This window comes from Ischnura elegans, chromosome 3 (genome assembly GCF_921293095.1).
Source record: "Ischnura elegans chromosome 3, ioIscEleg1.1, whole genome shotgun sequence".
Lineage (NCBI taxonomy): Eukaryota > Metazoa > Arthropoda > Insecta > Odonata > Coenagrionidae > Ischnura > Ischnura elegans.
Genome location: NC_060248.1, coordinates 133,039,141 through 133,183,319, shown reverse-complemented (window position 1 = coordinate 133,183,319; position 144,179 = coordinate 133,039,141). Strand labels below are relative to the sequence as shown.

The 144,179-nt window shown below is 40.2% G+C and overlaps 2 long non-coding RNA genes across 2 annotated transcripts; one reads left to right on the top strand and one right to left on the bottom strand.

Annotated features, from left to right (window-relative positions):
* The first annotated feature begins 17,394 nt into the window (after positions 1-17,394).
* On the top strand, positions 17,395-18,410 carry LOC124156602. Its single transcript, XR_006864358.1, has 2 exons — positions 17,395-17,473; positions 17,719-18,410. It is a non-coding gene; the product is annotated as an uncharacterized LOC124156602 (long non-coding RNA).
* Positions 18,411-39,627: 21,217 nt separating this feature from the next.
* LOC124156601 lies at positions 39,628-116,499 on the bottom strand. Its single transcript, XR_006864357.1, has 3 exons — positions 115,733-116,499; positions 48,822-48,935; positions 39,628-39,947 (listed from the first exon to the last, which is right to left on the bottom strand). It is a non-coding gene; the product is annotated as an uncharacterized LOC124156601 (long non-coding RNA).
* Positions 116,500-144,179: the final 27,680 nt, after the last annotated feature.

Here is a 144,179-nt window from a genome sequence, read left to right as displayed (position 1 = left end):
TCTAGTCATTGAATAAAGGAAAGTTCAAATTTACTCCATAATAAAAAGGTACCCTGAAGAAAATACCTTGGTTTGATAACACTTGAAAATAAATAATCCGAGATTAATTCCTCGCAGTTAGATAATCAGAGGAGAGCCAATTTACTCTCTACTCGAGGCGTAATTTCTCTCGTCGTTAAATTGGTTTTTGACAGTATCATCATATCCCTGTCTCTGCTGTATTGATGAGAAAAAAGGACCAAATCAATGTTCAATGAGAAAATATAATTCAAAGTTTCACCAGTCTATTTATTATCCCTGTGTTAGAAAATTGCTTATCAAATGTGAAGTTCTGAAAGTGGGGATTTTTAATGAGACTCTAAACAATGACATTATTTAAAATCATAAACAATCATTTTCTTTATTCTCTTTATTCCTGGAAAGAGTTCCGTTCTACATCCTTTGAACCGCCTATCTTTGCGTGGACCCGTAGCCACTCTGGCGAACTTCACTCCGTCTAGATTATAAAACCGTAATCAGACATACTTCGTCACTTATAAGCAACGACTTTATATTACGCCACCGGTGTTCTCTGTTCTTGCATGTAGCCCGTGTTGAATTTGTAGAGTTTGCGCATTATTTGCGCATCTGTCACCACTTCTCATACTTGCGAGACTTCGCAGGGGTCGCGAAAGTGCGGACAAGAAGACATGTCTGCGTGGGCCGCGAATAATAAGAGGGATAGACAAGGGGATAACTGGGAGTTCCCGTGGGGAGGGTGCGAGGGTGAAGAGGGGGGATGGCCATTTCAGCCTAAGGGAGGGAGAGAGGCTTAGAAAAGGGGTAGGCACTGTCGTCAATAATTAGGTGTGCGCGTAGCCAAGCGTGGTCATTCTTGGTCGCAGCAGCGGGGCGTGTTAGTTGGAGGGGGATGGCAGCGAACTCTGAACACGCACTGCAAAAACATCACGAAAATGAGGAAGTAAAAAGTGGTTTCTCTCAGAGGAAATTTCGTCACAGTATTAAAAAGAAATAATTGAAACTGAAGTTGGAGAAAATGGGAGAAATATAAGATCAAGATTCAAAGAACACAGCGAGGCCGACTGGATGCTATGCAGAAAAAAGCGCTATTGTAGAACACGATGCTCTATGGCAGGGGTCTCCAAAATACGGCCCGCGGCGGGCTTTCATCCGGCCCGCGTACTCGTTTCAAGTAGCGCGCGATTCTCGCTCGTTTAACTCTGTGAGACACCGCTAGGAGCATTGCAGCGCTGTACTGCACGTCAAAGTCGCGTTCAACTGTTCGTAAATAAGAATTACGCCACCGGATACTTCAGTAGACGTTGGTATCGAATACTTCAGTCATCGGCGTATTTTCTATCCGGCCCGCCGTGCGATTCGGAACTTGGAATGTGGCCCTCGTGGCCTAGTGAATTGGGGACCCCTGCTCTAAGGCAGATAACGCAGACATCGAGAACCTCCAGACTTATCGAGAGTGTAGCCTAGCAGATAGGTGGGGGGAATGAAAGTTTACGTCCAAGCAAACTAAGGATTGCTGACTTCTGATGATGATGAGAGGAATTTTTAAAGGAAGACAAGGAGTCTTGATGGATTTCTAATCTGCCTCAAACGGGTATCATGGGTCACAGTTAATGCAAAGGATTCCTGCAGGGAGGTAAAACAAATAACAAAAAGTGCCCTTTTTTAGAAACAGTGCATCCGTTTCATTTTTTAAGGCGGAGAAGTGAGCCCAGGAGAGAATGAGAGTTTATGAGAATGAGGGAGGAATACGCAGATGAGGTGATGTGGAAAGGAGAAATAAATGTAAAAGAAGGAGAGAACGACAAAAATATGACATAAAAAAGGTGGAGAGAGAGAGAGGGGTAGGGAAGTGTTGAGCGGAGTTGCCAAGGAGATTGGAGGGGGGGGGGAGGGGGGAAGGGGGAGGGGGTGAGGGTGTGCGCCGTTACGCAGCTTTTCATAAAAATGAAATAAGTTCTCTCGTGTGTCGAGGGGGAGGGAGGGGTGAAAAGGGGGCGGGGACAGCGATGGTGGGGGAGGAGGGGGAAGAGGGGAGAGGGGGGGGGGGGAGACGATGCTCTCAGGGTCCAGCGGGCGGAGTTTTTCGCCGGGTTTCATTTTTTTTGTTCCCGAGACAGAGATAGAGGTTCGGAGGGTGGGGGGGGGGGATGTCAAGGGGGAGAGGGGGAGGGGGGTGGGGATGGGATAATTTGAATTTTCTGCGACGTTCTCCCCCGTGCCCTGTTGCTCTCGCTTCCATAAAAAATGAATTCCGCGCCGCGCCATGGCTCCTTCCTCACCCCCTGCCATCCACCTCAAGGGGAGAGCAACTCAGCCTCCCCCACTATCTATCTATCTATCTCCGGGCCCATCTTTGAAAACGGAGCAGCGAAAAAATCTCTCCCTTACTCAAACCGTTCGCCCGAACGGAGCGAATGTTAACCCTCCCCCCCCCCCCTCTGCACGCACCCCCGTTTTATTTTTTGCAGGTGGCACCCCTTATGTTTGGTCATTCGCTTCCCGATTAAAAGGGACAGATTACGTCAACGGAGAGAGAGAGGATTGCGAAAGACAATATGCGAACGCGAAAAAATAACAAACGGCCTTCGTCAACAATTAGGATCAAGATGACCTCCGCTTCGCAGCCGCTGGTGTGCGGATTCTAGACTTTTCGGAAAAGAAAGGGTAATGAGGGGTGAAAGGGTGAAAGTGTCCTCTTACAAGCGAGAGTCAAAGGATATCGCAGAGGACGAAGTTCAAAAAGTACGGAATATAAACTGGGTCACTGATTAAAACTAAGGGGTATTTTAAAATTCATGCTGAGATATTAAGACTTTTCTAATTTATATAATTACGGTTTGCAACTGGAAAATATACACCCAATAAAAAATTAGCTCAAAAAGATTTTGTTTCCAATTTACGATAAGAAAATGGCAAAAAAATTGGCGACGGATTCATAACTGTATTATATGGAAGTAATTGAGTTTTAAGATATGCAGCAATACATAATGAAAAATCTGATATATTCCCTCACTATACAGCTAACTAAATAAATGCCATAAAGCGACAGTGAAAATAGATGTTAAATACGGGTAATTTAATCTAGAAATATCAAATGATCAAACAGGTAAGAGATGTTTACGGAAGTACCTATTTTCAGAATGGATGACGCACCTGTGAATAAGATCGACGCACGAGTCTTAGCATTCGCAAATACACAATTCAGATGATACTGACGAGAAAGACAATATGCGAACGCAAAAAAAAAAATAGCAAACGGCCTTCGCCATCAATGATGATCATGATAACCTCACAATAATAACAATTATCCTTAAATTAATAATTAAATCCTTATAACTACCCTACCTGGTGAAATACACTCAGAGATCTACGTTTTCATTAATTCTCTAGAATTTGAGTTTTTTCTTGATCTCTATGTTAAATGTTGGTTAGTATCTTGAAGGATTTGAATGCAAATTTTTGCCAAAGGTCCGAAATATTTTTACTCCTTCATTAGGGCTTTGAATGAATATGAGTACATACGTGTAATGCATGAAGGCATAAAAGATTATTAAAATATTTTTATAACAATTAAATAAAAATAATAAAAAAGGAAAAATATTAGATGATAAATTAATAAAAAAGGAGGTACTCGAATTTTGAAATATATTTTTTTGCAATTAATTAGATTGTTTTGTTAATGGTAACTAAGTAATAGAGTTCATGCTTACCTATCAATTTTGGTTTATTAAAAAATTTACTTAATGCCATTGTCTGATTTTTATAACAACTGTGTTTGTGTTTGAAAATATGCACTATTTCTTTAAATAACTTTTTTTCACTTTCAGAATCTAAATTTTCGGTATTTACGAGGTCAAAAGTGTAACTGTTGACATTTTCTATAAACTTTTTTTATAATCCTCATGTTTAGCTTGCGATTCGCTTACGGTAGTACTTGCCTAAACTTTCAAAATATGATGATAAATACTTTAATTTAAACACTGTATTAAAAACAGATATTTATTTCGATAAAATGTAAGACTCGTGAAACAAATCTATGGTTCGTCACTGGACCCATTTTTGAGAAGACAGAAAATAAATGCTGCGACTGAATTCCAATCACGTTAGTTACATTAAAATGGCCCTACGGTCGGCTCTTGCAGCTGGAAAAATATGAACTTGTAAATGCAACGATTCAATCACCCACATTTTGAGATTTAGCATCATTTGATGTCGCCCGTGACAGGAATTCACTTCTGTAAATAACGCGCGTGAAATAGTTGTTTTTGAATCATCTAGTGACGACGTCGTGTATTTAATTTTAAACGGAAGAGAAGAAAGCGAAAGTTGCGGTAGAAATTAAAATATTAAACTAGTCACACTTCCCACTATCGATGCAGCTTCATTTATTTCCTCGTGCGATATTTGGAGAGCAATTTTATATTACTCACCCCTTCTCACATGCATATCCCATTGAAATATGGTACAAAAATTATCTCACCATGTAATCCACCTCTACCATGAATCAACCATGGTCATGAGAATCTTATGAAAATGAATCTGCATTATATTCCCGTAAGCGTTCCAAAATTATTGAATTTAATGGTAAACTTAAAATATCTTTTAAAACAAATGTATTCAATTGAACGACTAGTTATAATAGATTAAAATGTGAGTGTACTATAGCATTTCTCGAGCATATATATACAATTCATTTTATGATGAGTAGCGATTGTCATATTACAATTCCACCAAGACGATATTCGTATAATTGAGAGCTCACCAAGTTCTAGGTTAAAATCATATGAATTTCATGCTATCCAGTGACTTAATATATATTTTCTAAGCCTTCTCACCCTTTAGGTTCTGACACGCCAGAAAATTAATTGTTTAACTCCATAATTACATAATAGATATCGTCTTCGAAAGGGATTTTTTTTCTAAGTCTCGAAATCAAAATAGAGATGCACGCATTATAAACTTTAAAATGAAACTTCAAGGAAATAACTAACCACTGTGCCAAAATGTTAGCCTAAAGAATGTCTATTTTGAACACAACGAGAAATAGAAGCTATTCGGAAAGCTCCATATTTTAGGCTCCATGTCTTCTTTACAAAACTTCTTCGAATGTCATTCTTTGCCCAGATCACTCCTATTTTTGAACATATTCCATTTTTTGCAAAGGGCTCTTCAGCTCCAAATTCATTTTCTGCTAGACCAACCTTTCCTTTGAAATTCAAAATTAAGATTTGCCACCGCTGAAGAAAACGAACACCCTTCAAAGGCCAGAGATTTATTTTGCCCCTCGGATATAATTCCTGAAACTGTTTTGTCTTTTTTGACTCGAGTCTGACATCTCACGTGGCATAAGGTCTATAATAACCCCATTACACTTCCTTCCATTTCAATTTTTTTGACACTAAGTCTCCGGGCGTCGCGGGAAAGGTCACAATGCATTTCAATTAAGTGGATTTTAATTAAGATGCGATTTTTGCGGGACGTCTCCTCAGAAGAGGGGATTTAGACTCCGCTGATCCGAATTATGTTTTCCTCATCCGAGGCATGGGGCTCCATTTGACTCGGCAGTGCCCTCGGCTGTGGAGTATGTATATATATGAATGTACATAGCTGTGGGGAGTGTGTCGAGGGAAATGGGATGTTGGTTTTCAGGTTGGGGATGTGGGAAGATGGGTGGAGATTAAGGCTTTGAGGAGAAGGCTTTGGGTTGGCCTTGGAGAATGAAGTGGGGTGTGGATTTCGAAGCCATGCTGTGTCTGAAGGGAGGGAGAAGGGATGGTGGAGATGATGTAGGGAAGGAGGAGGAAGCCATTCGTAACCGCGGAAATAAGAAATTGTGTTAATCACGTGGGGCGGAAATGGACTCTGCGTTTCCAACAGTGCGTTACACACCTCTCTGAACCTCAACGCTAGGAACCTAAGGCAAAGAATGGGACAAAATTAAATACGTACAAACCGAGGGAAGAAAAGCATCATCATGTGTCATTATTAAGTCTGAAAGATGTCGATATTGCATCACCAATATCACTTCAACATCTATTAGGTGATATAAAACTGATATAAATTAAAATTGTGATGAAACGGCGGTTGAGATTAATGATTAATCAAGCAATGATACCGTTAACTCATCGTAAAATTAAAGTAACTGAACAAATTTTGATCAGTTAGTATTATATTCCCAGCAGTGTACCAAAGCAGTTTTCAAAAATTGAAGATGAGATGATTCCTTCTAGGATTCAAGTTTCGGCAAAATTTGAACGTAATAGATATCTCCAGGTGATACCTATTTTAGTTTAACCGTTCAAGAATTTAACCTTCGCAAGAAATGTTTTCTTGCTATGGAATGGCACGACCTCATATTTAGATGTTTAACATAAAGATATGATTGCTACGAGAAAAAAAAGAACAAACTACGAACAGGCAATAAGGTGCATGGATTTATTTCAGTCTCATCACTGCTTTTCAGTGGTGTAAAATGGAAAATTCGCTACTGTTCTAAAGAAAACTGGAAAAAAATAAAGAAAAAATATTGAGATTTAAAGAATATAAATATCAATCATGTAGGACAAAATATTATAAAAATATGTTGTCAGAAGAAAACTGTAATACTACCTACAAATAAGGAGCACCGCAAGAAACTATAAAGTATCATAAAATAAAACCCTAATGGGAGCAGTTCGATTTTCAAGTAATTCCACTTCCCCAACCACCGGGATGGGCGGGAACATCTCTTTCATAAATTTATTTTCCTAAAGAACTTTACACATCACTTGTCCAAAAATAAAAGATGATATGCAAAAGTGATAATGGCTATTTCAAACATCCCAACAGCCTTTCCCAAAATTTCACGCGTTATAGATGCATTATTGCCAACACATTATTTAGTGCACATGCCAGTATTTCCCCTCTCTATAAGTAACTTATCATAAATAATGCAAATAATATTATTAAGCTATTCTAACCATCAATTCAACATAAAATTTACTCAATAGGATTGTTTGATTGGACCCGATTTAGTTTAATCTTCAAAAGAGTTCGTCAAATGATAGGGATAGATGAAATGCGACAAACAGGAAGCCTCCCCATTAGCCATTCTCTTCTCAGCGAGTTTAAAATGAGGAAAAGCGGGAGTTACCGCCCACTTTTCATGAGCTGCTGACGTCATTAGAATTTTCGTCCTCTCGGAAGGACGGAGCGGCTCAAAAGAGTTTAGACGGCAGTGGCCATGCAAGTAACGTCAATGCTCAAGGAGCAACTCAAAAGCGGAGAAACGTACGGATAAAGTTGGTGTCGTCACCAACTTATCTTGGAAGGGGTTTGGGTAATCGAATTTTCGTCGGAAACACCTACTACAGTAATCGATGGATTGAAAAACAGGTCTCATGTTACTTGTGCATAACAATATGCAATTAAGGAAAAGAGGAGAAAGAGCAGATGACGTACAGCAAAAAACGTCAACCATTCGCAGTAATACATTTTTTTAAAGGTTGCGGAGCCAATGAGTTTTTCATAAAAATTTCAAATATAAAAGTGTTAGGCGCTGATTGGGCCATGGTTGATATGGCTAATTTATCTGCTTGTGGATACATTTGAGCAGATTTAGTCTTAATATATACCCTCCAACGTACATTATTAGTTCGAAGACCTTTCCTCTGACCTTTTAAATTGATTTACAAGGAAAAAGTTCTGTTTTTCAAGTAATGTAATTCTTACTCTTCGGCCGTCTAACGGGGTAGCTATACTTTGCATCGGAAGCTGTTGAATTCTAAACCGTTTTTGAGACAGCGTCCGCGGAAGGAATAACTGGGTGAAACCGCAAATAGGGAAGGATTTTGCGTTAATATACTGAGACTTGTGATGCAACACACTATTGGTAATCAAAAAGAGATCATCTCGAAGGATTTTCCGCAGATGATGGTGATCCCATCTGGCGGCTGCGACGTAAGGCTTATTCATCCTTGCGGGCAGAAATATTCATTTGTTCGAAGGGAGACGACCTCAGAGCAAGCATGAGAAAGGGCTTAGCATCCTCAGCTTCCGCGCATACTCAGCAGAAATAGAAAAATAAAATCCCCGAAGTCACGTGATCCTCCGATACGTCTTTCTCTTATCTTTCCGTGACTGATCGGCTGACTCTAGGCGACGATAGCATTGCTAGGTTTCTTCATCAACATGGATGCAACTATTCATATAACTCAGTAAACCTTGAAGTATTAGAAAATACAACTTAATATTCATGAAATGTATGATTTTTTACTTGTGATTTTTTTCTGAAAGCAGTCTAAGATTGTTTCAATAATTATGGGATGTATTAAGTCCACTCACTTGTTTTATTTCATTGGAAGTCAGAGTAATTTTTCACCACTATTCATTAGAATTTTCAAAGATGAAATAAACCTTATCCAGTAAAGGGTGTTAAAACATTAAAATATTGTAAGAGAAAAATCTATGCCGGCAACTGGGACCGTGGTTCACAGGACTTTGAGATTTTTCAATAATCTCGCAGATATGCGTTGATGCTAAAACTCTGGAAGGTGATGGATTGGGGAAGGGTTCCGTCAAGGACACCAGTGGAGGCAACAGTGACGTTATAAATCACAACTCGGATTGCATAACCGTTGTAAATATTTGAGAAGGTTTAAAATTAGTCAAGTCATTTAAATTACCTATCTGCAAGTGTTTAAATAAAATATATTTACATTTATAAATAAACTAATGCACAAATTCTACCCTAAATACGTATTATATTCGGTTTAAAATCACTCCTGTGACCAGTCACATTGAGGTACTTAGTAAAATATGATTTGCAATCACTTGATAGTTCGTGCTCCTCAATTCGGCATTTGAATTTTCTACCCGTTTACTATGTGGAAAGTGCAAAACAGTTTCTTTTAAGATGTCTTACGTAAGGAAATTTTATTAAGTGTTGCTTTACTCCACTAATTTTATGATATTTAACTTCTGCACAATATAACTCTTTAAAAAACGGTCTTAATTAATTATATTTATTCCCAATAAACAGGAAACCCTAGAAGACTTGAATGTCTTTTTTTCGTCGGGAAATAAGCCGACATCACTTTCATGTACCAATCCACCTACTCTGTGGTATCTTTACCCTTACTCCAGCGGAATATCACATTCATTTGTTCGAGAGATGAGGAGGGAAACGTTGAGAGTGGGATGAGAGAGGGGGAGACGAGGTAAAGGGGTGGGGAGATAGAGGGGAAGGAGTCACTCCCCCTCCTATTTCAACCCGCTGGGACTCAAGATCTTCATTCCCCCTCCCCCGCCCTCCTCATAGGGACTGAGCGAACAAAACTGGAATATATATATATATATATACATGTGGACGTATGTACTTTTTTTTAGGTCTCTCCCCCCAAGAGAACAGAAGTTTGCGGAGGAACGTGGAAAACAAAAGTACATCCTCCTTCCTCGGGTTAATTTAAAAATTCCACAGTTCCCTTCGCTCGTCTTCGTCCGAAATCATCAGAAAAATAAACCACCGCGGTGAATTCGCACACGAGCCCGGCCTGCGTTGAAGACAAGGACGCTGATTTTGAACGAAAAGAGGAATGTTATTATTTTATACTCGCATAGATACTTTTCTGTAGGAATGACTTGCACTCGGCAGATGAAATGAGACCGACAACTCTATTATTTATTTAAAAAAGAGGAGCTTCAGCCCAAATAGCGCAGAGGTATTACAAATGAAAATTTTTTCTTGTGTTTCACTCGCGGTCTTTTTATGTTCGCTTTAAGAGATGTGTTCGCAGTATTTCGTATGCTTTTTGCTTGCTTTGATTTTTTAGCGATGCTCCATTATCTCATTGTTGAGCTCAATATTGAGCTACAGCATTTATGTCACAACAGTTAACTTTTGCTGAATGTAATTTCTTCTCCTTTGGTATTCCAAACTTTGAGTGACGTCAATAACTCATGAAAAGTGGGTGGTAAAATTCGATTTTTTTCATTTTAAAGTCGAATTAAAAAGACTGGCAGGATAAGATTTTTTCTTCATAACTAATCTTTGCTATTTGTCTACCGAATCATTTCATTGAACTGCGACTCCTGGTTTGATTGTACGACGACTGTCATTGCCATTTCCAGTTTCCGCTACTTGTTAGGATTTCGGCAGACGCAACCCACATACCTTAAACACACTGTGAATTGCATATCAGTAGGGATAACTGCAGCCGACCCGACGCTTATCCGAGTGCTGGGGGCCTGGTGATGGATATGCATTCCCCATGTGTCCCCAGTCCGTCTCGTGAAGATCTGAATTTTGTTTCCTATTTGGTTGCATTTTAATTGGTTTTCAAAAACGTCCGCAGCGTGACGATAGGTGCAGATTGCTATCCATTTATTTTCTATATTCGCTAAGTGGTACTTGCAATCGCGAAGAATGCCATTGAAAACTTATGAATTTGATCGATCACTCCATCAACAATACAAATTTTGGCAAACAGCCCTAAGCATAGCTTCTTTCTCCGCGAAATTTCGATCCTACAGATTTGGATATCTGCCCGTTGGCGACACAAGTGGTGACTTCAGTCCACGTTGAATTTAATTTAACGTGGTGGTTCATCACAGTTGATGGCCGACTAGAGAATCTTGTATTGTAATACATATTGTTGGTGGAGCGGCTGAAAAAATAGCGTAATTCCACCCAATAAGCCGTAAAGATTGAATTCTTGGTTTCATGTTCTGTCGCACCAAAACACAACCACGCACCCAGGGTAATGGGAGGTTGGGATTGGTCACCTTTTGGTGCCTGAGGACTGCTACCTCAATTTGGCATGCTTTAATGTCTATTGTGTGTCAAAAAATTTTCTCAACCAATTGATCGGAGCCACATGCGTTCTTAGAAGTTATTAAACTTCCACTTTTACTGAATTTTATCCCAAGGCACTCCAATAAACTTCGATTTTCGAGCTGATTCGTCGTGAGCTCGAAATACTGGTTCCAAAGCAATGAATATTAAAAGTAACGATGTACGCATTGACGCGCTCGTGTGAAAATTTATTCCAAGGATGAGACTCGTCATGAAAAAAATATTCGGTCAAAACATTTGAAGTTGACTTGTAGACTATCGGAAAAGGTGATCAGAAGCAAAAAGAGGCCTTGAAGACCTAATTTCTGGAGGAGAGGGGGAAAAGATGAAATGAATGAAGGAATGAATTTATTACTCCGAACTTAAATGTACACATTTTTTTGACAACACACATAAAATGGGCGGATAGTGTGAGATCGACCTGCCCTCTGCCAGAAAGCGTTTTTCCTCTTCAATTTTTTATTAAAATTTGAACCCAAAATTAGGATGTGGTTATTATTCGAGTGCTGAAATCTACGCCGTGATTCATAGCGAAACCTGATCTGATAATCACCCTACCCCCGGCTGCATTCGAATGGAATGACCTAAAAGAAACAAAAAGAAGAAGCGTGCGTGTGAGAACTATCTCAGCGAAATAAAGTAGAGAGAGATAGAAGGGGGGGTGAGACGATGGACAAAGTGGAATATACATACGAGTACATACGCACGGCACGGATGGATGATGAGGGCAGAGACAGACACACACGATCTCCGCACACTCTCATTTTTTTCCGTTGCCTGGAGGAGGCGTGTCCTATTCCCATTTTTCGCGAGCCAATGAGAGCGCGCGCCGTGTGTTGGGGTCGCGGCCTCCGCGAGAGACGACGTAACGGGGGGGGGGGGGGCGGAGGATATGCAAGGGTGGCAGCGGCGGGGGTGGTTGGCGGCGCGCAGTGAATTCTGGGAAGGGGAGGGAGGGAAAGGCTCCCTCAGCGGAAGAGCACGCGACTCACCACTCGAGAGAGAGAGGGAGGAAATGGGCACTTTTAAGACGGCTGAGACCACGGGCTTTCCATCGCGTCAATGGTTACACCACCACCTAGCTATGATTAAAATTTATTTCTTATGACCATATTTTTAGAGAACGAAATATTGCAATTTAAAAAATATTATCAAAATAATATGTAGTGTGCGAAGTATAAAAATATGAGTAAACTTGCTTTAAATGAACGAAATGGTATCCATAAAAATATCCTTTTTAGAAGCTTGAGATTTACAAAAGATTTCGTCCTTTTTCAAACACGCTTTAGACTCCAAAATTCTTGATAACCGCGTTTTCGCCGCTGGCAGAGGTTCGGAAATAAAAAAAGTTCGCCACACAGTGCGGTTGGGGCAAATAGCTATTTATCTCATAGAGAAAAAAGGAAAAAGTCAGCCTCAAAAATCTTTTCACGCATGCAAATAGAAGAGATCATCGATTTATGAAGCAGGCGATGGATTTCCATGCAATGAGGATGCCTTTAGTGGATGTTGTCTTTATAAATCGGAATTTTACACATGCTATTGCAGAGGTTCTGGTATAAGCTTAAAAAAATATTGATAAATGGAATGCCATCACAGAATAGGCATATACAATTCGTGCAACAACATTAAACATTTGAGAACTTACAAGATCAGCGTAATGCTTTTTGAGTAATTAGTAAATAAATGGTGTGTTACAAGTCAAATCGCGTTTTTATATGAAGATGGACCAGGCGTCGAAATTTAAGCCCAAAAACGAAATTAATTCAAAAATTAAGCGTTTTGAGTATCAATATTATGTACGCAATTACTTAAAATTTATCATTAAACGATGTGAGAAAGACTACGTCTTTACAAAATATGCAAAAGGTGCTTGTATGTGATTTTTTATCAGTCACGGTCATCAAGGACTTCAAAGAAAATGAAAAAAAAAACATGATATTTTGCTCGAAAGAGGTATTTAGACCTATGGGAACTCCTTACCCTCTTGCATTTAACACTTTCAATAATTCTTTGAGATGGCTCTCCTCTGTTGTTTCCAGAGTCAGACCATTTAGTCCCTGCCTACTCTTCATACCAAATCATTAAAAAATCAAAATATATCTTTAATTATTGCAGTCTAACAGAAAACTGAATTTTACGTCAGTGAGGGAAAACAGAGGAAAATCAAATCTTACTTGTGTCATTTTCGTCATTACAAATGCATAAGTTGGCACGCATTGTATCTAAAGGCATTCTATCCTTCATTTAGCAACACGTAGGGTAGTGAGGGGCAAGAGTCCAAATTGGGGCGAGATTCCTTTTCCGAAATATTTCACTAGAAGATTCTACGAAAGCTCCAAGACCTGGACAGGGAACCTTTGGGTTGATGAGTAGTCCACACAAGGTAAAACACATATTATTAAAGGAGAGGAAGCCCAAACCTTGAAGTTAACCGTAAAAAGGAAATGTTTTGGCAACACTGCAGTGAAACTAGCAAAGAAACCAATGGATGATGCCGCGGTAGAATGGTGTTGTGAACTCTTCGAGGAAGATAAAATGGAAGGTTTGTGAAATGCAATATATGGATTCATGCTAAATGCGCTTGGGTGGGAAAATCGGTGAAAAATATTTCATTTAATATCTGAAAATATATGTTTTAATTATCAAGTTACAGATAACATTGATCTGAACTGCAATTAAGCTTCGGCAACAAAATTGATAAGAGTAAATGTATGGTTAAATTTAAAAACCAGTGGTGCAAATTAGGATACTAGTTTCCTAATTTGTTCCACTTGCAGGTTTTAATAAATTTAGAAATATTTTACTTTTAACGGCGTGATTTTTAACATTTCAATATCGGAATGAAGATACGTCTCTTTCGGGTAAAACACCGCGTGGGTCCATTGTTCTCGGACCGAGAACAATGGACCCACGCGGTGTTTTACCCGAAAGAGACGTATCTTCATACTCACCGACCCGCGGAAGCCTGCATAAGGAATTTCAATATCGGATTCTAGGCATCACATCAAAATTAATAATATAAAATAGTAAAAACCACTGTGTAAGTTATTATTTCAGCTGCATAAAAAGTAAAAAGTGGTACACTATAGGAAACTCCCCCCTATAGTAAAGATTGTCCACAGACGCCACCAATTCATCATTCGACGAGGCTAATATGTCGAAAGGACACCAAAATTTTGCTCAATATTTAGAAATGATATAATTTTTAATCAACCACTTCTCGTTCATGACCAACTCAACTATGTTGAACAACAATGAATTGAATGTTATGTACAACTCAACGTTATACAACTGGACGATGCAACGGCAATTGCCGACCTTCTTCAAGATGGTACACAACTGCCTACTTAAGTGATTTCCTGCGTATATCTTTGTCTTTACTCTCTCCCCCACTTGGAGGCTTCGAATTATTGAGCCAGGAGGCTCTAGAGCAAGAGCTTTTGGGTTGTGAGGCCGGGCGTCGAGACGATTAAGGATCCTTCTCTTAAGGTACACCTCAGCAGGAGACTGACCCGAGGCAGAAGGTGTTGCCCTATAGCGGAACATGGTCGACAGTGGAATTGCATCATCAGCAGAAGCCTTACTATTAGTCTTATTTTAGTAAGTCTCCTCTGCAGCGTCTACATGCTGCGTTCCGCAAGTCCATTTGTGGCTGGGTGATTAGATGCGCTGAACTTTTGGAGTATACCACGCTCTTTGCAGTAATTCAGGAACTCTTCACTCCTGAAGAATGCCCGAAAGCATTACGAAAGGGTGGCCATGGACGGAAAAGATGCCTTCAAGCATAGCGATAGTTGTGGCAGAGGACGGAGCGTCACGGATCACGCGGACCTCTGCCCACTTTGGCCTTGCATCCACGCACAGAGGTGTTTTCTTTGCAGAATGAGCATTTGGCACGATTGAAGAGGAGATCATTCTCTCCGAGATGTTCCAAACATGCAATAAGATTTCTGGTGTATTCATCAGGATCTGAGCCATGACAGATAATGTCATCAAAGTGTGCCTCGACCTTTGGGAAGCCATTCAACAATAGACCTAGGATGCTATCGAATTCCAGCGGAGCGATCTTAATGCCGAGGCTGACGCATTTCAATAGGAACGTGCCTTTATGCACTGAAATTGTTTGAATCTTGCTCCCTTCTTCATCGAACCGTAAATGCAGGTAAGCCTTTTCAAGTCCAATTTGCAAAATACTACAGACTGTGGAGAATCTCGCCTATTTTTTGGATGGTGTAATTTGAGGCAACGAGTCTAGAATTCACCCCAAAATTATAATCTACGCATAGCTTCACTCCTCCATCGGGCTTAGGTATTACGACGAGTGGCGATCCCCAGTCACTTGATGCTATGGGAGTGATGACTCCTTGTGTTTCCAATGTGGATAATTCTCTTTCAACTCTCTCTCTCAATGAAAAAAGAACGTCGCGTTCATTGGTAAAAATAGGTTTTACGCCTTCTCAAAGTTGAAGATGTACTTTGACGTTTGGAAAACATCCGATTCTTTCTTCAAAAATGTGCTTATATGTCTTAAAGAAGTCTTCAGAGATGTGACAGCTTTCACGTTGACTGTGCGAAGTACTGATTTTTCATGATTATTTATTTTGTTTAGGCTAATACCAAGTCCATGAATCCACATACATCCAGGCAGGGCATCATATCCTGCTAGCACTTTAAATAGATCGGCGTCCATTGAATTATTTTTTAGGCAACTGAGACGGTGGCTTTGCCTTTGGGCTTGATGACGTGGTCTGAGTAAGAGCGGAAGGAAACTTATGTCGATTGAAGCGCTACCTTGAGTCCAAGTTAGTTGAAAGCGGTTTCTGAGAGCAAAGAAAAACGTGCACCTGAATCCACTTCAAACGACTGCGGCTTGTAGAGTGACTGTAACGATGTATTTATCGGTGTCTGGTCCAACTTCGAACGAATCCTCGAATTCTTCGATGCGATTGATACCATATTGGTTGTTTGAGTAAAGATCTTCTTCATGCTCATGGACGCGTTGAGACGACAGGATGTTGGCCTTCGATTTACGGAGCAGGATGGTGATGCAGACTATAGATATGTGACCAATTTTCCCACAGGAAATGCACTTTAGAGATTCACGCATTGTTCTGAAAACACGCAATTTATGTATATTTAAGTCTATTATTAATTATGGTTGCCGAAATTATAGCCATGTGTGGCTAAAGACAACAAAAGGAGTAACGGAAAATGAATCCCTTTGAGAAGCAGATATGACTTGCATTAAAATGGCCCTCACAAATTCTATAACGGCCTATTTATGAAGGAATATGCTATCTCCGTGCAGCGTCGTACCACCGCTTTCTTCGGTCTGGATCGTTTAGCAGGGCAAAAAATACTTTTCTGGTGTTTACGAGAGGTAAATTCACATCTCGGCACACAACCATATACATAAGGTTTCCCACCATTCATTTAAAAGTCTCCGTTTTATCTACTACTTATTTATACTCGAAATAACGTATACGACAATGCACTCTTTACGCAATCAATGCAGATATCATGAGGTACGCCGGTCATCAACATGGCGTCTCCCGAGAAATGCGTTTTTGGCGCGGAATGCAAGTTGAAACTTCAAACTAATCTATGGGCGAAAATATTCAGCGCTCAACGATAAAATTTGGCGAGAGCCTTTCTTACACCCATTTTATTTATGAATAAAACATAATATTTGGCAGTGCAATCCCTTCTATTGCCCCGACTCGAAGCGAGATGCTTCCAGTGCTGTGGCTTTCGTCATAATTGCGTCAATATCCTTGAGGTTGGCCTGTTTCAGTATCGTTTCGCCTACGCAGCTGTCCTTCAGGCCTCCAATAAACTGAGCACGGAGGAATATATCAGCTATTGGGAACTTCTTTTTACAGGTGGTAGTAGTACAAGTAGCGTAAAAATCTCAGTCTTTCAACTTTCCCTTCAGCGATGCGACAAAATCCGGGATTGTATGATGCGGCTGTTGATTGGTGCTGAGATAGTAGTGCTGAGGGACGACGGACAGCATTTTCTCGAAATGAACCTTCACGGTTGAGAAATCAATTTCTTTGATGGGATCATCTGGTCCCAGAAATGTGGCACGATTATTGTAGTGATCTTTTTCGATCGATGAACGAAGGAGTTGAGCCTTTTTTATATCGTCGCTGACGTTCTTGAGATCGCAGTAATTATTGAAGCGTTCCACATACGAAGGTACTTTTTAATTTTTGGGTCTTAGGCTTCGACTAATTCTAAATGCGGAGATAGCGCGGTTTGCTGATTCTTGACGACGGAAGTCAGAGCTGAAAGCCATTCTTTGAGCTGTTTTGAGCCCATTATATCCGGTTAAAATTTACCTAAATTAACGTTACGTCGTTTTACTGGTTTAACTCTTAACTTCACTATCTTTTTTTTGAATCCTCGTCACCAACTTGCTGTGACTAATGGCCGGTAAATAAGATATAACTCTCGTATCGATCGTCATTTTGATACTATTGAATTTCATAAAGAAGGTCAACAACAACAATACTTATCTCCGTGTGGATATGGAAACGTAAACATCCGTATCATAAACATTAGCATAAACATTTAATCATATTATTACAGGAAGATGAATTTAACGAGCTAAAAGTATGGATAAATTTGTATTAATAGAAAATGTTTTCATTTTTACTCCACGGATTTTTCCATTAAATCCTGATGGAAATACAAAACAAATTCATTGCGTATCATTCTACCAAGAGCAAAACATTGTCAAAATTTAATTTATATTCTTGAATTTATAACTACCGTCCAAATTTCCCTCCCCAATGGTTAATCATGTAAAACTGGCTTATTCCCCCTAATCATGCCTTTTTTCCATTTGTTAATTGCAGTTTCCACTCCGGAGAGAAGAAGATAACCATCAAGATGGTGAATGTTGGCGTTGGCCCAGTCCCGAAGCCACGGGCCAAGTGGACGCCGCCCCCTTCACAAGTGCTGGGATTGGTGGCTGGTTTGCTAACCACAGTTTGCCTGAGTACCTTCACCATGGGAAACTGGAATAAGAAGAAGGAGGAGGAGAGGGAGCCAGAAGAAGACGGAGGGACAAACATCGAGAGAGGTGAGGGCGAGAAACAGGAGGATAAAAAATCGCGAAAGACGCCGACAAACAATAGATTGAAAAGAGACGAAGTTTATTTCGTTGATCCAGAGTGGACGACTCTAAAGAGACCAAGGATATATGAATATCCGTATGAGGAGGCAAAGATTCTAGCTGCCTTAACGAAGATGTATGTCACTTCCTACCTAGCAGGACGGACTGAATATTACACCTTTTCATCCGAGAATGATTGAAATTGATAGAATTGTCCTTTTCATGCATATTGAGAACTTTTTTCATTAACAAGACTTTTGAAAAATGCATTCTGGCTGAAAATTCATTTCCTTGCACAATTTGAGGTAGTCAAGTACGCCTCAAGACACACACAGAAGGAAAAGAGTATCAAAGGTTTTGGGTTATAATAATGTAAAATTGAATGCATCAGTTGAAACTTGAATAAATTTGATTGGCATTGAAAAAAAGAGAGGAAAGTATTGTTTATTCCTGAGTAATTATTAACTTTTCGTTTGCTTTTTTTCAAATTGACAGTTAGATCCATAAATAAACGGGGAAATTATATGAAAAAATATAGCTCTGCGAATAGTCGGGGACCAATGGTTAGAAATTCCCCCCTTATCCTAAATCGACGAAAATATCGCACCAGTGACTAAGTCTATTTCAACAACACTAAACGCCACCTTGAATCTCTATGTCAGCAAGTGTGTGAACATTATGAATTTTTCAGTGATTTACGCTTTGAATAAGTTTTTCAAACTGGAATTTTAACTAAAATATACTCTGAAATATGAAACTTTGATGAGAAATTGCTCGCGATACCCTGAATGCAGTTGAGCGTGAAACGTCGCTGTCTACAGTTAATTTCTTTTTCTCCTTCCGAAGTTCCCTATTCTGAAATGCTTACTGGTTTCTTTGAAAAACCATGAGTAGCTCATCCATGGTCAACGACTAAAAGAACATTATTTTTGCCGCTCTTGGAGGAAAATTCATTGGGTAGATAAACTGATTACTTTGCAACTTATGATATCAGCTAATTGGCATGGCTGTATAGCGCTAGACGAAGTCGCAATGGTAAGTGTTCCTGATTTGAATAAAGGGCGAATTGTAATACTTCCAGAACATAATTATCGTTCCGGCACTGCTTCAGGCTAAAGAAATGAACTTGTACTTTTGGCGATTTTTTGTATTTTATGTAAAGCCGTGTCCCAACTCGTTCGGAATTGGGCATCAAATCGTTAGCTAGCCAGATTCTTGAAAGCCAACCACAAGGGAGCATGGATTGGGACATCCTTACGCAGGAGTTGCCATCTACTGGGCACTAGGCCAATGCAAAACAAGAGATATTCGGAATGATTTGAACAAATGATGAACAAAACCCACATTGTTAAAATGTTATGTGTCAAGTGATTTTGAGTTTAGGTGTCGGAGAAGAGTATATTATCATGATGTTAGTATCTCAGACAACCTTTTTCTTTTTGTAATTATAAAGTAGGGGTATACTTTCAAATGCGTATTTTTAGTTCCGTATTGTTCCTTAAAGAGGTAGCAGCTAAGTTTGTGGCGAAATGTTAGCGTATATTCCTTTTCATTAGTTTGTAATATTTCAATCGTCTCTCAACCAAGTACTTTTTCGATTTACTTATATTTTAGCAATTTAATTTTTAGTTTTTATTATTACGAACGATTTAAACGATTTCCATCTGACTTCGGAATAATTTTCAAAATCTTTTTAAAGTTTTTTATTAGATTTTTAGACAATTTGTTTAAACAACTTATATTTTACTTATATTAATCAGGTTTCGGTATCACTCTTATAACCACAATAGATTTTAATTTTTGTTACTTAATCCGATTTCAATTTCGGGACTCTGTCCAATAACATATAATATTAATAATTGTTTACTCTTACTGGTGTTAACCCAATGTACAAAAAAGTGCTACATAAATAAGCATTTAGACATGGTGTTACATAATTAAGTATAAACAGTAAAAGTATAAGAAGCATATAAAGAATGAGCATTATTTAACACGCTAAAAAGTAAAGGGTAACAAAAGATAACATGTGATCAATGTGAAAAGTTATAAAATAACACATGTATATATAAGAAGCATATAAACATTGATTATCATTAAAATTAACGCCGCCTTCTCTTTAACTAATTTCTCCGTAATTCCTACACTTCTATTAACGCAATTTAATAATAAGGACAATAAAAATTACTAATTATTCGAATTATTAAGTCTCAAATATCAACACTGCTTTCAAACAAGTACTATCCATTGTTGACAGCCATGATGCCCTTTCTCTGATTTCTTCCTGAAGACGCTTTGCACGCTTTGAATCATGGGAAAAGTGGGGAGAAGGATGCACTCCTCGATGCCTAAATCTGGCGGGCGCGTTAGCTGCCTAAAGTCCCTCCCTTATGCTGGCTCACGAGTTGGGACATCCTTCCAAGATGGCGTCATGCTTTAATCCTGGGATTGGCATGGCCAAATGGCCAATTGGGACATGGCTTACACGATAAAAGTGAATTCATTGTCACACACAGACACAAACAAAGTACTTTCTTGAAATGACCCACACGTCGAAATAGAACTCTACCTTTAGGTCCTGACCTGAGAATTAAATCATGCTAGTCCATCATGCTAGTCCAGTCAACTTTATGGATTTCATAATAAAATTAAAAGGACACATTTGAGGAGCCACGATTAGTGATGGAAAAATCGTGTTCGATTAAAATCGGAAATCAAGTTTTAAAAGTTCAAGATCGAAGGAATCCGTATGGAGATATGACCTCCGTGTTTCGATCCAAACTAGTTTATTCAACTTCGATATTCAATTCAACCACGATTTCGTTCTCCGCTAGACCAATGCCGCTGGCTGACCGCAGCCGAAAAACACGGGAGGGGGTGAACCTCCCCCCCCCCCCGGCAACTGGGAAAAAATTACATGGAAATATATTTCACATCATTTAGAGATGATCTTTATCTTAAAGCAGCTGCAATTAATATATGTCTAAACTAGGCAATAGGTTTAAATATTATTTTATTTCTCAGAGCATTTGGGGGTGAGGGGAGATATCCCCTTATCCCCCCATAGATACGCCACTGGTATAGCCTATATATTATACACATAGTAATGTATTTATCATGGTTGAGTGCGTCAGTTGGACCTTAGGGGGCTGAAATCGAAAAAAGCTGTCAAAAACCTCATAAACAATTTTATCGAGATATAGAGTTTAAAATTTGAATAAAAATTCTCAAATAAATTGTGCATAACTTTCCCGATTTTTTCTTTCCAGTGTCCTCTAGTTACAAAAGATGAACAAATTAAGCAAAGAAGGACCTCGATATTATTCCGAGAATTGCCAAATTTATCCTGCTGCTTTGGTTTCCTGAATTGATTTATTGACACAAATGCTATACCATGTTAATAAACACGTATTTATTTTTCATTTGGAGAATTTAAAAGATTTTATTATATTAATAACCAACATATAGATACATTGACAATGAAATGGTGGAGCTTGTTTTCAGTCAATTTATTATAAAAAGTAGATATTACCGCTTAGTATTGCGAAGTGAGTAATACTGCGCATCATCATGAAGCTTTATGATTGTTAACATGAATTAAAATCCTGCTCATACTTCCAGCATCGAATTTAACATTGCGCTCAACTACGGTTCTGGCTGGAGTACGGTGACACTGCAAGCGCGTGGATGCGATATGTCGATATTCACTTTTCTGCCTTGATAGTCGAAGTAAAATTGACACAAAATAGTCACCATGAAGTAAAATTAACATATTGCTACGAATGACTCTTATTTTGCAATCGCGGGTCACTGCAAGAGGTTTACTGAAAGAAATCGTTAGAGTGCATTCCATATACTTCTACGGATAATTGACCTAGTTGACAAGCAAACTCTCTATCGAGGAACGAGCAGCAAACTAGTGTTTTATGTCCTCCGATACCTATGAGAGGCTTTCCGAAAAGTGTCGTTCGTGTCGTCCTAGTGGTGACCTCTAAAACTGCGTGCATTGGTAATTGCTACTACAGGTAATTCAAGCTAGTATACTAAATAAATATTTAAATGTATTTTTCTACAACTGTATTGCGTAATTTTAGTGTTTGTTTAAAATTAATTAATAACGGAATTTTGCAAATGACGTTTCCTTTTTATAAAAGGAACGTTCGATTTTTTCGATTTTAGGATCGTTTCCTTCAAATTTCGACTTTTGTTGAATAATTCTAACTTCTCATTTTGATTAAATATCGATTGCTAATAAAATCGGTTTTGACAACCATTTTTCCATCATTAGCCAGGTTATCAAATGCAATGCTGCGGGTGGAGTTCGTATTTGGGAGAAACATGTCAAGGAACTTAGGCTATAAGGATAAAGGAGTACGTCAGGGAAACAGGCAGCAGGATCATTGTAAAATATGTACGTAGTACGGAGTGAGGAAAACGAGGACTTAATGGATCGAATTCGTAGGTCCTCATTGGATGCAGCATCAATGGATGAATGACATTGAAATTTATCATACATACTAGCAGGAAACGTGAAGATTGTTGATGAGTGATTTAGTGTTCATAATAGGGTAGTTTCCTTCATCAGGGAAAACGAAAGGCATTGCTTGCAATACGTTACCCACCATTAGTTTATCCATAATATACAAATTATTTGGTTTTAGAAATCCCAGTTTAGACGAATGGCAATGGTCAATTTTAACCGCATTTGAAAAAGGCCAGATTGGCGCCCATGCGATTCCACTCCACGTGGCGTCACAGGGACCTAGTCTCTATACGAGTAGACAGGAGTTTTACATGGTCTGGGGTTACCAATGCATGCATGAGGCACAGACCTCAGGGAAACATGTCTTAATAATCACACATTAGAAATACCTAAGTTCGGAAAGTTTCCTTCGTTTGATAGAGGAATAATAATCCTTATTTGAGCAAAGCGCTACCGGCTACAAGGGTACTCTGCTGCCTGCCAGCAGCCTGCGTCGCATCAGCACTCAAAGCCTCGCCCCAATGTCACCTCACAATGCGGCAGCGGGAACCAGAATGACGTCACACGGGCTTTTCCCAGCATTTATTCGTAGCCGTCGCGTTTTCGCGCGCTTTAAATCTTTCACTTTTCATTTAATCGCGAAAAATAGATATCGTTATTAAATATCTAAGAGCGTGAAATGCGTACTTCAGGAGTAATAATCTTTCGATTTATGCCATAAGAAAATAACAGGAAACCACCCTATTCAAGAAGATACAGTGACTGTTGTACAGTAGGTTAGGTTCAAACTTGAATGCTACCCCTAGAATAGACGATGGTGCATTTTCGTTCCATCCGTGGCATTCAGTATGCAGATACGTTCTGCGGTCCAAATGCTTAGGGATCTCTGGTATAGTCACAGAGGTATGGTGTAAAAATATGAATGATCGTATATGTACGATGTAAGTGCAATGTACATTAAATGCTTGCACGCAATACATTCACGGACGCCCGAATTTTCGTAATTTAAAACTTAGGATAATTAAAGAATAAAAATTGTTAGGTTCGCTGAAATATTTGAAAAATACCGACCAAGGTTTTATTACATAGAAACACCGTCAGGAGCATCAAAAATTCAGATTATGTACTAAAAAGAAGGACTGGACGATGCGGAAAAGGTGGCAACATTTCACTTGACCGTCAGCGCCACCAATCAAGCAAGGTGGTATTTAAAGTCTAGCAAACAACGACGCGCTCAGAAATCCATCAGCCATGCGACATCGTCTGTACCTTATACGATGTTCTGCGATGGTTTTGAGATTAGAAAATTGTGTGTGCAGCACCCTGTCATCCGTCAGCAAGAGTAGATCCGCAGAAACTCTAGTCCCAGGCATGATTCATACTCTACCCACTACAACACAGGAAGGAATGTGCTCCTAAGAAGTTTCAATGCCCAAAATGCCGGTGAAGTTAAAAGATATCCCGACGAGAGAAAAGTCTGCTTTAGGTGAGACGTGGTTGAAAGCATAGGTCAGAAAACTTGAGGAAAAATACGCAGTTGGGTCTCTTAAGCGTTGTCGTATTGCGTCGCATGTCGTCGAATTTCTCCGGTAAGAAGGGTATGTGGTTTGAAAATTCCTTGTGGTGTAGGAACATTAAGCGAATAATTTTTTGGAAGAAGGACGTTTTCAAGCAGTTCCCATGCTGGCCGCATTTGGACGCAAATGAGCTGTGTTAATTTTTCCCGCCACTGTACAGAGATGTGAATCCAGGATAGAGGGAATTGGAGAGGCGAAATTCCCACGGAGAAAATAGTTCCCCAAGCTGTAAACCTGACGACCCAATTGCGTGACGGTCAAGATAAGAAATCGCATTATATCGATTTATACTTTTAAATTCAGAGAGAGAATTTTGATGATTTTCTTGCTTGGTAAAACTTGACTTACAGTATCTCAAGGATATTCGGAGAAACGATTGAAAATGTTTGTTTTCACTAGCTTTTTTCTATGTGGCCCAACAGAAAGTGTTTTCAAAAACTTGTAGAATTAAGCCCGAGGTAGATATTGGGTTTTCCTTTTAGCTCCAATTTAAGTCAGCATAAGCCCGAAGAACATCTTGATTCCTCATCCCATAACACAGCTTCAGTTCAATAGTCCCTTTGATATATCTCATAACTCTTTTTAAACAGGAGCAAATTTACCCTGAAGTTTAATTTTGGTATCTGCTCAAGAAGTAAACAGCAACACTCAAATCTGGCATCGTTCTCATCATTACGGATATCAGACAACCAATCAATTCTCCATATTGCTTATCAGTCTTCTTTTCCGACTTGATTTCCAGGCTAACTAATTCCAAGATTCCATGAGAGTCTTGACAGGGTTACAGTCCTGCATGTTAAATCGGTTTAACTATCTCCTCAAAGAGGATGATTGGCTTATATACATCTCTCTATCCTTCCTTGAAATCTCCATTCCCAGAAATATTTTCGGTTCTCCTAATTCCTTGATTTTAAACCTTTGCTTCAGCTTTAATTTTAGCTCCTTGATTTTCTCTCTATTAATACCTGATGTTAGGATGTCATCACCATACAGCACGAGGTAAATGATTGTTTCTATTTCAATTAGAATATAAAAGCATTCATCTTATTCCGACTGAGTGAATCCGATCAAAATAAGAAATGAGTGAATTGCTTGATTCCATGCTGGTGGCGCCTGCTTCAAATCATTGACAGCCTTATGCATCTTACAGACCATATTAGGTGTGCCTTCCACTCCTTCAGGAATAAACATGTATAACTCCTCCTTGAGTTCTCCATGCAGAAAAGCGTTAGCGACATCCATTTGTTCCAGAATAAATTCTAGTTCGTTTGCCACCGCTAGGAGGACCCTCAATGCTGCAAGACGAGCCACTGGTGCGTATATTTCCTCATAGCCGTATCCTTTCCTCTGAGAGCATCCTTTAATTACGCATATAGTCTTGTACTCCTCCAAATTTCTTTCTTTATCCCTCTTCAATTTAAAGACCCATTTACTAGCAATAGCTATTCTTCCATGGGGTAGATTGGTGTATAACCAAGTATTGTTTTCCCTTATTGAATTGAGTCCTTTCTTGATAGCTTAATACCAGAGTTCTTTGTCTTCACGTTCTACGATGTCCATGAAGTGTTCCGGTACGTCATATGCATAATATTCAGCACTCATGCGCAAGAGCAGCTTAATACTGAAGTTTTTTTAGCATCTTATTCTTCCTGGTAGATCGTCTTAGATTTTCCTTTCCAGTTTTATTAAGTTGAATTTCATTTTCAACATTATCTTCAAAACTTAACGCCATCTTCAGACGGACAAAACTTGGAATTTGAAGAAATTCAAAAGGAATAATTTAGACTCATTCCTATTCGCAATTGCAAGTTTTCAACTGCAACTGAAAGCAATAGTTTCTTTACCCTTTTTAATTAAGCTTTGCTAATTTTAAAAGATGGTACCAAAACCATTGATTTCCAGTTTTCTGACCGAAAAAAATTGAAATAAAGTTCAGGCACAGATGAAACATCTCTAATCACTCTATCAACTTCTTTTCCTTTGTCAGCTCTGATAACTAAAATTTCCCCTCTTCATTTAGCCTCAAGATAAGTACTTGATTTAGCCACTTATATTTCATAAGGTCGTTCCAGTTTCCTGAGATTACTGAGAGGTATCTTACTGCTGATCAGATCTTCTGTCGCTCAAGAATCCAAGAACCAGCATCTATCTCCAGTTGAATTATCTTCACATGATACTCTGAAGCTTAATCAATCTCACTCTCTATTAGTCACGTTCGCCGAGTTATAGTTTCCTAAATTAATCGGTAGTTTCACACTGCAGTTAACCCTCTTGTGCCCGGGTTTTCCACATCGATGACACTTGAAGTGGAAAGAATTCCCTTAATTTTCCTGGTGTTTAGTTTTACCAGTTCCCATGGAGGTTTTAACTTTTCCTCTCCAAATTTGAGCCTGAAACACAGAAGGAGGCGATGCATTTGCCGCTGTTTTCACGACGACTTCTTTCCGCTTCGAATCTTCATGCAGCAGTCTGTTCTTTACGAAGCTCAACGTGAGATCCTTCATCAAAAGCGTCTGGAAAGCTGCGACCACCACGTAGTATTCAGAAAGCATCGTCAAAAGTAGATGACTCATGATGTCCGATTCCTCGACCGTAGCTCCGGTGGAACGTAAATCTCTAATTAGTTTGTATAAATTTTAGCAAGTTATTCACTAATGTATCATTCGTAGCATTAAATACCATCGTTAATAATTACTTTCTTAGAAGAATCTGTCCAGTAATTCCTTTTTTTTCGAAAGTTTCACACAAAGATATTCATAAATCGAAAGACATTGACTCATCTTTTGCGTATTCCAAATGTCTGCCAGCAGTACGTTGGATAAGTTGAGACTTACATTTCCGATCTTGTTTCGCTAACTGGGTCATTTTTATTTCCTTTGAAGCAGGTTCCAAATCTTCCTCTCCGTCCACAAATTTCACTCGATTAAAATACGATTCTTCCACAAAAAATAGTAATTCCAGATCTTCCAATAGCGTTTCCATCCTAAATTCCAATTGCTGAAGTTTGTTCCATCAAACAATGGGATCCGATATTTTTCATCTTCTCTCATCTTCAACATTTAGGATACTTTTCCGTTTTTAATATAAAGCTGGGCTCATAATCTGTAGATTTTATGGACTTCAGGATCAAAAGAGAACTTCCTACCGATTCAAGTATTGAGCTTTTCATTTTTATTCGGTCAAGTAACTCAGAAGCAAAACAACAACAATGAGCATGTTATTTACAGAAACAGTTGAAGCATTAAATTCCAATATCAACAAATGATAATGCGTATATGAATGATAATATTTCTATACTAAATATCCCTCGCAATAGGTAACACATACACAATCTGCTTTCTTCCACTCGTATGTTTGTCTCACTTCATTTGTTTTAGTTCCCTATCGGAAAGAAAGAGATCACCAGCCCAAGATGCTAAACGTAGGAGTCAGCTCTGCTCCGAAGTCGGAGAAATGGCTAAAGAATGGGCCATGACATATTTAAAATAAATATTTAAGAGTTAAACATTAATGTGGAGTGTATAAGCTCTAACAGCATTTCAATAAATATCCAAATCGATTATCGAAAAAAAAATAAATTGGAATGGCGTTAAATCAATAAAATTTTCAATTATTCCTTCGAAAAATTATAAAATTTAAAATTAGATGAAATCCATTCCTACACGACATTTTAATGGGGAAATATTTGGATTTTTTAAAACTAATTTGGTAAAAGAATTTAAATCTATATATTTTTTGCCAAAATCTGGGACTGCATCGTCATTTGTTCATTGAATTGAAATGGAATGAGTAAATTTACCTTGGCCTTCGCTTTCACTCGCAATTTTACCCTTGGAGATCTGTCGATGACCAGCTAGACAGTGGAGAGGCGATTGTACTGGTTTTTTGCATCTCTCGTGGGTTACGCGACGTGGGAAAACTCTATTGGCCGCGACTAACTTCAGCGACCATTTCCTTTCCCCGGGGACTCATAAGCACGGGTCGCGCCATAGTGCCAATCCTGTATGGCACTAATGTAACAACAGAGCATTCACCTTTCGGTCAATAGATTTGCTGGCAATCACTGCGCATTAAAATGGTTTTTCAAAGTTATCTTCTATGATGTTGGGCATGGTATGGTGGAAGTTATTAATACTATTGCAAATATTTCCACTGAGTTTTATTATTACACAACGCGTTTCGTCGTTACAACCAACATTATCAAGTTTTTCAAAGTAACCACTGATGTCGCTGATACTAAAGCGATCCGAATTTCACGTAGGAGTTCATTTCAATTAAGCTTGATAACTGAAATTTATATTTAAAATGATAATATAGCAAATATGCTACTTTGTTATTCTAGTCCTTGCCAGCGCAACTCTTAATCATCAAATGCCACCGATACTGAGATTGGTACAACTGAGCTCTCCACTCAGTAACTCCTCCTATCGGGCAATATTTTAACACCTAAGTACGTAATTCTTTTACTTCCTAGCCAGTGTCAACACTCTTTTGAAAATCTCTCGCTATCGCTCTGAATTCATCGCCAAGCTGCAGACACTTTCGAAACCCGATTATAATTCGATCGAAATGATGAGTCATTAAGCTTACACATTACAGAGCGGGGCTACACCGTCGTTGCCTACATTCACGATACTCTTATAGCAACAGTGCTGCTCTCAAGCGCCGAAGCCCTGAACTTAACGGTGCTACAGGGGATATTGGAATGCACGAACTGCAATAATGGCATCATTGAGCATGTAAGCATGAAAATGCATGTTCTTTTATGGACTTCGCTGAAAAAATAATTGTGTAGTGTCTCTTCAACTCAGATGAGCACTGTAGCTTTTATCAACACGTCACTTACACTTCCGTGATCGCAGAGCCTTGATCATCGTTAACACTAGAACCGCGGACGGGACTTTTTCGTCCCATCGCCCTTTGCAAATGCTTGCCATTCATGTACTAGTGGTTTGATCCCTTTGAAATTCATTGAATTTTACTCATTTTTTATGCTCTTTCGAATGGTTATATCGAAAATATTGTACAATGCTTGGTTCGCGATAAAAACGACGGTTTACCCAGAACCGCGGGATGGGACTTTTTTGTCCCATATGGGGAAAACAAACAATTTCAGTTTTTTTGTACACTTATTTTGTATTTAGCATAATAACAGTTTATTACGAAGGAGATCAATGCACAGATACCGTTATTCTGCCAGTTAGAAGCGCAGAAGGGAAAAATCTGTGCACTGCGCCGCGGCGCAGTGCACAGATTATTCCCTTCTGCGACCGGCGCGCCGGTCGCCTACTCACGCAGCGCCAGCCGCGTCCCCTCTGCCCGGCGCGTCTGCAGGTCTGAGCTTGCAACCAACATGTCAAAATAAGTTCACTGTATTCCTAGTTATACTTAATAAAACGTTTTAAACATTACCTAAACACGTGTTTCGTTCACACAAACCACAAAAAAACGTCAATTACACAGGTCAACAGTGGTTTTGGTGCCGGAGCTTTTCAAGCTGATTTCAAGTTTAATTGGGGTGCTGAATCCAAATATAAGATTAGTTTTTTCCTATCAGCTCTAGTTTTCAAGATATAGATATGCTGTAAAAAATTTTATGAACAAGATGAATTGGGAAAAATGTGGAAACAATACATCGAGGAGTTATATGATGGATATATGACAATTAGTACAAGCACAGTGATTGAGAACGAAGGTGAAATCAATCAAGAAGAAGAAGGAGACAGCATACTGAGGGGAGAATTTGACAAAGCACTATCAAAACTCAAGAATAATAAAGCACCTGGCATAGATGACATACCAGCAGAATTATTGAAGATGACTGGAGAAGAAACACATAATGCACTATATCAACTAGTGTGTGAGATTTACGAAACAGGTGACATTCCCTCAGACTACCAAAAGTGTATACTGATACCAATCCCAAAGAAAACATCAGCCAACAGATGTGAACAATACCGCACATTGAGCCTTGTCACACATGCCTCTAAAATACTGTCTATCATTGTACTAAGCCGGATGGAAGATAAGGTTGAAACTCTCCTCAGCGAAGACCAATTTGGATTTAGAAAAGGACGAGGAACCAGAGATGCAGTACTTGCCATTAGAATCATACTAGAAAAAAGATTGAGTAAAGAAAAGAACACCTACATAGCTTTTGTTGATCTTGAAAAAGCTTTTGATAGTGTTGATTGGAAGCAGCTCTTTACCATAATGAAAGAAGCAAAGATAAATTACAAAGATAGAAGAATTATCTGGGGTCTCTATAGAGAAGAAATTGCAGTGCAGAGATTTGGACAATATGAACAGCAGGCCAAAATTAGAAAAGGAGTGAGACAGGGATGCTCATTGTCACCTGCGCTATTTAACTTATACCTACAAAGAGCACTGGACGAGGCAGAGAGCAACTTACCGGAAGCAGGAATTAAGGTCCATGGGCAGAGGATATACAAGCTTTGTTTTGCGGACGACTTAGCAGTCTTGGCAGAAAGTGAAGACCAACTAGAAGAAGTGCTTAGGGAGATGGAAGTCACGCTGGCTAGATACAATCTAAAGTTAAGCAGGACCAAAACCAAGACACTCGTTGTAAGCAAAACAGGAATACCAGCACATATAACTTTGGGTAATACACAGCTGAACAATGTAGAAGAATTCACGTATTTAGGAAGCAAGATCACCACGGATGCCAAAAGCAAAAGGGAAATAAGCAGTAGAATACAACAGGCAAAAATAGCTTTCAACAAGAAGAGAAAGGTATACGTTTCAAAAAACATGAGTATCAAGATTAGGATGAATCTACTCAAAACTTTTGTATGGAGCATAATGCTTTATGGTAGTGAAACTTGGACGATAGGAGCAGCAGAGAAAAAAAGAATAGATGCTTTTGAACTATGGTGCTACCATAGAATGTCAAAAGTTTCATGGGTAGACCGGGTAACGAATGAGGAGATACTGGAAAGACTGGGAGTGAAAGCAGACCTGTGGAGAATTCTAACTGCAAGGAGAAGTAAATGGGTAGGACATTTACTGAGACAAAATAATGGATTGGTAAAAACAGTTTTAGAGGGCACTGTGGAGGGGAAGAGCGGCAGAGGAAGGCCGAGGTTGAGCTATATCACCCAAGTAATGAAGGACATGGGCTGCAACTGCTGCCTAGAGCTGAAGAGGCTGGCGGAGGACAGACAGAGATGGAGAGACTGCTGCAAACCAACCCAAGGGTTGATTACTTAGAAGAAGAAGAAGAAGATATGTTGTTCATCATCATTAGTCAACAATCCTAAGATTGATTTGACGCAGCTCTCCATTTCTCTCGCCTATCCGCTAATCTTTTCATAGCTACATATTTCTTCTCTCATACATCCTTTATAACCTGTCCTATATGACTCATTCGGGGCCGTCCCTTGCCCTTTTTCCCTTCCACTAGTCCTTCAACGATTGTCTTCATCAGGCCATCGTGCCTCAAAATGTGGCCAACTAAGTTGTCCCTTCTTCTGCATAAGGTTTTTAGGAGGTTCCTCTTTTCTCCTACTCTCCTTAGCACTTCCTCGTTACTCACACGGTCAATCCATTTTATCTTCATCATTCTTCGGTAGCACCACATTTGGAATGCTTCCGCTCTTGACTTCTCTGCTGCTGTCAACATCCAAGCCTCGCTTCCATAGAGAGACATACTCCATATGTAGCATCTGATGAATTGTTTCCTTACTTCTATGCTGGTATTTTCAGCTGTAAGAAGATTCTTCTTTTTGTAGAAAGCCCTCTTCGCCTGCGCTATTCTACTTTGTATTTCTTTCTTGCTCCGTCCATCGCTGGTAATTCGGCTTCCCAGGTAAGAAAACTCGTTCACCTCTTCAAGTTTATGCTTTCCTAGGTTGATGTTTGCTTTAGCCTCCTCTCTTTTGCTGCAAACTAAAAATAGATATGTTGTTACTTACGTAAAAAATGTTCAATATGATGATATGGGGTAATGACATAAATGATAAAACCAACAAAATATAAAGACTTGATTCATTTATAGGAATGTTAAATCATCTACAATTACAGTAGTTTTACAATACAATTGAAAACAAATAGTAACATTTTTTACTGAAATAAAACACTTTAAAGAAAAAAAGACGTAAAAACGTCACTGAACACTTCGGAAGCTTCTTATGCGCGATTTTATTGCGTGCACTTTGTTAAAACAGTCTCGTTTTAAGCACCAGCAGTAATCTGCCATCATATGGTTATCCCATCTTCCTTGGTAGTGATCTTACATTGTTTTGATTTCCTGGTGAAATCTTTCACCTTGTTTTTCACTTGTGTAGTCAAAATTTTCAGGAAAACAGTCTAAGTGACTCTGTAGGTAGTGAACTTTTATGCTCATATTACATCCAAGGGAGTTAAAGTTAGTGAGCATATTATTTACCAACTCGAGATAATTCTCTCGTTTGTGATTTCCCAGAAATTTTTTTATTACCTCAACAAATGAAGGCCAACTGTTTTTTTCAATCCCATTCATTGACTTAATAATAGCAGGATCCTTTGTAAGTTGTCTGATTTGTGGCCAATCAAAAATACCAGCTTTAAGTTTTTCTCTACTTATTTGCGGCATTTTTATTCTGATGTAGCCGAAGCATGGTCCATCCTTGTCGAGAGCCTTTACAAATTGCGTCATTAGGCCCATTTTAACAGGAAGGGGTGGTAAGGTGATTTTCTCCCGTTCAACTAAAGACTCAGTGATAATGTTTTTACCCAACAATAAGTTTTCTCTCTTTGACCACTACTTCTTAATCCAGTGGTTTGTCTGTTCCTGCTATCCCAGAGGCACAATAAACAAGGATATTTTGTGTTGCTAAATTGCTGCCCAAGAAGAAAGTTCACCATTTTTAAATCTACAAAAATCACCTAGCTATGTCCCTGGTATTTTATCTTTTGTAAGACCAATACTATTGTATCATATTCTTCTTTCATTTCAGTTGAATGAGCGATTGGTATTGAGCCAAACTTGTTAACATTGTGAAGAACACATTTTAAACTACGCTTGGAGCTATCAATGAACAAACGCCAATCACTAGCTTCATATTGCGGTAGTCCCATTCCTTTCAGAACACCTCTAACGCCTTAACAAAATGTAAGATTGTCTTCTTGAGTAAAGAAGGTTAGCAGATCCTTTTCCCTTGTGCGATAAAAAATAATTTTTGTACCTTGTCCCATTAAATTCTTTTCATGCATCCTTAAAGCTAGTAGTTCAGATGCTTCCTTCAATAAGTTCAATTCTCTAACAAGGTCGCTTAGTTCATCTTGATTAATTAGTTGAGGATTTGTTGATACTGCCTCGTAGTCACTGTCACTATCGCCAATATAAACAGGAATGTGTTCACATAGCTCATATTCATCCTCACATACATTTCGTAATGTCTGAAATACTAGGATCAGGATTTCTTCTGAATGGGGTACCGGGCGTCTAGCTGAAGGCAAATCTTGATATTTCCACTTGTGGTGATTGTTTCCATTAATTCCTGAAACATTTACCATGCAAAAATAACAGTCGTCAATATGGTTTATAGGTTCTCTCCAAACCATTGTCACACCAAACTTTAAACTTTTGCTTTTTCCTGTAGCCCACTACCGCTGATGTTCTGTACATGTTTTACACACAACATGCGGTGCCCACTTTTTACCTTGGTCACCAAGCTGAACACCAAAATATGCCAAGTATGCACATTTCACAAAGTCTGTAATGTTTTTCCTATTTTCTTTTAAAGTATATTCCCCAAAAATGTAGCAAAACACATCACGATGATTTACACAGCTTCTTCGAATTGAGCTCATTTTTAGAGGTTGCTTCACAAAAACTTTAAGAATTTGACCATTTGTTTTCGGAAATCCCCTGACTCCTTGCTTACTCCCGCCTCTCCATTTGCAAAGACACGCTCTCTTTTTAGCCTATCCCCCCTATTTTACTCTTCTCCACTTTTCCGAGATTCTTACCACGTGTCGTTATTCTACAGTTATGACTAGAGTCCTTTTCCACCGTGGGTTTCCCACTTCCCTTAGTTGTATCTTTTCCCTCTCTCTCCACTCTGTGCGCCTGTCTCCTCCTTCTTCAAACACGCCAAATCCTCCACAACCCCTTTCTCAAAGGTATAAAGGTGATTTTCAAAGTAAATACTGCAGAGTGATTATGAATTAGTTTATTTATAGATTGATTTAAATTTGAAAAATATTTTCTGAAATATATAAAATATTTGAAAGAATCTAATCATAAAATGCGCCGTATCTAAAAAAGTAGAGCTGATACATAAAAACGGATATCATATTTGGATTCAGCACCACACATATTGTTAATATCAGCTGAAAACTCCCGGCACCAAAAGAAATTTTTTTTGTTGGCCTGTGTTATACTTAAACATGACAGGATCAACGTATTTTGTCAATGGGACAAAGAAGTCCCATGCCGCGGTTTTGGTGGGGTTGGAAAGTTCAGCGGTTCTAGTGCTAAGTGACAGCGTCCTCATTCATTACTGGGTACAATGTTAGGAAACCTGCCGACTATGAAATTCGGATTTGAAACTAAAAAGTACTAGCTAGATACCATTTTTTGGGCAACTGTAATAAAAATAGTTTTTTATCGATTTTTTCTTTCGTGCATATTCACACGTTTTTCAGGTTTTTTAAGTAAACCAAGGATAAAATATTACCGATTTTGATCCAAACGTGCTTCACAGGTTAATTAGTAAGCTTCAGCTCGTCCAAAATTGACAATTCTTTTGCACAGTTTTTTTTCTCAACGATCCTCTTTCGAGCAATGTATTCCCATAGTAGCTGGTTCTTCTCATAATAACTGCTAACATTAAAATCCTCTCGACCGAAAATCGATCCACGGATCTTTGGATTTCCGGACTACTGCGCAGATCACTCTGCCATACTGGTGTTTTAATTCCTGTGGCAATTTACTAAGTTTCAAGTTGCTAGGTGTTTGGCGCTGGCGGTCCATCAAGGATATTTTGGAATATATAGGCTTCAAAGAAGACAAGTGAATCTTTGGCAGTCAAAAACAAAACCAAAGGTCTACAGTTTGAATCCCGGTCCTGGGAATTTTTTTTTGTGGCAACCATTGTGAATTTCACTGCTGTGACACAAAACATTCACTACAGTTCGAATCATATCACAGTTTTTCTATGACGTGATTGATTAAAGAAGCATTTGAAGGTTACATAAGGTGTATTTAATTTCAATGTAAAATAATGATGGTAAGCGTTTCATTTCCGATTAACGTAGGAGGCTACAAAGGTTTTTCTTGTGTAATATGCTGAATGAGCTCGTTCTTCCCACGACCGCAACTTTCCTCTCTTTCTCCTTCTTTGTCTCATTTTCCACGGAAACAACATCACCAGTAATAACCGGATAATCCCCAGGGGGCCAACCAACGTCTATCTCATCCAAGAGACCCCTTTTTCCTGACCCCTCCCCCCCACCCCCTGGTCCACGACTCGTTCCTTCCCGCGCTCGTAAAAGACCCGCGCGGTAATGCATTAATGTCTTTTATCTCGCGCAGCCTTCCCGTGGATCGCGAACGCAGGGAGGACGGCCCACCTACCGACCCGTCTCCCACCTAGCGGCGACGGCCGTAAGCGAACGGAAGAAAAAGGTGCCCGGAAGTGTTGAAAGGGGGAGAAAGAGTTTTATTACGCCCCATCCGTAACAGGGGGTAACGGAAAAAAAGGCATAGCAGGTAATAATAGCACCGTGAAGAGGATAATATTTCAAAAAAATTGTGTTCACACCATTAATTATATGCGGTAGGAGAACGTTGGTGAGCCGTGAGAAATATTAGCAAGAGTACGGGAAGAGAAAATAGCGACAGTCGGCGAGAGTAAAACTCTTGGCACACACTCATCCAATTCCTCATTTGCTAACTTTTTGAGAAAAATAAGCAGCGATTTGTGGCGGGCGAACTAATTCGCAGCGAAGACCACAATTCATTCCAACCATTAACCACTTTGAGTCGGTGTGACATGTTTATTTATTGGAGGCAGTTTAATCAGCAACTTCCGACCTCTCTCTCATATATATATGTTCTTTTTCAAATCCCTCTTTCCCTGAGAATTTTCTGAATCCAAATTATGGTGAGAACTACCGGGGCAATAATTTTGGATTAAAAGAGCTCAAAAACTTGCGAGATAATTGCTTACAATTGTGAGGCCGCAAAACAATTCTGGTAGCTGTTGTACCACAAGGATGTTCACAGTGGAAATTATGCAGTTCGGTTGCGTCTATTTACCAAGAGAAAAATACCACCAATGTTACCGAATTAAACGCCGAAGATTCACACCATATGAGGTTATAATGGGTCTGTGATCATACAAAATGGTTTAGAGGATAACTGAGGATATTGCCATCACGTAGACATTGTTTTTTATTACTATACGCGGATATTTTCATCCCTTGAAAGTAAAACCTGATCTTTCAAAGAGTAAATATTCACGCATTGAATAGCAAAGGCACAAAATATTTTCAGAATATTGTACAAAATAGATAAATGGAAAAATAATTTTCGAATAAAAAACACGAATGCAGACCGCGTTAATACCAAAAGACATTGTGATGCATCGTTAAGATTAGGTTTAGCGTAGGAGATTCAGTGGAAAGTTTTTAGCAATAAACATAATCTATTGATTTCCAAATTGAGTATTAGTTTGATATCGACTTTCTTCACAGAGGAATGTAGTTGGCGAGGAATAGAGAGAGTACCACGTGATTTACATATTTAACTTCACTGCTTTAGTAGAAGCCAAAATTATTCTAATGATAAAAAACATAATCTGTATATGTACTAAAGCATGCATTAAAGAGAATCATAAGGATTTTCCAAAACGTATTTTTATTATCTATACGACTGGCTACTTCCATTCACCATTCCAATAATGAAGATGAGGGCTTCGACATTGGTTCAACGCTTCATTGCTTGTACGCAGTTGCCCACCGCACTGTTGTCAATGCGAGTCTGTAATCCTTACTCTTAGTTATTGTTGACAGAATTACCCAAGGGGAAATCATTGGTGAAGTCATGCATGTTTATTCCCGCTTCATCTATTGAAAATCAGTCTCTCATTTAACTGTTTATTGGAAGTAAGTACTCATCAAACTGTAGTTTAAGTAGTGAAACTGGATATCGTAAGGAAATTTAAAAACTTTCAGTTAATGTGAACGATATATCTCCCAAAATATCTATCAAAGCATTTCACGCTGATCAGGAGATCTTTACAGCAAACAGATGAATGTTTAAATTTCATTAAATTATACTTATAGTGAGTGAAATGGCAGAAATACTTATCATTAACGTCAATAATGAATCATAAGTACAAATTTAATTAAATAAATGGAATATCATCATTATGTGTTCAACCAGAGGCGCCGGGATAGGATTCAAGTGGGTGCTATCCCCCCTGGTTCATGTAAAATTTTATGAAATGATTGTTACGACTACTTTTGTATTTTCATTGTGTATTTAGAAACAAAAACACTGCAAGTGAGAACAGCTGAAAAAATTCATTTTTAAACCACCTTCTGTTGTTTCACTACTTAAAAAAAGCTTCATCGCCACACGTGGAAACATAACGCTTAACGGGCCGGAAATGAATGCACCCTCTGATAGTTATCATACCAGCGCCCACGGAGCTATATTTCATTAATTCCTCTATATCTATTTATGCAACCAATAGTACATACTGATGGTGCATTTAAATGTATGAGCCGACGAAAAATCTTAAGCGAGGCATAGAGTTGATTATGTGAACATAATTTTTGTGAAATTTCATTCGCCTCACCTGATAATATAAATTTATATACAAATAGATAAGACAAACCTGCATCCATAAAATTTTAATTAAGTGAGTCGAATAATATACTCATCATACGACCCGTAGGCTGGCTTTTTCTTGCGCTATATAGTTTCAGCAATGGAGAATGAATTTTGTAACTCAAAAACTCAACTCTATCTAGGATAATTGAGACATAATGTACTTATAAGTGACAAGTATTGCGTCTTAATTCCTTATATTTGAGAATCCAAAGTTCCTTTTGTAAAAATATAGGCCTAAATAGCAGCTTTTAAATTCTCCTTAGCTCTCTCTGGCCTTTTCAATTTAAATTAACATATCTAATTGATATATTAATACAATAGAGACTATATTCAATCAGTAATTTGACTGTGAAATTAATGAATTCAGTGGTTGACGCACTTAAAGATATAAATTACTACAACTGTTAGCACTATTCTTGTAGGTACACCACTAATACTTTGGAGAGAAGTCCCATTGGATCGTCCACTATCTTCTTATTCCAAAGCGCCTTTCAGCCTAGTGGCGATGCATCAGCCCTGACTGTCCCCCACACCGATGAGACCAACGCGCAACCAAACAATATGGCGCGATCAATAAGTTACTTTAATTCGGAGGCAAAATGTCTCCTCCAAAAATATCCCAGCCCCCGCATCAATAACAATTGCTGATGAATGTGAAAACGGCTTTCTGGATCTCTTAGCCCAATTTCTGTTCTCTTGCATTTTTTAAACGAGTCGTTACCCCGTCGTCATGGGGAGAGAGCGTGCTTGTGTTGACAAATAACAAAACAAATGAAATAATAGAGGCGAAGTTTATGGTGAGGAACGGAAAGATGGGAGGGAACATGTCCACGATACAAGTGATGGGTTAATAACTGCGCATAGCGAGAGCTTGTATCGGTCAATTAACCTATTGCTGGGCATAGAGTTTAAATTTCTAAAAATGAATAACACGAAAATGATAAAAATACTAAATTTGGAATAAAAATGATCTGAAAAATCTTCTCCTGTGATTTGGTGTGATCGCGATTTTTCATCTGCAACCCCGGGCCGACATGTCGAATTTTTAATGACGAGTCGTACTTATGACTGAGTGAAACCATAGAGTAAGTATATATACTTACTCTATCGTGAAACTCAACTCGACCCTCAGCCCACACTCACGATAGGTAGTCATTGAGACCATGAGGTTACAGCGTGGTAGTTAAGTATGCAGAGAGCTTGGCTCCCATGGAGGGGTCTCGAGTTCAAATCCCAGGTGGAGACCTTGGACAGAAGGTTCCGAAAGCGAGGGGAACAAAGGATCTAGCCCAAAATACACTGAATGCCTTAAATACGCGCTCATCTATGGCTTAGATAATGAATGCGAATTTTAAAGCGGAATGCACCTTAAATGTACCAGGATACTGTGATGACATTGCATCACAGTATCCTGGCCCTATATATCGTCCAACGTGGGATACGGGTTTGGAGAGGATTTAGGGTTATAACATAGGGTTTAGGATAACAATAGGAGAAAAAAATTAAAAAAATAGGTGTGCGGGTAGCATACATCCCAGGGCCATGCTAAAAATTTCAAGTCAGAAAGTTAGCGCGAAGGTACGAGATATTTCGTCAAATCAAGCTGGGAAACTGAAACTGAATCAGGAAAAAAATAATAATCAGGGCAGTTGCAAAAATTACATTGAATTCTTAAAAAAATGAATTTCTACACATTACACCCTCCTAAAAAGAAAAATGTTATTGAATAAACATTTTAATATTTAACCATTTCAAAAACATTGGTCTGCCATTCCATTGCCCTCCACCGCCGTCGAATATTCACTATCGACGCACACATCGAAATCTCAGTATGAAGCGAATTACACGCCTTGAATGACGACGTAAAGCGATGCACCTTCTTCACTTTTTCCTGCTTGCCGCGACTTCGTCACTCCATCCCAAAAAGAAAGAGTCCGTCACTTCCAGAAACATGCACGAGTCGCTCACGGGTCGGCTCACGGGTCGTGCCCTCCAACTGCCCCGCATGGCCTCAAGCGCGCTTCGTTCGTCTTCTGTTCTCCTCGACTCTTCCCACCGAGCGACCCCTGGCGGAGAAAGGACGAAAATTGAGTTTTTTAGAGGGGGGTATGGGGAAGAGGAGGACGGTGAGATAACGATGTTGTGGCGTGGGCCAGTGTGTGTGTTGCGAGGGGGTGAGATGCGAGGGTTGAGATTAAGGGTCGCGCGCCGTATTTACATATTATAATGAGGAGAGGTTGGATGGAAAAGGACCCGCGCGTGAAATGAAATTTAAAAAAATAAATAAATAAAGGGTTTTCCGTGGGACGCCAGGGTTTTATCCCCGGACGGCGAAATGTATTTCAACCCGGAATATAGTACTCTAAGAACAGGAGATCCCTCCCTTTATCCATCCAGCATGCGCTGGGATACCTATATATTATAAGCAGATGTACATGCCCATAACATATTTTCCGGGAAAAACCCTGCCATGCATTTTCGCGGATTTAAAAGTGTATGCTCCGAAATGAAATAGAGAGAATGTGGTCGTATTTTCCCGGTCCACGGTTTTTTCCTTCCGATAATTGCTTCCGTTCGTAATTACTGCTGTTCCTAGCGGATTATTTCGCGATTTCTCTCCTACGAACGGTGAAAATGGTTGTGGTTGGTCGTAAACTAGGAATTCAAGAGAGAAAATTTATACAGGCATGAGAAAAGTAATTTCGGTAAAATTGGGAAAGAGATGCAAATGCATTCATTCTGAGCTTGTTGCTGAATTCTTCCTCTTCTTAAGTTGGTGGCCCTGTTGCTGATGAATGGAAGAATGTCACAAGACATAATCTGTGAAACGTGTGCAAGTGATGGTCATTCACTTGCGTGTCACCTGCTCATAATCCCTCGGATGACTTAGGCTGAAGTTGGACCACACTGCGTTGGTATTTCGTAGATAAATGGTTAGCTTGCGTTCTTCGTTCGACCAGAAGCAGTATTCCCCGGGTAAACTAGTGACCTACGATGAACGAAGCTAGGAAATAGTACTGGAATTGCATAAGCAAATATGGTACTCCTCAGAAAGAGGAGACTCTTTACAGCAGAAAATGCAACCATTGAAGTTAGGAAAAAATTCATTAGATCTTAAATTGGGAGAGTGAACCTATAGAGCAGAAAGGCATGGACGACAACAGCAGTGGAGGGATAAAGGCTTTCGATATGCAGTGTTACCTGTAGAAGAATGATGAAGTTCAAGTGAAGAGAACGAGTGAGTAATGCGGAAATCCTAACGAGAGTACAAGAGCCAGTTGAAAATTACCGTTGAAGGACAGGTGGAAGGGAAGAAGTGCAGAAGTAGGCCGCTGCCTGCTAAGATCCATTGGGCAGGTCAAGAAGGATGTTAAGTAAAAAAAAAAAGATCGCCATTATCATCACTATTGACAACAATCCTAAAAGTGATTTGACGCAGCTCCCCTTTCAATTATCCTATCAGCCGATATTCTCACACCTACTTGTACCTTCTCTTTCACATCCTTCTTTACCTGTTCTCTGTATTTTGTTCGAGGTTTTCCTTTTCCGCTTTTGCCATCTACTTGTCCCTCAACGATTGTCTTTATCAGACCATCATGTTTTAATATATGGCCAATAAGGTTATTCCGTCTTCTTATTAAGATTTTCTTGAGGATTTTCTTCTCTCCAACTCTTCTTACGACTTTCTTATTACTTAATGGGTCAATCCATTTGATTCTCATCATTCTTTAGCATCATGACATTTCCCAGTTCTCTTCTCCTTGATTACTCTTCGGCTGTCATTGCCCATGCCTCAATTACGTAAAGAAGCATACTCCAAGTGTAAGTTCTGATAAAATGTTTCCTTATTTCAATGTTTAATTTTTAATTATGTAAGTATATATTTCTTTGGGTGGAATGATCTCTTCATCAGGGCTATTCTGATGATAATTTTTGTCTTGCTTCTCCTATCGCTAGTTGACCTGCTTCCCCAATAACATTAACCTCTGCCAGTTTTTTTAATCTATTTAAATGCTTGTCTTGACTTCTCTTCTGCTGCAAGCTAATATCTTGGTTTCATTTGCGCTTATTTTTAGCTTACCATTAACCTATCCACATTGACCCGAATCTTTTTCAAATTCTTCTCCATTCTTTGACAGCTGTCTTCGGTAAATCGTGGCATGCTGACTTTTTCTCCATGGTCATTCACTCCCGAGGCCTTTTTTTTATTTCATTAATGGCCTTTTCAATTTAAACTTTGAAAATTACGGGTGGCAAAGCACAGCCTTGTTTTACTACTTTCCTAATTCTTACTGCTTCACAGCTGGGACCTGATTTTATCACCACTACTTGGTTTTTGAATAAACTGTGAATGATTACCCTGCCATTGCAAATACCTCCCATTTCTTTCAGGATTCGCATCATTTTGCTCCAATCCACGATATCAAGCGCCTCCTCCAAGTCCGCGAATGCAACAAACGTTGGCTTGTCCCATTACATTTTTTTCTCTATGAGTAGCCTACGGCCAGTCCCTAGTGCTGTGCTTTTCCTGATTCCGAAATAGTCCTCATCCAATTAATCTGCTGCTCTTCGTTTTATTCTTCTATAGATGAGAGTATCATGAAGATGCATGACAGTATCTTCGATGCATGTGTTGTCAGCCTTATGGTCCGAAAATTTTCGCTGTTCTCCGATCTTATCCTCTTGGGGATTGGGATTATAATGTTATGATTTATGAACTCAATTGTTGAGGCCTTCACTTTGTAGAATTCCATATTTAATGTTTGGAAAGGAAATTGCTTAGCTTTTCTATTCTTATGTTTTGTAGAAAAGCTAAGCAATTTCCTTTCCAAACATTATTTATGATTTATGACTTTGTACATGTGGTTCAACATATGCTCTCCAGCATTTGTGATAAGTCTCTTCACTTTGTCTTAGTTTTCAATCATTAGTTCTCCATTTGTGACCCCTAAGGTATTGTGTCTTACATTTTTTACCCGTATTATATCTCGAAGTGGTTCCTCACTATCCTGTAGCCGGCCTCTTCTGTTCCATGCACAAGACATTTTTAGAGTGATTTTGGGGAAATATCGGGATTCTCGGGCGATAACTTTAGTCTTTTCCGAGTTGATGTCGTGTTCACACAGAGTATGCTCACAATAAGCCACAGCTGAAAGATGGAATTGTTTATTTCTCACCGCTCTTCTATGCCCTTATATGCGGCCATACTTCACAGCTCTCCCGGTCTGCCCGATGTATGACATTTCGCAACTGCATTCTTTTCATATTGCTTTTTTCATAATTTTTCAAAATAAACTAAAATATTCAAGAGCCCTCTTAGCGGATATCACCAAATAATTGTGTCACTTGCAGAGTTAAAATTGTACTTTTGGGTAAGATATTTCAAACACGAACATGAAAAGGTAAGAATTGTCTTATTTGTTAGCGGATGACATGCAAATACATTTATGGGACAAATACTTTGATAGAAAATGGAGTTTACTTAGTACAGACAAGAAATTAAGAATATCAAGAGGCTGTAACAAAACTGGCAGCCTTGTAATGAGGCTGAGCGAACGATGGTTGAAATGGAATATATTAGGAATAAGGAAGTTGGCAGATCTGCAGACGAAGGGATGACAAAATGGATCACTTTGCACCACGAAGAAAAGTTCCAGCTGAAAGGGCGATCAAATGAGGCTTAGCTGATTCAAGGGTAATGAGTAAATGAAGTGTCACGAAGAGGGTCATTCAGTTGAGAGTAAGATTAAATTATAGGGAGACCCATGTTTCGGGGGAGACACTAAGTGGGAGCTATTGTGGTTCCAGATGGTTTTGGTGCTTAACACCTCGTATTGCTGACCATACGGAGGGACGCGACTGTGACCAATGACTGCCGATTCTCACGAAACGAGCGAGAAGAATGCTTTGAACATAGACCACGGTACACCCGAAGCATGGTAAGACATTGACTGACCAGGATTATCAGTCTATGTTTTATAAATATTCAATTTTAATTTTATGGCATAATATATATGTGAAATACGTAAGGTCAACAAAGGCCAAATAGAAAATATTGATTTTTTTATAAATGGTGAATAATGACATGATAATTAATTTATACATTACATTTTGGCCACTGCATTGGTTTATGAATTGATATTAGTAATTGAAACTTCTGAAAATTGCACACTAAAACGGATGATAAGTTAAAGGTAATAAATACTGGGAGTCACCCTTGCTTGCAGTACCAATAAGATCCAGCTTTCGTTTGAGCAATTAATTTTTTAAATCTGTAAACGGCTGGTGTCCTAGCACCACCTGCCACACGCCTTCTAGGCGGCTTGCGGGGTATTATGTAGATGTAGATTAATGTGGTAAGCCTGCTAAATCGCTACCACTACCACTTACAAGCTTATGTGTAAATGCAGGAACACAAAAATGCACCGTTCATAGCCACTTAATGTGCATGAGCAGGAAATAGAGCCCATTGTAGGTCTAATTTGGTTCTTGTACACGTTTCGTTCTTGTCCGCCAAAATCGCTATTGCGGAAACCAATTTTTGTAGTAGTGCGTGAGAATGCGTCGTGCTGTAAAGATTTGAACTCTTACCCCCGCTGACGATAAATTTCACCACGGAATGAATGAAGTTGATGGTAGGTGAGTTAACTTTGTGGAAGTTATACATGATAGAATAAAATGAAAAACACTTCGTACTTTCCTCACAATTTTAATACCTAGCGATCGGTTTTCATGGCAGTCTTGCTTGAAAATGACGCAGAACACGTCGATACCGGTCGCTTAAGTATTACAATTGTGTGGAATGTACAAAGTGTTTTTATTTAATTTTATCACGCAATGAACGATTGGAAACATTTAACTAACGAAAACTTCAAGGGAGTTGAGTTGAAAGTAAATCCGGAATTATACGATCATGTTTTTTCATTGCCCAGAGTGATGGGTTTTCAGGGAACAAAAGAGTGACGGCTTGATTGACCAATCACATTCCGAATCATATGGTTCTTCCCACCGTCAAAGAGACTTTTTTCCATAGTTTCCATAGCTTATTCCGTAGTTTTCCGTACTTACAACAGTCGTTCGATTAAAAGCCGAACATGGCATTGCAATCGCTGTTGTGCCTTCCGATTGACTGAAAGACAGTGCCAGCGACGGTTTCAGTGACGGATAAATGGGCGTGCCGAGCGATGAAAAAAGGGATGGTATTCCCATCATTGGAGACGTAGCGGAAAATTAATGTAACTCAATTATTATTCTTAATTATACACGATGTAGTTGTCTCTTTTAACTTATTTATTCAACTGCTCTGGTAACTTATCAACAACTTTTTACCCTTGGCACCCTCTTTACTTAATAATAAACTTCAACACTTTCCCTTGTTGATTTAAATTAACATTTCTTTAAAACAATTACTATTAACTTCAACAAAATGATCGCGTGGAAGGGTCATTTTTCCGCTATCATCGGAGAGATCTTCGGAGATATCGCTCGAAAGGAACGGAATAAATGATAGCGTGATAGAGGGAGAAGAGAAAGGGAGATCCTTTTCGCAAACACCCACGGACAGAGAGAGGTGGTTCACGCAGAGGGACCATCCCGTTGATGCATGCCACCCAGAGGAGGCACTTGGAGACGTGAGAACGAGGAGTATGGAGAGAGGCTGCCCTCGGGAAGGAATCACGCAAAGCTCTGCTCAATTGTCACACGCTGGGGTGTTGATGGGTCCACTCACGCAGGACTCCATGGGAACGGAGATGACGCGTGCGGTCCTTGGCTAGGTCCATCCCGGTCACGACATTAACGTTAATTCGGATATGTTTTTACTATCGTACCACATGGATTCAGTTTTTATTCCGTAATGGCTACTTAATAGGGGGTTAACCTTCATATTGCCTAGTAAATAATTCGGAGTTCAGAGGTAGAAAAAGAACTTTTTATATATCGTTTGATGTAATCATCGATTTAATTTCATCGTGTGCACACTGTACATTGTACCTAGGAGTTACGACTACTTCGAACCTATCGTGGGGAACACATTTTTCTGACGACGCTGTCATCGATCGCGAAATTAGTAATCGCTCTAAGAAATTAATGATCACTCTTGAAATTAGTGATCACTCTATCATCGGATTTAAACAACGTTCATTTGTGAAGCCAAAGTGGGGACTCGACCTTAATCCGAGCAAATGCATGTCGGTAGATATTTTGCAGAGTTCGTCCAATTTTAACCATGTTTATGGTGTGGATGGTATTAACATTAAGGCAACAAACGAAGTGAAGTACCTGGGAGTTACGATAACTTCGAACCGCTCGTGGGGAACGCATATAAGGAATATTTGCGGCATAGCCCTGAAGAAATTAGGATTCGTCAAGCGTTTCGTGGGTGGATTTTCGGATGAGAAAGTAAAAGAGAGGTGCTATTTCGCACTCGTCCGACCGCACCTAGAATATGCAGTGAGCGTATGGGATCCGGTGCAGAAAGACTTAATCTGCGAACTGAACAAAATACAAAGGAAGGCTGTGCGGTTCGTCAAAAACCGCTACGGGCATACGGACAGCGTCACCCAGATGTTAAAGCATTAGGCTGGGAGCCGCTAGATAGGTAGTATGCAGATGGAGATGTAGATACCAAGTTCCAAGTTAACATTAAAAAATATTTTATATATTTTTAGCCTAATACAAGATATTTTTGAATAAATAGATGTGTAAGGCAAAATAAATATGTTAATCGGCGTTGGCGATTTATTTTCTTGCCTGAAAATTATATTCAGGATGACTTAAAAAATTTCCGTCATAAAATAATATAAAGATGTTCTTTAAATGTCTGACTCAAAATCATGATGCGGTTGGTTAAATTCTCGTATAGTGGGAGAAAGAAGGGGAAGAACCTATTTAACCCTCTCCCTCGAATCTAATTTTCAGTTTTAATTAATTTACTCTGGAGGCTTTTTACCAAATTGGATGATGCTGATGGATGGACATTGGAAATTCTAATGACATAGGAGAAGTTGATTTGTGAGGGCGAGGATGCAATGTTTGTGCGGAAATACAGCGACCATCGGGAGAACTACACTCAGTGCGGTTGGAAGGAGAGGGTCAGTCTCACGGATGATTGGCAAAGGATGAGAAAGTGATGGATGCAACCTCGCGGCGGGCGGCCCAACATCTGTTGCAGCCATTAGAGAGGTTTGAGGGGTGAGAGTGTTGAATCCCTGCTGAGAGGCAAAGGGACGCGGGTCACACCCTTAAAACAACCCCAGGGAAGAAAGTGTCTGCTTGGGGACGGCCCCCAATGCACCAAATTGACTCCCATCGGAATCATCAGATGCTATTCAACCTCTAAGTTCGCAGAAATTAGCTCTAACTCGATCGTCATTCGCCAACAATCCTAAGGTCAGTTTGAGGCTGAATCACAATCCGCACTTTTATGAGTTTATCTTTTCACACTTCCGCAGATCTTCTGTTTCAAATCTTTCATTAGCATCAACATATTAATCGGAAAATATATTTGCTAGGGAAATGTTAGAGGCATTAATGCATAAGATTAATGGAAGCATTTATGAAATTCAGAAATATACTTCACATTAGGAATTGCTTGACGTAACTATTACATGAAACAATTTTAAACATATGGTAGAAATTCATAATACCACTGGGAGAGATATTCGTAGGAAACGTTAAAAACTGGGAAACGAATTATGCTTACTGAAACACTTAGTTGGCAAGGATATTCTTAAAATAAATTTAAAGCATACCCTTTATATTCATGTAAAGTAGTCTCTAGAGAAATCCATTTGATCCTAAATACGACAGCGATCATTTTTCCTCGAAACTGTGTCCGCAATCAAAATCACCTCTGACAGAAAGAAACTCCTGACCAACAAATCCCGCGGAGTACTAAATGGCATCAATGGATGTGAAGTGGTTGAGTGTCTCTACAGCAACCATATTGACTGATGTCCATGTTTCAGTTTATTCACTAGCGAGATCCTTTCGGAGTCAGAGAGGGAGATGACAGTCACCCCGGTATACAAAAAATATGGCAAATGAAAGCTAGAGACATAAAGACCGATCTCACTAATTATCAGTTCGAATAACTACCAGTTTTTCTCATTCTCATTAATTCTAATTGCTTATCAGTGATTTCCAAAATTTTTGAAAAAGATAGTTAAGGAAAGATTGTTTAAAATCTTTTATAATATAAATTTCCTTAGTCCCGCTTGGTTTGGTTTCAGATGTAGTATGTACAAGCAATGTTGGTGCGGCCATGAACCCTGGATTCTCAGTCAACTTCTTCATAAATATAATGAAGGCACATTACTACTTAAATCCAATATTTTCCACGGTAAAATTTATAACGAAAGAATTAAGGACAAAGCCCTGAATTGGTTCAGAAGTTGTTTTACTGCTGGCAGCCAATGCTGTCGGGTGGGAAAAACATTCAGCGAAGACAAAACCATAGAAAAAGATGTCCCGCAAGGTTCTGTTCTCCGATATATTCTTCCCCTTGCTTAAGTAATGGATGTACCTATGTGACGATAGTTAAAATTGGCTTATAACTGCCTTTGCTGGCGACTTAGCTTAATGATACGAAGAAAATTCATGGGAAAATTTTAAAAGAAAATTGGAAACCGATTTGGATATTTGTTACGCCAATGCTTAGCATACATCAAGCTGCACTCAACTTTAAAGACGAAGTATTTAATACATGCCTTATGTAATATTTATAATTTAAATTGGAACTTGATGTATCTCTCAATGTACCTACTGTATTATTATCTGCCGTTAAAGATAATTGCAATTGTTTGTGTAACAAAATTTAAATATCTGGAAGTGATTTTGGGTTCTGCATGAAAGTGGAAGGTTAATATCTCGGGTGTAGCGTCAAACATTGAGACAATGCCTACCTAACTTATATTTCTAGCACAATAAATGTCCATTACCTTTATTGAAGCAGAAATATCTTGCACTTGCTGTTTCCATATTGACTTATGGGCTGGTTTTTCAGGGCGACGATTATAAGTGCATCGTTGCGCGCATAGACCTGCTGCGGTACGCTGAAAAAAAAGCAGAGGAATGGTAACTTACAAAAATAGATTATATCATGCATAACCAGTTTTCGCCATTTGCAAATTTCATCCTTAAGTAATGATCACAAAGACCATTTTACGATCACAAAATAATGAAAAACTTTTGTTTTATTGACTTTTCCCAAAAAATGTTATATCTACTCCCACCTTCCATTCAAATGGAAAAAAACGTCAAATGATATTTAAAGCAACAAAACTATTTATTTGAGAGGTTGTAATTAATTATGTCTGTGCTACAGCTATTTGTATAGAACAGGGATTATTTTATATGAACCGTTTATAATATCATAAAGTATTTAGTTTAAAGCACGTAATATGTACAGCATCATTTGATTAAGTACATAGTAGTTTGTACGGACGCCATGGTTACCCTCAGATGGGTTTATCTTTGGGGTTACCTCCCAGCCACTGCAAGGTGTCTAATGGAGGTCCATTTGACATCCCGACATCCATAAGTCTCTATTGGACATCCTTTGGATGCCTATTGGATGCCATTTAAAGGACATCCTGTGATGGTCCCTACTGGAGGCCATAGAATGACATTCAATGGACATATATAAAATAAATAGGTAAAATATATCGTAAATAACATATATTATATGAATATACAATTTCTTAATGGTGCAGGAGCTGATTATTTCTCCCAGTAGTAGATATCTCTCAAGTCATCAATGCCGAGTTTTCGGATTTTGGAACTACCGCCCGTGATTTACAAATATCGATCTATCGACTGCAATCGATATAGTTGGAAGTCGATTACCAACGATACAAAACATTCAAGATGCTTGCCGGCAACATGTGTCCGGTGACATGTGTATTCACTGTGCATTACTGTCACGGGAATATAGTTTCTGTTATCTGCATTGAGTTGCGAATAAATGATCATCCGAATGTGCGGTGTTTTGTTTGCCTTTTGTGAAATTCTTCCAGATTCCTCGGATGGGTATCAACCGCTAAACGTGTGAGTATTACTATTCATATTAGGCAGATTTTATTCATTTTATTGTGAACCATTTTTTACCAAGTGGATTTATTGAATGTGTTGCCGACGTAGATATCTGGTTGACTCGAGTTCAACGTTAATGACTAATCAGATGTTATCGTTGCAATGAAACTGTTTATCAAATTGTTTGTTTAATGTGTAAGCGCAATTCGTCAAGGCCGGAATCTACAACAGAAATAGCCAATTTTAATTAAGCCAGGTTTAATTTTCCTGAAAGAGGGAGGATAGTGTAAGTTATATTAAAAACTCAGTCACCTAATTGGTGTCCCTTTTTTGTTACTAGAAGTTGAAAAAGTGGCATTTTTCAACAAAAAACAACGGAATGATCATTTTCATAAGATTTTTCAGCAAATAAATTCAAAATTGCTCAAAAACTCGCTCTATTTTAAAGTTGTTCGTCATTACCATATTTACAGAGATTTTTATGGTTTCATGTTTTTTATGTGATTTCTACATGTGTTAGAAAATGTCACTTTTTTGTCGAAATTTGTGAAAAGTGCAATTTTAGAACATTTATAGAAAAAAGTTTTCAAGTGAAAATCGTTTTGATAACATTTTTGAAAACTATAGCAGCATGTTTATAACCTCTGTAATTTTTACTAGCTTCGCTCATTTGGTATAGGTTTTACAGGGGCACAAATATGGTAGTTTTGAATAATTTGACTGGTGCGCAGAATTTTTGTGTGCCTCATTAACTTTAAACACTCATATCATGGAAAATACGAGCAATGGGTCTTTTATATTTTGGATTTTTCTTAACTAAGGTTGAAACTAACAACAGGTAAAAATGATCAAAATCTTAGATGGTGAGCGTGGGATCCCCCAAAAAAATGGTTGAGTTGACATGGAATGACCCTATAAGAATGCGCAGTAAAATATTGAAACTGTTAGACCAAAGAATAATATTTGGGTTACATTGTATTAAAGTTTCATTTTTGTCAAACTCTTCGCTTTGACGTTATTCTTAACGTCAAAAATGTACAAAAATTTCATTAAAAATTTTTTCTACAGAATAAGTGATCTAAAAGATGATATGCATAATGTGAAAGTGCAATGAACAGTCTCAGAGTTATTTCAGTTTGTGTAAAGTATGTTCCGTTGAGTTTGTCGTGGACCACACACATTTAAGAAATCCCCTTTGTGAAAATGCTCCTCAATATATTGAGTATAAAATCTGCCTAATAAGAATTTTAATAATCTGCTCATCTAGGTGCTGATGAAACAGGTAAAAGATGTTCAGTGGTTGATACCCTTCCTTTCCAAATCCTGGAAAAGACAACCACTGCATGTCCACAAGTGGGATGTCCACAATTGGGATGTTTGGATATCCATATGGAGTCCAGAGTAAGACATCCAATGGATGTCCACAAGTGGGACATTTGGATATGGGTAGGAAGTCCAGTGGACATCAACTGGATGTCCATGGATGTCAGCCCTGTCATCCAATGGATGTCCAATGGACGCCATTGCAGTGGCTGGGCTGTAGCTTCTAAAATGTTATTTTCCTGTTCTTTTTTCCTTGTTTGCATTACTATTATGCGATGCGACAGGTCCAGCGTTAAACTAAAGCTCTTATCCAAAGATTAACGCTAACAATTGACTACTCGTAAGTTGATCGTGAAGTGCAGGCAGCTTTACATGACGAGGAGGCCGTTTTCGTATCGCATAGAGGCAGGGGCGCCATGGCATGCGTTAGAGGCCGATTTGGGCGTAGCCAGCCCCCGGGGCGCTACTCTGCATGACTCGACAACACAAGACGTGGGCCGATGGGAACCTTTTCACGGCCCAATCGCGTGAAAACGAGAAGGAGGGCTCCAGCCAAGGATCCGAAATTCCAGCGGTCGCTCTCGTATCCTTTTCCGCCCCTGCAACAGCCACTTTCTAAAATCCCCACCCCCACACCACACAAGCAGTATTCCTTTTGACCGCGAGTGGGCGACACCATTTCTTTTTCGTCAGCCAACCGAATTCGCCTCGCCACCTACCCTACACCCTCTATATTCCCCAATCACTATCCCCCCCCCCCTCACTATCCCTTCTTCTCTTGCGCTGCGAGAAAGAGGAGTAAAGCCGCCGTGGAACCAAATGAGGTGCAACGCTTCACAAAACAGAGAGAGAGGCCCCCCCCAAACCCCTACATCCCCCCCTTTCCCGAATGCTGCGTCACGACGCTGTTGCCTCCTCCCTCTCTCTTTCTTCTCCCTTCTATAGAGTCAATTTCTCGCCCCTCGAACAGTGTGTGGCGGAGGAAGCAAAATCCGGGCGAAATAAAAGACGATTCTCGCCCTCAGCTCACCATCTGAACTCAGGGGCTGACACACAACCAAAGCGAAATTAACAATGGAAATCTTGAGGCGCATTGATGTTAAGACTGTTTCATGGAAAATAAATTGCAATTAACCATACTTGATATTATGCAACTTATCCTGAGATTCCAGTACTCGTATGTCAATGGCGGCAGAAAATTTGGCAAGGATTTATTGAAAAATTGGCGAGAGTTTCATTCGATTTCGAATCAATGGGAGTATTACCGTGAAATTTTGGAAAGCGCTGCGATTCATTCAAAAATTTCCAAGCGCTCAGCGACCGTGTTTTGTTAGTGCTAGCCATGAATCACAAATATTACGGATCCTCAAGTTGGCCTCCAAATGTTTTGTCGCCCGCCGTAGATTTAAAAGGGTTTACAGAAGTCGCTACTCGCGTCACTGATGGACAAAGTGATCCGAGTTTATCGGGGAAAGAAGATATGATTAGGGGTGTTCACCGAAATGTATATACATGACGACGTGATTTATTTCTTTTCAATATAATTCCTAGCAATGAAAAACATTAAACTTCAAAATATTGGACAAAAGTGGATCGCATTGCAGTCATCACCGCGCCGCGGACTTTTTTGAAAACCGATTAAAATGCGACCAAAGTGGCAGCAGATATCACACTTCAACGGATTGGAATAGGGCCTCCTCTAAGCAGTCCCCATGGGTAATGCATTCTTTTTTTCCACTTTCATTGCAACCGTGTTTTTAAAGACATAGCCATGAATAAAGCCCTTCGGAATGATAAATATCGTGGATGTAATGATGTAATGGAGGAGCAGACTCCGGAAAAGAAAATCGATGCGACAAAGAAGCAAACAGGTCAGCTCATTCCAACATTACCTCATGAGCGGCAGTTTGCTGTTAAAATTCTGCAGAAGAATAATAATAGATGGCTTCCAGTCCACGCTCATTTCTACCATTACCTGTGAAGCTAATTATTTTGCTAATCCAAATTCTTTTTCATCGCTATTTTTTCGATAAACCGGCCATAAATGTGTGCGTAGAGGTGAGGAGCAACTCAGTAAATGTTATGAATCAGTCGTTGCCCTACGGCGTATTACATCCTTACATCCACCCCTAGCATATTCAGTTACTCGATTGGAATAAAGCTCAGAATTGATTCAAGCACGTGGTATAGGTCAAAGCAGTCGAAGTTACACTACAACTCATGTGAAACATGCTACTACGGCTTGCGTTATTAATGATTGGTGAAACATTACGTTTTGAATATTTAAATTAACTTACTACCCAACATGTGCTAAACCGGTAACTTTTTATCGGTAATCTTTTCACTTAATTTTTGCCTATATTAAATCAATACTTTAACTACATTCATACTATACAAAGCAGTAAAGTTATTACATGTCTAATATACACCCGTACGAGGTGGGATAAATTATAAAAACACGACCGATATTTATCATTTTACATATCGCTACATTAAAAATGAAAAATAGTGCTATCAATGTGCCATTTAAATCCGGAAATATGACATAATCAAAACTATCCACCGAGAATGGCTTGAACATAAAACCAAGCACTCGATGTAACTGATGGCTAGAATGAAATTATTATTGAAATTTCTTACACGTGACGGATTATAATTTATGTGATTTGAAAAAACTATAATGAATAGTTGTTATAGTTATTTTAAGTTTTGCCTTAAAGTATTTTTGCGTATCTGAGGCTTTATTTAGTCGACAATCCTATAAGGATTTTTATCGTAACAATTACATTGTGAGTCCACCTTGAAATAATTAATAAATACTCCATCAATGTTCCAAATGTTCCGGGATAATACTATTACTTTACCACCTTTAAACTACATCCAATCGAATTATCGTAGAAGCGGTCAGCATGAAAATACTGAATTACGTAAATGTAATTTATCAACACCGAAATGTATCATAAATACATATTTTATCATCAGTTATAAATACAGGCATTAAACTGAGATGTCAACTTATTCATTTCAGCATTATGATTTTGCTTATTAAAATATCAAAAATCAACAACAGTGAAAAATGAACGGTTGCATTTTGGAAATGGGGGCTGATACTATACTTTGCAAACGGCTAATGTATACTTAATGAAGTTTATAAAAGTACTCAAAACCACCTGATAACCTTCACTTTCCCCCAACACGCACATCTCTCAAAATTTCCATTAAAACGACGGGGAATCCGAAGGCCAAACAAATTTCAGAGAATGAACGGAAGAATTGAATTAGGGAATCGCCTTGCAATCATTCAAAGTGAGGACGAAGTGTGCAAAGTCCTCGGCACTAAATTTTCTCGCAGCGTAACAAACGCTGGTTTACGAGTTGACAGGGGGAGCCAGTGGGTGGCAGCACCTGTCCGGAAGGTTAGGCCCTTTACGGTCGTCGCACCAACTGCCAAAAAGCCAGGAGCAATCAATTGCTACGCTTGCGGCTGAGTCGACTGAACCAAACTCATAAGAGAAGGCCCCAATAGAATTCATGGCATTAACTCGCGACTTCTTCCATTATGTTAAGCGTAGGGTGAATAGTTCAACAAGGAATACCTGGAAAGCAAATGAGTTCCCTTTTGGAGAAAAATTGAATAAATTCATTGGCATAACAGAAAATTCTCATATACCGAGCCTTTAAATATTTATTTTGCGCTAGAATCAAAGGTTTATAGATCGCACAGGTGGTTAATCACAAGGATAATAAGTTGTTCATTCTGTTCTGGGAGAATATTTCTTAATATAGCGATTGCAGACATTTGGGGGTAATTTCTCAACAAAACGGGATTGGGGAATTCATGCTGATCCGGTGTTGAGTAAATCATTGGAAGCGCTGCATTGGGTTACGAGAAATGTTAAAGAAAGTAAAAAAACAAAGAAATGGTTGACATGGCTATGATTTGTCCTACGTTAGAAAATGCTACTTCAGTGTGGGATTCTAACTGTGAAAAATTTAAAAATATCCCAGCATGAAAAAGATCAAAGGAGGGCAGCCAATCATACCCTAAGGAGGAATACAAGGGAGAGGGAGAGTGTCACAGCTACGTTAGGGTGTTTGGAATGGAAACCATTGAAATTAAGGAGAATCGTAAATAGGTTATGCGGGCTCTAAGAAGCGTTTATAAAAGAGCGGGGAGGAGGAGGGAAATTGGTCAGAAGCTGGACTCAACCTGCTACGAAACATAGGTAATAAAATATACGCTGTTGTATTTTCCACAGAAATTTATTTAACCGACCAAATTTTCGATATCACTCCACGTATTGACACACTTCACGTATTGATGAGGGTTTTCCAAACTCAAACTCTTACGCATACACAGTCTGATGTGATCAGCAACAGAGTGTTTTTATGACCAGCGTAAATCCTAAAGTTTGAATATTTATAGAAATATGTATTATATATCAGGATCATGGAAACAATTGAACCACAACTTAAACAGTCCCTAGGTGCGCCAAACATTTTAATGTTATTGCACTGTAATTTAGTGCAATTCACGGCTGGGGTCCAACCCCGGTCAATTGAGGCCCCTTGCCAACTAAAATCTCAATCACCCGATCATTTTTCACGTATAAATTCAAGGATGAGGGTAATGACGGCTCAAATAATAACTCCATGACGTCACATTTGTCAGGGGTGGCAGCAATGATGTAGATCACCGTCCCCTTTTCTATCATTGACTGCCGTCAGATTATCCATCAGCAATGCTGTAGTTGGGAAAAAAATTTAGGTGACACTCACCAAAATTTACCAGCAGCTGAACATGTATTATTCTTCCGGCCGCGATTGAAATACCTAACTCCAACTCTTATATTAGTTCCAAGTTGTGCCACGAGATAACTCTCAACAGGTAAATAATCATTTCCTATTTTTCTTTCTGAAATCCACTGGAAAATTTACAGTAGGGCTATTTTTTACAGATTTATAAAGGTAGTTCAACCGGTATGCTTATAAAGAGTCTGGATTTTAAGGGGTACGCCGTACCAGCCCGTACCGGCCAAACTACAGCGCTGTCCATCACCGAGCGCGTACCTATCTGAAATACAGCAGGAACTAATCAGCGAACGAGATCAAACGCCTATTGTGGTGACGCCATTGAGAATTCTCTCACAGAACATAGTAAATATCAAATGTGCCTCAAATGATCAAGTGACATAGAAAATGATGGCTCAAGCAATCATTTTCCATGTCATTGAAAAGCATAGCCGAAGTGATCACTGGATTTGTACATTAAAAATGAACGCGTGAGTCAGGATTAATTATTCCGCAGATGTGAATGTATACTCGAGGTCTCTGCCTGCACAAAATAAAGATGGCTCATAAATGAGGACATGAATGTTGAAAGGCACTTTGCTCATTGACGAATGGGTCCATCCACCCCCTCTGTTACCTCACACGCACAATGCAAGAAATACATCCATTTTCACTTTGGCGTTGATCTCTGGCTGCAAAACAATCAATCCAAAAGAAAAGCTAAGGAATACCACGTGAATAGGTCACTTAATTTTCTCATTCGTTTTGGTTTCAGAGATGTTCAGCTGTTATTTTTACTTTCGATGGTTGAAAACATCAAGTAGGTATCTTATTACACATTTCAATATTTTCTTCTCAGTAAAGTACGCATTTTCGAACCCAATTCACAGATTTTATTTTACTAAAAAAATATAGTTGACCGGCTAAATAAGTAATTTGAAATTTTTAATTGGGATTTTTGCCATTAATGTAGGTGAAAACACGCAGTGGAGTATGCCTTCAGGTCTGCAAGGCCTCGAGGTTGAAGTGCTGATTCCCTCTAAATTGAAATGAAACCTAATATATTGTACAGAAATTAGGAAATGAAGATTGAAGGTACAACTTATTAAAAGTCTTCGTAAGAGGGTGCTAACATTATAAGTCAGTGTTTGGGCATATTTTCTCGAAAATACGAACAAATAAATATTTATTTTCAATGTATACTTATACTTCGTTTATCAAAATACGTTGAAAGGTAGTGCTTTATTCCCCATATTAATCCCATATTTTGGTGAAGAAAGATCTGATGATTTCTCAGCGAATTAATTGCGTGAAAATTTCTTGAATCTCCCACAGTGGGTCATTAACCCCACCCACCTCCGTCGAACTTGCGATTGTCGAATCGGTGATCATCCTCAGGGCTTTCATGTACCATGCTTCCGTCCTTGCGACACAAGTTACGCACCTTGAATATGGGATCCGGTGCAGAAAGACTTAATCCGCGAACTGAATAAAATACAAAGGAAGGCTGCGCGTTTCGTCAAAAACGGATACGGGCATACAGACAGTTACCCAGATGTTAAGCGAATTAGGCTGGGAGCCATTGGAGACTCGGAGGCTACGCGCTAGGCTTAGATTGCGTGAACAATTGAGAATGGATATCTTTAAGAGCGACACGCAGAACATAATATTAGAGCCACACTATATTTCCAGGTCCGATGGAAGCGATAAATTAAGAGAGATGTTTTGCCGAACGTAAAGATATGGGAATTCGTTTTTCCCCCGAACCATAAAGGACTTTAATAAATGCTAGTCCCAACTTCGATAGAGCACTTCATTTTTTTTCTAGCTGTAAACGGCTGGTGTCCTAACACCCCCTGCCACACGCCTTTTAGGCGGCTTGCGGGGTATTATGTAGATGTAGATGTAGAAGTTCTGAGGGTGATGACCGAGTAGATAATAATCTGTTTATCACCCTGTGAGCAACCTGGTAAAGGTTTATACAGTAATAAGAGGTAAAAAAAACGCTCACATGGCCGCCTCGATGTGCAAATATGACAAACTAAAAACCCAAGCTAACATACCTAAGTCTTAAAGAGCTTCTTTACTTTATGTAGCGGCTGAGAAGTAATCTCAAAACTTATAATGTTGAACTTACTTCCTTCATTTGTGGAGGAATGGATTTAATGCCATTTGGTCATTTGCGACGACGTTTCCAGGGAGAGAGAGGGGGAGAATTTTATTGTGACCACCAACTGGCTAAAGAACAGGAAACGCGCTGTGATAAACACGCGTAGGATCTTCTCTCTCGTTATGAATAGAAAAAAGAGATGAAGCGATAGCTCTCGTGGTATTACTCCGTCTCCGCCACTACGATCATCCATCCCCATAATAACACGATAACATCCCCCACCCGTCTCTACCTCATCCCATTCCAACCCTCCGTCCATTTCTCACGAGTCTCCACTCTAAGCAATAGCGAATCATGCGACCCTCTTTATCTCCTAGTGGAAGCAAAGGGAACTCATATAATGCTCAGTTTTAGTCTCAAAGAAAAGTTTCTTGCTAAGGAAATATTTATTTTCGATTTAGTATTGTATTTAAGCACCCCAATTGCTTCGGAGGAATCTTTAAGAGGGAAACCCAACATGCGCAAGATTTCCTTTTTTTTTCAATTTCAACTTCCGCGATGATTTAAAAGTTCTCCTTACCAGATATTCAATTCTTATTCAAACTAAAATCCACGTACGTGCTTGATATCTTCACCAGATGGAAACGTATAAGTATCCTTAATTGCATTAAGTGTTGAGATTAGAATTATATTTTCAACTCTACTATTATTCTCCACTCTCTGTTGGTCATTAGTGCTGTAAATTATAATCAACTGCGTTTTATCTGCCTCCCACCAAGACTTTATAGCCGCATTGTGGGAGTGCATAGAGATCGCATGATTTGTGGAGACAGTGCGCCTCAGCCTTGTGAATGAGACCCTTCAGTTTCTCCGAATGCTTCCGAAGACATTTTGCCCCCAGCCTGACGATGTAGCAACGAACGTAAAGGCTTGATAAATAGATCTTAGAGTGCTAGGGTTGGGCGGTCACTAAAAATACTGGTCACAAGCGATGCGCATGCAGTTAATAAACATAATTTAAAAGTGAAGTAATTTTACTTATTTAATTCTACACATTGCTGTAAGTAGGCTATGGCCTGGTGGCAGAATTAGATGTATACACATGAATAATAAATGTACCGATAAAACACGAAGTTTCGAAACAGACAAGACCCCCATGGTAAAAAATAATACATTAATTCTAATATCAATCCTACAATAAGTGATATTAAAAATGATTTACTTGAAGTCTTCAAGCTAGAAGAAGCGTTTAGTTTTGCAAGAAGTAGATGAATATGAATGGATTTCCTGGGAATCACAATCGAAAAAAATCTCTAAAGAAACGTACTCGCACCAAATATCTGCGCCCGCTTAAAAAATGGACTTTATGATCCAGAATCTCACCAATCCTTCACCAACTCGTCACGACCCTCCCGGCGTCGGAGCCTCACCTAAATGATCGTGAGATGATCACAAGAGATCAATAGTATTTAGCATATCATTGCTATTGCTCGCTTATTATTTTACACGCCCAGTAAAGGGCGTTTCGGAGAGCACCGATAATCAAGTTGACTTGATGACGAAGGAAAACGAGGCAATCGATGAATTGCCTCCGACGGATGAGACATCATGCCCGCGTTATAATGATTTCAATGCCTAGACTACTCTTGGAAATTCAATGCTCACTTTTTTGAACTCGATGATGACCAATAGATGTCTCTTCGTTGAAGCATATCACGAAATGCTGTAAGACTTCATTGTCCATCGTCACCCAGTGAACTGAAATTAAAGTAACTTGATAACTGGCGCTTTCAAGAACGCCAAAAGAAGGTGGAGTGATTTTGACGGGCCAATGGAATAGGATCCCTGGCTGGATTACTCTAGGTTTGCCATTGGGCGAGAGGGAGGTATAACGGCAGTGAGAGCAGACAAAACTATTCGAGGTGGGATCGGAGTTGAATGCGAAGAAAAGCCTCGTTCGGAGGAACAGGTGCGCTGATGGAGGGGGAGGGGGTATGGGGGGAGAGGGAGCTTTGTTGCCGCTCGCCAACAATTGGTATCCTTGTAAACGGGAGAAGAGGCGGGCGATTCCGTATCCTCGCCTATTCCTCCCCCAGTGAGCTCTTTTCTTGTTTATCGCTGTGGGCAGATAGGGGCCGTCGAAGCAGCGACCCTGGCCACAGAGATCGTTGGATGGGGTACAAAGGCAGAAGAGACAGTGAAATAACCACCCCCTACAATAGCGAGTGTCCTTTCCTACACACATTCCAGATCGATTGGTCTCTTCAAACGGTTGAGCGGCGAAAAGCGGACTACGATGATGAGGAATCACACAGGTACTAGAACGACATGTTTTACTGCTAACGCATAATAGAATATTAGAAATGTGGTCGTCAGAGTGATCATAATTTTTGGTTGAGAGATATCGTTTTCGATGGCATTGAGCTAACCTGCTGAGGGTTCCCCAAGGTGTCCCCGGTGTCAATGTGACCTGCTGACCCTCAAGTTATCTTTCCACTTCCCCCTTCTTCCACCTCGAAATAATACCCTACGGATGTGATTGAAAACAAAAGACTTTGTAATTGTAATTAATTGATTTCACCGCTCATGGTTTCAAAGTTAAACTCGCATCATCATCGCGATAACAAACGTTACACACACACTCACACACACGGTAAGTCGTGTTAGTACCTACCAGATGATGACGTTTTACTTAGATCCCATGGTCACATAAATTGCTAACGTGGAATCACGAATCAATTTTCAATCGCAATAATTAGCATATTCCACCAACTCACTCCGGAGACAACTTTTTCAACCGGCGCTTGGCTCCTACCCATGATTTGATGCTTAAAGATGCTTATCCATATGCAACTACATCATTACAGCTTATTTTGCGACTGTTCTCTTCATTCTGCTTAGATAATATTTGTGCGTTATATCTAGATATAATTTCTTATTTGGCTATTTCTATCCTAATTACCTATTTCTAATCAACTAGTTAACATGGCTCTGTTGACTTGACTGATTAGGTGACTAGCCAGAGTAGAGGAGAAGAGATAAATAATCCAAATTGCTAAAAGAAAGAGCCAAATCTTGAGACATGATGGTCTGATGAAGACAGTCGTAAAGGGACAAGTGGATGACAATAACTGAAAAGGAAGACCTCGAACAAAATATATGCAGTAGGAAAAGAAGGGCGTTGAAGAGAAGAAATTTGTACGTAGTTGTGAGAAGATAAGCTGATAAGAGTGGAGAGCTGCGTCATGCCAATCTTAGGATTGTTGACCAATGATGATCACGACACACTGTGTCCATTAACGTCATCGAAGCAGTAGGTATTTATGAGAGGCAACTAGTAAAAGTTTCTGCTTTGAGGAACTTGAAGGAAACGTTTTCTTCAGTCATTTTCGTGAAAGTCATGATTTGAAAAAATGGCGTAAAATAAGTCAAAGAGACGGAGAGGGGGGGGGGGGGGGGGCAACGCCATTGTTGAATTGAGGTACACATTTTTTTACTTATAATGGATTCATTCTAGTTCATTGTAGTTAACGTCGGTCAAAAGCATTACATATATAAATTAATAGATACTACGCAGAAGAGTTTCAGCCGCTTTACGTAGCAATTAGCATTGTTTTTAATGTGTCGTTACTCTCCTAATGAAAAAAATCCGAAAGGCTAACGCCAAGTAGCCAAAAAGAGATCGAATTCATCAGCACTTATAAACTTATTGGATAAATTTAGCAATGTGATATTTTGAAATAAAAGAGATGAATCCATGACCTTTGTTAAATCCACGATATTTTTTCATTCATTAAAATATATTGCAAATTAAGCTGCTTCGGTCAAAATGAATAACTCAGGATACATTCAAAAGCCTGAAGTTTACAGAAAATGAAAAATGCATCAAAATATTCATTTATCACAAAAAATTACATTCATTCGTTGATAGCCTCACAGACGCTCAGTAATGCAAACATCTTTTATCGATTAAGTTTTCTAACGCATTAACGAAAGTTTAAGTATCACCTCCTGCTACTTTTTGAGGCTATTCACCGTTGTTCTTTTTCTGAATTATATGTCTAACAAATATATAACACTGTCAATCTCGAAAACATATTTAAAAAAAACTTGGCGAACAATGTAAAATATATGACTGTCCGTATATAAAATATAAACTTATATACGGCTGCTATGCGATGCTAAGTTCATAGAACACATAGATAAGAAATATGTGACCTTAGCTAATCTAGTTAAGTAAAGTTAATTACTTAACTTAGTTAATTAAAGTTATTCATAACTAGTGATGGGTCGGTTCGATTCATCGATTCTTCGATTCCTCGATTCTCTACCAAGAACCGGAATCGAAAACGAGTACTAGCCAAGGCGAAAAATTGATTCCGATTCCAGTAGTACTTCAAACAACAAAATATACGACCGCGTTTCCAACAGTCATTTGAATTTTCGCGCCACGCATTCGTAATGGCAAAACACATATCTTCTTGGGATGTGCGAGTACTCGAAAATTCAAGTCGATCGAGTAGTTGGTACTCGACTCGAGCGTTTTGAGTAGCATTACGAATGTCGAGTCGAGTAGTTAAGGTTACAGAGCTTTCGCGGCTAGTAGATCCAGCAATCTGCCGACAGGAAACGCTATCATGAAACTCATATAATAATGCAGTTTTCAAAGCCGATAAGTCATTCTAATGCCTTGGCCAGGTAGTTTCAGCTTGCCGAATACACTATAGTTGTCGACGTGGGCGCCGAATACCTTTACGCCAGCCGCAGCGGCATATTATGAGTGCCAATATTCTAAAGTAATACCTATCATGTAACACCACTTTTCAGGTATTTTCTGTTTTGAAATTTAGCTATTATATTTTAATTACATAGTGATGACATGAAAGATGCTTTTGTCAACTGACTCTTTTACAGAGTAATATTTTAAGTGGTTTTCTTGCTGCCTGGAATTAAGTCATATTTTTCTTGGAGCCTATGGCATCAGAATCGATGGAATCGGTATCGGTAGAATCGGAATCGAAATGTCAGAATCGGAATCGGGATCGGAATCGATAAAATTTTGAAATCGACCCATCACTATTCATAACCCAACACCATGGAATACCGACGCATTTTCCGGTCTCAAATGAATAAAAATGTCACTTACATAAATAGTACAATATCTTACTATGCAGAATAAAAAAATGTTGGTAATTCACTGAAACATACGGCCCCTAATTATTATTCTCTTCCTAGATTCAATAAAAAAATCAGCTGTTGGAGTAATGTCAAAATCAGTAATTATAACTAAGTAAATAGTATCTTTTAATGCATAACACATATCATTGCGTTAAAAGTTCTAATAATACACGTGGAAATACATAAATAAATTCAATTAGTTAGATTAAATAAATGAAAAATAAGAAATATGATAAGAAAATTCGCGTCCAACTCAGGTCTTTCTAATGTTATCAAAAGTTGACGCATGCAGCTGTATTTTATGCATATGTATATTTATATCATATTTACCCGGAAAACAGCAATTTATGACCTTTTCATCAGGGATTCAGATAACCAACAATGTACGACAAAAGCGCCTTCATTATACGTGGACATAATCCACCCAGGATTCAAACCCGTAACCTACGATTTGACGGGAAAGGAATTTATGCTGCCACCACGGAGGCCGGCAATCTGACACCGGGGCAAATTCCAGTGCGCTCAAAGTTGCATAGTTGTTCATAGATCTACAACGCTCTCAATCGGCTTGATTCATCACCACAATATTTCGCAGCCACTATCCACACAAATGAATGGAGTTCTTTAAAGTCGATCGCAGTAGTAGGAACAAAAGGTTTGTGAGAAATCATAAGTTGAGCTACTTTCCTACCTACATTGAAGCGATTAAGTCGCAAAGAATTTTAAATTCCATATCGCAGGGTCAAATTCACAAATACACTGCAAAGATGCAATTGTGATCGTAATACGCAGTCACGGACAAAGGATAAAATCAAGTAAGGAACATTTCATGCTAAACAGCTCGTATCGAATCGCCGCGTATGGAAGCGAAGAGTCGGAAGAAAGCGCGTAAAAGAATATTATGAAAGATGGACTAGGCGAAGGGGAGAGGGGGAGCTTTGAATATTTCAATGGAAGTGTTCCTTGAAATGCCGAAAGGAAACGCTTTTATTGGTTGGGGCTCTCGACCGCTTAAAGAAGTTTCAACATCATCCTGGAACATTAAATTAAGAATTATTGACGGGGAAGTTCGAAAAAAGAGTATTCACGTGGGGGAACAGATACGTTTGAAAGGGGTTTCGGTCGTAAAGAACATTTCACGTCAGCATGAAGAGTATTCTGTCCGATAAAGTATTTCAGCCAGATTTTGGCTTTTAACAGCAGCAGAGGGGAATTATTGGTAGAAAAAGGAATCCCGAAGGTAATATGGATTTAAGAGTCCTAGAGATCTTGGTATTTCAATGGCAATACTATTAATTTTTCAATAATCAACACGAGAGCGCAATATTCAGAACAAACCCTGCGAAAAAACATATGCTAATATTAATTATTCAAATAAATAAATAAAGTCAAAGAAGTACGAGAAATTGAGGAAAATACGAAGGAGTGAAAAGATTACCTGGTAGTAGAATCGAGTGGACATCTGCGTCAAAAGCAATGCTAGGATCGATGGCCAGTGATGATATTGGCAAATTGATATAGCAAAGACTCCCACCACTACTCCGCAATCTTGAAATCGATCATTTTACACGCTATAATTTTGCTGCAATGCAAAATGAGAGGAATTCTGGTGACTCCCAGCAGAATGTTTTTCGGAAGGGAAATGCATTGTACGGAATCGAATATCATTCGTCCAGGGGATTGTTACCATATTAAACTATAACACGCTCAATTTTGATTCTCTTTTGAAGTCTTCCAGTAAGTTTTTTATCTCAGGATTCTTCCTTAACGAAATTCATTCTGTACTTTATCAATTAAAAGTTCATAAATATTTCCTTTTAATACTAGAAAAACACTCATATCGTCGCTTATTTTCTCTGTAATAGATTTCTGCTGTATTTTTTTATAATGACCTCATCGAAGAAAGTAGTTTAAAACTTCACCGGGCCTTAAACTCCTCCCTTAGGGTCATTTTTGAGTCCATATCACACCATATTATAAGCAACTAAGATGGCTCAACGTCAAATACCGTAGGGAATACCTTCTGGGATCCTTTTTGTTTGTTATATTTGAAAACAAATCACCGAGGTATCTGTATGATTTGTTCCTTAGATGTCCCTGTCTTTACAATGTGCACTAGGTCTGATCCTAATATGTTATATTTCCCTTGGCATTGCACCACTGTTTACAGCAAACCTTTTCTCGTAACGGCTTGTCTGATTTGGAATGAGATACCAACTGATGTCAAAAATTGCACATCTGTCAAAACCTTTTAGCTGAAATATTATGATTATTATTCTATCTCAATAATGGCATATCACATGTTCAAATTTGTGTTCTGATTGTTATGGTTCAATTTTTCGCTGTAGCATTTTTCGTTTAGTTAAGAATATGTGAATTTTTTTGGTGTTTGTATAGAATCCGGCTTGGAAAATAGCTCAATTTACCGTTTTTTATTATATTTCACACATTTGCTTGATCGGTTATGACATGGAAAAGAATATCATTGTAATCATTTATATTGAATTTAATGTAATATGTTTGCAAAATGAAATGTATTTATGTAATTTAATATTATTTTTGTTCTTACGGAATTTATCCTGAACAATAAATATTTTTCTATCCATTTATCTATCTAAACTGAAATAACCCGCTAGGAGGATTAAAAAACACATGAATTCTATCTTAATGACTCAACTACTCATCAAGCTTCGTTCACTCTTTTGGAAAGATTGGGAAGTAAACGCCTCAGTACGAGAGAGATAGAGAGAGCGATATTATATTAACTCCATCAACATACAATATATCATATATAAATCATATTGTATACATCAACGTAAGCAGTGAATATGATGGTGTGATTTTGATATAATATTCTGTCTCTTTACTGAGGGAAGATGACATCGTTGGAATGTGACACCTTGAAGTGAATCACCATAAATGTCAATGATTTGAGTGTTATTGAGATACCAGAGTACAAGGAGCGATCGCTCTTTTGGATTAAATCGCATCAATTCCATTTTCGACGCCATCACAGTTTTCCTTCGGACCTGTCCGAAATCTTCACCGGGGATTTGTTGCAGATATTCTTCGACCAGTTGCCAAGCAATCTATGTGTGGGCCACCAAGCTTACCTCGATCTTTATTGAACAGTTATTTCTATTGAAAAGAATCAATTCAATTGGGAACAGACCCATGGAATATTGACTACTTGGGCCACTGATCACACCATGCTATGCAGCTTCCTTGACTCCTATTACAACATTTTCCTAGTTTTAAGTAGAAGTGAATCTGGATAGCGTGGTGGTCTGCGCAGTGGCCTCAAAAGTAAAAGGTAAGGGTTCAATCCCGGTCCACGCGAAAGATTTCCCATGGCAATCACTGCCATATCAGCCGGTGTTCACGCAGTAGAATTAAAATATACTTGCCACATTTTATGAGGATTAATTCATTCTATAGCCCCGGGCGTGAATTCGTGGAATTTACTCACTTTCGAATAATAAGAGTAGCTTTGTTTTTTCCGTAGATTAATTATGTAACTCCACCACTACCTAGGCGTTGATGAAGCACAGGCCTGGAGATAAATATCCTCGTTATAACATTAGTAATTTTAAAGTTATGTAACACATCTTTGGAGAAATTTGGAAAAGCAAAGTTAATCTTTTTGAAATGATCAGGAATGAACCACTATTCTTCTCCTTCGCAGTGCAAAAGTCAGCGGAGGTAGACCCCTCTTCTAGTCAGTGGTGGTAGGAAGTAGAATGGGGGTGGAGGTGGATGTAGTCCCCCCAGTGGGCCCCCCCTCCGTGAGAGGACCTCTCTCTGCCGGGCGTGTGACTAATCAGGTTTCGATCCGGCGCTCTCAGCAGGTGGTCCCGTTTTTTAAGGAGTGCTTCTCTTTTCATGCGATAGGCGGCGCCGCTTCCCTTTCCACTCTTATTTCACGCGGCGCGGGACCACCTCCCCTCTTCTCCCCTCCCCTACCTCTCTTCGCACCCCCCCTCCACACACTCACACTCTTTGACGCTGTCATAATGCATTATTTATATTACGATCGCCTCTTCCTTGCGGTCATCTTCAAGCACACATTTCTTCTTTATAGTATTTATTACGACGGAGGACCTTCAAAAAATCCGAAGAAATCACCTCACATTTCCACGCGTTACAAAAAAAAAACAGTCGCAGCCAATGTGTCATCCGATGGACTCGAAAAGCTGGAGGAGAGAATTCCTTCTTCGCTTTTTTGTGGTTGGTTTCCCACGGCCGCCGCATCGGCGCCACCTCCTCCGATAACCTCCTGTTTTGATTGCCACGGCAACAGCTCCCTGGAGGCAGCTAAGACGCCCAAGATGTAAACAAAGACGCTTGGATTCGTCTGCGAAATACGAACGCAATTTAGCTACTCTGGTTTCTTACCAAGAGACCGATTCCCAAAAGATGAACGTTTGTCCACCTAAATGGTCACTTAAAAGTTGAGAATGATGCAGATGATTGGTCTCTCCCGCTCGTCTATTTTTTTTTAAAACTTGGTTTAGCCGATTTTTTTTTCAAAATTTCAAAGCACGCAGAGAATACGCTTTCAAAAATTTACCTTGACCTCAAATGTGAAAACTTAACGTCCCAGAAAATATCATGGCATTATTTTTAACATACCCCATGCAAATGTTGAAAAGGGTTTACTCCAAACATTATTTTCATGCACACAAAAAAGTCTTGGAATTAGGATAAGTTTCCACTATTAAGGCATGGACGTACCCAGCGGGGGGCAGGAGGGGGTAGCTCCCCCCCTTGAAGTAAAAATCGGGACCGTCTTTAAGGAAAATCAGGACTGGATTGAGACTAAAGTTTTCAACAAATTTTATTCAAACCCACGAAAAATGATATTAGTAGAAGACATGTAACTTATGTATTTTTTTCAAGCAAGTAGTTTTAAAAATAAAAAAGCGCTGTTATAATTTTCTTAAAATATTGGTTTTATTCCCCTTTTTCGTGATAAAATGTAGCAACTTGAACGACAATGGCTTACCCCTAGTTTTGATCACCCTTGATTTTGGTAGGCCCTCATATTAAGAAGTTAGGAAAATGGCCGTTTGATGGAGAGTGATGCGTCATCTTAGGTTTCACGTATATCGCTCGAAATCTTTCTTTGCATTTCTTTCGTCTCTTTCCAATGATTATTTCTAAGAAGGCCTCTCTGGGATTGGTTTTCCCTCGCACTGTAATGTCGCGGTAGAATCACCTTGCCTACGAACGCCTCGTTAATTTCAAGTGCACATACAGGTAGGTAAAGAAACTCCATCAACGAGCCTATTAAGGGAGATTTACAAGCAAGAAGTAGATCATGCTTACGAAACTATTTTAATCAGCTACATGTGCACAACAAAATAAGGAGATTCCCTCAGAATTCATAGCAAAATGGAATCGATATTGATCAGCTGCTTCGTTAGGAAAACAAATGAAAGAAAATAATGGACGAAGAGCAAATGGGAATGATTGAGCTGGAAAGCAAGTTATCGGTTGAGATGCATGCCTTAGGTGATCAAGGTTTGACGAGAGAAGGAAGAAGATAAATGTGAAAATATGGGCTGATAGCAATGCGTCGATGGTAGAGATCCACGTCAAACCAATCGTGTGTCTTGATGATTGATAACGATGGAAAATCAAATATTACTGGGATTTACTCATTCTTTAATGCATGATATTCCATTATTAGGTATCTTGGATATTTAACTTTTATTTACGTCACTACTTTATTCTAAATAAAGCGACACTACTGTCGATGAGTAATCATTACTAGGTGACCTTATAAATCATACACTTCCTAGAGGGAAAGAATAGATATTATGTCTATTTTACTAAAATTTCTTTCGTAAAGGATTCCAAAGTGTAAATGCCACATAGCAGTGTAACACGGGAGCTCAAGGCACGCAGAATCCAGCTGTAAACATTTCCGGAAATCCTGGGAATGAGGGAAAGTGTATCTGCTCACGCGTAAGATCGAAGAAATGAATTGAAAGCAAAGACAACGCATAATGTGGGGAGTACCTACCCACTGGCACCAGCCTTAGAGCATGCCATCTGCTTATTAAAATAAAAACCGCGGGGAAATGAAAGACAGTAAGTAATATCGAGAAACGGATAGGGTTTAAGTGTAACATGCAAGTGCAACACTTTTAACCTCTGTCAACACAAGCATTCGTGTAATCGAGTGACGATGGAGATCGCTTCGTAAAATGCAGAAATAGAGTGTAAATCCTTAAATACATGTAAGAGCGATTTTCCGAGGTGGCATTCACCATTACGACAATTTCTGCCCGAGTTTACCGATACCGACTCAGCATTTAAATTTGTTTTAACTTTTCCCATTCGGAATCCATTTTTTTCATGGAGGTCACTTTTGGCAATTTTTAAAATAGACGTTAGCATCATGATGCGACAGTAGCTTCGTGAAATAGTCGCAGGGAAACACATAATTCATCAGAAGAGTCCCACCATCCTAAAATTTTGCTTGGGCTCCAGATTGAATAAACAAGTTTCAAAGCTGTTGAATGCGGAGATTATAGGACTGACAGCCTAATATCGCATGCGGCGAAAGTGGTACTGAGGATATTGAACAGCGAATGGAGGCGAAAGCAAACGAGTATTTGGGCGAAGATCAATTTGGTTTGAGAAAAGGGAAGTCAACTCGTGATGCAATAGCAATAATGAGGCCCCTCGTGGAGAGGAACCTAGAATATGACCAGGACGTATATGCCTGTTTCGTGGATTTGGAGAAAGCGTTTGATAGGGTGATCTGGGTTAAGTTAATGGATATTCTCAAGAGAATAGGTGTAGATTGGAGGGAGAGGCGACTGATTAGTAATCTTTATATGGCACAGACTGCGCATGTGAGGGTAGCGGACGGAGAATCTGGGTGGGCAAGCATTGGCCGAGGTGTAAGGCAGGGATGTCCTTTATCGCCGCTGCTTTTTAACGTATACGCTGAAGAGATGGTAAGGGAAGCGTGGGATGAGTTAGAAGCTGGAATAAAAGTGGGAGGAATGATGTTGAAATAGGTAAGGTTCGCGGATGATCAGACGCTGATTAGCCAGTCAGAGAGGGGACTACAGGCTCTAGTGGATGCGTTAGAGGAGCGGTGCGAGGAGTATGGGATGAGGATTAATTACAAGAAGACTGTAGGCTGCATTTTCACCAACGAAACCATTACGCGGTGAAACCCGGAAAATGCAGCCTACAGTACCAGCGCACCGCGGAAGCCTTCGCACCAACTACAAGAAGACTGCGTTAATGCGGTTTTGTAAAATATCGCGAGCGAGGAATGCGAGACTCAAGATAAAAGTAGGTGGGGAAAAACTTGAACAGGTAGAGCAGTTTGACCATTTGGGCAGCACATTAGAGGAAAACGGACACAGTAGCAAGGACATCAGGAAGCGAATTGCACTAGCGAAGGAGGCATTCATGAACAGGAAGGAGCTTCTGAGAGGATCGTTGTGTGAGAGTTTAAAGAAAAGGTTAGTGAAGAGTTTGATTTGGAGTGTAGCTCTCTACGGTGGGGAAACGTGGACATTGAGGAAAGAAGATGAGAGAAGATTGGAGGCATTCGAGATGTGGGTATGGAGAAGAATGGAGAGGGTGAAATGGACGGAGAGGAAAAGGAACGACGAAGTGCTGGATATGATGGGTGAGGAGAGGCAGCTTTTAGATGAGATACGGAGGAGACAGAAGGTATGGATGGAGTTAGTGCTTAGCGGGGAGGGGATGTTGAAAAAGGTGTTAGAGGGTAGAATGTTTGGGAAACGAGGGAGGGGACGGAAAAGAATAGGATTTTTAGATAGATTGAAAGGGATTAGGCCTTACAGTGAATTAAAGAAGGCAGTGCTCGAAGGAAAGGGAGGCATCCAGATCACTTCTTGAACACTCCATGGACACCTACCTTAATCGGTAGAATACTATAATAAATAACTCTTTTTTCACTCATACTCACGCTATTAGCAAGCACAAATAATAATTTTTAACACGTGAAATTCAAAATTCAGTTTCTGACTTATCTCAAATAACTTTGTTTCAGGGCACTCAATTCTTTCCAGACTTATGCCATTAATGTCTGGGTTAATTTTCTCCCTCTTTATCTCTTTAGTGAAGCAAGCTCACAGCCATTTAGTATTATTTCAGGGCTAAAAATGTCGGTTTAACCCATTATAAGCCTAGAAAACTATGTTCATTATTAAGAATTACATTTTCTTATTCCTTTCCAGGGATTGAGAATGATTCTTCCACACACGGGTAAACTTTAATTAAATATTCTTATTAGTTTATATCATAAATTCCAATTAATTGGGAAATAATTCCTGTGAACCAAAGCTCAGGCCTATTGGATTTCCAAAGCCCTGCGTAGACCAATGCGCTATCCAGGTTTCTTAAAATTGTCATCTAGGTACGCATCTTGACTGCGAAGTGGTTTTTCGCAGCGGATCTGATATCCAATGGCGCGAGCATAGATTCCCCGTCAAAGGCAATTTATACCCTGGAACAATGAATGCGGTAATTTCTTAATTTTTTTGCCCAAAAAGTCATTATTTCGGCTGCATTGAAATCACAGGGGAATGGATTCACTTCGTCTATTTTTTCGGCCAGATATCTTCGAATCTTAAAGCCGGCCTTTCACGCTTGGAGTTTTCTTGGGAGTCTTCGTCCGGAGCGTGTCCTCTGCTTGTCATCACCACTGCCTGCCCTTAGTCCTTCCTTTGACCCAAACCAATGATCCGACCCCCGTTAAATGGAACACGCGAGCTTTTTGCTTCCCACACCTTAGTCGTGTCGTCGCTCGGAATCGCGCGCGGACAGGTGACTGTGTACTAAAGCACGCCATTACGACCGTTGGGATGAGCATCGAAGTTTATGGAGATTAGAAGAGGCTCAAAGTCACAAAAAAAGCATTCGGATTGGACTTAACGAAGCTCAAAGGCGAGCCGACGTCACGTGTCTCTTCAGTCGTATATTTCCGGAATCTTGAGAAGCGCGCCCAAGTGGCATCGCACCCCTAAAACACGAGCTATGATTGCTTACTATCTAGGCTAACCCTATGAACTACTAGAGCATTCACCTCAATGGCAATTATATCATTATATCAATGGAATCGCCTCAAATCACATTTATCATTGCAGCCACTTTCTTTATCATTAATTTTTGGAGAAGTTTTTCACCAATGAAGCTGTCTTCAGCACTCAATTGGAGAGTTACAATGAAATCAGAGGAAGTTCCATCATTACTCATGCAACCAGACTGCGCCCAATTTTTTTGTCCTGTTCCAGAAATCGTTTATTTTCCTAAATTATGATGCATAAGCGTGAAAGGGGTCCCTCATAAAATTTTTCGCATTTTATCCAGTTGGATCGGAAATACATCCCGGTGCGATACAGCACCGCTGCGTGATAATTAGTTTCTTTTCGATCACGTTCGTATTTCGATATGTGGAGGAATAAACTCCTAACAACTGGGATAGAAATCGGTCGGTATAATGTCTTATTGCAAATAACTCTATTTTTGAGGAATTTGCGGCAAAAAAATTGCCTAAAAGTATTGGAGATTTTTTCAATATTTTTTAATGCACTTCGGATTTTTGACGAAAAATCAATCTAAATGCTCACGTGAAATTATGTATAGCAATGTTTCTCTGGATTAGATTTTTAACGGGTATTATGGTAAAATTAATTCAAACCTATTACTATAAGTTACCTCAAAGGTTTTTCTGATGTTTATAACTCATTGCCATTGATAAAAACAAGTTTTGTATGTAGAGGAAAAGAATCAAATGGAAAAGATGGGGAGAAAAAAAGCTGCTGAGTTCAAATGACGTACGTAGTCAATGATTCTGGTGGATTTTGATGAATTAATGCAGGTGATCGTAAATGAGTGATTATACAGTACAGTATCTTTACCTCGTCATTTGCTGATAATTATTCCATCATTTAATTCTCATCATGTACGTAAAAATCAATCAATTGGGCCTTATGTTCAAATAAAAGTCGGAGTTTTCCAGTAGTATTGGCATTTACGTAATCTAGAAGGGTAATCAATGGTAATGGTTCCTTCTCATGGAAAAATGGCACCATATGACGTCACTCCATATGATTCTTATGACCTCCTGGTCGTTTCGTCGTTCAAATAAGCAAAAACAAACAAAGACCAAATAAAGCTAGTTAAAAATTTCAAAATATATTTAGAAGTTTGCTAAATTTCTTCGGAATAAGCTCCTGAATTCTTTAGTTTTCTTTTTATCATTTTTTTCGTCTTTTTTTTAAATGTGCGGATGGCGAAGCGATATCACTATCAGAGTATATTCGAATACTTTCATCACCCTCCTTTAGCTCATCCTGACGTCATTCCCTTCGTCTTCATTGAAAAATCTTCTCTTTTGTGCGTTGCCAAATACATGGACAATTTTGTTGAAATACCCACGAACAAATATCGTGTACAGCATAATGAAAGAACGGAACAGAACTCACTCCGGTATAAATCACTTTAACATAGATCCAGAAATGCACATTACTTTATGGTTTTTGTATGTGATGGTCACAAATGGGGGGAACCTAATTAGCATTGGTTTTCACGTCCACCCATTTGACCTGGCATAAAAATGACCTCGGCCATAGAATATTTCCTTGCACTTCGGTTTTCGTATTCGCCAACAATTTCGAGGCCACGGACTATTATATTACCGCAACTTGCTCGCTGTGTGAACAATCTAGTGGTATTTTTGGATTTAAAAAATGTCCCTTTACATTCCTTGTGATATTAAACGAGGGACTTAAAATGCATGTTTGAAAGAGAGAGAATCCCCCCTTCCTGGTGTGTTCTGCGGTTTTTTTTTAGGAATTGCATGAATATTCATTCAGATTTCGATCGTTGCGTGTTTTTCATCTGGCCACGCCACCATCCTCAACACTCTCCCGTGTCTGAAGAGGTCTTGCTTCTATCCCGAGGATCAGCCGAAGATGACATTGGCGCTGCAGGAGGTTGAGTGAATGGGGAAATATTATGGCAATAAATGCGCACTTTTTTCCGGGCTAGCCGAAGACGGAATCTCGAGAGAAAGAGTTGAGGACGCTGTGGATTATGGTCCGGCAAAGGGTGGTGCTCTTAGGAGAGGAGGGGGTGCTTCGTAAGAAAAGGAAACGAACTGGACACCCCTTTTCTTAGAAGATCTTCTCTCTCGTCCTCTTCCACGCAGTTAAATGACCCACGCCGACCATTCTCGCCATCTCCGAGCGCCTTCTCTAAGAAGGGAGAGGAAGAAAGGAGAGGGATGACGACAGCACTAACGCGCGTCTTCGTCCTCCCTCGACCGCCTTAACGACGGTTTCCCGGCCGACGACGACGGTCGTATTTCAAAATGGATATTGAGGGGGGACGTCAAATGTGCCGACGACTAAGCTGCCGTCATAAAAGGGAGTCAAATGCCACGGACTCGAATGTGGAGGGAGATCATCTTTGCGTCGCCGGAGGAGAAGCAAAAGAATTCGGAGAATAATAACAGATTCGTAAAAATCTAGTGAGATGCCCAGCGGCAAAGACAACGGAATCTAACTTAATTTCAAACTCCAAGCAAAACTCATGGCCGTGATGCACTTCAAAATAGGCAACGTCCGCTTGATAAAAATTTAGAAGAGGCAGTGGCTTATTTTTTATGTGCAGTATTGGAATCAAATTCGCAACTTTAACCTAATGGCCCCTTCACAGAAGTGTACCTATATGATTAGGAAAATAATGAATTCAAATCTTCACCATTAAGACAATCAGAATAGATGCCTCAGGTTCTACATTGTTCAGGTATGGTTTCAAAAAAGGCAACGTAGGGTAAGCACGGAAATCCCAAATCCTCACAATGCTCTTACGCCCATTCCCCCCCCCTCTTTGGCCCAACTCCACCCCCGGGAATTCCACCCCTTAACCCTCTCCTAAGACCCTTGTGTTTTCTCAATGTTTTTTTAACTAATTTTGTGTGTGACTATTTATTCTATTAATTTTAACCAGATGATGACGTGCTACGTTGAAACCAATGGTCGTATATTTAATATTTACGTAGATTTACAAAGTTTTCTTTACTTTCATCATGTCAAGTAGATTCCATCAAGTCACAAACAACTAAAAATATATAAAGGTAAATGATTTAAATAAAATAAACCCTCAAATAAAAATCCATTTCTATTTTTATTTATAAATTTTACCGTATTTCTTTAGATCTGTCCTTAAAAGGCTTGTATTTGTATTTATTATTTGGTATGAATTATTTCTTTGAATCTCATTTACATAAATAGATTTCACGAAACATGATTTTCGTATTTTTTTCAAATTAAAACAATGAGCATTACTGATAATTGATTCCTTATGTAACATGCATGTTTTCCTAATTTTATGCTAAATTAACGCTGGTTTACCTTCCAAATATTAAGAAGTTTTCAAATGTTCATCAAGTAGCATTTTTTGCATGAAATTGAAGAAACATTTCAATGAAGAATAGTCGTTACGACTGGCGTAGAGGATTTACTTCATATTATTATTTTTAAGGTAATTTTTATCCAAATTTGTTTTAACTTTAAACGAATCTGATATGATCAGATAAGCGGTATGAACTACAAAAAATATAGCTCTGTATTTTATTATTGGTTGAGGAATAGAATGGAATTATTTTAATCTAGCTTGAAAAAAGAAGGGAGCCTACCAGTTTCTTATGGAAACCATTTTTAATAAGCAAACTTGTCACTACTTTTTTCTTTGAAATAAAAGTCACTAAGGTTAATTGGACTTACGCTTTCCTTGAATAAATACTGCCTTTGCGTCATAGTATTCCGGTGCCCTGCGTCAATGTCTCCTCAAATCAACGCACGTGTTGAGTACTTACATTTGACGTCAATCCAAAGCACTTCTTAGTGCTTTTTTCCGATATTTGTACCTAAATCGATTTGCCATTTGTGCCCAATGCGGAGTATTGCAGTTTCTACTTCCAATAATTCAGCTTTTCTTCCACTTAAAAATTACTCTGTTTGACTCACGCTGATAATAAAATAGATGCACTCTTCTCGTGGAATATTTACCTCTCTAGTTCAGCACTTGAAACTAAGTAACGTATCATTATCATTAAATTAATAATTTTAATACTGGTTTGAGCTCTACTCAATTGCCCTGCCAGAAAATCCCTCAAGTAATGTATGGACGATGAATTTTTTCTTGAATTACAGAAAACATGGAGTACAAGATTACGATTATGAAGTGCCCACATATCGCTATTAATTATTAATTTTCTTTTTCATCTCCCATCGATCAACTCTCGAGCCTTGATATTAATCTATCGAAGAACGTGACCGCCGCCGTGGGAAGTTCGAAAACTTCCACAGCTACTCTCGCGTTAATGTCTCCGAATCGGCGTCTAGTTCGGGTGTAAAACGCCAGGGAGGGACACCGTAGAGGGTTTGTTCTCACCTAAATCTTTAGACGGGGGATGAAGGGGGAGGGGGTGGGGTGAGGAGAAAGGATGTAACATCCCTGCGGGTGGCCACAGCGGGACGCATTCCCCCCCCCCGCCCCTTTTACCCTTCTTTTTTTCTGCGCCCCCCACCCCCAAACACACCCAAATCACGACTGCGGCGCCACCTATCACATTATTTGTCTCGACACTCGGAGGCGCGCTCGGCGGAGGATCCGGCTCGTTTGGCGAACCGCCACCAGATGGGGGAGGAAGCGCCCCGTTTCGTTTCTCAACTCCACGGAGAAAATTGAGCGTCTCTCACTCGGGGAAGAAGGGCAGGGTCATCTTCTCCCTATGCCTCTGTCTTCGAAAACATCTTGTCACGCGCACGCAACGGCGAAGACCACTGGGACACGCCAAGGGCCGCCGCCGGGAAACTCAAAGGACACGCAATGCGTAAGAGGGAGAGTTGCCAACATCATCTCAGTTGAGAGGAAATCTTGTGTCCTGCCTTTACACATCCATTATTGCCCGACTACCTCGTTTCCGCTGCTATTACAAGACTTGTTTTTTTAAGGAATTATACACAGCATCGAAAGAAGGTTTTTTTGGCCCAAAGAGCGAAAGATAATCTTAACTATCTTAACTTATCTATGCCGATTCTGGAACACAAACAATTCAGGAATTGGGCTAAAAGGATCGGTATGGCGTATGCAATGAATGCAATGCGTTTCAAATACTTTATTTCAATTATAAGATACTAGTTTTATCCTCAAGAATACCATGAGAATAAGACATATTAGTATCTTCAATTGTTATAAACCAATGTTGAAAGCTTGAAATGAGCCAATCTATCAATTGCATGAGAATTGTACGATGGAATCATACAATCAATCATGAACTGAGGAAATTAGCTTCAACAATGGCGAAAAATTATAGGGGAATGTAACACTTAGTACAAAAATAATTATATTTTGTCCCAAAATAACCTGCAATTCGTACATAAGTTTCCATTTTACCAGATACCAAAATATATTAACCAATTACTTCATTACAAATTTAAATTTGAGACTGCTTCCATCATCATCGTTATTGGTCACCAATCTTAAGATTGTTTTTACGTAGCTCTCCACTAAAATCTCCTAAGTATACGCTACTCTTTTCCAATACACGTATTTATTCCCATTCTAATCCTTCTTTACCTGTTCCATTCGAGGCCTAAATTTTCCGTTCTTGCCTTCAACTTGTGCCTCGACGATTTTTTTCATCAGGCCATCATGACTCAATACAATGGGCAAAAAGCATAGGCGGATTTAGGGGGGGGGCGGGGGCACGTGCCCCCCAGACGCTTAAAGATTAGACGGTTATTATTACGTTCGTTTAATTTTTTGTATTACGGAGTCAAAATTATTTAATTTAATATTAACAACTTTCCAATCAAAACAAAGAGAATAAATTCTACAGTAATTGTTTGATTTTTTTAAATCTCACGTATGAGAAGACATGTCAGACCCTTGTGCCCCCCCAGAAAATCCTTGATCCGCCCCTGACTATAAGGTTGTTCCGTCTTCTTGTGAAGGTTTTCATGAGGCCTCTCTTCTCTCCTCTTCTAAGGACATCCTCATTACTTACTCTGATTCCAAAGCTAAAATAATCTGCAGTAATATTTGTGGGCAGGAGAAGAAAAATCATGGAGATATCCGAAGAAAATTATTTGCAAAACTACGCCAAAAAACAATTTAGCGGAGGAAACGAAAACAATGAGGTGATAATACCTGATGGTGTCGATTGTTCAAAGAAATCGAATATTTGTTTAGTTAGGGTTAAATAATTTCACTGAAATGCACATTTTTTTAACACAAAAATTTTTCACAATACATTTGTGTCGACATTTTTGTCGAGCTTGAACGCAAAAGTAATTCATTCAATACTTCAAATGACTGAAACTTCTTCTCTACCAATCCAAATAAATAAATTTTTTGGAATGAAAAAGGGTACAATAGCGTTCGTATCTTTTTATCTATGAACTTGTGCAATAAATGAGATCCATCGGAGGAGAAACAAGTCTTTCCAATTCCGCGAGGCGTTATCGCATTGACCAGGAAGTCTGGACGAACAAAACACTCGAGTTTGAGCGAGAGCCTCTTTCCCTGTTTATCCCGCCATGACACTCATTCTTCCCTTTTCCGATTAGCGTCGCTTTGTTCTCCCGCCACGAGGCAGCGCTCCGAACAGTTATACGCAGCATTCTCCCATCGCACTCCACACACACGACCGTCAAATGCTCCCGCCGTCCCATCTCGCTCTCGAATCGCTCTCATTGTCGCGTCAGCCGCTCGCTCAATCGATTGTTGCGTCGCCATCACATCCACCGCGTGGGAGACTCGTTCGTCAACAATGGCATTTCTTGGACGGCGCGTCACAAAAGGATTCTCATCAACAATGGCCTCTCTCCCACTCCTCTTCGCCTCCGCGCACCTACCCGGATGAGAATGCCGCGCGCAAAACAAAAGACGAACGAAAACGAGGAGGATCCGCTGTCTTCACCTCTCCTTCTCTTCGCCACCAGGGGCAACCACCTCCTTCCCCTCCTCCTCTCCCCCCGCAGCCTTTCCACGCAACCCGACACCCCCGCCCCCAATTCTCCTCCGCAGCCACCAATGCAATCCTGAGGAATCGCCCATCCGTGAATTTACGGAGAGGGTCTTGTGGAGGCGGAGGAAAAAATTAGCATGCCGAAATTCCACGTCCATTTCAAACTGCACCGCTCATGCTAACATACATCCTTGTGGCGAAGGAATTATTCTCTCCGATGCCTCATTGGCATGGTTGCTTTTCATGCACGCACTAATGTGCAAACGACTTCAATAGTAATGAAGTACATCAGGACGCTATTCGTTAACAAAAAATATAACGGAAAGAAGATGCGCAACGTTAGTTCCGCTCAGCATTTGTTTAAGTGCTTCACTGTTATCGGGGAAAAGACGAATTCCTATATTTTTCCGTATTTGTAAAATTTATCTCTCAATGTATCGCTTCAGTCGGTCGCAGAAATATAGTGTTGAGGAACTATTTCTTTTGTTTGTATCCATGCGCTCACTCCGGCCGGCCAAGGGAGTCAGTCTCGTGGTCAGTCAGCCTCGCGCATTCGTCTCGGGTGGACGTGTGGGACAGTTCCCAATTCTTTCAAGATCATTTAGTTTACTTGTGCTCTTCTTACTAGTGCAATTTCATTAAAAGAATCCTGATAACAAACCAGCATTTAAATTAATACAGTCCACTATAATTCAATACCCAAACATTTTGGTCCTTCGGGCCGGATTCTTCTTGAAAAATTACGCACACGCAACTGCGTCGTAAGAATCGAGCCTTTAGCTCCCCATATCAACCCAAGCAGCTGGCCGCGAGGGGAAGTGACCAGCCCGGACTGAATGCCGCGCAGAAGAAACACGCAGCCGCCTTCTATCTCCGCTATCGCCGACGAGATACGCGCCGTGTCGAAAGAGTGCCGACTCAACTCAACACCCCATCCCTGTTCGTGTGGCGCCGCACTCAAATCAGAGGCTCATCCAAGGTCAGATCCTTCCATTCCTAAACCTTTTTAGTCATTTTCCCATATGATGGATTCAATAACAAAGGGCAAATTAATAAAGCAAAGGGGCGTGATTAAGGGAAAATTAACACGTGCTCTCAACTACGTCAACTCATTCTCCGTGAATGATAATCTAGCAAATTTACATGCTAGGCAAGCCAAACTTAGAGAAATATGGGATCAATACGACGAAGTTCAGCTACGCTTAGAAATTGAGGATGAGGAAGACCATGGCGCGGACAGAGAAGATTTTGAACGCATTTATTTTGAAGTCGAAGGGAATATAATGACAATAATTAATTCCCAGCCAATAGTGAAACATGAATCTTCTAATAAATCTGAGCGATCGAGCCAATCCAATCAAAGTGAGACGCCAGATATGAATAACATAAAATTGCCACGCATAACACTGCCTAACTTCAACGGAGAGTTAGCAAGCTGGAATCAATTCAGGGATACATTTGAAAGTCTAGTTGTGAATAATCAACTACTTTCTGAGGTACAGAAGTTCCATTATTTACTATCTGTGCTAAAGGGTCAACCAAAAGAGCTAATTCAAAATCTACCTGTAACATCAGCTAACTTCAAGGTAGCATATGAAATCATCTGTGAACGATACAACAACAAAAGATTAATTGCAATGCAGCATGTCAGAGCACTACTCACGTTACCAAGTGCTCATAAGAATTCGGAACCAGAAATTAGACACTTAATTAATCAAGTGGTTAGCAATAAAAATGCATTGGAAGCAATGGATCTACCCATTCCATTGGAGGACTTGCTGATTTCACAAATGATTATGGAAAGGTTGGACAAAAATACAAAAATGGAGTTCGAATCGAGGTTCGATAACCATGATTTTCCCAGTTTAGAAGATTTGAAACAATTTCTGGAGGGAAAATGTCAAACTCTGCAGTTAGTACAGGCTGAAAAACCAAATAGTAGTGAAACGGAGGATAGGTTTAAACAAAACATGAATCACAAGAACTTTAAGCAAAGTTATGTAAACACCACCCCTGCATGTGTAGTGTGTAAGGGATTGCATGCCTTATTCAGATGCAATGAATTTATTTCAATGAATGTTCAAAGACGAATTGGAATAATCAAGCAGCATAAATTGTGCAACAACTGCTTAAGAGGGAATCATTATGCAATGGAGTGTAAATCGAAACGCTCATGCTTCAAATGTAATCGACATCACCACACCTTGTTGCACCAAGATAAGCCACACCACGTCGAGTCACCAAGAGTCAATTCAGAACAGACAGGAACAAGTCAGGATCAAGAAACCCGTGTGTCAGTACGGCCTCAGCTGAGTTATCACACAATGAGAAGAAAATCAATATCACAGGTATTACTGAGCACAGCCGTCATCCAAGTCAGAGACAAGACTGGACGGTGGGTCAATTGTCGAGCTTTACTTGACAGTGGCTCACAAACACATTTCATTACTGAACATTGTGCACAACTTTTAGGAACACAAAAGAAAAGAAAGCATATCCCACTACAAGGATTCAATAGCATCACGTCATCAACCACTCACACTGTGGACATAGAAATCAAATCAATAACGACTGATTTCACTGCTAAATTGAATTGTGCTGTACTTCCAAAAATTACAGGCAATTTACCAACAACACTTATCTCTTGCAAGAATCTAGGTCTGCCAAGAAACATTCAGTTAGCTGACCCAAGATTTAATGAACCACAAAAAATCAACATCTTAATTGGAGCAGAACTGTTTTGTAAGTTACTGTTGCCAGAGCAAAAGACCAGACCTGGACCATACCCAGTTCTTCAAAATACAAAATTGGGTTGGATATTAAGTGGAGAGTATAAAACAGATCCAGACCAAGTAAATCTGACTCAACAACTAACTTTGCTTGCAAGAAGTGATTCCACGCTGGAACAACAGCTACGTAAGTGGTGGGACATCGAAGAAATGGAACAACCAGTTCATTCTAAGGAGGAACAGCTTTGTGAAAAACACTTCACAACTCATACAGTACGAGATGACAATGGCCGCTTTATTGTAAGACTACCTACAAAAAACGGCATTGAAAATCTAGGAGACTCTCGAGAGACGGCACTGCTGAGATTTCACCAAATTGAAAGGAGATTGGAAAGGAACATCGCCTTGAAGAAGGACTATACAAACTTCATGCAAGAATATGAAGAGCTTGGACATATGATATTGAGTACTGAAGAAGGAGGAGTCAAATACTATCTTCCACATCACCCGGTGTTCAAGGAAGTAAGCTCTACAACAAGACTACGAGTCGTCTTTGATGCATCTACTCTTACAACCAATGGTAAATCATTAAATGATATGCTACTTGTTGGACCCACAATTCAACAGGATCTATGGTCTATCACCATGAGATTTAGGTTTCATCCAGTCGCCTTGACAACTGACATATCAAAGATGTATCGTCAGATACTGATGCATCCTGAAGACCAAGGACTACAAAGGGTCCTGTGGCGGAAAGATCCAAATGAGGATCTACGGGAGTACAAACTCACTACAGTAACATACGGCACAGCAGCAGCGCCATTCCTGGCAGTGAGATGTTTGCAGGAATTGGCAATGAGAGAACGAGAAAACTATCCCGAAGCAGCAGAGATCTTGACAAGAGATTTTTACGTGGACGACGGTTTAACTGGATCAGATACTCCAGAAAGTGCAATCAAACTACAAAGGGAACTACAAGAATTATTAGAACTAGGAGGATTTCAACTCAGAAAATGGTGTAGTAATGACAGCAAGGTGTTGGAAGCCATCCCAACGCAATTAAAAGAGCTAAACCATTCGTTGGCAGATGATGATAGTCAGATGGTGAAAACACTAGGTTTGAAATGGCTACCTAAATCTGATCAGTTTGTTATTGTGAATTCAATCCACAAACCTCTATTGCCAGTTTTGGATTCATATTGCACGAAAAGAAAAATCCTCTCTGTAATATCATCAACATTTGATCCATTAGGATTAGTGAGTCCAATCACCATAACCTTCAAAATATTCATGCAGAAACTGTGGCAGTGCAAATATAATTGGGATGAAAGATTACCATGTCAACTATTACAAGAATGGTTTTCTCTATGTAAACAGATCCCAGCAATGAATGACATTATGATTAATCGTTTCGTGCTAACAAGAGGTCAAATAAGATCTATTGAATTACATGGATTCTCAGATGCTTCTGAGAGAGCTTATGGGGCATGTATTTACATCCGATCTACCAATCAAAACAATGAACACACAGTGCATTTGTTGTGCTCAAAGTCAAGGGTAGCGCCCATTAAACAAATAACTCTCCCAAGATTGGAACTATGTGGAGCCTTGCTACTATCAAGATTAATGAAGAAACTGCAGAAAACGCTAATTCATAAAATTGACAGCGTACATCTATGGACAGATTCAACAGTAACCTTGGCATGGGTGTCTGGATGTCCGACGAAATGGAAAACATTTGTTGCCAACCGAGTGGCTGAGATACAGAGCAGTACAAATCCTCAAGACTGGAAGCATGTACCATCTCGAGACAATCCTGCTGATCTTATTTCCCGCGGAATATCAGCGGAAATGCTTCGTGAGTGTTCCTTATGGTGGGCGGGTCCAGATTGGCTTAAACAAGATCCAAGTAATTGGCCGCAAGGACATAAGGAAGAGTGCTTTGATGGTATTCCCGATGAGAGAAATGCAATCATTAGTTTAAATGCATGCAAGGTTGAAAGTCTATTCATTCATAATTATTCAACCTTTACCAAATTACAGAGGGTAATAGCCTACTTGCTACGATTTATTTCCAATTGTCAACGGAAAAAACAGCATTCCTCTGCATCACTGACCCCGCATGAGTTGAAGGCAGCAACAAGAAAACTTGTCAGAATTGCACAAGTTGAATCATATTCATCTGATATGACTTCATTAAAGGAAAACAGTGTCGTAAATGGCAAGAGTAAACTCAAGCAGCTACATCCTTTTCTAGATGGTGAAGACATATTGAGAGTAGGAGGGAGATTGCACGCTGCAGCATTACCATACAATTCTAAACATCCAATGATACTTCCACCAAAGCATCATATCACAAAATTGCTAATTGAATATGAGCACCAGAGACTACTACACGCAGGACCTCAGCTGATGATAGCTTCACTTAGAGAAACCTTTTGGATACCAAGGATTAGGCCAGCAGTCAAGGCAGTGATACACTCCTGTATAAAATGCTTTAAGTTGAAGTCAACCACAGCTCATCAGCTTATGGGCAGCTTACCAACATCTAGAATTCAACCAAGTCGACCATTTTCCAGCTCTGGAGTTGATTATGCTGGACCAATCTATGTCAAGCTAGGCAATTCGAGAAGCAAGGTGCAGACGAAGGCTTACATTGCTATATTCATCTGTCTTGCAACCAAGGCTATTCATATTGAATTGGTTAGTGACATGACCACAGCAGCATTTATTGCTGCATTAAGGAGATTTATAGCCAGAAGAGGAAAATGCAACCACATCTACAGCGACAACGGGTCAAATTTTATTGGTGCTGAGCGAGAGCTTAAGAAACTACTTACCGAAGAAGAGCGAGGAAGAAGAATTACTGATTTCTTGAGCCAAGAAGGATGCCAATGGCATTTCAATCCGCCAAATTCACCACACCAAGGAGGATTATGGGAAGCTGGGGTAAAATCAATTAAATATCATCTAAGACGAGTAGTTGGCGTAGCATCTTTAACCTTTGAAGAAATGCTTACGGTTTTAACTCAGATAGAAGCTTGTTTGAATTCACGTCCACTATGCCCACTATCAGATGATCCATCTGACCTTTCCTTCCTTACTCCTGGACATTTCCTTACAGGAGGTGCCTTAACCTCATTACCCGAACCTGATCTTTGTGATGTAGCTCTCCACAGGCTAACCAGATGGCAGCGGGTGCAGCAGATGGTCCAGAGAGTATGGAGATGCTGGTCCAGAGAGTATCTACATACATTACAGCAACGCCAGAAGTGGACGGAAACATCTAAGAATTTGCAGCCGGGAGATTTGGTCCTCATCAAAGAAGATAACACCTCACCTCTTCACTGGAAGACCGGAGTTATCAAGGAGACTTATCCAGGAAGTGATGGACTTGTTCGAGTTGTGACCCTAAAAACATCAACCGGTCTATTGAAACGATCAGTTCAAAAACTATGTCCTCTCCCTAAGTTTTGTGACACCTAATGACTATTTTAACTTGTTTGTATTTTTTAAAAAAAGGGAGACCCTTTTTTGGTGGGCGGCATGTTGAGGAACTATTTCTTTTGTTTGTATCCATGCGCTCACTCCGGCCGGCCAAGGGAGTCAGTCTCGTGGTCAGTCAGCCTCGCGCATTCGTCTCGGGTGGACGTGTGGGACAGTTCCCAATTCTTTCAAGATCATTTAGTTTACTTGTGCTCTTCTTACTAGTGCAATTTCATTAAAAGAATCCTGATAACAAACCAGCATTTAAATTAATACAGTCCACTATAATTCAATACCCAAACATATAGTAGGGTACTAATATGATGTTCTCCGTGCCACTCCGAAACGTATCCATTCTTAATTGCTCAAGCAATCCATGCGTCGCGTCGCACGAATCCACTGAGTCTCTTGTGGCTCCCAGCGTAATCCTTTCAAAAGCTATGCACCGCTATCAGCTTGCTCGTACATATTTTGGTGGAAAACTCGGCTATCCTTTTAGCTATCAGCTGTATTTTATTGTGTTTACGGATTCGTTCTGCGCCGTATCTCTGCGTATTAATGTTTTGGCCAAACGAGTGCGATATAGCACGTCTTTCAATTTTCAAATTTTGGCCTGTAATAAAAACAAGAAGCACTTTGCATTAGGTTGCACAGCACTTTGGCTAATGAAGGAGCTCATGGAAAACGAAATGAGTTATCGGGGTCGCTACCGGGCCAGGAACTGCATATCTGCCGATATTTCGATGTCTGACTCGGCCATCGTCCTCAGAGAGTGTCGAGTAGTAAGCGTGGATGAGGCGACCGACAGACAACGCCATGTGTCATGAGGAATGAGTGGAGGTAAACCCGGCTTCGGCATTAGCCTCCTCCAAACGAAATACGCCAAGGGGACCACGGCTTAACCTCCCATCTGACGGACGGAGTGCTACACTTGAAGTGCCCTCCACAAAGCACTCAAGGAGGGACCGGATAGCCGGGATTTGAACCCTGACTTTCTGGATGGGAAGCCAGGACTCTAGCCACCATACCAACCCAGTTCTCGGTGCCGAGTAAGAAGTTTTGACCTAATTACATACAGTCACTGTGTGGTCAGGTAACTCCTGATTGGGCGTCGTCAAAGGTGCCCTCCAATTGGCTAGTGTGCTGCTGTTGATTTTGCATCGTCCTTCGGAAGGTTTTGAGCTCAAGTTTCCATGTGTTGCTCAATGTATGGATGAGTCACCTTGGACCCGAAATTACCCTCTCTTGAACACATTAAAAATATCACGACAAAGGCACTTTATGTAAAAGCTGGCTTAGCTCCAATTTTAAATAACAGCTCTACACCACCCGAAATACATCTGTACGCGATGCGACACTGTTACAGTGGACTGTATTTTGTATATGCGCCGGGAATCGCGCACTCTCCAAAACAGCACTCACCTGAATGTCGGCCTCCAGTCGATGGCTCAAATAATAATAATTTTTAACACCATCTATAATTGCTAATTACGATATGAGACTATCGCACCACATATATGATATGTAGTGGTAGGATTTCATGCCATTCTCTTGTATTTTCAACCATTATCTCGAAGTCATAAAAAGAGGTTTTCACATCAATCCAGGATGTAATCTATTTAATAATAAAAAGGCCAGGGGGACTGTTTCCAGAAAAAAGCGTCCGTTATCCGACTTTTGCAGCAAGTGGTCACGCCGCGCCGCCTCCAACTCGACTATTTATAACGAAGCACCCAAAGGATAGACCAAACCACGAATGCGACAAGAGAAGATTCTAAAGTCGGCCACTTGATGGGTTATCACTCAGTTATCGCAAATTTAAATGGGTTTACAAAAGTCGCCACTCGCGTCGCTGACGAGCAGAGCGATCCAAATTTCACGGAGAATTAAGGTACATTTAGATACATTAACCTGAATTTATATTCATGATGGTGCGAATCATAACATTCATAACTTCACAATGATATTCTTAGCCATTACAAACACTATATTGCAATTTGGGAATAAATGGAATGCACGTCAGTTGTCCAGAGGCCCTTCTTGACTTCTCTTAAAACAGTTTTAATTTTGGTACCAATTTAAGAAAAGTATCCACTGTTTACATGGTGGAATATACTGGTTGTATGCCGTAATAAACTGTTTTTATGATAAAAATACTTTTTGTGTGGTGAAATATACTGTTTACAAAATCATACTATATCTAAGATACGATGCGGTTGAATTTCATGTCATTCGGTCATGTCGTTTCAACCATTTTTTCTGGAATTTTTCCCGTCTCCGACTTTAATTAGATGTAAAATTCGTTTCCACTGCCCTTAATTGCCACTTTGACAGTCTTGGTATTGTTTCCTCGATTAGCATAAGAGTTTGTAAGTCCGCATACATGACCTGCTGTCCGTTTTACATTCTCTGCCAAGGAGCCCATTCATGTTATGGATTCAGTCAAGTTATTTCCGGTTGCGCATGCGCAGTGCAACTTGGGAGGCGCGTAAGCTAGTTGTCTCGTTAGGCGTGTGCGCTAGTAAAATCTTGAAAACATTCCGCCACACCCGTGCTCCACATGTCTCCACCCCACAGGCCAACTCCCAAATTATCATTAATTAAACCTTCTTGGGTTCCTGAATCTCTGCTGACGATGGGCGAGTTGTTCATCGAAACGTAGGAAGGAGATATGGAGGACCGGACCCGGTGCGAAACCCGAGAAAACTTCACTGCAATTAAACATCCTCTCCCCTGCCATATATCCACCCTGAAAGATTTTCATTCTGTTGAAATTGAACCTTTTTATCCAGCAACTAAAAAATTTAACTGCTTAGATAATAAAGTTTTCTACAGGAAATATAGCCACCTAATGATCCTAAATGCAAACCAGAGGGAGCATGTGCAGCAGAAGCCAAAAAATATATCTATAGATGTAATATATCGTTCAACCAAATGGAAATATCTAGCACCAATCGCTCGTGAAAATAGAGCAATTCGTTTCCCGCGAACTAATCAATGTGACGCAGAAAAAAATGAAGGATGGAAATGTATAAATTGATACTTTATAGATTATAAATTCCATCACTGGTATGATGTATTCATTTTTCCATTGACTGGTGGCATCAACGAGAAGCAGGTCAAACTGAAACCCCATGCTACAATATTCATAAATACAGGGACACAATATTCATGATTACAGGAACTCAAATGGGAAGGGTATTGATTGAATGTAGGCACCAAAGAGCAAATTACAATATAAAAATAAACATGATTTCGAGTGATCACTTAAATTAAAGATAACTTTAATAGCTTCCGGTCTTTACGCCATATACAGGATCAATAAGTGCTATTCCCTGAAATAGTTTAATACGTAGAATATAACAGATTTACTGTTACTCGCAATAAGGATTTACAAAATCTGTACCTTATTTACAAAATAAAAAATTTCACACAGAGAGATCTACTTCCTCTACAGTTTTTGCAAGATATCGGACAGCGCGACGTATCCAAGAATTTTGGAGACACATTTTAGCTTCCAATAGTGATTAGAACTCTTGCTTCGACTTCCTCGCATACTCATTGTGTTGCCGTCCTCATGATCTGTGCAGTGTCGCACGAACTGTTCTGACGTGAAAGTTTTCTCACCATGCCAGACAAGGCTGTTTATTGAAATCCCTTCGTCTCTGCATACAAAACGTCTAGAGTTTTTATGGCTGTATGATACATATTATTCGCCGCTTATTTAGAAGAGGGAACGGGGACCGTTTCGGTCATCACTTAAGAAATGGAAGACATTTCTAGAGAGAGGGTAGTGGGTTTAGGGATGGGGTGGGCTATCGGATGACCACCAGCTGGGAGGACGCGTCGTCGCCTTGGCAGCGATATTGTTGAGGACCGCCGAACGCGTCGTCGCTACCACCCCTGGCGCAAACCATATCTTCTCCAAATCTCTCGCCCTACCACCGAAGAGTCGCCATTAACTTCCGAATTCAGACGCCTTGGTCGTTCTCATAACAATCAATTTTACTTTAGCCAGAGGATGAATTGCGGCAAATCTACTTTCCAGGAGGGAAAATGTTTGAAGTTGTACAGAAATAGAGTTAACGAATTTTCTACAGTCTCGGAAGATATCGGATATTCGATCAACATTCACACCTCCTATGGTATGGCGATTACTGCGTCGTTGATCGGAATCCCGATTTTGGCTTCCTTTGGACTCCCCGAGCCAAAACCCTCGAGATCTGAGGTGGCTCAGGATTCAGGAGTATCCCCCCTTTCCCTGAATGTGTAATGAAATTACTTGCCTGTAGTTTAGCTCGCAATGAGCTCTACCTTCACCAATAAATACCAGACACCGCGTTGAAACACTAAGTGCGTAGTGAATTATTTAAGGAGTATGCAATAGGTTACAATTTCATAAACAGTGCAGCTCATACTTGAGGTGAATTGTAGTGCCAAGACTTAAATTTGATTACATTCGTAAAAATACATGTCATTTCTTAAAATAAATAACTTTTCAATTTATGATTGTCTTTAACAATTTATAATAATTAACTCTAATATAATTTATCATCTCGAAACAATTATTCCACATTTGGCTACCGGGAAGGAATACGTGAATGAAGCTATCATCGGATATAACAAGGACGATCGGTTGCTGTAACAGGCAGTGAAATTATTTGCAGGGGCATCAAAACTATTTATTACATGTTATACTTAGGTATATTTTATGCCAGAAGGTGGCGCCACTCAATTCTTTTCATTATTTTTTAATTCAACTGTACAATGTTTTTAAAGCACCAAAATGATTTGTTTGAAGCGACACGATGAAGTTAACAGCAAAGTTGAAAGTAAGTGTTCAATCTGGATTAACAGGAGTAGGAAGTTGACTGCTATTCAGTCGCCTAGTAACAACTGTTACACTCGACTCGAGCGTGCGAGCGGTAACTGCAAATCAGGGTTTCCCTGCTTTGCAGTTTTCGAAATATTTTCGCTTCGTCCCGGAGACAAAGGAAAATACGAGCCCTAGGTTCAGTTTCGTTCCTGCACGAAATTAAAATGACCTAGGAGTTTAGTTTCGACCCGGGACGAAACTTTACTCCCGGGAACGAAACTAAATTAAAAAATCAACTGATTTGGGCGTTACTTGGTGGAACGATGAAATATTCATGGTGAATCAAAAACACAGTACTATTCCACAAATTTTATTTAAGCTGTCATTTTGTGGAATAGTACTGTGTTTTTGATTCACCATGAAACTAAATTAATCGAAACTCCGCTCCTTTTAAGTTTCGATCCCAGAAGTTGAGTGGAAGGGGATAAGAGATTTCGATCCATTGCGTTCGATATACGTGTAGAGAGGTCAACAAATACAGCTTAAAAATTGAATGGCCAGTTTGCGTTCATCGTTCTCCTGTCAGTGGTAAAAATGTTAGTGCCCCATACACCTATGGCGGTAGGCCGAACATCTACTTCATTCAACCATACTTCGTACTCGGTGTGTGGGCTAAAACTAAACCATTCGAATGCGGTCCCTCCAATTCGAAACATTATGTGAGTTTCGTTTCGTCCCAGAGTTTTAGTTTAGTTTCGACCCGAAGTAGTTTTGACTCCGACTTCGTTTCGACCCTAAGATTAGCTCCCCGGGTCTAAATCCATTTCATTTCGCTGCCGGGAACGAAACTACTGAAATTTTATTGGTTTTGACTTCCGTTTAGTTTCTGTTGCAATTCCTGCTGCAAAGAGAATACTATTCGACTGAGGGCGAGGTCTATTAATTATCAAAACTCCAGCAGATTAACTGAGAGCACAGTTGGAACCGATGTCAAGAAAGCCAAGATTCAATTACATTTTCTCAGAAACAAGAAGAAGTTAAAATATATTTCTTTTGCCAGAAACATATATTGTTTTTACACATATGACATCAGAAGCAGTCTGGGAACAATTCTTTGCTGATACAGGAGGCGAGATATCACTTTTTATCTGCTATCACAGCAGTGAACTTCGACACGAAAGGCAGACTTTGTGACAATTGGTGGAGGGACAAGTGAAGGCAGTCACAAAATAGTGCCACTTTGATTAGTTACCCAAGCTCTTACACTAATGAAAACCCTACCGAATGATCCAGGTTAGAAGACTGTAGACACCTCAATGCATCTATTGGACGAGCTGTTTGATCAAATAAGCGTTAAACATCCTGTGGCTTTTGTATTTGATGTTTCCGAAGGATGAATTTATTGAGTTCTACTTTCAGATAAGGAAACTTTTTCTTGAATTGCATGTTTTAGCAGGACAGGGAACCTTTAATTTTTAAGCTAGTTGTGATTCGTCTGAATAGAGCACGAGATATGAAGGTAGCCATTTTGATCGTCAGTTTAGAAGAGGAGGATGTTATAAAAAGGGAATGAATTAAGAAGAAGATAAGAAGGTAAGAGATGTGGATGACTGCCAGCTGGGACAGAGAGTCGTCGCCTTGACAACGACATAATTGGCCCTACAGACCCCCACCCCCCGCTGAGACGTCGTTAACTTCCGACTGCGGACGCCCTGGCTCCTATGGTTACTCTCATTTTACATTCGCCAATCAAGAGGACGAAAGGCAAAAAAACCTGGAGTCCAGGTGGTACAAATAATTTAAATTGAGTACGGTTTTTAAACAGCAAAACTAAGGTATTCGGCGTTCTCCTCTGCTGGAAGAAACAATAAAGTTGAAAGTACCTCTTTAGATTCACAAGCGGAATATAATAGTAGCTACTTCGATAAAATACTGTCTCAAAAATAGAACTGTCTTCACTGATTAAGTAGCTACTTAGTAAATATAAAGCCAATCTAGGTGAGGAGTATAATAGCCATTGACATCTAGAGCTATATTTAACAAAAATATTGCCGAGAGCTATTTGGACCGGCAAGCATTAAGCGTATTTGTGGAAATAACTGCAATTTTTTAAAAAAATTTATGTTTCCAATCTATTAATTTATCGAATTCTACCTTTGGATGGGCAAAATTTCGCTTATTCATCTCCCTTTCAATTTAAATCTCGAAGTTTGTTATGACAAAAATGATTTGTTCCATTAGACCTAATAATGAGCAGTGAGAAATGGTGGAATAGAAATATCGGCGTTGTAACGATAACGAGTGAGAATATATCGAGCGATGGTTATATACACCGTGATATTGTAGTCCTTTTGCAATCACAATCGCCGAAAAACTACCTGAAACTGAAATACGCCGGAACGATGAAGTATCTGAAAGCATTGAAAAAAAATATTCCTACAGAGATTAAAATAGTTGTCTTCAATGGAAGGTGCAGCGGTTTGCAAGGAGGGGCTCTTTCACCTTGATCCCTACCCCACAAGATAATCTCATTAATCACAATGCTTTTCATTTATGACATAATGCACTTTACAAAAAAGGCTATAACATTTAATGTGATGGTTTTTAATATGGACCTCTTCATTTTCCGTGATCAAAACTCAAATTCAAAAATAGCTCAGAGAGAAAGAGGAGAAATAATATCAGAATCTATTTTTGGCAATGCCGCAGACTTGGACGAGTTTTGAGCGGAGGAAGAGAGACAAATACCCAACCTCCATACAATGTCTCGGATCCGCTGTTCAACCCAACACCTGCTCCGAACAGAAAATAATCGCGTTGGACCGAGAGGTGAAATAAAATGTAGATTCAGATTCAAGCGGACGAGTGTTTCTTTAAGTATTTTGTAGGAGTATTAACTGTTTAACGATGAAATGGCATTTAAGAAGGACTTAATTTTTAGAATAATTTGGCTAATATGTCAGATTTTACGACAACTTTGCAGCCTGTTAGCGATCAGCTAGTTCACAACTCTGCAAGGAAGGTGGGATGGTTGTTAAAACTTCTTCTGGAGTGAAAGCTGATGAAGGAATAGGTAATATTGTCCATTTATGTATAAATTATGATAAAAATATTTTAAATTAACGATTAAATAATTTTAGTCACTGATTTTCAATTGCGAAAAGGATGGAAATAAGCCCCATGGGACGGATAAGCCTACTTGAGACGGATGAAGAAAACAGCAAAGAAAGAGATGAGGGGACTGAAAGGAGTTGCTTGGAAAAGGGAGGATTAGAAAGTATGTGTACCAATATTAGGATGGTTGTAGAGCGGATGAATGATTTCAAGTATCATCCTCGATAGGTTTGTTTTCCCATTTACAAGAAAATTGATAATAGCGTTGAGAGATGGACACGGAAACTTCCTTTTCGGAACAGCTATTACTTTAAGATCTGGACATGTGCTTTACCTTATGAGGACAATATACGTTCCTTCCATTTACCTCAGATTCGCTTTTCAGCCGCACACCTGCCCCCGCGAGAAGAGTATCGTCGCTTCGGTCGGGAGACGCCCTCCCATTGGCTGAGGGGCGAATGCATCGCGGAATCTTTCGTTTGAGAATAAACGAGTGGGCCGGGAGTGCAAACTCGCACTGCACCCTCCCCCCTCCCCCGATGGACTCGTTCCGCATTCCACCCCACTCCGCCCCCTGCGAAGGATCAATCCCCTCCCCCCTCCTCCTCCTGCAGCAGCCGCAACACGTCGCTTCTTCCTCCGACCTCACCCTCCTTCGCGGACGAGAGAAAATTACGGCCGAAGGTGCTGAAAGGGCGAGGGGAGGGGGAGAGGTTAGGAGTAGGAAGGGTGGACGGCAAATACGGATGATTGGTGCTGTGAGCGGGTTTTAAGGTACACCGGTTCTTGCGGATCGGTTTTCTTTTGAACCGGAAGACCGCGGTTCATCTTTTGAAAATAATCGTCGCATCAATTCGAAGTTGTGACCCGGTGCTACCCCTCAAGAAGGGAGGGGCGGGGAAACAGTCAGGAGTGAATTTTGAAGTCAGCAATGAAAGTTATAATTTGATTCCAGACTATGCAGCGAATACAATGATATTCAAGCGGTATGTCAAGCTAACCTTTGCCCATAACAACAAGTATGAGCCACAAAGAACAATCGGAAAACCTCACGTCACATGGCCCTAGGTTGATAGGCCCGATCGGTTATCACTTGAGGTTGCACACTAGGCTGGCCCTTATTTTTCAGAATTGCGAAAAGTTATGTTTTCCTAGTCTCAAAATGATTCAAATGAGGTATATATTCACGTGTTAAAATGCCTTAAAGGAAAGTAAAGCCTTTAGGGAACGAATTTCTGTTTGTTTAGACCTATCTCTAAGCGTTTAGGAGATGTCGTCCGTCATAATGCAATGCCCCCCCCCTAGGGTGCCACCCCGCACCGCGGCGCCGCTGAAGTACGGCCCGCACCACTTACTAGACACCTCCCCTCCACCCCCTCTCCTCCCTCGACAGAGACTTTCCTCCTGATGACAAAATTTGCATGCTAGTGGTACAGAATTGAACAGGTTGTTCCTCTTCTGTCATGATTAATGCTGTTAAAGCCTACAATGTCAATGTTAACCCTTCAACGCCGTCCTGTGTACTGGGTACCAAGCCCTTAAACCTTAATTTGTTGCCACCATACGGCCGCGAACCAATCCAGCATGCTTTGTTCCGAAGTACTCTTTATGTAAAAATATTATAAGAATGTGATACAGTTGTGTCTGTGAATTATAAATGAATGAAGGAAATGAGCACGGCTTCGAGGGCTCCAACAGTAGATGGAAATATTCAAGAAAGAAGATATGAGGCAGTCACTTCACGGATGTAGATCATTGTGGAGAAATAGTTAATTCGTTTGTTTAGTGTGCAAAGGATAGGAAGTGCTAAGTTTTTTTTTTGGGATTTAAGGAGAAAAGTGTTGAAATAACTAGTTCATCATGAATGCACGTGACGTTCATTTTAAGAATAGGCCAGCAAGGAAAGGCATGGAATCAAGACTAAATCCAGACATTGAACTGGTTGGAAAAGAAGGTGAAGAAATACTTAGCTCAAAGTTACCTACAGTGAGAGTAGTTCTGTGTGTTTTTTTTCTATCACCTAATGGGTTCGAAATGTATGAGACTTCGGGCGAGAAAAACCGTAAGAAACGCGTTTCATCCATGGTACAAAACGAGAATTCCTGTTATTACGGAAAAAAAGGCGATTGAAAAGTTAAAACAATTATGCAAAGAATGGATGAACGTGTGACGACATAGAGAGAGAGCGCGAACTATAGTGGAGATAAAGAGGAGGGAATCTTTTGTGACAAAACTTGATGATTTGTTTGACATTGCAAAGCGCGGTACTGTCGAATTTCTGACGCACGAGGAGGAAAGAACATTTAATCTCTCAGATAAATCTTCTTGGGCTGAAGAAGTAAAATTCTTACGCAATATAAGAGGAGCACGGAATGCAGTGATTGGTGGAATAGATTTCAATGTATTCAAGAAGAAAGAAAAAGATGTGGTTCTCCACTGTGGTTGTGCTGCATATGCTCCCAACAGTGACCCGCAGTTCCTAAAAATAATTGTTAATTACGAAAGTGTTAACCTAGACATAGCGAAGCAGTACAAAAGAGGTTTCCTAACCACTTCAGGTACCACTGAGTGAGGAGTTGGTAGGCCTGTCATTCTTTGACGGATCCTTTTCTAGGTGTGACTAGGAAAACGTGATACGCCGTATGAAGACATGTGAGGGGAAAATATGATCCACCGAAGAAGGCTTTCTGCAAACATAAAGACATGACTAAAGTGTCTATAGCAAATTTTGTCACTACTAATTCGAGAAAGATATTTAATTCATTGTAAATATGCACTGCATTCTTTGATGTGCCCATGCGAGAATGGGATGAACATCCAAGAGCGATTGGCAAATTATTCGGGGTCCTCAGGTGGTAAATGATTGCGCAGAGAGAGGGGTGAAACTAATTCAAGATTTTAAGTCAGTCACGTAGAAGGAAGAGAGCTTCCTAAATTTATTACTAAGTGAGAATTTTCATCGTAGCACAACCCGTAACGTGCGCAAAGACACTTTAATTGCCAAATATGGTGCGTCAGGGAAATATTAGAAATACACTGAAACTGTATTTTATTTTGGTTGATATGTCCTGAAATTCATGGACAGAGTGAAAATAAATTGATCACTTGGATTTGAAATATTGTCATGAAAATTAAATTCTTTCTAACGTAAGCACACTTCTTCAGAGGCTATATCTTGCCAGTGGGAGCAAAGTCTTTGTCGAGGAAGGAGAGGGGGTGGAGGGAAAATGTCTAGTAAGTGGTGCGGGCCGTACTTCAGCGGCGCCGCGGTGTGGGGTGGCACCCTAGGGGGGGGCATTGCATTATGACGGACGACATCTCCTAAACGCTTAGAGATAGGTCAAAACAAACAGAAATTCGGTTCCTAAGGGCTATACTTTCACGTTTTACATAAGGATAGCACTTTTTTCGCCCCAAAAAACTCACTTGAGGGTCCTCAGTACTTAGGGCCCTTGGGGCACGGGTTGCCGTTATTTTAAAGTAACCAAATTTTAACACGTGAATATATACCTCATTTGAATCATTTTGAGACTAGGAAAACATAACTTTTCGCAATTCTGAAAAATAAGGGCCGACCTACTGCACACACATTGTGCGATCTCAAATTTTCTCATTTTAGTTTTGGTCGCATTAGTAGAAGCCAAATATGCGTCTTGTTAAAATTAAATCTGAGGTAACGGCCACACAATAGCATGGGGTAATACTCATTAGAGAGTGAAGCAAGGTTCCTCTATTGTTTTCATGATGGCATACAGGCTGGAAGAAAAGAATCAACGAAATATTAATATTATAGTATTCTAGCGGTTGAGGTAGATTTCCATAGAGTACCAAAGAAGTGATCTGAGAGCCTCCCATTCCGTCCAGCACTGCCTTCTTGAATTCACTGTAAGACCTACTCCCTTTCAATCCATCTAAAAATCCTATTCTTTTCCTTCCCCTCCCTCGTTTCCCTAACATTCTTCCCTCTAACACCGTTTTCGACATCCCCTTCCCGCTAAGCACTAACTCTATCCAAACCTTCTGTCTCCTCCGTATCACATCTAAAAGCTGCCTCTCCTCACCCACCATATCCAGCACTTCGTCTTCCTCCTCCTATCCGTCCATTTCACCTTCTCCATTCTTCTCCATACCCACATCTCGAATTCCTCCGATCTTCTCTCGTTTTCTTTCCTCAGTGTCCACGTTTCCCCACCGTAGAGAGCTACACTCCAAATCAAACTCTTCACTAACCTTTTCTTTAAACTCTTACACAACGATCCTCTCAGAAGCTCCTTCCTGTTCATGAACGCCTCCTTCACATGTGCTACTCTGTCCGTTTTCCTGTAATGTGCTTCCCAAATGAATTGCTCTACCTGCTCAAGTTCACCTACTTTTATCTTGAGTCGCACATTCCATGCTCGCGATACTTTACAAAACCGCATTAACATAGTCCTCTTGTGATTAATCCTCATCTTATACTCCTTGCACCGCTACTTTATGGCATCCAATAGAGTTTGCAGACCCTCCCTGACTGGCTAATCAACGCCTGATAATCCGGGAACCTAAGTGATTTAAACATCATTCCTCCCACTTTTACTCCGGCTTCCAACTCATCCCACACTTCTCTTACCATCTCCTCAGGGTATACGGTAAATAGTAGCGGCGATAGAGGACAGCCTTGCATCACTCCTCGGCCAATACTTGCCCACCCAGATTCTCCATCCGCTACTTTCACTCACGCAGTCAGGGCCATGTAGATATTACGAATCAGTCGCCTATCCTTCCAATGTACACCTATTTTCTTGAATTTATCCATTAACTTTACCCACTTCACTGTATCAAATGCAATTTCAAAATCGAAAAAAAGGTATATACGTCCAGGTCATATTCTAGGTTCCTCTCAAACTGCGGGACCTCATCATCGCTATTGCATCACGAGTTGACTTCCTTTTTCTAAAACCAAACTAATCTTCGCCGAAATACTCGTTTGCCCTCGCCTCCATTCGTCTGTTCAATATCCTCAGTATCAGCGGCGCAGCTAGGAATCAAGTGTGGGGGGCTTTAGAAGCAACTAATACCGGGGTGTGTGGGGGTATGGAATACCCATCAGGATAATCTGTAAGTGCGAGATTAGTAAATTTCTGAATTTTAAGATAAATTGTTCAAAATGGTAAGTTTTATGGCTTTCTGAGGGATATTTAATTACACCTTACACTATTCTATTAGTGCTATCAATCCAATTAAGTAAAATGGATTAAACTTTAAAATTTCTCTGAGCTCTGGGGGGGGGGGGGGGTTCATCCCTCAAAACCCCTCCCCCCCTCGCTTCGCCACTGCTCAGTACCACTTTCGCCGCATCTCCGCATTCCACAGCTTTCTTCTTTTTCGGTCGCGCAAATATAACCGTCTTCACGAAATCTTCCGGTCAACATCCTTCCTCATAGATACTGCGTACTAGTTCGAAAAGCCTTTTCTTACTATCCTTCCCTAGATTCTTCAGAAGCTCACCCAAGATATTGCCCACGCCCACTGCCCTGTTCCTCCCGTCATACAGATCCTCCACATATTCCTTCCATCCTCCCATATTTAGCCTTAATTATAGACATGGCTTCTCCTCTTTTGCCGCCCGATAGCGACTTACCTTTTAAGTACAACGCGCCTACTTCCCCTTCCTTCTGGAACTTCTCTATTTCCTCACACTGCCTTTTCCACAAAGCCTCCCTTCCCCTCTTAGTTTCACGCCGTAATCGATTATTAATTTGTCTATACATTCTTTTGCCCTGTTCTGTGTCCACGTTCTTCCACTTCCTCCTCTCCTCCATTTCCCTTATCATGTTCTCCGTTATCCACGGCTTCTTTATCCTTCTACTGCCAAAGAACCAATTGACTTCTCAGCCGCTTTGACTATTCCAGTTATCCCATCTTTTCTCAACAGTCGTTGTATTTTCAATCTTAACAGTTTCAGTTACAGTTTCTTTATCCTTCTCCTGCAAACGTAGCCAATTGACTTCTCCGCAACTTTGACATTGGCATTTTAATATTATTCCACCCTCTACAGTCTGGGTATTTTCAATCTTCCGGGTGCTATTATCTACAATTTCCCGATATTCTCTCCTCATACTTCTCTTCAGAGCTTCTAAATTCCATTTCCTCGCCTTCCTAACTTCGTTAAGTCTTTTGATTCTTAAGTTGCATTTCATGAGCACTAGGCTGTGGTCTGAATCCGCATCCGCTGCAGGGAAGCTGCACATGTTTTTCATACTATTCCTAAACGTCTGTCTTACCATAATGTAGTCCATCTGATATCTCTCAATATCCTCTGGACATTTCCATGAGTACCTTCGCCCTTCATGGTGATTAAACCAAGTGTCTGTGATGAAAAACGTGTTTCTCCTGCAAAATTCTTCCGCTTTCTTACTCCTGGGCCATGGGGCTATCTGGCCTCACCCAACCCAGGTAAAATAAACTTCAGTAAAGTAAAGTTCTGCCATTCAGAATTCCTAATCCAGCTTCTTCTACTTTGTTTCCATCCCTTCCCTCCCCGACTGAAGCGTTCGAGTCCCCCATCATCACCAAATTTTTATTACCCGGAGCTTCTCTAATTATTTTATCGAGCTGTTTATACACCTAATATAATTATTCTTCCCTATGATTACTAGCGCCCATATAAACTTGAAACACTACAAGGTTGGTGGGTCGCGCCTCTATTTCTACCAACAGAATCCTATCTCTTAACTGGTCTATACCTACCACACGATTACCCATTTTCCCGTTTAATACTTAAGCTACCCGTCGCTGGCTTTCCTCCCCATCACTATATATAACCCTGTACCCATCACTCCATTAGTCCCCACCAATCCTCTCCCTCACCTCGCATAACCCTAAGATATCTATCCTCCCTTTATTCATTTCCCTTTTGATATTTTCTAACTTCCCCGCTCTCACCATTGTCCTCACATTCCACGTCCCTAGATTCATCGAATCCTTCGTCTTCTCCATCTTCTTGGTCTTCTTTTCTTCCTTCTTCATTGCTGCTGCTGATGATGATGATGATGATGATAAGTCTCAGCAAGGATTTCGCATGTTGACGACCCTGAGGACCTTGGTGACCTCGCTGCCGTGCCCGACACCCGCCCTTTGCGGACGGGTCCCGGGCGATGAGATTCCGAGGCTCATTTGGTTGTAATCCATGTTTTCAGGGAAGAGATAGTTGGTAGGGTTTCCCACTTCCATTCCAACAGTGTTTTTCACGTGACACCATCACGTGGACTACCTTTCGTCTGGCTCCTACCCTTCGACCTATCTGGCATGGGTGGCCCTACCGGGAATAATTTAGAATTAATCCCGCCAGTGCAGCTCTAGGGGTCATAGGAACGCGCAAGCCTTTCCACCGCGACAAGGTTGTAGCCCAAGAGAAATGAATGAAATATTAAAAGTTAATGAAAAGCAGTTAAATGACAATGTCGTCACAGCCAATTCACAATGAGAATAAAAAAAATTATTTCACTGATTGAGTAGAATTTAAAACTAGGGAGAAATCTGAATCCGATATTTAGAAGGAGAACCCCCCAAAATTCATTTTTTATGGCAACTACCGTAATGAGAATAATGGGTGGATGGTATATATCCACAGTATAGTTAATTCCACAAATAGGAACATATAGAGGCTTCAGCATAGTGGTGACTTCCATTAAAAAGGTGTTGAAAATAATTTGGCATTGGTAATGGCAATTTTAAGCTCCTTGAAAATGGTCAACATTTTCTGACACTATGATGGGTTGAATGAAAACAGTGGATATCAAGTGATGGATGGATGGATGGACTTTATGGATGACAACTTCTTTTTGGGATGAATTTTCAAGATTTAACTCCAGTAAGTCAATTAAATATTTCTGCAGTAGTTGCTTTGGGAAATTTTAAATTTTAGTCCATGAAATTGACACGCGTGCGCCCCGTCAGGAAATAAAACGGATAATTCGCTAGGAAACCTTAGGAGTGAGCGCGGGGCGGCGCCTGTGATGTCGCCCTCCGATTTATCGCAAACGGGATCGCCCGAGGACCTTTTTAAGAGTCGATATTTCCGAATCTCGCCAGCAATCGCCCCCCTCCCCTCCACCTCGCTTCAAAAAAATCACGCCCAGGCGCTCGGGACGGAGGGGGTGGACATGAGGCGCTTGGGCAGCAGTGAGAGAGACACACAAAGCGACGCAAAAAATAGAAGGGGGGGGCAAGGCCTCCAGAGTTTTTGAGGTTGGACGGGGAAAAACATAAATAAAATCAATCGCTCTCGGAGATCGGGAGGCAATTTCCGCTTTATCCTGTTTCCCTTGAGCGTTGCCAGCCAATCAGAAGCCCCAATATTGCAGCGAGACGACGAAATAAAACCAATCAGCCACTCCCGTGTCCTCTCTTTAGCGAAGCCCTTAGACATCAAAGCGGTTCAACTCGCTCACCCTCACCACACACACCAAACGGTGCCACAGCGAGGGGGAGACCTTTGCCACCAACCCACACACCTCTCTTTCGCTCTCTCTCTCTTTTTACCCTCTTTTTAATGCTCCCCACATGTCCATCCCCCTACTTCTTTGCGACCCCAATAGCTCGCGCGATCTTTCCTTTAATTCCGTTCAAAGCGCCTGCTTATTTCCGCATCCGACCTACTACGGCTTCTTCTCCTTCTCCCAATGCTCTTCGCGTCCTTCCGCTCATCACATACTCGGATTAACATACGAAATATTATAAGAAATTGTTTCAGGCGATAGATTGAGGAAGTTTAAGATCTTCATGATAAGATTCGATTGTGAAGTCCACACTTATTTTTACGTTGATGTCACAAATCAACGCATTCGCGTGATATCGGAATATGCCATTAAATTCTCAAGAGCAGGAAAACCATCGCGTTTATATGCACTATGAAATCGCGGACCCTCTTCTGATTTATTTTGCAGTGAAGGCGTTTAATATTTATTGGGATTGTGTGCATACATAGTTGTCGCTTTTGATTGGATGAAATATTTTTTCGTTACGACTTAGAGAACTATCCCAACGGCAAGCGTGAATAGCAAAAGTGTAGAAGTCTTTACATGCGTTTTAAAAACTTTTCAACATTGCTTACCAAACATATATCCACAGCGTGGAATATACGAACGCATATTTTGAGCTAGTTTAACTGCCGCCGAGGTTAAGTTTATGAAAAAAATCACAGTATATGTTTGTATATACCTTGCCTTTCCTAACAATTCATAAATGAAGAATTGTATGCTGATGGCATGCAAGATGAAGCACTGATATGTGATACCATCACGCTGTAAGTTGCTTCTACTCGTTAAAACTGCATCAAGTCATGGTAAGATGCGAAAAAACCGATCCAATTCTATTTGCGTGGTGTTCTCGGCATTTCGACCGGTTTAAATAATTGCATATCACCATCGTTTCAACGCGCAACGATCGAGTTTCACTCAAATTTATCCGTTCCCCCTGATACGAGTCGTCCGTTGAAAATTTGGTGATATACACCGAATTTAACCAGTGGAAATCCCGAGATGACCTCACGCGAATGATTCATCGGGAAAGAATTGCATAACTAAGTTATAAGTCTGTATTTATAAATCAGCTATGAAATGAGTAATGCCACATAATGACAGCCATCTATAAGAACACATGGAAAACTAATTTAAAGCCACGAAATTTGATACCTAATTGTCTAAATCGACGCTTTCCGCCAAACTAGTGAGGTCCTGGTTTAGCGATTTGAATTTTGAGAAAGTCAACATCTCTGACATATCAATGCAGACACCATTAATCAATGCTGATGCATTTCCACAGTTTATTACCGACTTCTCAATAGTTAATTATCAATCCACCATTAAAATAAAAACATATGTTTGTACAATAAACCATTCTCAACGGATCCATTTCAAGACTACTCAAGAACTCATCCATTCGAACGAATAGTTATTCCTCATTTACGCCTCAACGATACACGTGCACTCATGGTATTCCGCATGTCTTCTCTCGTTTTTTTCAAACGCCTCTTCGTACCTTATTTTTTCCGATCCATTCCAAAGCACCCACAGTCCCAATCCAGCAGTCATTACTCTCGACATGAAACTCCTTATAAACTTAAGCCATCCTCTTAAAATTTACAAGGCAAGTCTAGCACACCCATTTGAACAATATCTTTTGCTTTAACTGTATTATTTATATTTATGAAAGTAACATTATAAATTTAGACGAGTAGTGCTCATGAAATCATGTATATTACGAGAATTCAAGATTTTTATGAGACAAAATATTTCAACATAGTTTGTTCAAGGTCGGAATGACACAGAAATTCAAAAAATAACGCAGTTATGAATGACAACATGCCTTTAACGATTAGGACACTTAGCCCGCTAGAGTCCATTGACTCGTCAGGTGGTGATCTGTGAAGTTATGTTCCGTATTTTTTATAAATTATTGAAAAATATCAAATCATCAAGGAAAGAATAAAATAATTTGAACAATTGGTAAATATTTAAACAATTTATGAAAATGAAAATATAAAAAAATTAAAATAATATCACAGCCATTGTTATATTCAAATTTAAAAATATAAAAAATTAAAATAAAAGCAATAAGTAAAAATTAGAAACGTTAAAAACTGACAAAATAAAAAAATATAAACGCTGTCAAAATTATGACTAAAAAATCAAGATTTGAATTTGAGATGAATGCAAATACTATAAACCGCCTTCTCTGTAACCATCTTCCTCATTCCCCTGAACATTTCAATGCGGTAATCAAGATTTAAGTTTTAATCCGTCGTTAGAAATGGGCAAGATTCGATTGATGATCGGGTTGAAGCTGCGGCCCTAATCCACTTTCGAACACTTACTAAACTACCGCTAACTACCACTTACTCTACTTTGGTACTACGACCACCCCTTGCTCCCCACACCACTACTCCCGCCCCTACACAGTTTCCTTTGTCGCCCGCTCTCGACGGGGGCGCTTCTCTCACCCACCGCGCACGGGCGCAGTCTTCTGTTTGTTAATAGAGTGGAGACGGGGGATGGCGCAGGTGGGAGCACAGAGAAGCAGGGGTGGGGGGGAGTGGAGGGGGGAAGGAGGGACACCCACTGCAGGAGGGGGCGCAGTTTGGAGGGAAATGCAACCCCCCACCCCCACCGTTCCCCACACACGCACACAATATCGCCCCTGTCGGCAAATGGAGTCGTTCAAAGCGTTCGAAAAAGAAGAAGAGCAAAAAGAATTCCCGCGTCGGATAGGACAGAGAGAGACGTGCAGGAGGTCGCAGGCGGCGCACAACTCGGTCGGTCGCAATTACATTCCAAGATGGAAGAGAGAAGAATTCTCAAAAGAGGTCCTCCCGTTCCATCGATCGGGTTTCGTTGGAGGGAATGCTCGCTGAAAATGTACGATGAAATCTTGTGTGAAATTATCATGGTGTGATAAGAAGGTTGCCCGTTTCTCAAATTTGAAATTTTCACCTTGGTGTTCGCTTGAACGAATTTTTTTTTTATATTTATGAATCAGAACAATGTTGAAAATGGTTAAATTCATATACTCTGACAATTTCCTGATGACAACATAAGTTTTAATCTAGTATTCTGTCCGAGCTAAGAAGTCAAAATACTGCTGGGCGAGAGGAAGGGATGTACACAGTGGATGCGTCTCCTTCGGCAAAGCGCGGTTCGCAAATGCACTTTGGATTAAGGGGACGCATCACTCCGTGGTGATCAGCGGTATTATTTCTTTTTCACGGCAAGTGCAATGGATATCAGAAATATAAATTTTCTACCCGAGAATATAATGAGATGAAATATTTAAATTAAAGATAATCGGATGACATGGATGTCTTTCATATGCCCTAAAGCGTCCAGCGTCTGTCTAATGTGAGTGATGCGTTCTAGACGATCTAGGCTGAGTGTGTCGTCAGAACGAGAGAATTGAACGCCAATTTTACCTGGTACCCGCACATTCCGGGCAATAAATTCCCCAAATGCAAAGAGAAATATTAGATTCGTTAGATTTGTCAGTTAAAGGCGTTGAGGCACTGCTTCTTTCATGGATGATAAATCGGACGTTTGGATAAATATAGTCATTGTAAAGCATATATAAAATTGGGTAAACTAGGAGGAAACGGATTGTTTGCTGAGATTTTGAGCGGCGAAATTTTTTTAATTTTTCACACATCCATCATTACAACCTATTCAAATTTGCTATGCTGAATAGAATTAATGTGTTAAATATATCAGGACGATATTTCAAAATGTAGAGGTTGCTCAAGAGCAGTTATTATATTCCAATAAAAATTATTTTCCTCGAATAGACCAAGTATCCTCATTTCTAATGCTAAAATTAAAAGTTAGGACTTTCGCTACCAAAATTCACACCGTATATACGATCAATGAACTGTTTTGTCCAGATACAACCAAGGATGTGCGAGTACTCGAAAATACGAGTCGAGTCGAGTAGTTGGTACTCGACTCGAGTGCTTCGAGTAGTACCTATTGCGAAAGTCGAGTCGAGTCGAGTAGTTTCGGTTACAGAGATGTCAAGAACAGAAAGTTCCAAAATTTGCCGACAGGAAGCGCTAGCATACAATTCATGCAACGATATCATTTTTAAAGTCGATATGTCGTCCTAATGTCTTGGCCTGGGAATTTTAGCTCGCTGTATTCGTAGCAGTCAACCACAATACTATAGTCGTCGATGTGTGCGCCTTTCGTCAGCCGTAGTGGCCTTTTCTTTGTACAGTGTACCGCTGTTTGAGTGTACTGCTGCATCGCTCATGCTTTCTTTACCGATGCTTTTTTCCCTACGCTAATTATTTATTCAAACGCCGAGAGAATAGATAAATTGTTAAGATTTCTGAATGAATCAAGAAGTCTTTAACATGTAAGTTTAATTAAGATTTTACACTTTCCCGGCGAACAAAATATGTGAATTTTTCTCGGGATTCCGCGCGGGTGAGATTTTGTAAGAGCGCCGACGTTTCGACTCCTTACTGTCTCTCCTTACTACATTTTATCTAGCGATTCGATCGATGGATTTTTCTTCCTCATAGGAAAATCCACTAGAATCGCTGGAACATTAATTGCTTATGCTTGATTTCGCTAATCGTAGGGCCCTCTTTGCTTCTAGAGCGTTGGGGTGTTTTTCCCTCGTCCCGTTCCTTCCGCTCCTATCCTATTCTATGGGCGTCGTCGGGCTCCTATCGCGGTGGCGCCTCTTTCCTTTTTCCTTCCTCTCCAGCCCCTCCCCCGGTTCCCGGCCCCGGTGCGTTGTATCCTTCGAAGGGTTCACCTAGAACCCTCAAACTCCTTGTCTCGCCTTACTGTGGCTACTGTCTCTCACCGCTACTCAAGAATAGCCGTGAGAATGGGTAACGCTTCGGAAACGTCGGCGCTCTTACAAAATCTCACCCGCGCGGAAACCCGAGAAGTGTTTATATATACCGCACTCATGGCTAGCTGATTGATTGCTCCTAAGCCCCCAACTGCCGTATGTCCTCATCTAGGCCTTTATCAAAAGGGCTAACGCAGCAATTTCTCATAGGAAACAACGGCATTATGCGAATTATTCGCAAAACAAATTTTCCTCGACACCTCGTATTAACTCATGTGAATGTTACAGTCATTCGTTTCTATCAAAGTTCCACCATGATATGCGCTAAAATGCGTTTTTATTTTTGAATGGAATATTACCAAAAAGCATGACCTACTCATTGAACATTTTTGTTTGTCTTATTTCGTCATAATTAATAAGTTTATCGCCCGTAACAACCCCCCTAATTCTAATCCCACTCGGAAATAAGAATGGCTGCCATAGATGAGATGACTGGGCTCGAGAAACATTGGGCGTTTTATTTCACGGTTATACGCTGATTACAAATTACAAAATATCATTTCTCTACCTACCATTGAAAAGAGAACCACAGGAAAAGTAAATGGAGACTAGGAGCACGATATTAAAAAAATTAATTTAAGTGGAAGGGGTAAAATGTTCGGACGTGAGTGAATTTTTTCTCACATGTCTATTTCTGTCATATTCTTGGTTGAAAGTGAAAAAATTACAAGTCACCGACTTCATTTTACAGACAATCAGAACGATATAAACACGTAGTCTCAAGGCGATAGGCATTAATTTCTGCAGGCTTCGATCACAAATGCAGATACATATGTAGATATAGATGTGGGATATATTTCGAATAACATAATTGAAAATTCCTCAAACAAATCAAACTAACTGATGATAATTATCATGAAGACATCGTAAATTTATCTGAATTCTCGAACCAGACGTAATCCACATTATTTTTGAATAAGACAAGAATAAAATACAATTCTATTTCGGATACAATTTATGTGGCAAAATCAAGTCCTAAAAGTACAATTATCATCCCTCATTTGGAAAATAGACCTTTCATTATGCGGAAATAGGTATTAATATCAACTGTCGCAGATATTCGACAAACGCCCAAACCGCCTCAAGACGATGCATCACTCCTACTCAACTGGTCTCTTCGAGTGGCATGTTATTTTTTTCAATAGACTCATTAATATCATTTTTCAATTTTCTGCATTCTGTAGTACCTGAGTCTATGTAGTAATTTTCCGAGTCCATATTTGTAAATGGCTGATGTCGTAACACCACCCGCTACAGATCTTTGAGGCAGCTTGCGGGGTATGTAGATAGTAGGCCCTAGTTAATGTTTGTCGGTTTCTCACATTCTAAAGTTTTACTTCGCTCTTTCTACCATTTGTATTTTATAAATTTGATTTAAAAGTTAGCTTAGGTCTAATCGATAAAACATATAATTTAAAATTATAGCTCAATTTTTCATTGAAAAATACAACACGAAAAATTCAAAAATCAACCCAATCCAGCAGAAGAGGTCCACCCTCTTCTGGCGTAGCAACGCAACGAAAGCAGGGAAATGTGGAACCCATACTATTCATCCTCCCAATTGCCATAAATAGGCACTTAAAAAAAACACGCCTACCATTTCAACATCTTAGCCAATTTCAGGTAAAGCCATTGCACATTTTCAAGAGAGATTTAACGAAAAAGTATCAGTTTTTGTATTGGTTTAAAGAGGTGATAAAAAGTCCGTGCACTGTCATCCGACATCCTTCTCATAGGTTACACATTTATGCATGACTTACAAACAAGGGTGGTCTGGCCAGTCGGCTGGTCGGCGATCGCTGAGGGCCCCGAGCTCAGGGCCCCCCCACATCGCTCGCGTATATCATGGAGTAGCCGGCATGTGTGGGGCGCTGGTCGCGTATATTCTCTATTGTCCCACGCTTAGCCTAACCTCCTTCACTCCTCCCAAATTCTCCAGTTCCCTAGCGAAAGGCGATATCCCCGCAGCTGTGTTTCTGGGTAATTGAAACCCCAATTACGTCACTGAGAAAAAATACCGGATTACAATAAATGGCACCATTCCAACTCTCACTTATTATGGTCTTTGACAAAACAGATTTATCATGAACCGTGTAACTCAGTGCCGCGGACAGGAAGTAAGGAAGGAAGCGATTCTTGAGGGAGGATGGTCGCGCACGGAGCATCTATTCTGCATTTTATCCTCACATTCATCGCAAAATCCTTCATAGTTCAATGATTGCTGGTTTTGTTTAGTTAGAGAGTTTCGTGTTCTTCAGCGTTACTATGAAAGTTGTATTCTACAGCGGTGCACAAAAAAGAATAGGGTAGTTTCCATCATCAAAGAAAACGAAAGGCATTGATTGCGATTCGTTACCCACCATTAGTGTATTCATAATATACAAATTATTTGGTTTTAGAAATACCGGTTTAGACGAATGTCAATTGTCTATTTTAACTGCATTTGAGATAGGCCAGATAGGAGCCCATGCGATGCCACTCTGCGTGACGTCACAGAGACCTAGTATCTATACGAGTAGATAGAAGTTTTACATCGTCAGAGATTACCAATGCATACATGAGGCACAGACTTCAGGGAAACATGTCTTAATAATCACCTATTAAAACTGGCTAAGGTCCGAAAGTTTTCTTCGTTTGATAACGTATTAATAATCCTTATTGAAGACAAGTGCTACACGCTAGCAGGGTACTCTGTTACCTGCTATAATCCTGCGTCGTATCAGTGCTCAAAGACTCACCCCAAGGTCACCTCACTTGCGGCAGCGGGAACCAGAACGACGTCACACGGAGTTTTCCCAGCATTCATACTTAGCCGTCGCGTTTTCGCGCGCTTGAAAAATTCACACTTCATTTAATCACGAAAAATAGATATCGTCATTTAAAAATCTAAAAGCGTGAAATACGTACTCCAGGAGTACGTATTTCACGCACTCCAGGAGTATGAATGATCTTTCGATTTAGACAATAAAACAATAATAGGAAACCACCCTATTGAGAGGAAAAAAATAAAAGTTTTTTTAATGTTAATAATTTTCCAAAAAAACTTATTCCTTGGCTGACGAAGAACAGAGTTTCCAGTACAAATACGCAGTCACCATCACTACAAAATGAGAGTTTGAATACAGATTCAGGTACGTTGGAAAATTCGTATTTTCATGTTTGGAGTGTATAAAAATCCCATAATGAAATCAAAGAACAATTTTCCACGAAAAAAGGTTACATCAAATTTTTTTAAAGGCAACGCGTGGTAAATACCGCTTAAAATAATTTTAAAAAAGGAAAAGCAACACTAAAATTGCCAGTCGTCATCAGGATTCGAACCAGTGACCTCCATATTGGTTATCAAGGACTTCTTTATGTTGTCAAATTACAAAAAAAGAAAATTAAACAAATATCCAAAAGGTGAGGATAGCGCGTGTAAACCCTGAGTGCGTCCAATTGAAGGTTAATCAAGCTGACTTGCCTCCCGCAAGAAGCGCTGCCATTCCGCTATCATAAGCCCCTCCGTACTCGACGCGACATTGACCCTAGACCACGCTACCCTCAAACAATTATCCTGGTAAAGTATTATATGCATAAAGGCCGACCCATGCGATCACCATGGTGATTATCCCTAACATAAGTAAAACGTCTGGTGGCAGTGCCTGCGTTTTCGCGCACCAAATACTTTATCAGTCTTTACAATCCTGTGGGTAAGCCTGTGCCAAAAGAATTGACCATATGGATATTTTAATTTACTAATTAACGTCACATATTCACGTTTACAGTTACATGCACGTACAGGTTTTGAAATCGTGATAGCAATGCATCCAATGCCTCCATATTGATGAACTCATTGTTGTCCATTGGAGATTCTGTAATGGGTAACCGTCCATCGGCCCCCCCTTAGATTTGCTTCAGGAAATACACTTCTAGAAGTCATCCATGTGAGTGTATGGAGAATATTAAATGTTGTTGTTTTTTTAAATCGCAAACGGATATATTCACCTTAAAATTCGATAATGAAATCGTGCAGACGATCCTTGCTCTGAAATTATGTCGAATCAGTCCGGCTTTCGTGAATGACCTCGCGGGGTCGCCCTGATGGTCATCTTACGATGCCTGGAACATGTATATCATGCAGTCGGCGGATTGACTCGATGGTTCTAATGATCGTTTCGTTCTGGAATTGGATGCAGGAGAGTTCGATTGGAATTTCGGAGGGGTAGGGGACTTTGTGCGTGTGCAGTCATTCCGGTTGCTAAGTCAAAGGTGAATGGGGAAGCAGATGCTGGTCACATCCGCCAATGGCGATCAAATATTAACGTTGGGGCAGAGATTACATATTGGAGCAGATCGCGCACAGTTTGATTGCGGCATCATTCGGACGTCGAAGAGAACGAACCTTAAGTGCCTATAGCATCCTAAAGACAGGTACGCTTCTAAAGCTATGTTGCGGCACTCGGCAGGGTAAATCTTTCGGGCGATATTCCTCGGGAAAATTAGAGATACAATAATGGATATATATTTCCATGGTATCAAGGATTGAACTTATTGTGTCTTCCCCCGAATAAATTTATGAGATTTCCCCAGATTAGCGAATGCAATACCAAATGATTTATTGGTTATTAGAAAAACCTTAAGGTTTTGACTCTTTTTAGGTTATAAATAAGGAAGTATATAAGATTCTCCTCTGGATCTAATGATGACAGAATCAAAAAAAGTATTCATCAATCGAACGAAAAAATTGCTAACTACAGCGGTGCTGAAGCATGCCGGTCTTCGGGTATAATTTCTGATCTGCTCAGAAAGCATACAGGAAAATAAATTCCGCATTTTGTTACAAATTAAAGATATGCAAAACTATTCATTAAACCTTTTTTACAAAAAAATAAATCAAACAAAAAACGAATTAAACTAATTAAAGATATGCAAAACTCATTTACTAGAAGCAATAAAGCCATTTCTCATGCATGCGTAGCAAGGTTTTCGTGTTCTCTCAGCAGAGCACTCTTTGAAGAATTTTCTTGGCCTTCTTCGCCTGTAAATGATGTTGGACGGTGACACAGGTTGGTAATGTGTCCTTGTCTCTGCATCGCTCCAGAAACGCCAAGGAAGAGAGGAGTTTCCCCTTCTTCTTCCTAAGTTTCTCCAGCTTCCGTGCTTTCCTGGACATGTCTTCCATGTGGAGGCCTTTCAAATGTTGATGGCGACTTTCGCGGAGTGGTGCAACAAGGTGATTGAAATTTTAATTAATGATTTGTTGACCTCCCTTGCATCACACCCGCACCGAACTTCACCATTGCTCTGCCAAAACCAAGGCCTATGTAAGACGGGCGAAAACCTGCATCAAACACTTCGAACCTGAAGACACCTGCTGCAACGCCGGCGAAACTGTCGTCATGGAGATGAATTGACGTGGAGGCCAACCCGAAAACCTTGCTACGCATGCTGTAATACCCCGCGAAAGTCTCCAACATCCATTTCTCATGGTTTCAAAACTCGTGTTGGACCATTCAAATTACCAATATTTTTTCTTCAATTTGTTTTTCCTCTATGGCATTAAATTCAAAGAATTTGACCGTGTCAAATTTTCTATTTCCATGTTTTTTATTTTATTACGATAGAAAAAAGTAGATCAGTGATCTGCATATGTTAGCGAAGATTTGACGCCGATAGCTTCACCTCGATACTAGTGACAAAAACCCGTAATCATCTTCATCGCCTAAAAAATGGGACTTTTGGAAAAGGCAGGGTGCTTTTCTTCTTCTTTTTATTTGGAATACATACGTTGGTTTTTAATTAATGATTTACAATTTAAAGAAATTGTTTAATCTTTTCAGTTTCAACCAAAGCGTGTTTGCTAAGATTTATATTTTTCTGCTTTGAAATATTTCATTAAACTCGATTTTTTGCATTTTATCGGCACAGTATGGCTGGAAAAAGTTTTGGATTACCGCAAATAATTCAAAGGTAAATTGCAAACACCAGCCAATCAAATGTCACCTTCACTTAACTTATTTATTAGCCCCACCTGCGGTCAACGCAATTCAGTGTGAAATGTGACACGGTGAAATAAACACGCTCTGAAAATGGGAAGCAAGTCGTTCTCCGAAACGTCGGCGGAAATGAAGCCAATGAATAACGTGGTGCAGAGCCCGAGAATAACTCCTAAATATTAATGTATCACCAGAAAGCACTTTAATTCTAAAATACTTTACCTCTAGAGGGAGAAAAGACTGAAAAGTATAAGTTTTCTCTGGCGATCCCAATAAATCTATTTATCGTGGGTAGAAAAAAAATTCTCGATAAATACTTTCACGAAAATATGTAAAAAGACATCATTAAGAACTTAATAGAGGCAGACCTGAAATTTACGTAGTCGTATGGCGAATTCCAAAGTTGGCAACGAAAATCATAAGCAAGCGGCGGATGGCGGCAGCACCCCAACCGCAAAATCAGTCTTTTAGAGAGCTATGACTCTTTTCCATTCCCTAAATCGTAGACTATCCAAATACCCAACTATACCGACTTAACCTCCTCCCTCCAATTACTCATCACCTTACCAACCTCCGCACAATCCTAATGAATAACCACTCACTCCACATTCACCCGAATTTAAAATAACGCCCCCCCCTTCCCCCCTTACGCCTCCCACAACCCAACCCCATATGATGCAAAAGGCTTACTATCCGAGGATCATTATCATGGCCAAACAGTCGAAACCTATCTTGTTTAATAAAACTGTGGGAGTAAATAAAGTTGTTCCAGAATTATTATCACGGATTCGCTCCACCACATTGCAGCTTCAAGCTTTGATTTAGTTCCACAACCTTCCGTTGGGGGCTTCGTATGTAAAATGGGCTTCATCTTTCCGTCCTTTATACTATTCTCTTGTGGATGCAGGAAGGCTCGCACGCGGAACGCCGGACGCCAGATAAAATGTATTCCACCGAAAAACAGAAACAACAAGAGCAACAATGAGTGTGCATGACCTTTTGGAAGCCCCAATTTCCGTTTGCAAAACATTCCCACCCTCGTCCCCTCTCCATTCGGCCGCCCTCCAACTAGATAGAGTCCATGCATTCGAAATCGGAATCGCATAAATCCCTCGACTTCCGGAGAGAATCTGGGGGGGGGGGGGGCAGGAGGGAGGGCGAGATGGGGGAGGGGGTGAAGGGAGGGATGGATTGCGAAGAATGTCAGTCTCTCCGATAGCGACGAGGGTAGCGCTCAAACCCCAACATTCAGATAGTACATTTCAAAGGTTAGGCATTGAAGGTTAGACGCAGAAGCTCTGCCAAATTTTTTTTGATGGACTGATTACTTTGGCCTACTGACTACAATTGACTCCATTCGGCGTCATATAACTTAAGTCAGAAATTCAGTGCATCTAGTAAACCAAGAAAGTGATAATATTCTCGATTTCGGATACATACTTCTACATAACGCATGCAATTGATGAGCAAACCACACACGTGTTCGATGCACTTCAGCTGAGGTGGGTTACGTTTTCAAAAATAACGGCCAAATCAAAACGTTGGTCGAAACAATTTTTGTTTACAAGAGATATTTTTGAAGGATACGCAATTCATTCTGCAAACTAAATGAGTAGAGGAGTGCCAGGTCACACGTGGAGGAAAAATGCATGGGGAGTGGAAACAGTTTATTGCCTTAATAACCTCCTCGTATTCGGCTAACAATGACGCATCGCATGTTTCGAAGCCTAACGCATCATCATTAGTCTTAGCATAGCTGTGGACATTGGGGGCGCTGACTTTGGGGTAAATCACTGAAACTGACGCAATTACGGAACTATCGAGCCAGGCGCGAGAAAGCCTAGAAACAATATTACTATACCAGTTTATTTGTCTGAATTTCTATTAGTCGTTCCATGAAAACCCGCGTCAAGAGGACAATCCACTCACTGTCTCCCTATTCGTGACGTTTAACATGTTAAAAACTAATAGCGTTGAATGATTCACTGTAAACCCCCCAAATTTCAATAGTTTTTACCGTTTTCTATAAAAACCTGCATTTAACATTTTGCCTGAGAAGAACGATTGAGTTTATTTTTCCTGAGGGGACATCCCTTCAGGTCTATTTATCGCAAGCAAAAAAAAAAAATCACACTCGAAAAATATTTTCACGGAAAAATATACAAGTAGTAATGGTATTTGGAGGAGGCAATCAATAGATTAGACCAGGGGTCTCCGCGGGCCGGATCCGGCCCGCGGAGGGCTTTCATCCGGCCCGCGCACTCGTTTCAAGTAGCGAGCGATTCTCGCTCGTTTAACTCTGTGAGACGCCGCTAGGAGCATTGCAGCGCTGTACTGCACGTCAAAGTCGCCTTCAACTGTTCGTAAATAAGAAATACGCCACCGGATTCTTCAGTAGACGTTGGTATCGAATACTTCAGTCATCGGCAAATTTGCTATCCGGCCCGCGGGGCGATTCGGAACTTGGAATGTGACCCTCGTGGCCTAGTAAATTGCAGACCCCTGATTTAGGTCATAAGGACAAGAATGGAGAGAAACACAGTGTCGGAATCGGGCTGCTCCAAAAGATAGGCACCTATGGGACCATGGCTTAACGTTCTACCCAATGGATAGAATGCTGTACTTGAAATGCCCTCCACAAATAAGTGGGGCAGCTATAGGGCTGCCTCTTACATTCTGCCAGGATATAGGCGCAGATATAAGGATAAAAAAATAAAATATTTTTGAAAATTTAATGAAAAACTTATTAGATGCATTGCAGACCTCACGAAATTGTTTGAATACGTCCCTGATATTGCATCGTGGGATGCTAATCCGTTGTGACGACATACTATATACAATTAGCGATGTTTTCACACTTACCATTGGATGTTATCTCGCCGTCTCTCACTCTCTTGGGTGGATGGTATCCCAGAAACGCCACCACGAATCGCACAAGTTGATGGCTTCAGATGGCGTGTCTTCGAAGACAGCTATGATCTTCTTAGTTAACAGTGCACTGACGATCAAAGAAGAAAAAATGCTCAGAGTTAACACTAACACAAGGCACTTTCTTTGGTGAGAACGCACAAATCGGAGGCTGTGGCCAGAGACCAAATTGAAGACAATGGCGAGCTCGTGTGGGGGAGGCAGAGGTTCAAATGCCCCCGAAATGTATGGAACTTATTGGTCCCCTCCATACGTACCCCCCTAAAAATGTAGCACCACGAATTTTTCACGATCAGGATCGTACGAGAATGCCAGGTAACCTCTCATCTAGCATCTCATTAGATTTGAAATCACCCCGCAAGACAGAATGCTCAGCGAGAAACGGAAGTCTTGTCAATATTGACCTATTACGCTATCAGAGATTTAGCCGAAAGTGTTGTTCGGAGAGGTGAAGGTAGAGCTAACCTCTGACCAAGGCATAGCCGTGAGAAATCAATTCGCACTTTTAGGGATGGGGAATTGAAATCCGGTCCCATGGTCACCCCTCACCAAAATGTATAGAACACACACACACAGAACTCGCAACGTGTAGCACTTCATCACGCGACGGCACAATTAAGAAAACACTAACGTCGTCCGAGAATTCCTTCACCCTCGCCTCCTCCACTTCAAGGTGGGCTTCTTCCTTTCCCGAAACTCAAATCGACTTCTCCCTTCCTTGCGCACTGGCCGAGGTTCTAAACGCAATAGAAAAGCCCTCTACCCCTCCGCTCCCCCCGACCAGCCCCGCACCCGAACTTGACCAGCTGATAAGGGTCTTAAAGCACTACACGGTTTCGGCCCGTGCGCGTGGCAAGTGAGACGCACGCGGAGTCAAATGGAAAGACGGAGAGAGTCGCGGGAAAGAACTCGCTGTGATCGCTGAAGCAGACTCGCTGCGTCACAGCGAGGGAAAATGCCCCCGGAAAGCCAGTGTTTGACGGAGGAAGCGATCGAGGGATAGGGTCATAGGGCTATGCGCCATGAGGGAAGGGCATGGAAAGGATGGCGAAGAGAAACCCGGCGTCGGCATTAGTCTACTCTTCACGCAAGGCGCAAAGAGGACCACGGCTTAATGTCCCATCCGACGAACGGAGTGTTGTACTAGAGCTGCTCTCCACAAAACACTAATGCAGGAATCGGGCAGTCCCTGAAAAGTCTCTGCCACTACCGAGATTCGAACCCGGACCCACTGCGTGGGTGGTCAGCACGCTATCGGCCCTCGATTCTTCCTGGAACGCAGGCCACAGCGTGCAATATAAAAACGAGGTAGTTATGAGAAACGGAATAGGAACGTGTCCATTTTATAAAAATAGTAAGTAATAGTTTTATCCCATAGGTTGCGTCGAATGCGTAGATAATTTTGCAGCTATCACTAAAAAAATTTCTGAATATTTCTTGACTAAAGGTAATTCAGGATGTTAATGATACATGATAAAATAGAAATTTTTTTATAAATTCCAATAAAATGTTAAAATCTTTTGAGTGAATTAAGACACTCTGTGTTATCACCGAGTATTTAGTTCATATTGCTTTATTGATTGATTATCAGTTTGATTGAAACTATTCCGTACTGTCCGATAGTAATTGCATTCAATTTCAACATTATTCATTCTGTATAGACAGTAGCTCTTTTCAACATTATTTTAAAGTAGCTATTTCATTTATTTATTTTTCGGGCTCTGTCCTCAACCGGGTAACAGCCGTCTCATCGGCCCTGTTCATTTGTGACTGAAGTGGGGAAAGCTATTATTGCCGGTTCAACGTAAACAGTTAATAACTATTTTATACAGTCCACATGTCTTTCCACTTCTTAAAAGCTAGAATGCGTGGAGGATATCTAATTGTAATATCAAACGTCGTAGCATGAGGTACGTTGGGCTGAAATCGAAAAAAAAACTGGCCAAAGCCTCAAAATTCTCTGCAGTGAGGAAGTTTTGGCTTTGCACAGTTGTTGTCAATACATTATTGGATGTTTTTCATTGATTGCTTCTTTAAAAAAAATACATAGTCTCAAAGATGAACAAATTTTGCAGAAATTACTCGCATTGATTTTTTTCGAAATAGAGCTCATAAAAAAATGATGGTATACCTTTTGTAGTGCAAACAAAAACTCACAATATTATAGAACGGTTTGTTATAGTCAACTCTCATCTATTTTCAGGACTTTGTTTTTGTATAGGTGTCGGATACCATACTACATGGTGAACCCTGTTTTTAATCGAATCCTCACGCTTATGCAGGTTTAGAAGAAAAGTGTCTCCGAGTTACTACGAGATTTTCACCGTACGTCTGCAGCAAAGCCTGTAGAGTATGACCGTGAGTTGGAGAGATGAATGTGTGGAATGCTGTGACGCATTTCACACTACAAAGCTCTATGGATCTAGTCTTTGTTACGGATATTTTTAGTCTTATTATCATCTTAATAGGCTACATAACATCATTATAGCCTCTTTCTTCAGTCTGTCTACTTTCATAGGGGATTATTACTGAATAGTTAGGTATGTGGGGGACATACGTCGTATAGATGTTATTGGGCCAATCCGAATCGGTAGAGCAACTGTCCGTTTCACATCCATGCCGAAAGATATCCTGCTCATCGTCATTTAATATTAGTAGATTCTTCGCTCCCATCGGAATATCACTGTTATTAAGGCGTGCAAAGTTAATGTATCTGAGGCAAGGAAGACCCAGCGAAATAAGTCTTCATTGGCGGATATTCTCGATTACTTCCCAGAGAAGCTTTCTCGATATTTTCTGGGATTCCTAATTTTTAATTCGATTGCCTCTTCAGATAGTTTCCCTAGTGGAAGAATCACCCCTGTAGCTAAATCTGCTCTGTAGGACTTCATGAACTGTTGGAGGAATAAAGTTTGTGTGTGAGGGCTAAAGTGTGACGTAGAGCACAGCGGTTTCTAAACAATGCTGTTTTAAATCATCTTCATTTATATGAAAATCGCAGCAAATGCCCTTCAAAATCGTTCAAAATCTTTTAATTAACACTTCATCATTTTCCAAATTTTGAAATTTGCGATTTAACTCAAGTTATCACGTAGTGAATGTTGACAGGCATGTTGAATTTGTAAAAAATGACCTGCGATTTCATCACATAATTAATTGAAACGTAATATTTCAGGCGACAGAGTGGAGTTAAAAAAAGGCTAAAAGTACCTATTGCTGTCGTTAGTAGTTCCGGATTTTATTTCTGGTACATCGTGGGCCTGATTAATTCAGTGATATTGAATGATATGATATGTAAGTTTCACTGAGTAAAAGAAATAGTTCTCTTATAATGAAATAATTAACCTACCTGTTACCATTTAAAATCCAATCTGTATGAGATACGCATGAGCAACAACAAAAATCTAATGTAACAGGGTGACAAGGGAATTCCAAATATCAAAGTTTCTCTACGAATCATTCCTTCACTCCTTGAATTTGATTTATTTCCGAGATTTTTCCGCCACAGACTTAGCAATTTACTGAGTCCTGTTCTCAGTTATAAACTCAGCATTAAACAATCGGACCATTTCAGATAAAGATTGACGCACGGATTTAGAAAATGTTTGATTCAGCAATAGATGAGTAACCTAGAAAGCCGGCAGTTTAATAAAAACTTCAAATGTGTTTGCTTTTCAAATCAAAACTAGTTCTACCCCAGGCGAACGAGCAACCAATAACAAGCGATATACTCTTGGAAATTAAATTATGAATCAATTCGAGATGCGTTCCTGTTGGTTGGCAAAACTAAAATTACCAGCTCCGCGTTTGTATGACGAGGCAAAATATTCAGAGCACCAAATCAAAATCACTTGCCAGCTAAGATGATCTCTGGTAGATGGCTAAATGATGCCACTGTGACAGCTAGGCAAGGAAACCGATGATATTACCGGGAGTTCTTCATAACCAAAGCGCGTGTATCCTAGTGCATCCAAAAATCTCCGTAGCACAACTGACCTCTTTCGTTGTGTTTTCAAAACTAAATGCAAAATTGAGCTTATGTCCGGAAGAAGAATTTCGGAAAATAGGTTAAGAGGACCGCACACATAAAAAGCGGGGATATGAAGAGACCCGCCGCAGGGGCGTGGGGTGGTGGGGGCAAATACTCACTAGCTGATCTTCGGTAGGCTGGTTGCAGATACGAATAAATATTAGAGGTTAGCAGCAGCCGAAAGAAGCCGAATGCATTTTCACCCATCCAATGAGTGGAATATACATATTTTACAAAATCATTAGTGTTATTTTCAGCCTTATTTGCGTTCAAGAATTGCCGAAGAAACGGATACAAGTGCAACAAATGGATTGAGAAGTAAATTTATTTCTCTAGAGTGACATCAAACCGACGTAATATGAAATGGTAATGCATAAATAAGACAACGCGTCCCTTACAAAGACTATAAATCCAAAGAGCTCAGTAGTGTTCTTCGCGTCACGGCATTCCATGGGTCCATTGGAGTGATGAATGTGTGTAAATATCTTATGGTAAATCGGAGTCCTTCTTCGTATATTACTTCATACTGGCAAATGTTTTTATTGAAATCCACGTCCGCCACTTAATAATGTATCGAATGTATACTCCCTTTAACGATAACTTCAGCCATGAAAAATGGCAGATACTCTACCAAACAAATCTCTAGAAAACTCCGCAGGAAACTGTATTTCCCGGTTCGACTAAAGGTTTGAGTAAAAGCTTGGTCGAATTAAGGCAATCGAGTCAGAAAACGCGGACAAATGTTTTTGTTTCCAATAACCGGATGGTGTCCGATCACCTCCTGACGCACGACCATTGAGAAGGGCTTTAGCGGTCGTAACAAAATAAATGAATGCTTCAATGAACAAAACCTCGCCTTAGACGATAGCGGACCAGCCCGAAGGAAACGTGAGTTTAACCGCCGTTAGCCTTCATCTAGTGGTGTACCGAGATTGTAAATGTCTTCCGCAATGCAATCCGTGGAGAACGCCTTGCATAAATGATCACAAATTAAAAATCAAAGAATAGTTTTCGCCTTCTGACTCGTACCAAAAAACATTGCGGAGGAGTTAACTTTAAGAATTGGTCGCATTGTGATCTTACGTAATGCTGAGGATAACTGGGACGAAAAGTACCGATCTTGATTACGCCATTCAACTACATTTTTTAAATGATACTGCGTTCAAAGTTTATTAGAGGATTAAATGACTATCTCAATTTCAGTGCAATTTGGAATCTCGACTGGCAAATAAGCTAGCAATCTGTAAATATTAACAGCATTACTCAGATGTAAAACGAGTTAGGCTGGGAGCCGCTTGAGACTCGGAGGCTGCGCGCTAGGCTTAGATTGCTTGAACAACTGAGAATGGATATCTTTAAGAGCGACACGGAGAACATAATATTAGAGCCACACTATATTTCCAGGTCCGATAGAAGCGATAAATTAAAAGAGATGTTTTGCCGAACAGATAGATATGGGAATTCGTTTTCCCCCGAACCATAAAGGACTTTAATAAACGCTAGTCCCAACTTTGTTATAGCACTTCACTTTTTATGTGTATATGGCTGGTGTCCTAACACCCCCTGCCACACGCCTTTTAGGCGGCTTGAGGGGCATTATGTAGATGTAGATGAAATCAAAACTAAGCCGTAATTTTCCAAGAATATTTTCAATAAAAGCTGTATTTAAACTGGCCGTGAAATAACATAAGAGTATTTTTGGAATATTGACAGTAACTTTTGATTGACAATATATTAGAATTTCACCAGATCGAGGCTGGAGCAACTGCATAAACAAAGCTAGTAACCGGCAATTAAAGTTTCCGATAAGTACGAGAGAGGGCGCAGACCGAGGGTCCATTTCCTATTGTCTAGCTAAACTTTTTCTGCGTGTGGAGACCAATGCAGGCAATTATTTGATAAACCGTTCATCTGAACTATTCGCTATAGCTTCCAACTACTCTCAAGTTAAACTCAAGGCTATGCCATGTTACGGTCAACGCAAATCACACATCATAAGACGATAGAGATTTTCCCGGACGAATCTGAATGCAGTTTCCGGTCAATTGTATCTTTTTTTAATAAGATTTAATATTAAGCATGAATTTTCCCCCAAAAATCCAGGAAATCTGGTATCGAACCCCGATCAAGGTTTGTTGATCAACAATTAGCCACCCTTAAACACCGTGAGTGCGGAACATCCTCAGAGGGTAAACCTTATGACAGCCATGAGGTTTACCTATTGCACAAAAGTAATTGGTCGCCCCCTGCTAACACCCTAGAGCGGACAAGTAGGGTTTTCGAATTCACGGCTTCAATGGTATGTTATTTTATGTGGAGATGGGGCTGGTGTATAGTCTTCCCACCCAGTGGGCTCGGGTTCAAATACCAATGTTGGCTAAGGTGCGGCTCATATGTTTCAGAGATATACCGGTCCCTTCTAGAGTAATTTGCGTAGTACTACATCTTGTCCGTCGGATGGGACGTTAAAACGAGGTTCCCTCGGCGCCTTCCGTATAGAGCAGGCAGACGCTGGTTTTCCCTCCACCCTTCCTTCCATACCATTCCATCATGACGCAAATGACAGTGGCTGTCGGTCCCCTCGTCCAAATACCGCACCATGACATACATTGTTTTTTTTGTTTGAGGTATAAAACTCGATTCTTATCGTTTACGTTGACTTTTCGATCGCGTGATCGGTCGAGCAGAGTGACGGCGAGGAGCGGTGGATGAGGGCGCCTCCTGTCGCCCAAAACTAAAAACATTCGACCCCTCTCCTTCAACGCAACATTCTCCCTAAAACCAGGAGAGAGAGAGAGAGACCCCCCGGGCGAAATCCCTCCCCGCCCCCTCGCATCTTCCATAAATTCTATTATTTTCCTATAAATGAGATATCGACCAACCACACGGGCCGTGGAGGGGGTGGGGGAGAGGGGAGGCGACCCCCCCTCCCACCCCCACCCTCACGCGAGCGTTCGATATCTCATTTCTCATCTCTCCCCCTCCCCTTTGCCCCTCCACACTGCTCCCCTCATACAATTCCATCCTCGCTCTGCGCAATACCCGCCACACAACTCATTGATATCTACTCCTGAGGAATACTTCCACACTCTTCTGCAATGTATTCGCCATACTTTAACATCAGAAATGTATTTCCAATTTTATAAAATTGAAGTATTCTCTGGTCGAATCGAACACCCTTGTAGATTTCACGTGAGTAATTTTAATATCGACCAGTGTCTTCGATCTGCGACATCGTAAGGCCCAAAAACAGGAAAGCAAGACCTTATACCACAGAAGTCTTCATTTTGATTCGAAAGGAAGCAATTTCACGAAGCACGCCTCAAACTATCCATTTAATTCTCTGGTGTTTTCGCGGCGCAGAGCGTTTGAGCGCTGAAGACGAGAGCCAACTTGGTCTGTGAAACGCCCGGTTGAAACATTGACCCGGTGAGAAACCCAAGTAAACTTCCAAGATTTTAAAGACTAAAAATCATTAAAAAATTCCATCCATGGATTATTCTCTCTTCACTCTCGTGCGCCCTTCAAAAGCATATACTTTATTTCTCCCTCCGCTTCCACGCTTATGCACTTACCACACTTACATGCATACCCCACTTAACTGGGGCCTATCGGAGAGAGACACGCACTCGGTCCTAGAAAAAGTTTAAGGTATTGTGCTGCAGAAGATTTTGTGAGTCGAAGAGGACACTATAAATTCCGATTTTTTACGCCTGTGTCAGCCGTGAGAAGCTAATGTTTGCGGTGTTGACTTCGAATTTTTTAGTTTGTCGACGACTTCAAAATGTTTGCGGTGTTGACTTCGAATTTGGAAGTTTGTCGATGACTTCAAAATGCTTGTGGTGTTGACTTCGAATTTTGAAGTTTGTCGATGACTTCAATGGACTGGAATGCATCCAGCTATCGAACAAAATGCGTCACGGAGGAGGCCTCAAGTCATTCTTCTTAAAGGTTGGCTATTAGCGCCATGCTTCGCGACGAATTGAATCGCACATTGGGACTCGGAATTCTCTTTCTAGCCTTAAAGTTGGCCATTCTGCGCGGGATGCTCTCACTTCTCCCGTAGTTCCTCTACCTTGAGCCTACCCCATACTCCTTCCTACAGCTCCGATGTGCGCATTTGAAGCTTTCGCGAAACACTGCGAAAGATTGTGTAGTTGAGGGCCAGTGGAATTCATTTGCGATTGAAATAATGGATGACCGAATTCCACTTAGTACGGAAACGTGTTTTAAGCAGTATCAACTATTAAAACACAATGGTCTGTTGGCGACCTAGTCCTAAAAATAAAAAAAAATATCGAGAGAATAATTCCAGATTTACTCTCATTATTAAGTAATGCATTCTTTCTTTTAAGGATTATACATAATTACTGATTCCATAGATTCAATTGATTAATATTTTGAACTCAGCTGTGTTTCTGTTAATAAAACATTCAAAAGCCGTCGTATGCCTATATATCTTTAGAGTAATCCTCGTTCCATTTTCTTCGTTTCATTCAGCTGTAGAAAAGGCTCACCTCAAAAATGAATCCGTCACGTAAATTCAACTTAACAGCGATCTGAGTACCAAATCACTATCATTATGGACACGTTCTCAATAAAAAGTCCATAAATCGATACCTCCACTGCAAAAATTCTCAACAATCGCCCACTGAATCAAATCCGCTCATCTAGATATTCCTTGTGGTACTTATAACTAGATAACCTTTGCGAAATTGTTCTCCAATTTCCGAATGAGAAACATCACCAAAAAGAATATACTTCACAGAAATAAACGCTGCATGAATCCTTTCCCTCAAAACGAAAAATAAACATCTTGCAGCCTTCCATTTTAATTGATCCGCGATCGGTCTTCTCGTATGAGACGCGAGCAGTGGGCGACTTTTGTTTAAAACCCTTTTAAATGCGCGGAGGGTGACAACTTATTTCGAACACGGCTGGAGATTGCTCTCTTGTAATATTTCTTAGCTGCCCCACTGCGTGAGTAAAATTTCAACTTATCGTTGGAATCAATGAGGAAAGTGCATGAGGCAAGAGGGGATGGAGTGAGATGCAACGATGAGGAATAGATGAACAAGAGAGCGATGACAGAGAGAGAGAGAGAGAGGCGAAGGAGGAGATTACTACTTGCAGAAGAGGGCTTTTCGGCGTCCCCTTCTCTTCACCTCCCCCGGGGGCAGTAGCATCCCTATGAGAAACGGGAGCCGTCCACCCCCCCGCTCAATTTCCACCCCTGCTATCTTCCACCCCCCACCCTCCACCGCCACCCTCTCTTCCCAGGCGTCGATCCACAAAGGCAACAAAAGGGGGGGGCATTGGCTCAAAATGATAAAGATAGGTGAGTGTGAGATTGGGAAGAAAGACCACCGACCAAGTTTGCGCAGACGACTGCTACATCTCTAAATGTGGTCTAAAAAAATTACTCACACGTTTTTACATCTTCGTGCATAAAAATGTTCGCGTACTCGAGATCGTTATACTTAGATCAATAGCACTTGGCGGCATGAACAATTTTGTATTTCTTCAAGGAGAAAGTTTTTATATTATCACGGCCTTAACTGGAATGTTGCACTGCAGAAACATGGACCATTAGGAAGGAGGAGGGGAAAAGATTGGAGACGTTCGATATGTGTGTTTGTGGAGAAGAATGGAGAAGGTGAAGAAGGCCGTAGAGGAGGAGGAACGACGAAGTGCTGGACGTGGTGGGTGAGGTGAGGCAGCCTCTAGATGTTATACGGAGGTATGGTTGGAGCGAGTGCTTAGTGGAGAGTGCTTAATGTTAAAAACAGCATTTTCTAAAGTAGGACTTCTAAAAAGAGTTGGCAAGTAGCATATCTTTTCTGCGCAATGAATGTATTGATTTTACCTACTAGGAGACTAGTGGATCATATAGTTTGATTAGCCGAGGTAAATGAACACCAGATGCTGTACAGTCACAGATTAAAAAAAAAAAAAAACAATTCGATTAAAAATGCGCTCCCATGCTTCACAAAAAACCTCATCGATATTAGGTAAGGATTAAATGCGGATGTATTGAAAGGATTTGTGATTGCTTCGTCCTATTCGCCAAATTTAAACGAAGCGGAGGATCCTCTCCAACGTAATATTAGTGCAAATTTGTCTCGATTTCACTTTACGATCAGCCAACCCTTGATTCAATCGGATCAAGGACCAAATAAAAACAAAAACGTAACGATTCGCGAATGCGCGATTCGGACCGCTACCTCCAATCGGATTTCATTACGTAGCCTCCGGTGGAATTTTTTGCGATTTGGATGGAGAGAGAGAGAGACATATATCCGGAAGAAATCCCACGGTTTAGTGACGGGGATTTTGGCGAAATGAAGGCAGCTCCTCCCTCGCAGCCGCGAAGCCTGGCAGCCATCGTGGAGGGACGAAAGCCGGATTGATCAACAGAAAAAACCCACTAATTAGCGTCCGCAATGACATTTCCAGCGCATGCCGTTTCATCATGCGTTTGCCTCGGAGCAACCGTGCCCACGGACATAATCGCTAGAAGGAAAGTTTTATCAAAATTTTGAAAAATAAAAGTAAAACAAAATCACAACACAATTTTCACTCTATGAGCCCGTGTTTCTTCTATGACCATTAGTTTACGTAAGTTTATTATGAAAATATTCACAGAACATGAAATATCCTCATTTTTGATTCCACTTAAACTTTTTCGAAATGTTAATACATTTTTTATTGTTACACCACATACCAATATAAATTTCTGCTTTTAAAGCAGAGTAGATAATCTATCCTCAAGATTTATCATATGTTTTTCTTTGGACGGCAGGAAGGCTCTCCTTTGGGCATAGCCTGACATTTGTTTTTCTAATGATGAAATATTAATTAAAATGTGTGAACGTCAAAATCTGCGAACGCGAAAACACGGGTGGGATGTGGAGGATGTGAACATCGTGCTAAAAGTCAGAAGTTTCATACTGCCAACAAGTAGCTAAAAATAAATAAATAATTAATGTGCGGCACGCACGTGAGTAACTTATTTTTTTCTCTGATGATAAGATTATCAGGCCTGTTCCGGTATCCCAAGATTAAATACATCTGGAGCGCTGCAGTTCCTTGCATCCCAATCTGCTTCACCTCTGACCCCCCAACCCTACCACCAAAAGCAATATCAGCCAATCCCCCCTCACCATCTCAACGACTTCCTACCCTCTATTGCCTCCCTCTATAATATCTCAGTAGTTGAGGAAATCTGGACCTCCGTTTCCTTGTCTCCTTGATGATATATCATTGTGTTGGAATTAGATGAGTAGCCACCGCATCTCTGAGTTAGCTGAAATATCGTGATCTCATGGAATAATCTCAGTTCTGGGTTGCAAAGATACTTTATATTAAATCATAGTTAGTACACATCTCAATTTTGAAACTTCACTTTTGCCGTGTCCTAACCTTCAGTACAGTTGCCACACGATCAAACAACCACTCTCTTCTCAGTACATCAGGAAATCTCGAGTGTGCTACACCTATTAATTCGCCCATTCACTTTTAATCGATAGATGAGGATCGGGTTGGTCATAGACCTCCCATCCGGTGAGCCCGCGTTCAAACCCAGCAGTGGCGGTGTTTCCCTGCTTGTTCGTTGTGTGGAATGCGCATCAAATACAACGGAGCGCCCGTCGAATGGGACATTAGGCCGTGGTCCCCTTGCCGCCTTTTGCAAAAGCAGACTGACGCTTGCGCCAGGTTTCTCTCCACCCCTCTCTCCATGCCCTTTCCTCATGATCCACATAAACTCAACTGTCGTTCGCCTCATCCTTATACCACACCATCCTCATCATTAGTCAACAATCCTCAGATTGGTTTGATGCAGCTCTCCATCCCTCCCTCCTATCCACTGGCCTTTTCATGGTGATGCATTAATTCTCTTTTACATCCTTTACAACTTCTCCTATGTAACCCATACATTTTATATTCTTAGGAATAATTAACCCTTAAATGAAAGTATTTTTTTATCGTGCGGAAAAATATTCACGAGTGTGGAGTATGAGGGTGTACTGACGAATAGGACCCTCGTGAGGAGAGGAGGAATACCGACGAAAGGGTCTCCGCGCGGAATACCCAGCAGATAGAAAGAGAGATCAGCATTTCCCATACTCCCTCGCGCGCGCATAACTTCATTTCCTCTTTCTCCTCCCCCTCACGTGTTTCACTTCCACATCCTCCCCTCATTCCCACACCCCTCTCCACCCCACCCCCTCCTCCCTTTGGCTTTTACATCAGAGGGACCAACCCCATCTCCACCAAAAAAACGAACCCTTTTGCTACCCTTAAAGGGCCTCCCCCATTTACCTCTGATTCACTCCTTTCTTTATTAAACCCCCTTCATTCCCTTATTCCAATTCCCTCTCTCTCTTTCAAGCTAACTTCTATGAGGGGATTTTTTTCTGCACTCCTTTTAAAATATTCGCAAGAAAACGAGTTCGCTCATCAATATTTGATCAATATGATGGTATTGGCCGGTTATATTTAGCTGACTAAACTTTATCTGCAAAATCATATTCTAAATATGAATTTTCCCATCAAAGCCGTTAAAATGTTTTATTTGTATAAATAATTATGAGCCCATTCATTTGACTTTAATTTTTTCAAATCGCTTTGCTGCTTCTTATCTTGTCCGGGTCTAATCTTTCAACTCAATTTTAACCCCCTTTCCGATTAGCTATCACGCTGAAATGTTCAGGTTAACTCAAATAACCCTGAATAGCAATGCAATATTCAAACGCTTTCATAATTTTGAAAATTTTTCTCTATTTTCATTCAGAACTTAGAACTAAACGTAGAGATTAATTTAAAAAAATAGCCACAAATATCCCACGGCAGCGCTGTGGTCATTAAAAGGAAGGAGAATGATAAAAAACATCACAACCAATCTGTTTACATAGGTTTACTGAATAAAAACTTGAAAATTGCATTTATGTGAACTATAATTTGCTTGGACTACCACTATTTGGTAGTAATCTGCCATTTTATCACTGAAAGAGTATTATCGTTTTGTATGAATCAGAATTAACAGAAAAAAAGAAATTGAATAATTACCAGATTTTATTAGAAAAATAAACATAATGGTACAATATACTAACAATTTAATTCAGAAAAACGTTTTTTTTCGCTAACTATGAAGAATTAAATAAATTTTCCATGAGCCTGACGGAGTGTATAAATAAAGATTTTTATATACAACGAAAAACACTGCAACACTCAATTTATTCATAATATGTTTACATAATGAAAATACGAAATCCAATGTACTACAATTATTTAAATTTAATTGATGTAAATTACACTTAAGAGTAATTGTGGAAGAACCACCCAAAGTTTTTCGTTGTAAAGGAAGCAATTTATTTCGTCTCTGTCAGGTTCATAGAAAATTTATTTTATTTTTTTTCAGTTTGCGAGAAAAACGTTGTTTTCTTTAAAAAAATTAATTTTATATTATAAATTTATTTTCACTAAATATGGTTACTTGAGTTATCATCAGTGAGTTGAAAGGAAATTACTACGGACAGCAATTATACTATGTAGAATCTGAGTTTTTGAACCCCAGCGAATCTACCTTTACCTCCGATCTCAACCTTCCCTCAACTTTCTCTCTCTTCTTCATCCCACCAACCACTACTCCAAATTCGCTTTATCTTCCTATATTTATTCTGTGTGAAGAATATTTTCTACTTGAAATTGCTTGGAACCATACAGCACCAGGGAAACAACAAAGGCCAGATAAAACAAAACTAACTATGCACTTACTCAGGCAATGTTTTCGAACCAGTTACTCTCGCTAGAGCTGATAGAAAAATTTTTAGGAGGAAAATGCTTCGGAAGTTGGTATTAATTTGTCACTGTTCATTTTGATGGCATGCATCCGCAAGTATATGGCGTAAATCATGAGAAATTCCTGTTTACGTTGCAAGTTGCTTACGGCATTGCATATGCACAAGAAAACGATAATTTAGCTTCATTCTGTCACCGGTTTAATTGATTAAACACCATCATTCAACCCCTAGGTTTACTTATGTTTCGATTATGACGTTAACGCATAAAAACTCGTGCGTTCTTTGGGGCATTGCTATTCATAGACAGTTCATAATTAGTTCGTCTTTACATCGCAAGCAACGATTTCGTAAAATTCGTGACGGCTGTTTGGGTTTTAACCTGCTCAACTAGTGCTGCCGTTTATAAAATCTTATCGGCAAAAATGACATCATTGTCTCGGCGAAAAACTCAAACAGCTCTCCACGGCTCTTCACGCCGGGAAATACTACAATCTCGTATTAACCTCCGACGCCTTCCGTAAAAAGTATGAAGTAGCAAAGCATTGCACTTGGAGGCGACCGAGGGCTGAGGTCATTTGCGTCACGAGGGAAAGGTGTGGAAGGAAGGGAAACCTGACGTCAGCATCAGCCTGCTCTTACAGAAAGGCGCCGAGGGGATCATTGCTAAACGTCCCATTCGACGGACAGAGTGCTGCCCTTGATGTACACTCAACAGAACAATCAAGCATGGATCGGATGGACTCTGAAAAATCTCTGCCGTCACCGGGACGTGAACCCGGGCCCGCGAACAATCCAGCCATCGCACCAACTCGATCCCTTCCGAATCCACACACCTGCACCCCCCAATCATCCCTTTCTCTATCTCCAGATTCCTCCATCCCCTTCTTCCTTTTGCCGCACCCTCCATCCGCTCCTCCTCTCCTACCACTTCTCTGAGTTTCGCCATCTCCGGAGGCCATAGGGGTTGCGACGAGATGCTGTGGTGCTCGGATGAAGAGGGGAGTAGTGCTGCTCCAAGGGTTACTGGGAAGGGTTGGAGAGGAGTGGAGGGGGAGTCATCATCGGATGGAGGGGAAGTGCAAAAGACAATTCCACTCTCAGATGTGTGTGCGTGTCCTCGAGGACGAAAAGTTCAACTCCAGCCAAACTCAACGCAGCCAGGATCGGGGGACGGAGGGGTTTGTGGAGACAATACACCACCCCCCAAAGAAAAATGTTTTCCTCACGGCGACCACTCGTATATAACATATGCATAGAAGACCTCTAGTCCAGGAGCTCCTATTTGACAAGGATAGATGCTCCTTGGCAAGAATAATCTAGCAGTCCAGTTTTTCAATATAGTTTCACTATACAATCATGGGCGTACCCAGAATCATAACTAGGATTGGGGGGACAAATCTAGCTGTGGTCGTTCAAATTGTAACTTTTTTTGCTCAGAAAAGGTTAATGACACCAAAATTCTAAGGAAATTAGGACAGCAATTTATTAGTTTTTATAATTATTTGCTTTAAAAAAATAATGATTTTTATTTTAGTTCCATGTCTTACACAAATATCATTTTTCTTCAAAAGGAAAATTTGTTCATAACTTCTGTTTTGAGCTTAATTTATTTTCGCTTCTAGGGGCGGGGGGAAGTTGCCCACTCTTGCCCCCCGCTGAGTTCGCCTATGCATGCAATGCCTGCGAATATCCAACGATGATTTTAACTTTAAGCAATTTGAAGACGAATTATATTGCTGATTTAATGAAATATATGGCTGTGCGATGCGTATGAATTGACAAGAAAACATTGTTAGGCAATCCGCATACTTTGTAATAACCCCCCGAAGCAAAAGCTGCGGCCTGATCCAATTTCCCTCTCTCCTCGTCCAAATGTCGCCTCAGAGTTCACGACCTGGATGCTGATTGTGACGAGATGGAATTGCGACAAACTTCACAGATGCACGCACTCAGTGAAGGCAGAAAAAATGTAGTCTCATACACATTTCGGATGATGTGCTTTCGTTTCCTTTTTTTAAAGCTTCAGGGATGGTTGTTCCTTTTTTCTCCGAAAATAATATAAAATTCCCAAAAAATACGAAGGAAAAATGGAGGGGAAGAATGGAAAAGAAAGGCCTCGCATGGAATACTCGGATATATCATGGCAAGAGGTATATTAAAAGGTCTACTTGCATGGTACATACAACCGTACGAATTAATGTCTAAATGTATGAACGCGAGAATGAACGCCAAAATGCACCGTGTAACCACCCAACTTGTGCGAATGCATGTGCAGAAAATAGAACCTCTTTTAATTTTCTTCAAGCAATATCACATTTTTTGTGATTCATGAGCCGCAAATTATGCCATCTTTGTAGGTTTCGTTGTCAACGAAGCCGTTGTCGTCAAAAGGCAACGGACGCGGTGAAATCCCGTAGAGAATGCAGAGATCTTATGCCATCTTTTACTACGTACACCTAGAACTAATATTTAGTTAAATTATTTAATATTTGTCGCATTGCGCTGAAATCTCTTCACCGGTCCAAAATGTATTCGGTCCATTTACATCCATCTTTCGTAGTGAAAGGTGATGTATTTAGAATAAATTTTAAACACAAGGTAACGTATTAAGTAAGTAAAGCAGCTATATGAGGAATTAACCATTTGTAGACATAAAACACTTGAAGTAAGTGATTATCTCGGCGACTAGACTCGAATATGACTTCGGAGAGGCGAGGGTAGGGCTCAATCCCTATTTAGCCAAACGCGTGTGAAATTATCACGGTGACGGGATGGCCTAGACCACCTCGCGCGTGGAGGGTTTTTGTGCGAGGTTGTCCGAAGGTTTAACCCGGAGGATTTGAACCCGGTACTCTTGGAGCGATGGCCAAAGGCTTCGTCCCCACTGTGGGCAGCCCTGTTCCTCCACACTGACAGTTGATTCCATCTTATTTTAATCGACCCAGCCTACTGCTCCTCAGAAAAAGCTTTTTTTTTGAGCTTACCATTAAAATTGAGATTTTACAGTGAAATAGTTTAAATGGCCTCATTTGACAATCATTTCCTATGATTCGGAAATAGTCAGGTAACCACTGGAATGTTACACTCGCTTTAGATAAAAAAAAAACAGATCTTATGTAGAGCAAAGGAGAGAATGTGAAACTTTAGTATCCCAACGAACTAATTTTTGAGCTCAATAGTTTCAGATTAACATAAGCTATGTGGATGTAGACTTTCACAAATGAAACAGTACCTTGTTTTCCTTCGACAGATTTAATACCTTGGTTCCAAATGAGAATCAGAAACTTCGACGGGATCGTTTCCTCAGACCCGAAGTCTCAATTCATTCGAAATAATTCAGAAAGGTGGAGGGAAAAGATAACTTACGAGGAAAAAATTATTTTTCCTCATGTAGCCACTCTTTCATTATTCTAAAATAAAAAAAACGCAAATTCTGCCTCCCACTTTTCATCAGTTGACGTAATCAGAGTTTCGCCTCTTCTTGTTTCGGGCTCGTCAAGTCGTTCAAACGTCGGCGTCGGCGAACACGTTGCGTGGGAGCAGCAAGTAGCTGAGAAGAAGCTGGGATCCGCTCGACAGGATCGTGTGTTAAGTCATCAGATAATCTGGGAAAGGGTTGAGGACGTCTATTTTCGCCGCAAACAGATCAAGAGTAGCCAAGGGATATAATGAAATGCAGCACAATAGAACCTGTCTTACTATTCAAAATTGTATCAGAATAGACAGTAGGTATAAAGACATTGGCGGATGAGAGCATTCGAAATAATGCAGGAAGCAGGACTCACCAAATACTAACAAAGAATGTAGTAATTTAAGGGTAGAGTGAAATTAAGAAGCGTTGATACACGTAGACTGCATGATGGGAAGTATGTACAATGATAAAATTAAGCGATAAATGTACAATCAATCTAAAAATGTCTACATATCTTTGCCACCCCCCACCACCGAGAATAATAATCTGTGATAGGAAACCAAATTACAGTTTCATTTATAGAATGCAACTAAATGAGATAAACTTGAGATCTACCCTTAGACCCTAGTATGTATGTACCTAGAGAAATATGAGGAAAAAAAGGAAGAGAGAGGAAGAACAGAACGTTTTTGTGAGGGTCGTGAGGGAGGGCGGAGAGATGAAAGGGAAGAAAGAACAGAAGAAGGCTTCCATGCGCACCCGACCAAAGTGTTGGATTTTATCGCCGTCGTCAGGAGGAGGGGGGTGAGGGGAGGGGAGGGGAGGGAAGGTCTGCCCAAGCGAGATAAGACCGCGAAGGGGGTGGTGGCTGACTCCTTCTTGAGAATGAGGGGAGGGGGCAAATTGTAGGTGGAGAGAGTCTGCGTGCGCGCTCTCAGGCGAGGCGAGGGAGGAATTGTGGGAAGGAATGAGCGGAGGGGGGGGTGGAGGGGGGGAGTGTGGAAGAGTGTGCAGAAGCTCAGAAAAAAAACAGCCGTGGGTTCGGAGAAGATTTCTTCTCGTGAGAAGAGGAGGCAGCAGCCGAGTCCTTCAATTTCTCCGGGATGGTCCGCTCTTGCTATGAAGAGGAGAGGGAAGGGGGGGGGGGGAAGGAGGAAGGTCGACGGTGGCGCCTCTACGTGACGCAGCCCCGAAATGAGAGTGCAATTTCGTTCCCTCGCAAGACCCCCTCCGCCCCCCCCCCCGCTTCAATATCGCCCCACCTTCCACGACCAGCCGTCCTCAGCAATCTTCTCTCCCTCTCTCTTCAGCAGATATTGGCCTTCTCCACTTCCCTCTTGCACTACTCCCTGCTTCTCTTTCTGCTTCACATCTAGGCCTTCTCTCTCCCTCGCACTCCCACCAAGGTGTGCAAACATATACTATATGTACTTCATTTGCTGTCTTAACTATTACTGATGGTGCGGAAAATCTCAGAGTTTTAGTTGAAGGTTGAAGTAGTAAAGAAAAGTTTCGATTGGTAGATTATTTAAACGCAAAGGAATATATTTCAAAATGGATTATATTTTTCACCTGCATAAAGCGTTGACATTTCGGAAAATAGTAAATATCAAGGACATTTCGAAAATTTTAGAAATTTTTCTCCCGTAGTTTTTAATCCATCATCATTGGTTGGCAGTCCGAAGATTAGTTTTACGCAGGTCTTCATCAATTTCGCCGAGCAGGTAATATTTCAACGATTTGGTAAGACTTCTGTTTGACAGTCTTCCTCATCTTCTCAACGTATCTCATCCACTATTCTTCCCTTCCATCCACCCTTCAGCGACAATTTTCAGTGGATTTTCGTATCTAATGATAAGCGCGATTAAATCCCATTCTCTCCACAGTATTCTTAAACTTCAATATTATTACACAACATTTATCCATTTGTTCTTCATCATTCTTCCATACCGATGCATTTCGAAAGTTCCAACCTTCATTTGCTCGCTGCTGCCATGTTCCACGCTTCGCTACCATAAGGAAGCACGCTCCAGATATGAGTCCTGCCCTTGTGGAATTTTTGTTTGGGTGCATCCGAAGGCTTCGCCCGGAAAAACAAACCCCAGACTCTTCGATCATTATCTCAATCCTCTACCCTATGAACCAATGAATAATTTTTGAATTAACAGCAATTTTAAATAAAATGAAGTCAGGGATGATAAATTTTGTGTAATGGAAGCTACTAATTACTGAGGCGATATGTATTTTAATAATTTTAGCTTAGAATTCACCCTTCTCTTTTAGTGGTATATATTCTGATTAATTGAATGACTCAGTCAATATTAATATCACATATTGGTGGAATGCAATTGGGTTGAGCAAATATATTTCCTATACCTATCCTCGATTGGATATTTTCCATAATGAGAACGCCACTTTCATGTATTCGATGATGTCAATAGCTTCAGCGGCGAAATGCTGTTTATTCCTTGAGCTAAAATCCCTTGAGCCTTTGAGGCAATTGGAATTGCTTTTTGATTAACATTCAAAGAGCCACTGACGATGGACAACTTCTTCAATCACTCTCTCAGCGATTGAACCGTTACTTTTGGCTGGATAAATGCGGTTTAAGATCTGCTCGTGTCGTGTAAAAATAACGAATTTAGGTTGGGGGAAACCGCTCCTTTCCCTGGCCCATCTTCTGCATATGCACTTGGAGAATTTTATTTTGGAGTGCTCAAACGTCTCATTCATGATTTGGCCTCAGGGCCCTTCGGTGATTGGGCTAGCGCTCCGCCCACAAGCAAACCACGTCCCCCCTGACCCCCGACTTGTTTGCTCAGAGAGAAAAATATAGAACACGACAGATCGTGGACATGTGGCTTACGTCACTGCCTGTCGAAACGTCACGATGGCGCGTCATATCACACTTAATATGGCTAATTTACGAGCTTAGTTACCATTTGTCCCATTCTTTCAGAGAAATTACGCCGTTTAAAATTTGATAGTGGTCCGTTTGAAGTAAAATATTTCAGGGAGGGCTCAAGGGGTAGGGATCCCGATTGTTGATTCCGTCTTTGAGAAGTGCATTTTTCCATCCTAAAGATATCTTTTAGCCAATCGGAGCCAATGAATGCAAATACCCCGCATTTAACTTTTCATAATGTGAAGGGATACAAACTCTGAGGAAAGAGTGAAAAATAGTAGAATGCGGACAGAAACAGGTTCTCCATAAAATGATGGTTTAAGGTCATCCTTTCCACAATCTTTGAAAAACTATCGCTAAAGCAGTGCCTCTGAGGGTTAGATAAAGTGGTCTCGTGTTTCAAACTTCGAATAAAAGTGTTTGAGTAGTTAAGTTTAACTAATGATTCGCTCAAGTGAGAACGTCAGAAGACAAAAAAATCGGAATGCCAAATAAATTTGGAAAACAATAACATCTAAATATTCCGCATTTCGATTGGCTGGGCGAGTGGAAAAGGGAATCTATGGAGAGTGGAAAAGAGGCTTAAAGGACGAGGGTAAGGCAAAGAGACGCGGAAATGTTAATCGGTTATTCGGCGAGATAACAAACATTCATTTCTCCATAGATGACCGCCATGCGAATCTAAAAACCACTTCCGGAGAGAATTATTTTATTAACTCCCATTGGCACGGGTATTTTCCTGTCTCCGGGTATTTTAATGCAAATTCAACATTCAACGTGCAAACATAATTAACAAGCACTAGTCGTGAAATTGTTTTCGATGGCCACTGCTCTCTGTCGAGTGGCTCCGCTGTGACGCACTAGGTTTGCGGTGCAACAAGCAGACAGCTCGCACGCGTTTGGCTGCAAAAAAAAATATGCAGGCCCGAAAAGGAGTCAAAGGCATTAGTTGCGAGGCCTGATCGAATGGGATTCGGGCTCACATCTCTGAATCGTCAATGCATGTGGCTTTAAGCCCTGCGCTGCGGCGGAAAAAATATGCAATATATATGGAGCGGCGCCCCCTGTTGGGGCACATATCGATTAATGAGCTAATCCGCAAAACCCTAACTGACATGAATCATTGGTGCGTGGACGCGTAGCTAAGGGGAAGGGGGGGGATCAAGCAAAGGGGGCGTATTTTGTGAATTTGGGGGGGGGGGGGTGAGGGTAATCGCGGGGGAGGGGGCACGAAAACGGGGTATCATCGTATTTCCGACTTTGGCGGACCAGGATTCAGCCTCCCGCCCCATAAATCCCCCCGTGGATCCGATATTTTTCATCGCCTTTCTATTTATAAAAACAGCTCGCTCTGCGCTGCAAAATGCATTGGCGCAAATCGTGAATCAAATTTAATGCCCAAAATTCCTCCATTCATATTTTATGAACTCATTTTGATCGGTGGTCATTCCGCGACCGCAGATATTCAGGACGATATGGACTCAATCCGATGATACTTCGATCGAAAAACACTTTTCACGCGAATGACGATCTCCGAGCCATATTTTCACATTTTTGCGTCGTTTTTGACATTTTGCGAAAGCGCTTTTGTTTTTCCTCATTACCATCTGGAAATCAGCCTTGAACGTTTGTCGCCAGAGCTGTGATTTCGCGATAATGATGAATTAATAATTTCTCGGTTGAAAATAATCTTAAAGTTAATGACTAATTTTATTGAAAAATTTAGAATTGATGAGAACACCCAATCCATAAAATCTATGAATAATGTAAAATATGCATGGAGTAGTAAAGTTCTACGTTCATTCTAGTCAGTGATTCGGTGATAGATATGCAGAATGCAGCTGCTGACATTTCTGGCGATATCTTACAGAATTTCGCAGAGAATAATTCTACGTTTGCAAAATTCTATTATTTTAATTGCTGGCCGACGTTGGCAGAATGGTAGCACAAGCAGGCAACCATTCTATCTAGTAGAAACAGACGCTGAAAATTGGTCCGACACAGCTCTTCTATCGCTAGGCCTCTGCAGTCCAAGCGAAAGCTCACAGCACTGCACCACGAGAAATTTTGGAAGGGATCCTCCGACGAATTATTTGCAGCAAGAGTTTTCGTTTTAAGTGTAACTCTGCCATCATCTTCAGGGTAAGGACGACGGCACATTTCGCCGGTGAAACATCGGAATAAATAAACTCTTCAGCGGGAAATCCGAGATCTCCTCCTGCTAGTAAGCGATTTTGGGATTGCAAGGGTATAAGCTCCCTTTGCTATAGGTGGAAAAGAAGAGCCACCAAACTAATGTTTGCGACTTTTGTTGCCAACTTTTAAATTGAAGCAATATAACGCATGTAATGCCGGAAAAATATTTAGCAATTAAAACACCATTGCCTCACTCCACTGGAATTCTCGAAATTTGTGACTAATGACTTCGTGTACCGTTTCTCTCTCTGTATCTGGATTGCTCTTATTTCCTTCCGCACGAGTTATCTCCTCAGTCGACCGAACCGAAATTGAGGTGGAGTAAAAAAATCCGGGGAAAAAATACCAAAGAAATAGTATGTCGAAATTGTTTTCAAGATTACATGTATCAACGATTGAAACATTAAACTCCAAACCATCGCATGCTCATTTAGCTATTTTTTTTTAACATCTTGGAAGCTAAAAAAACCCATCAATACCGATTATTTTTCCCATTAATAGATAAGATAATACATATTACAATCATTCATATAAAAAAATATATTGAAGCAAAAGTTCTATTGTCCCTACAAATGATACAAATAACTTTAGATCTGGAAATATTAGTGCTAGTGAGCTGGTACCGCTATAAAGTCATAGCTTTGGCTATTTAATTGAGGGATAATGATAGTAAATTGAAATAGCAATATTAAGAAATTGGCAGAACTTACTTTCCGCGGGTCAAGATGATAGGTGAAAGCAGAGAGCGCGTCGAACTACAAATTTTATCTGAAACTCTGTAATCACCTTGAATTATTTCCAAGATAATTTTATCAACCTCTTTAGCTCATGACCCACTTCTAAGTTTTACGAGTTAATGAAGGGCAGAGCTCACCTCTGATTATGGCAAAGGCGTGAGAATTTAGCATATTTAGGGTTGTGTGGCCATTTCATTTCCCTGGGCCACTTCACAAAACGAATGAATATTCTGTGTATTCACTTGAATTTACATCCGGAGGACTTCAAATCTCTATTACTTACTAATCTCTATTAAAATCTCTTAAAATCTCTAGGGATTACAAACATAAGAGTTATCCAAGAAAATGAAGAAGGTAAATTCTGGAGAAGAGAAAGAAGGCAAAAGGTTTGGTTATAATTATACCATAAAGTTTTCGAAATCCGCGGTGAACCATTGAAGAAAACGCTTGGTGTCATCTATAATTATGAACTTTATGACAAAGAGATATAGGTAGACACACAGGTAGATTGAACGTAATGAATTCGGCGAAACAAATGTTTGAATTGTAAGAATGAAGAACGAGTCTGTCTTCGAAACGTTGGGAGACCAATGCAGCCAATTACACGGAGGAGAACCCGAGAACACTTTCTGTAAATGCTTTAATTTCCAACTGCGGTAGCTTGTGTGAAATAATTTTTTCAGTGGCTTAATTTATGATGAATCCATTGATGAAGCATCGGAAAATGGTGCCACTGATTCCATAAATTTCAAAAATAATTCCGTCATGTTTCTAAAATTTACTGGAAAAATCGCTATATATCCACTTTTAATCAAAGTCTAAAAAAATGGATGTTTTTTTCCCCGCTGAAGGTTTGATTATATTTTCACTGAAATTGGAAAAAAAGAGTGACATATAACGGAAAGCTCTTTCTCTGCTGCTTCGATTCCCATATCCAAATATCGTTATACGAATAACTAATTTAACTTTCAATATTATTTTATCATTTTCTTCCTTCTATTTTTGGGAAAAGTTGCTCACCTAATTCAATTGGGATTTTGATATATTTTTGCCCTATTACATCCTTGACCACAATTCCCAAAAGCTACAAATTGAATCGTCTGCGGATAACAGCTATACGGAAATTAAAATAGTCTGCGTCACGTTTTGAAGCGAATTCCAGAATGATGTGAGGTTATATTAAAGAGCATCGCCACATTTATCTTGGGGAGCCTCTATGACACACTAGTGACGACACTGATTGGAGAACCATATCGATAACTCAGTGGATAAAATTGTGTATGGATGAACTTAATTCTTGCCGCAGATTTGGATAAAAATGGCAAGTGGATATGAAAACCATTTCTCACATCATGTAGGCTATAGTTTCACGTTGAAAATAGCCCCAGATAAATATTTACTCTCACCCAGTGCATTATTAGGATTAGGAAGAATGTTGGCATTACTCTAACACACCATTTAATTTCCATAACCACTTTTAATGCCTCCTCATTCAATCATCCTTTACAGCTGAATAACAATAGCCTGGGATTGGGCGTATTTAAAGCTATCAGATATACAGCATAACTTGTATTTAAATGGACTATTCAGATTGGTGCCAATGAAAATTTCCGACATATTTATCATGTCCCTGCCAACAATTAATCCAAAAATACTCCAAGCCTTTCGTTAGTGTTTACCAGTATGTTAACACTTTGAATAACATGGAGAAATACAATGGCATCTCGCACTTAAGTCTCCGTAGCATGGTTTTTAGCCAACTGTTTTCTCTACCATAGTGGCCATTGAAAATGCCTATTGAGCAGTGACTAAACCCTGGCCATAGGAATTTTTATTGCCAAATGTGGAAAAGGATCCAACGCATCAGATATATTGGAGGACTAGATGACCCGGTAGACTACTCATCACCTTCATATCTATCTCTATTTGCAAAAACACAATTGATGTTAGTTCTTCTCGCTAAAACTCGAAAAAGACTGAACCAATTTGGCTAATTTTCCGAATAAAATATTTGTGGAAGTCCAAACATTTGATGCCCCTCAACCACATCACGGATGATCTAATAATTGTGTCAACAAATAAGAACCTTACCACAATTTTTTTTCGGTCAGTACCGTTTTCAGCCAATCACTATTAAATGCGGACATTAAATAAAACTTTATTACCATGCAAATGTGCGAAAGTTCCACAGAGAAAAAAATCATTCGCCTTGACCTGCATTGCGGGTGACTCCCGTAAAAGTTATCACCGCGGCTAATCCCGGTATACTTTAAACCATGCAAATGGATATAATGCCTTCCGCTAAATCAAACACAAAACAATTACAATACAGTTAGTCAATTAAAGCTTTCTGATAAACTGTATTTACTTTAAGACCGTCATCAGGTCTTTTGTGAAATAAATATGAGATGTTTTTTCTAGTTACAATAATTTGATATTTCCAACGAGATATTAGTTATTCTTCACATCGAAGTCATTGAGTTGAAGCGGTGAATCAAATGAGGAGATATCAGTCGAATGAAATGAGAAAGAAGTTCATACGGCTTCAAAAGTATTCACGACACGGCGCGGCGTGTGCAGAACGGCCATCAGGAGACCCCATATGGCATGTGTGTACCACGGCGTGTTTGAGTCTGTGGAAAAATCTAATTCCATGAGGGGCGGGCGCGCTGGGTCTATTTGGAAGCGTTCCCTGAACAGGAGGGATGAACGAAGCCGGGGTGGTGCCCTCAGGCGGACAACCTCCGAACCACCCCCTTTCTCTCTCTACGTACTATTCGCCCCCCCCCCCTCCAAACAACGCCACATACACACACATGCAGATCGTTTGCGACCCCGCCCACTTTAGCTCTGCCTATAAAAAATGGGGAGGAGTAAGGAGGGTGGATTTTGGAAGGAAAAAAAAGAAGATGCAAGACCCTTCTGGAGCGAGAGAGGAACTTACTGGGTTTCCGGGAGCGGAAGAATATCGGTGACTGAGGCGTAGAGGAGGAAGTGGTGGAATACGTTTCAGTGAAACCCTCATTTCCATGTCAGGTGTATGTTTCTTCGCCTGCATTTTGGGTTAGCATTCAATGCTTAAAAGCGTTTGCATACAGCATTCAAGATTCACATATACATTTACAGGCACGAACACATTTCTGGCTAAGTTTTCATATGCCTACAACACCATTCATGCAGCTCAAATGTTTTTTTTTTTAATTCACTCTGTGTGGCAGTTAGCTTATCAAAGAGTATTACATACCACTTATGTTTGTCATCAAACCTTTTTGATTGAAAATTCATCTCAAATTCCGCTCGCGGCTGAAAGGGAAATTCGAAAACACTGGGGGGACATTTTTTTAGGAATTTACTGTTGAATCAGATTTTCCTGTTGTTCGAGATTAGTTTCATATGTTTTATAGCTCATCTATAAATTGCTTGTCATATTTCTTCTATCGTGTCAATGACTAGGTGGGTGATTAATTTTGATAAATCTTTCCAGTTGGAGAACTTCCATTATGGACTATCAGTGGAGAAAACATTACAGCTCATTACCTCTGAGGTGGGCTGATAAAAGTACGTTGTCGCGCACTTCACACAACTGAAGTACTGGTGCATGTGAGTTTTATGTGCATTATTATAGCCGTATTCCTTTAAAAATTATTTCAATGAGTGCATTACCTGTCAATTTATAGTTTTGATGCGTATTTTTCAGCGTAAACTGTACATATGTGGTTTACAAGCGAGCCTTTTTCCTGGACTGTGAGCCTTGATTTTTACCATGTCCCTTAGAAACTGCTTATGATGCATGGATGAATACGTTCACAACATCAGTAATGGATCCGATTCACCCGTTGCATTGTGCCCCTTATAAATAAAACAAATGGACCCTAAAATTACTCATAAAATCAAAAATAAATTGCCCTCTAAGCTGCATCAGATGTTAATAGGTGGCATTGTAATGCTGTAAAATGAAAGTAACTTGCACAACCTTTAAAAAAAATATAACGCACTAAACAAATTTTTAGCTATTTTTAAGAAATTTTGAGTGTCTCTTGAGTAAAATGTAATAGAAAAGGGTTGTACAGTAGGTAGATTGACTTCTTGTCCATGCATGTAAAATATACTAATGGCTACATGAAATTAAGTCAATATTTCCAAGACGGTACAAATCCTGCCAACAGAAAATTGGGAAGAAACGTTTTTATGCCGCTATTTGGGACTACTTTAGCTGTGTGGCTCGATTTTATATGATGGATGAGTATTATTGCATGAAGTAACTTAAGTATTTTTGGAGAAAAATTAACGGGTTTCTGGGAGGCGTTTTGAAGGGGCTATTTATCTATATTAACAATTGCTCGTTTGGAATTCTCAGCTAAAACTATTTCCATTACCATATTTATTTTTGTTTTGACTCCAACCTTTACTTATGAACAAAATGGACATTGTTGATAATGAATGAAATATTGCTACAGTTTTAAGTAATGAGATTATAGATATCTCGTTTGAAACGTAGAAATCAGTCTGGAAAGAGAAGGCTGCAGGGATGTGAGGGGGAGGGGTGGAGGAGGGAGCTGGAGGAAGGGGGTTGTTTGCACCCCCCGCCCTTTAACACTTCCGAAGGGGTGGCTCTCATTTTCGGCGAGAGGGTTGTAGGGCGCAGATAAGGCACCCCTCCCCCTCCGTTCAACCCCCCTCCCTCCACACTAATCTACTTCGCCCCCACCCACTTCCGATTCTTTAAAACATTCGCTCCCCCCTGTGCACTCTTCCAAAAACGATTCCCTCTCCAAACCTTTTGCAAACAACTCCAACGCCTCGTCTCTTGCAACCTCCTTCCTCTCATCACTCCATCACACAAAGACCTCATCTCCTCGGTTGACACTACACTGTGGGCAATTTTTGAATGGTATTATGTGCTATTCTTAATTATTCTCTTTACCAATTACAATGCTTCCAAATTTTGAAAACATGTCTTTATTCATCATTCAAGAAGAAATCTTTTCGATGAAATCACTGTTCCGAACACGTCAAAATTAACAATAATGCAATTCAGATTTCTATTCACTCAGAGTTTTAACTAGTCTTGCGAACTCCATTCGCGTAACGTTAATCGACGGACAGATTGTGAAAAAAAATATAATTTGGCTGGAATGCAGTCACTCAAACTAAAATTTAATTTACAGGAAGTATCATATATTAATCAAGAATGTAATTGATTCCGAGAGATTGATTGAAATTACATTTGAAATACCTCACGGCTTCTCAAAGAAACATCACACCTATTTTCTATTATTACTTCTACAACTTATAACC